This window comes from Oncorhynchus kisutch, linkage group LG18 (genome assembly GCF_002021735.2).
Source record: "Oncorhynchus kisutch isolate 150728-3 linkage group LG18, Okis_V2, whole genome shotgun sequence".
NCBI classification, from domain to species: Eukaryota; Metazoa; Chordata; class Actinopteri; order Salmoniformes; family Salmonidae; genus Oncorhynchus; species Oncorhynchus kisutch.
In genome coordinates this window covers 76,066,623-76,183,835 of record NC_034191.2, presented here as the reverse complement: position 1 = coordinate 76,183,835, position 117,213 = coordinate 76,066,623, and the positions used below count along the sequence as shown (strand labels likewise).

Sequence of the window (117,213 nt, the reverse complement as noted above, 5' to 3'; positions counted from 1 at the left end):
ATTGTTTTTGTTAGGTTGAACTAGACAGTAACACGTGAGTGAGGGGATTATTGAATTTTTTACTCAGTGAATGTTATTTTTGCACACATGTAGCATTGTGCACTTGATCTACATCTACTATAGTGGCCACTATAATAGAGCAAAATAGAATGCCTGTTTCATTCTATTTCTACTTTAAGATGTTTATTTCACAAGTGCAATATTTAGATGTGTGTGGTCACAAGCGTTCTATTATACAGGCTGTCATGGCTAACTGCAATATTAGTGTATTGTTTTTTCTCAAGACTTGAGTGTCATTTGCAGGAAAGTAGGCAACAATTGGATTGCTTTCTTTACATTTTTTTTAAGATGTGAGTTAGGTTCACATTAACCTCTTGTTATTTTACACATAGACTAATCATGTAGATCTTATTCTTTGTTTAATTAGTTAAAACCTGCATTTCCCCCTAGCTGGGTTTTTCTTGCAAGTTTCAGTGCAAAAAAGTGCATCCCTGTATCATCTGGCGAAGTGGAGTCTTTTGTTTAGCCTTGTACCTATCCAGCAAAACAATGAACTGGCATAATCCCAACTCATACTACTACCAGTACAAATATTGTCATAGGTGTAATATGAATCTGCAGGTAGCTAAAGCTAACAACTAGGTCCAGTGTTAGCTAGCTAACATTAGGCTATAACTAGCAATGCAAATGGACTTCTGATTCATACACGTAAATGTTAGCTAGCGAGCCAGCAAGCTAACGTTCACTAGCTAGTGAACAGTATGCTTTAACTTGCAATGAAAAGTACTTTCTGACCAAATTAGAAACTTATAATATCTGAAAATGTAGCTAGACTCTTACCTGTACACATGGATGAACGCTTCACAGCAGACTGAAACCATTTAACTCATTTTTTTTTTGTAGCCAGTTTTAATTGTAGCCAATTATTACATATTTTTGGGCCAGCGTTGTGTAAAGTAATCTAGTTCACACTGACCGTGGCGTGGGCAAAAAGTAGCCCGTCACTTTTGCCAACTGATCTAATGATAGCGCCTGATAATTTCAGGTTATCAATGTTGTTGAGAAAAGTAGCAAAACTTTTGTAGTTCTTGGTGTTCCAATCCAATTTTATATCTTTCAAAAACGGCACGGTAGAAAGGTCTATCAACACATAACGAGCAAGCTCACGTTATAGACAGATGCTACAGACCAATCCAAATTCATCTCCCGACAAATCCAGCCAACCGAATATCTCACCCAATCATGGCTAGTAGGGAAAATTCCAGTTTTTTGGTTCCTGGTGTCTAAACCAACTAGGCTCATAATTTAACTAGTTTATTTGTATTTACAGATGGAATACAAGGTTGTTATTAAGGCACATCAAAGTCCACATGTTCCAGAAGGCATTTCTCCCAAAAATGCATTTTGATGAAAAAAAAACAGAAAAATGAAATGCCTCCTATGAAGTAGTGACGTGTGACATATGCCTAGTTATCTGAAACAAGTCACATATTCAATAGGAGTACATGCATGCATTGAGTTATTGAGCTTGTTTTGCTGATTTCACAGAGCAACAGATGACAACAACATTTGCGTTAAAGTACCTTATTTGATTAAGACGTGCGCTGTCTCTAACCTTTTTGGGATAGGGGGCAGCATTTTCACTTTTGGACGAATAGCGTGCCCAGTGAACTGCCTCCTACTCTGTCCCAGATGCTAATATATGCATATTAGTATTATTATTGGATAGAAAACACTGAAGTTTCTAAAACTGTTTGAATGATGTCTGTGAGTATAACAGAACTCATATGGCAGGCGAAAACCTGAAATAAATCTGACCAGGAAGTGGGATATCAGAGGTTTGTAGTTTTTCAATGCTTGGCCTACTGAATACACAGTGTCCATGGAGTCACGTTGCACTTCCTATGGCTTCCACTAGATGTCAACCATCTTTAGAAACTGGTTTGAGGATTCTACTATAAAGGAGGGGCTCATGAGACCTGTTTGAGTCAGTGGTCTGGCAGAGTGTCTCAGGCTCGTGACGCGCGCCCCCGACAGAGTTAGCTCTTGTTCCAGTGCTTTTCTTCAGACATAGGAATTGTCCGATTGGAAGCTGATTGATGTTTTATGTTAAAAACATCCTAAATATTGATTCCATACATCGTTTGACTTGTTTCTACCACTTGTAACGGAACTTTTCAAGTTTTTGTCTGGACGAAGTGCCCGCTCCTCATGAAGATGGATTACTGGGCTGAACACGCTAACAACAAGTGGCTATTTGGACATAAATGATGGACTTTATGGAACAAATCAGTCATTTATTGTCGAACTGGGATTCCTGGTAGTGCCTTCTGATGAAGATCATCAAAGGTAAAGTGAATATTTATAGTGTTATTTCTAACTTCTGTTGACTCCAAAATGACAGATATTTCTCTGGCTGGATTGGGCTCTGAGCGCCGTTCTCAGATTATGCTTTTTCCGTAAAGTTTTTTTGAAATCTGACACAGCGGTTGCATTAAGGAGAAGTCTATCTTTAATTCTGTGAATAACAGTTGTATCTTTTATCAATGTTTATTATGAGTATTTCTGCAAAATCACCGGATGTTTTGGAATCAAAACATTACTGCACGTAACGCGCCAATGGAAACTGAGATTTTTGGCTATAAATATGCACATTATCGAACAAAACATACATGATGTCCTATGAGTGTCATCTGATGAAGATCATCAAAGGTTAGTGGTTAATTTTATATATATTTCTGCTTTTTGTGACTCCTATCTTTGGCCGGAAAAATGTCTGTTTTTTTGACTTGGCTATGACCTAATATAATCATATGTTGTGCTTTCGCTGTAAAGCATTTTCGAAATCGGACACAGTGGGTAGATTAACAAGAAGTTTATCTTTCATTTGCTGTATTGGACTTGTTAATGTGTTACATATTTATATTTTATAAAAAATATGTTTTTATTTTGCGCACTGCCTTTTCAGCGGAATGTTGTTGAGGGGTTCCGCTAGAGGAATGCCTGCGCTAGAAAGGTTAATTACTAATGCAGTCATTCACGAGGCAAGAGGGGGACTGCCTAGAGTCAGTTCGCTGAGGCAATAGATCATCTTTGGGAGAGGTGAGAGAGAGAGACCGAGTAAGTGAAGGAATAAAGTTTTGGTGGCAATAAGCTTTGAAATATAGCATAATTTGCATGTTATCATAAACAAAGTACCAGGGTAGTGAATTGATGATAGCTTCCGCTGTAAGCTAGCAAGACAAGTTAGCCTACAAAGCTGGAAGTTATCGGCATCTTCTTGCATTGTAAAGTGTTCTAGCCTGTATGGACATTGTTTTGTGAATAGTAATGAACAGTTTCAACATTCCTACATGTTGTGTCGCATTATTCAAATGTGGTACGGCGATTTTGCACTATAAGGGGGACCCTTTTTCTCCCCAATTTCGTAGTATCTAATTGATATTTACAGTCTTGTCTCATCACTGCAACTCTCATACGGACTCAGGAGCTTACAAGCATACAAGTATATTGAATATTTATAGTGTTATTTCTAACTTCTGTTGACTCCAAAATGACAGATATTTCTCTGGCTGGATTGGGCTCTGAGCGCCGTTCTCAGATTATGCTTTTTCCGTTCATTCAGTATTGTTGTAATTGTCATTATTACAAATAAATAAATAAAAATCGGCCAATTAATCGGTATCGGCTTCTTTGGGCCTCCAATAATCGGTATCGGCGTTGAAAAATCATAATCGGTCGACCTCTAATGTGTAGTAGGAAACACTGTACACCAGGTGACCGTGTAAGTGTGCATGTGTCCGGCCCGCCACACGAGTCACTAGAACGCGATGGGACAAGAACATCCCTGCCTGGCCAAACAAAAAGTGTGGTTGAGAGAATGCCATAAGTTTTCAAAGCTGGCATCAAGGCATAGGGTGGCTACTTTGAAGAATCTCAAATATAATAAATTTGGATTTGTTTACACTTTTTTGGTTACTTCATGATTACATATGTGTTATTTCATAGTTTTGATGTCTTCACTATTATTCTACAATGTAAAAAAATTGTAAAAAATAAAGAAAAACCCGGGAATTAGTATGTGTGTCCAAACTTTTGTTTGGTACTGTATGTCAATAGATAGATAAACCATTTTTATATAATGCGAGTGCTAGTGGGAAAGTCACTTTCTGTCCAGCATGTCACTGGGCCATGTGATTAGAAGTCAATTTGATTTAAATAACCAAATTAGATTATAGAACATACCAGAAATATTGAAATGGAATCAACACCAACCCTGATAGATGTCTATACCAGTGTCACGACTTCCACCGAAGTCGGCTCCTCTCCTTGTTCGGGCGGCGTTCGGCTAACGCTGTCACCGGCTTTCTAGCCATCGCCGCTCCATTTCTCATATTCCATTGGTTTTTGTCTTGTTCCATTACACACCTGGTTTTCAATCTATAATTACTGCATGTATTTATCCTCTGTTTTCCCTCCATGTCTTTGTGTGTATTGTTTGTTTGTGATGTGGATTATTGTCGGGCGCTTTACTTTTGCCATGTTCCGTGTTTTTGGCACGTTATTGTTTTTATGTGCTGTATTTTGTGGAATGGAATTAAAGTGCACATGTTCACTACACTCTGCTCTCCTGCACCTGACTTCACCTCCCGTACACACCTTCGACAACCAGATATGAAAAACCGTTGTCATACAGGTAACATGTTACAAGGAATACACAGAGGGGCTATTTTAAATTTAGTTTATTCTTTATTCTGCTCATGTTGCATGGAGAATATAGAAAACTAAAGCAGTACAGTCAGGACATTTTCAGAAAGGTCCATCTGAGTGCTTCACTCTTCATCATGTTCTTTCTGTGACAAAGAAGATAGATAAAGGTTGAGAAAATGTGCTTCTGAAAACGTTATTATTAAATACTGTTCTTAATTTATGTTTAAATCTTACAATCAAATCTTATAATAAATCATTTACAAAAACAGTTTTGCTTGCCATTGCACAGAAAGTGACCACTGAAACCATTATGCTTTAGAAATAATGTTTAAAAAATAGTTAAAAGTAAACAATAATCCAATTCATATTTGATTCTGTTTTATAATGAGTGTACATAACATAAGGAATACTTCATAATATTTAGTTGCAACCCCTTTGCCCTCAGAACAGCCTCAATTAATCTCATTCCACAGGGATGCTGGACCATGTTGACTCCAGTGCTTCCCACAGTTGTGACAAGTTGGCTCGATGTCCTTTGGGTGGTGGACAATTCTCAATACACACAGGAAACTGTTGAGCGTGAAAAACCCCAGCGTCATTGCAGTTCATGACAAACTCAAACTGGTGCGCCTGGCACCTACTACCATACCCCGTTCAAAGGTACTTAAATCTTTTGTCTTGCCCATTCACCCAATGAATGGCACACATACACAATCCATGTCTCAACTGTCTCAAGGCTTTAAAATTCTTCTTTAACTGGGCTCCTCCCCTTCCTCTACACTGATTGAAGTAGATTTAACAAGTGACATGAATAAGGGATCATAGCTTTCACCTGGATTCACCTGCTTAGTCTATGTCATGGAAAGTGCTGGTGTTCCTAATGTTTTGTACACTCAGTGAGTATAAAAATATGTCATGTGAATGATAGTATAGCTGTTTGACATCAAATACTTACAAAGCTATTGAGGTAGAAGCTGTTGACATGAGGGAATTTGAAAATTATAATCAATATAATTATTTTGATGGAAAGAACTGACCTGAGAGCTGGCATCACAACTGTTGGCCTCACTCTTCATCCTTTCCTTTCTGTGACAGAGAAGATGGATTGATCATGAGCATTTTTTTAAATATTACTGTGTGAAGGAAAACATTTGATACTGCCATATACTGTGTGCTTAAAATTATATGGTTGGAAACATCAACAGGTATGTACAGTATGTATATTATGGTAAATGGTTTGTGTTAGTTTTTAGAAAACTGTATTTTCAAAACCATCAGACCATCAAAAAATGTTTTAAACCATTTAGTTTTGCATTTATATTGAAAGTCCACAGGTTTCTTTTGCTTCAATAGAGTGATCAGAGTCATGCAGCTATAGTTTTCCTTTCCTGCACATTCAGCAGAAAAAAGCTTCATTTTCAAGCTCCCGGGTGGCACAGGGGTCTAAGGCTCTGCATCTCAGTGCTAGAGTTGTCACTACATACGCTGGTTCGATTCCAGGCTGTATCACAACCGGCCGTGTTTGGGAGTCCCATAGGGTGGCGCACAATTGGCCCAGTGTTGTTAGGGTTTGGCTTGTGTAGGCTGTCATTGTAAATAAGAATTTGTTAACTGATTTGCCTAGCTAAATAAAGGTTTAAAAAAATATTTTTTTTTGCAAAAATGATGCATGGTCATCATATTTCTCATGTTTATCATAGAAAGAATGTAGCCAACTGTATTTCCTAATGTTTTGTTAATCTTGTGTTTTACCAGAGTAAAGTACACAGAGAATTGGAGAAAAGTAGCTACACATCAGTCAGAGTGCAATCTGCTAAATTGGATGTTCTAAGTCCACAACAATGGTTTAACTATATCAGGAGACCACTTTTGAGGTCTGGGAAAAATCTAATACATTTTCATTTTTGGGTGTAGATACCATTTAATTCAACTGGGCACCAGCAAGAGACTTGTTTGGTTAGTGGTGTTTCTGTACCACACATGTAATTACGGAGTTTGCAAAAAAAAAGATTGCCACTGGATAGATGCAAATTATCATGATACCAGGTAGGTTTACTTTGTAGTTAACATTTAATTGAGAATGCTTTTGGGAAACCCTTTCCATCTACCAGATGACGGTTATCATTATTAGCATCATCACTAACAGCTACACAAAGTGGTAGACAAACACGCACACAAAGAAAGGGGCATTCCTTCAGAAAGTTTAAGGAAAATACTAATCCCTGATGGACTTTGTTAATGTATTATGATAATCTTGGGCAATACATTGATTTCCTACTAAGTTCAATAGATTGCTGCTCTTCAACTACAGGATGTACCGCAGAAAATTGTTAAACCTGTTTGTGGCACAAATTCTAGGAGTAATCTAAAACAATTTTAGGATGAGAAAATTAAATTAAAGGGGAAACAGGAATATAAATAACGATAATGCGAATAGCTATTTGATGAAATATGCCTTAAAGTTTCGTTTTATGCCATCTACAGTACATGGGATGTTTGCAAATGATCCTTTCGGACTCTTGCAAAAATAACTTTACTGACCTTGGAGCCGGAATCACGACTCTTGGCTCTCATCTTGTTAACCTGAGACTCAGCAATATCAGCCCTCTCCTCTGCCTCATCCAGTTCATGCTGAATCTTGCGGAACTTGCCCAAATTAGAATTGGCTTGTTCCTCCTGTGAATAATGTTAAATATGAATGTTAAAAATCCTGTGAATAATGTTAAGTTTCTTGCAAACAACAATTTGAGAATTACAGATGTATTAGTTGGATGATGGAACATTTTCTACTTACAGCCTCCTCTGAAGTTCTCTTGTACGATTTGACCTTCAGCTGCAGTTTGTCCACCAGGTCTTGAAGACGGGACAAATTCTTACGGTCTTCCTCAGTCTGTCCCCAAAAAGAAAGGAAAAAATTTGTCATTTGTGTGTCTTGCATTTGATTCTTAGCATGTTAATAATGCACTGTCAAATTAAAATATATGATGTACCTGGTAGGTGAGCTCCTTGATGCGTCTCTCATATTTACGGACACCTTTCACAGAATCACTGCTCCTCCTTTGCTCCATTTCCACTTCACTCTCTAGCTCCCTCACCTAGAAAGAAATTATGAATGTTAACACATTAATTCCATTTACGTTGTTAGTTACCACTGCTTTTAATATTAAAGCTAGAAATATGACTGTAAATATGAAAAAATGATTTAGAATTAATAGAAGATTATGTAGCTGGGCCTCAGACACTTACTCTGGACTCCAGCTTCTGGATCTGCTTCTTGCCACCTTTCATGGCAATTTGTTCAGCTTCATCCAGGCGGTGCTGCAGGTCCTTGATGGTCTGCTCCATGTTCTTTTTCATGCGCTCCAGATGAGAACTGGTGTCCTGCTCCTTCTTCAGCTCCTCTGCCATCATGGCAGCATCAGTAATGGCCTTTTTGGCCTTTTCCTCAGCATTTCTGCACTCCTGCACAGCCTCCTCCACTTCATTCTGAAGCTGGGATGTGTCACCCTCTAGCTTCTTCTTCTGGCTCAACAGGCTGGTGTTCTACACATATATATGACAAATTCCTTTTAATATAACCTCAGCAAATCTCAAATCACAGACATTTTAAGGAGAACACGAATTGTTATCTATTACCGTCTTACCTGTGAGTGCAGCAGCTGAACTCTCTCACTAACATCCAGCAGTTCCTGCTCAGCCAGTTTGCGGCCTCTCTCAGTCTGCTCCACCATGGCTCTCAGCTCATCCAGTTCAGCCTGCATCAGATTGTTGCGTCTCTCTACAATAGCAATGTTCTCCTTCAGATCATCATTGCCACGAAGAGCATCATCCAGCTGCATTTGAGAATCCTGTAGAGAGAATTTAGGATTTTACTATATTTTGTTTCACAGTGTGGTTTGGCTTTTTGTGAAGGCACAAGCAATGTTTTTAATTCACAATGGTGTGGAGGTGTTACCTTCAGATGGGAATGAAGACCCTTAAGTTGCTTCTGGGCCTCTGCTGCCTGCCTGTTGGCCTGGCTGAGCTGGATCTCCATCTCATTGAGATCTCCCTCCATCTTCTTCTTCAGCCTGAGAGCTTCATTCCTGCTGCGAGTCTCTGACTCCAGGGAGCTTTGCAGGGTATCCACCACTCTCTGCTGGTTCCTCTTATTCATCTCCATCTCCTCATCCTTCTCCACTAGCTTCCGTTCAATGTCAGCTTTGACCTGATTGAACTCCAGCTGTGCTCTCAGGATCTTGCCCTCCTCATGCTCTAGGGAGCCCTATGAGACCACAGCCACCCATAGTTTAGAAGATTTTACATTTAAATTCTGGTACTTTCACTATCAGTAAATGTTTTCTATTCTCACCTCAGCTTCCTCTAGAGCAGACTGTATCTCAGCCTTCTCCTGCTCCAGCTGTTTACGGATTTTCTCCAGCTCATGGATGCTCTTTCCTCCCTCACCAAGTTGCTCAGTCAGGTCAGAAATTTCCTCTGTGGAAAAATGTAATTGTTCATCAGAATATTTGTTATCTCTGATGTTGTTGTATTTTCCATCTTTAATTGTCTAGGTTATGCTATTTAGTGATAAGAAGAAGGAGAAGAAGACGAAGGATAATAAATTTCCCCAAGTGTTATTCCGCTACCAAATATGTTTTATTATGATAATTTATATAAACTCAATTTAATTATAAATATTCTCTTTTACAGAAAGTGAATAGATTTGATAGTGACAGAGTCACACATTGTATAAGATACAGGGATGCAAACTAGTCACCTTTAGGCTAAATTAGTTTTGAATCCAAAATAGGTAACATACTTGATTCGTATAGATCCGATGATCATTTTTTATAAATGTTTTTGTCTAATATGGACGTTTTGATCACTACTGACTAGAGGTCGACCGATTATGATTTTTCAACGCTTTTTTGGAGGACCAAAAAAGGCCGATACCGATTAATCGACCAATTTTATTTATTTATTTATTTGTAGTAATGACAAATACAAGAATACTGAATGAACACTTTTATTTTAACTTAATATAATATATAAATAAAATCTATTTAGCCTCAAATAAATAATGATACATGTTCAATTTGGTTTAAATAATGCAAAATCAAAAAAGCTAATGTTTAAGTTCCTTGCTCAGAACATGAGAACATACGAAAGCTGGTGGTTCCTTTTAACATGAGTCTTCAATATTCCCAGGTAAGAAGTTTTAGGTTGCAGTTATTATAGGAATTATAGGACTATTTATCTCTTTACCATTTGTATTTCATATACCTTTGACTTTTGGATGTTCTTAGAGGCACTTTAGTATTGCCAGTGTAACAGTATAGCTTCCGTCCCTCTCCTCGCCCCTACCTGGGCTCGAACCAGGAACACATCGAAAACAGCCACCCTCGAAGCATTGTTATCCATTGCTCCACAAATGCCGCGGCCCTTGCAGAGCAAGGGGAACAACTTACTTGCACGGAACACAATTTGACACAATTTCCCATTGTTAAAAGAAAGTCATGTTAGCAGGCAATATTGTCTAAATATGCAGGTTTAAAAACATATACTTGTGTATTGATTTTAAAGAAAGGCATTGATGTTTATGGTTAGGTACACATTGGTGCAACGACAGAGCTTTTTTCACGAATGCGCTTGTTAAATCATCACCCATTTGGAGAAGTAGGCTGTGAATCGATGAGAAATGAACAGGCACCGCATCTATTATATGCTACTCTGGATACCCTAGATAAACTAGTAATACCATCAACCATGTGTAGTTAACTAGTGATTATGTTAAGGTTGATTGTTTTTTATAAGATAAGTTTAATGCTAGCTAGCAACTTTCCTTGGCTTCTTGCTGCACTCGCGTAACAGGTAGTCAGCCTGCCACGCAGGCTCCTCATGGAGTGCAATGTAAGGCAGGTGGTTAGAGCGTTGGACTAGTAACCGGAAGGTTGCAATATCGAATCCCCGAGCTGACAAGGTAAAGGTCGTTCTGCCTCTAAACAAGCAGTTAACCCACAGTTCCTAGGCCGTCATTGAAAATAAGAATGTGTTCTTTAACTGACTTGCCTAGTTAAATATAGGTAAAAAAATTAATACATTTGGCCACAATCGGTGTCCAAACATAGATATAGATATAAACTAATGTTTTCCCTCTATGTGGTTAATTTTCAGAATGAGAGAATTTGGTGAAAATGAGGCGTTGCTTGTTAAACAAGTGGTTTCAGGAATCAAGTGTAGCTGGAGCTGGGCCTGGCTTAAGTTGGATGCCACTATAGTGGTGCAAGGAACACCATACACTTTCCCTTTTTCTCACATTTTGTTGTGTTGAACTTCGCATACTGTAACATTTTGTGAGTATTTTACTTTTTACTCAGTGAATGTTATATAATATTTCTTTTGTTTTGACTTTTTACCCCTTTTTCGTGATATCCAATTGGTAGTTAGAGTACTGTCCCAACGCTGCAACTCCCATACGGACTCGGGAGAGGCGAAGGTCGAGAGCCATGCGTCCTCAAGCAGTGCGAAACTGCACTGCTTCTTGACACCCTGCTCGCTTAACCCGAAAGCTAGCCGCTCCAGTGTGTCAGAGGAAACACCATACAACTGGCGACCAAAGTCAGCATGCATGTACCCAGCCCGCAACAAGGAGTCGCTAGAGCGCGATGGGACAAGGACATCCCGGCTAGCCAAACCCTCCCATAAACCCAGACGACGCAGGGCCAATTGTGCGCCACATCATGGGTCTACCTGTCGCGGCTGGCTACGACACAGCCTGGAATCAAACCAGGGTCTGTAGTGACACCTCTAGCATTGCGATGCTGTACCTTAGACCACTGCGACTATAATCGTAGTCACTGAAATAGAGCAGAAATAGAATGGATGTTTGTTTGTACTTTACAATGTTTTTTTCCCAAGTGCAATATTTAGTGTGTGTTTGTGGTCACATGCGTTCTATTATAAAGGCTGTCATGGCTAACTGCAGTATCAGTTGTTTATTCTGTGGACTTGAGTGTCATTTGCAGTAAAGCCTAGGCAACAAATAACATTTGATAGCTTTCCTTAACATTTTTAGCTATGAGTTAGGTTCACATTAACCACTTTTTAGTTTACACAGAGACTGATCATGTCGATAATAATCTTTGTGGTTTAATTAGTACACAGTTTAAACCTGCATTTCAAGAAGGGATCAAGCCTGAAAGTCACTAGATATGTTCATTTTAAAACAGCAAGTTTCTGTGCAAAAAAAAACGTGTCACCTTTTTGGGCCCTCACTGAAGATGACTTCCCAAACAAAGTAAAAAAAAAAATTACTCCTCGACTTTAGAAGGTCATGGCTCAGCTTCTGAATGTCATAGAGACAACCAAATACATTCCCATGTGCCTTTCTCTGGCAGTTTGCTGCTTGTTTTCTATCCTAAAGCATCGCGGATGTATGCATTGTTTTAGATCAGTGTAACAATTGTGAATTGTGCCCTTCAAATCAATGAAGGTCCCGTGTCCCCCCATGAAATGTGGGCTCCCCCTATGCCGTGCATCTAATAATGCATATCCTCTGACCTTGAAGGTTCTTGTTCTCCCTTTTCATGGACTCCAGATGATCCAGAGATTCCTCATAAGAGTTCTTGAGTTTGAAGAGTTCAGTGCTGAGAGATCTGGCCTCTTTCTGGGAGCTCTCCAACTCAGTCTGAGCCTCTTCAAACTTCTGCTTCCACTCAGCCAGGACCTGGAAAGATAAGTGGTTTCAGTACAGTATATGATTAGGATAAGATGTACTTTATTGTCCATTAACTTACAGAGGAAAGACGGTCACAACCCAAGCCCCGAGACACACAGTTGCAGGAAGCAATGGGTGAGCTGCAGTTCTGTGCCCCTGAAGCAATTATAGGGGGTTAAGTGCCTTGCTCAAGGGCACAACTGCAGGCGATGGTAGGATGATGTCAGAAAACCTCCGGTTACCGGCTCACTTCGCACCAGGTTTTCCAGTCTGAAGTTGCTGGCCTACTTCTCTAACCACTAGGCTACCTGCTGCCCCTATCATGTACTATAATGAAGGCTAATTAATTGTCTTACCTTGTCGAAGTTCCTTTGCTTTTTGTCCAGAGCGGCAGCAGCTGCATTGGATCTCTCCACATCCACCATGAGATCTTCAATCTCATTCTGGAGTCTGTGTTTAGTCTTCTCCAGGGAGGAGCATTTAGCATTAACAGCTTCCACAGCCTCCTCTGCATCCTGCAGACGCTGAGCCAGCTTCTTCCTGGATTAACATAGATGAGAAATATTTAAGACATCTGCCTTTTTTGTACGGTGCATTCGGAAAGTATTCAGACCACTTGACTTTTTCTACATTTTGTTACGTTACAGACTTATTAAAAAATGTATTCAATTATATATTTTTCTCATCAATCTACACAATACACAATAATCAATCCACACAATAACCCATAACGACAAAACATAAACAGGTTTTTAGCAAATTTCTTAAAAAAGAAAAAATAATAATACCTTATTTACATAAGTATTCAGACCCTTTGCTATGAGACTCGAAATTGAGCTCAGGTACATCCTGTTTCCATTGATCATCCTTGAGATGTTTCTACAACTTGACTGGAGTCCACTTGTGGTAAATTCAATTGTTTGGACGTAATTTGGAAAGACACACACCTGTCTATATAAGGTCCAACAGTTGACAGTGCATGTCAGAGCTGAAACCAAGCCATGAGGTCGAAGGAATTGTTTGTAGAGCCCTGAGAGAGGATTGTGTTGAGGGACAGATCTGGGGAAGGGTACCAAAAAATATCTGCAGCATTGAAGGATGCCAAGAACACTGTAGCCTCCATCATTCTTAAATGAAAGACGTTTGGAACCACCAAGACTCTTCCTAGAGCTGGCCGCCCGGCTAAACTGAGCAATCGGGGGAGAAGGGCCTTTTGTAGGGAGGTAACCAATAACCCTTTGGTCACTCTGACAGAGCTCCAGAGTTCCTCTGTGGAGATGGGAGAACCTTCCAGAAGGACAACAATCTCTGCAGCACTCCACCAACCAGGCCTTTATGGTAGAATTTCCAGACGGATGCCACTCCTCAGTAAAAGGCACATGACAGCACATGAGTATAAGATCCTCTGGTCTGATGAAACCAAGATTGAACTCTTTGGCCTGAATGCCAAGCGTCATGTCTGGAGAAAACCTGGCACCATCCCTACGGTAAAGCATCGTGGTGGGATGTTTTTCAGCGGCAGGGACTGGGAGACTAGTCAGGATTGAGGGATAGATGAATGGAGCAAAGTACAGAGAGATCCTTGATGAAAACCTGCTCAAGAGCGCTCTGACCTAAAACTGGTGCAAAGGTTCACCTTCCAACAGGACAATGACCCTAAGCACACAGCCTAGACAACACAGGAGTTGCTTCGGGACAAGTCTCTGAATGTCCTTGATTTGCCCAGCCAGAGCCCGGACTTGAACCTGATCGAACATTTCTGGAGAGACCTGAATATAACTGCAGCGATGCTCCCCACCCAAGCTTGAGAGGATCTATAGAGAAGAATGGGAGACACTTCCCAAATGCAGGTGTGTCAAGCTTGTAGCGTCATACCGAAGAATACTCAAGGCTGTAATCGCTGCCAAAGGTGTTTCAACGAAGTACTGAGTAAAGGGTCTGAATATTAATGTAAATCGGATGTTTCAGTAATTTTTTTGCTATTAATTTCTAAAAACCTGTGTTTTGCTTTGTCGTTATGGGGTATTGTGTGTAAATTGATTAGGGAAAAATACAATTAATCCATCTTAGAATAAGGATGTAAAATAAAAAAAATTGGAAAAAGTCAAGGGGTCTGAATAATTTCCGAATGCGCTCTATGTCAGGTAGTACAAGTATCATTCATGTACTTTTGTGTGTCACTAATTCAGCCAAGGTTGAATAGCCTTAAAAGTAAGAAAACGTCCTTACTTTGCATCTTCAAGCTCCTCGGTCTTCTGGATGGCATCAGTTTCATACTTGGTTCTCCACTGAGCCACTTCAGCATTAGCCTTGGACATGCCACGCTGCAGCTCAGACTTGGCCTCCTGCTCCTCCTCATACTGCTCCCTCAGCAGATCTGAGTCATGGCGAGCAGACTGCACTGCATGGGCAAGTGCGTTCTTTGCCTGGTAAGGACATTTTGTAAAGAATCAAATTATGCCGGAGGTTAAATGAAGTTGATTATTGACACTGCATTTTTAGTATAAATACCTTGACTTCCTCCTCCAGTTGTCTCTTGAGGTCTTCAATCTGTTGAACGTTGGACTGCTTACCTCTGGTCAGTTGGGAGACCAGAGAGTCCTTCTCCTCCAGCTGTCTGGCAAGTTCACCTGTTTTAATGCAATTCTAATTATTTCAAATTATATTACTTATTTGGTTATTTGTTGTTGCTGTTCATGTGAATGTCCATATTTTTTGTTAATATACCATTCTCAGTTTGAAGCTTTGCTTTCTGCATGGTGAAATCATTGATGGATCGCTGTCCTTCCTCAGCTTTCGTCCTGTATTCACTCATCTGGTCCTCGAGAGTGCGGCACATTTTCTCCAAGTTTGTCTAAAAACAGATTTGTTTTTTGAATGACAGAACACCTTCACTAGATTGCATCATTTAAAAGCATGTGCAGATAACACGTTTTGATTCCTTAGTGATACCACATACTTTAGACTTGACAATCTGCTCCATGTTGGAGGCCACATCATCCAGCTCCAGCCTGAGCTCACTCTTCTCCTTCTCCAGCTTCTGCTTCACTCTCTGAAGGTTGTCAATCTGCTCTCCCAGGTCAGCCACACTGTCAGCATTTTTCTTCCTCAGAGTGGCAGCTGTAGCCTCATGCTGCAGAGTAGCCTCTTCAAGGTCTCTGCGCACCTTCTGAAACTCAGCCTCCCTCTTCTTGTTCATCTCAATCTGGGCAGCAGTGGCTCCACCTGCTTCCTCCAGCCTCTCACTGATCTCTTCCAGCTCTCTGGCCAAGTCTGCCCTCTGTTTCTCCACCTTGGCACGGGCAGCTCTCTCAGCCTCAAGCTCTTCCTCCAACTCCTCAATGCGGGCCTGCAATGGAGGGAATTACGATTTACAGAACAAGTGTCAAGTGTACAATGTTGGAAAGAGTACTGATATATCCTTCTCAAGTAAACGTAAAAGGTAGATAATTTAAAAAGTACTCTGGGTACTTCATTAAGCTTGATAACCTTAGCAAAATGAGCTAATTATCTGAATGTTGTTACACATATTTTCCATGCATTAAATTGAAAAAGTACAGTAGGATCTAAGTTAGTTTATTTTATGAATTTCAACAAGGCAATATTTTAAAATAAATTAAACATTCAAAGCAATTAAAATTAGGGGTGCAAGGATTACTGAAATATTTTCCTAAAGTAGAATACTGTTACAAAACATTTTCCTCAACTAGAATAAAATTACTGACTTTGAAAAATACTCGGAAAAGCTACTAAATTACATTAACGAGAGTAGATGTATTTCGTTACTTTACAACTCTGCAAGTGTAACAGAAAGATTCCCTTTTCAATAATGCTATTGAAATACCTGCAGCTCCTTCAGTTTTTTCTGGAGTTGGGCACCCATGGCCTGCTCATCCTCAATCTTGCTGTTGAGTTGGCTCATCTCAAAGTCCTTCCTGATAAATAAAGCACACATTTTAGAGCTTTCTGTAAAGGAATTATTCATTAGATTTTGTGGGTTGTGATCTTACTTCTTCATTCTCTCCTCCAGTTGCTGCTTGTCGTTCTCCAGGTCCATTAGGCTCTCCTGGGTCAACTTCAAGTCTCCTTCCAGCTTTCTTTTGGCTCTCTCAAGGTCCATCCTGACCTTCTTCTCTTGCTCCAGAGACCCTTCAAGCTGATAAAGGATATATTAAACAATATTGTGCTGTAGGCTATTTTAGGATATTACTTAATTTGTTGTAATTTTTTATTTCCTATTTGGACTCACATCATCAACTTGCTGTTCCAGTTTGGCTTTGGCCTTGGTCAGCGTGTTGACCTTGTCCTCCTCACTCTGCAGGTCATCCAACGTTTGCTGATGAGCCTCCTGCAGAGCCTTCTTCTCCTTGGTCAGCTTGGCAATGATTTCATCCAGAGCTGCCATCTCTTCAGTCAGGTTTTTAACCTAAGGAAACAATGTCATTACGTTTTCATCCAAAACAATCAATTGGAGTTTTAACAATACAATAATGAAGAACAACTTTTACCTTGTTCTCTGTGGCATGCTTTTCCTTCTCCACTTTAGCCAGAGTGAGCTCCAGATCATCAATGTCCTTCTTGAGTTCTGAGCACTCATCTTCCAGCTTCCTCTTCTTAGCAGTCAGCTCTGAATTCATCTCCTCCTCATCCTCCAGTCTTTCTGTCAGCTCTTTGGCTTTGGCCTCAAGCTGGATTTTGCTCTTGATCAGACCCTCGCATCTCTCTTCAGCATCACCAATAGTGTCTTCTGACTGTCAATGTGTCAATATATTGTAAGTATATCAAATTCTCCAAAGCTCAGAAGTCTGTTTGGTGGCAAAATATTTGGAGACTACAAATGCTCCGCTGATTGTACACACCTATTTAGCAAATCATGTCTCCTCTTTCTCTGTTTTTACATTTCTCTAGTTAGCTAAGGCAATTTTGACAAAGGATTTGAGTGCAGCAATGTAACGGTAGTTCAGTTAAAGTTACTCACAGTTTGGACAGCGATCTGCAGGTCATTCTTCTCTTGGATAAGGGAGACCATCTTCTCTTCCAGCTCCTTTCTACGGGCTTCACTTTTAGCATAAGCCTCTTTAAGCTTCAGGAATTCTTCCTTCATGTTCGCCATCTCCTTCTCAGTCTCTGCTGACTTCAGCAGAGGTTTAATCTTGAAGTACATCTTCATCCAGGGCCAATTCTTGACACCCATGAAGGCACGAATGTTCCATTGGATCACAAGCAAGGCGTCCCTGTGAAATGGAACAGAAGTAGCTTTTTATACACCCCTTTCCACCTCCACCATATTGTCTGCAGAAGTTGTATCTACTCTTATTCCAACCTGCGTTCAACAATTTTCTGGAACTCAATTCTGGCAAGTAGACCACGTGATCGGGCCTGCATTCCAGTGATGATAAGAGCGAGACGGTCATCTCTCATCTCCTCAAGGGTACCCAGGAGACCAGCCTTGAAGAACACCTAATGAGACACAAAGGCCATAATGTGGTGGTTGGATCATCTTGTATTTGGTAGGATTGTATTTTTCTGCCAGTTGACCACAAATAACTTGAATGTGTTATCCCCCATGTTTATAGTCATGTTTAGATTGTTGATGTCTTGCCTCTGTGCGAAAAAGGCACAAATTGACCACAAAGTAGCCTTAGAATGAGAAATGGATTTTACAACTAGCATGTTGACCAAGATTTAAAACATTTGGCACGGTCTATCTCAAACAGTATGTGCACAATGCTTTTAATATCTTATATGTAGCCAGATCTGGATTTACTACATGGTGGCGCTACACCAAGTATATATTTTTTTGACAGATGATATGTAGTAAGCATGATCAGTGGTATATCAGCAAGTGGCATTGCGCCGGTCGACCTGATGGTGTTGTATTCTTAATGTCATTCTTGGACCCCATAATTGCTGCAGTTGTTTTTCATCTATTTTAGAGAACGTACCTTCGTGTGTCCTAATCTGTACTGGGTGTGGTCAATGTCCAGAGAGCCCAGCAGTTTTTCTGCTGCCTTCATGTTGTCCATGAACTGACCCTCAGGGATAGCATTTGGATTCAGGATGCGGTATCTGAATTTAAATCAGAAAGTAATTATCTTCAAAAATGGAACACTTGAATAGGTAAACAGTTGAATTTATTTTGGACAGGAAATGCATAATGGTTTGTACCTTTGTTTGAAGTCAGCATACAGGATCCTGTTGGGGAAGCCCTTTCTGCAAATCCTGATGCCTTCCAGCACACCGTTACAGCGCAGCTGGTGCATGACCAGAGGATTCTCCATGGCCCCAGGAGTCTTGGTCTCGTTGGGGATGAGGCAACGCACAAAGTGGGGGTGAGTAGACCTCAAGTTGGTCATGAGTTTACCCAAGTTCTCCTGTAAGTATGACAAATGTAGAATTTTCCATAAATTACTCCCAGTACCTCACGAGTCATAACGGCATTTAATGCTAACATGCCAATCCACAATGGGGCGGCAGCGTAGCCTAGTGGTTAGAGCGTTGGACTAGTAACCGGAAGGTTGCGAGTTCAAACCCCCGAGCTGACAAGGTACAATTCTGTCGTTCTGCCCCTGAACAGGCAGTTAACCCACTGTTCCCAGGCCGTCATTGAAAATAAGAATGTGTTCTTAACTGACTTGCCTGGTTAAATAAAGGTAAAATAAAAAAATAAAAAATAAAAACAACAAACTGACATGTCAAATTTAGCACAAATATAATACATTTGTTATCTTCTGCCATTTGAAAACATCAGAAGTATATTGATTTAAAGTCAGATTTACCCTGTGCAATGCAGACACAGTCTGGAAGGAAGAGCCTTTCTTCTTCTTTCCTCCAGCCGCTTTTTCTTCAGGTGCTGTATGATAATGAAAATCAATTAAATATACTATTGTCATGTACATTTGTATTTATTTCTGTGGTTTGTAGTCTTTGCCGATTAAAAACACATAGTACCTCCTTCTGCACCAGCATAGCCCACAAAGAGGTTGGCCAGGAACTTAAGACTTGACTTCTGGAACAGTCCGACCACAGTCTCATTCAGCGGGTCCTTGTTCTTCACCAGCCAGTTACCAATGTTGTAATCAACAGTGCCAGCATAGTGAACCAGGGAGAAATGTGCCTCTGGTCTACCCTTAATAATCCTAGGCTTCTGGAAGCATGCATTTTTGCCCAGATGGGTGTCATACAGCTTAGCTTTGAATGTAGAATCACTGGCCTTGGGGAACATGCACTCCTCTTCAAGGATGGACATGATACCCATGGGCTGAAAGGGGAAAATGAATGAAAATAAATGAATACTAAGGCAAAAGCATAAATATGAGAATAATTTGTTGTTGAAGCACATTTATGAAGATTGCCCTTGTAATGTTTGAAATCCTAAAGATTCAATCATATAAATTAAACTACTGCGAAACTGAAGACACCAACCCTTTCAATGAGGTCAATGCAGGCAGCCAAGTCCATGCCGAAGTCAATGAACTCCCAGACGATGCCCTCTTTTTTATATTCTTCCTGCTCCAGCACAAACATGTGGTGGTTGAAGAACTGTTGCAGCTTCTCATTAGTGAAGTTGATGCACAGCTGCTCAAAGGTGTTGAACTGAAATAGAAGTTTACAGTTAGTTTATTTTGTCAGCTGTAATGTTTTAGATGAATCGTTTCATGACGTGGCCTTTTATCAAATCACTCACATCAAAGATCTCAAAGCCAGCAATGTCCAGCACACCAATGAAGTGCTGGCGAGCGTTCTTCGTGTCCAGTGAAAGGTTGATTCTTATCACCATCCAGAGGAACATGTTCTCGTAAATTTTCTTTGCCAGTGCACCAATGGAGTAGTTAACCTACAAAATATTGAGAAAATTATTTACCAAAACATAGACTCCAGATAAACGCATTGGGACAGTTTCCCAGACACATATCAGGCCTTGGACTAAAAGGCATCATCAATGGAGAATCACAGGCATGAACATATTAGCAACTCTAGACAGAAGTGTTATGCTCAAAATTATTATCTCCTGGAAATGTACAACTTTTTTGAGACTCACCTGGTCGACACTCTGACCTTTGGTGACCCACTCATTTCCTACTTTGACCCTTGGGTGACACAGCCCCTTGACCAGGTCAGCAGAGTTCAGGCCCATCAGATATGCAGCTTTGTCAATATCTGGAAAGGCAATGTTTTATGGTTGGAGGAGGCACTCTGAGCGTCAGGTTTTTCAGATATGACTTTATGTTAAAGTGAGAGGTTTTTAAATCAGTGCTCACCCTCAGTGCCATCTGCCTCTGCTTGCTCCTCCCGCTGCTTATTCTTGAACTTCAGGTTGCCGTAGTGCATGATGGCCCCAGTCAGCTTATAAATGCCATTAATCTCTTCTTGGGAGAATCCAAGCACATTAAAGGCATCCTAGTTTCCAAATTAAAGCCATTGTTTTGTATTGGAGAGAGAATTGGATACAACTGGATTATTACCACATATAGTGAGTGTACAAAACATTAGGAGCACCTGCTCTTTCCATGAAATAGACTGACCAGGTGAGTTCAGTGAAAGATTTCATCCCTTATTAATGTCACCTTCAATCAGTGTAGATGAAGGGGAGGGGATGGGTTAAAGAAGGATTTTTAAGCCTTGAAACAATTGAGGCATGGATTGTGTATGTGTGCCATTCAGAGGTTGAATGGGCAATACAAAAGATTTAAGTGCGTTTAGAACGGGGTATGGTAGTAAGTGCCAGGCGCGCTGGTTTGAGTGTCAAGAACTTCAACTGCTGCTGGGTTTTTCACGCTCAGCAGTCTTCCGTGTTTGTCAAGAATACCCAAAGGACATCCAGCCAATTTGACACAATTTTCAGAAGCATTGGATTCAACATTGGCCAGCATCCCTGTGGAACGCTTTTGACACCTTGTTGAGTCCATCCTCCAATGAATTGTAGGCTGTTCTGAAGGCAAAAGGGGATGCAATTCAATATTTGGAAGGTGTTCCTAAGGGTTTGACGCTCAGTGTATACAGTATGTTTTACTCACATCAGTAGCCATTAGCTCATCTGCATCATTAATGGAAGTTACAGCAATCTCTCCTTGGGAGATGAAGGCGTAGTCATAGGGATTGCTGGTGATGAGTAGCATCTCTGAAAATATTTGAACAGCACAGTTTAATTGTGTTCAGGCTGTGGAATAGACCATAAGATACTATTAGGAAAATTGGCATTGTATAAAAATAACAAGACAACAGTAATATTAGAAATTGACAGGACGGCAAATTAGTCTTAATCAAGTTTAGAAAAACTGCACCTGGAGATTGTTTTTCGTGCATCAAAATGTCAATGTTGTGTGCTTAAATGGCATTTAAATAATTGCAACTTTCTCATGATCAAAGGAAATATTAAGGCATAAATCACAATACATTATGTTGTGAGTTTTACGGTTGGGAATGGGGGGTAGCACACTGCATGCGCTGGCTGCACCATAATCATTTAATTGGAATTCATCAGAAATGTTCAGTTTAATTCAGAATGGACCTCAAGCCTGCTCAGTACACAGTTTGATGATTTAATACTCACCCAGCAATTCTGGTTTCTTTTGGGACAGGATCTGGTAGAAGATGTGATAATCTCTCTCAGCCTTGAGCTGGAAAGTTACACGTGACTTCTCCAGTAGATCTGATCAGTATGGAAAAGTGCTTTTGGTATTAATGTGTTTCCTGTCAAAGAGACCTTCAATTCTGAGAAAATATACTATTGTACTCACAAGTCTCAATGTCAGCAGACGAAAGCTTCCCACTGACTCCAAAATGAATTCGGATGAATTTACCCTGAAAGTTATTGTCAAAAGCAGAAATGAATGAGCACACCAGATCTGGGTTCAAGTAGTAGTAGTTATTTTCTTTTTGAATACCTTCGTGCTTGATTGAGCTTGAATGGGTTTAAATCCCACCTATCTGGTAGGCTCAATTAAACACTGAAAGTATTTGAAATAAAACAAATAGTATTTAAACCGAGGTCTGTTGCACACAGTCCCAAAGGGAAGATTAGCTGACGTCATGACATCAACTAATGGGAGATCCTAATAAAATTATTATCCTTATAAAATTCAAATCGAGAAGATAACAGATGACTGCAAACAAAGAACAAACTTACGAATCGAGAGGAGTTGTCATTCCTGATGGTCTTGGCATTACCAAAAGCCTCCAAGGCAGGATTGGCCTGGATGATTTGATCCTCCAGTGTCCCCTAGAAATCAACATCCATACAATGTGAAAATGCTGCAATGAACACCAATACTACATTAATAAAATGGGATCTAATCAAATGGCTTTTTTTGCATTGCCCCTTTTACAACCCTGCTACTCTCTGTAGTTATCATCTATGTATAGTCACTAATAACTACCTACATGTACATACTACCACAACTAACCGGTGCCCCCGCTAATTGACTCGGTACCGGTAACCACTGTATATAGTCTCGCTATTGTTATTTTACAGCTGCTCTTTAATTACTTGTTACTTTTATTTCTTATTCTTATCTGTATTTTTTTTAAACTGCATTGTTTGTTATGGGGCTCGTAAGTAAGCATTTCACTGTAAAGTGTTGGATTCTGCGCATGTGACTAATAAAATTAGATTTTATTTGCTCAACCAGCCATGAACATTTTTTACTTTAGGATAGATATTGATGATCACAGGGCTCGACATTAACGCTTGGACAAGAAGAATATAGATTTAAGTTGTCCGACTGGACAAGTAAAAAGAATCACAGAATAACCACAATGTGTGTCATCAGTGGATCAGTGTCCTCTGGATGCAATGTGTTGCACACTGTTCTCCCAATCTCTGCAGAACAAATCAGAGTATAATTATTGTAGGCCTTCATTGACAGGCATGAGTGGTCTTTCAATCATGCAGTCGCGAGAAAGCCACATTGCTAGTTAGTGAGTTATTTCCGCAATTATACCAACATTTTGATCATTAATGAAAATTCTGGAAAGGTCATGTTGTTTGCATCACCTACATGTGCCAGTGGACCTTTGCCAGAGGAGAGAGAGACAACAGCAGACAGTGGCAACCCATCATTCTGCGTGTTTTAGCTAATGCATGTTTAGCTAATGTATTTATTTGCTCATTTTGAATGTCATTTTGGAATTAATTCACGTTACATATCAGTTTGCAAACAATGTTAAAAATAAAATTAATAATTTAGTTAATAAAGCCGGATACAAACATGTTCTCTTGAGTAAGACAGGTCCAAATTGATTCAACCTAGCTCAGTGCTTCCTGTGGTGGAGGGGCAACCAGCGAAAGCACAGCGTAGACGTTGGTCATTTTCTCTAGTTGCGCTGTAATTGGGAGAGCTAGATAGTTCAAGCCCCCTAGGTTGCTGCCATAGATTTACATTAGATGTGCCTGTCCAAGAAGGCTCAAGGTAAAGATAAAATGATGTCAAATCACGTTATATCTACAGTAGCTTTGATTGGACTGTTGTCAACATCATACTTTCAAAATCTTAGCTAGCTAGCTAGGCAAGCAGTCATCATCATGAATCACGTCGACAATCTTTTCAATCTCTGTCATATGAAGATAAATTATACACAAAACGTATTGGTGCTCATCGGTCATTGGACATAAACATTACACAAAAGTCATACATCGCAAATTCAACAATGGAAGGAATGAGTGGCTAATTGCGATGCAAAACAATCACTATTTTGCTTCCCCTGCCTGCAATTCGGTGGAGAGGGTGTGGTCCAAGTCTGGGTTTAAGGGTTGAAAACATCTGTCTGAAATGGTCTCTTTTCCAAGCTTAAAAGGATAAACATTCACAAGCAACACCATGGGCCAGAAAAGGTTGAATACATTGGACCATCTGTAAATCCATCATGGATTCTGCCTGGTTCAAAACAACTCGGAACTCAAAACTGGGAAATCTCAGACTTCAGTGTGTTCAAGACAACTGGGAACTATGGGGGGAAATTTTTTATTCTGACTGGGAAATTGTGTTTTGAACTGTCGTCAAACTCGGAATTCCAGTCAGGAACTTGGATCTCTTTCTAGAGCTCTGACTTCCAGACCTAAAGATCCCTGATATCATGATTCAACCCTGTTTTTTTTCAGAGTTCCCAGTTGTCTTGAAAGCACTATAAATCCAGAGAATGACAGTCTTTGATGACAATCTACAGAACAAAAATGTAATAATGTTCAATAATGGCTAAAAACTCAAAACGGCATTTGTCATTATTGAAGAAGAATGCTTTTTATCGAGTTACACAAATCTACAAGGAGTCAGTAGAAACCACATTTATGTAGCGTCAGCCATATCAGCTATGTTTTTTTTTTATGAGGCTAAATGTAAGAAACCTCCGCTCTCGGGACAGCTTTATGTAGGCCCTAACAGTTTGTGGGCACTGTTTGTCACCGTTTTAGTGCAATTAATGTATTGTGTTGTGTAGTGGCTTTGCTGGCATATATCCCAAAAAATGTTATAGAGTTTGCCCACCAAGATTTACATGCTAACTAGATAACAAGCCAAACTACACAATATGTTTTGAATTGGCAATCTCGCTAGTTAACTACAGTGCCTTGCGAAAGTATTTGGCCCCCTTGAACTTTGTGACCTTTTGCCACATTTCAGGCTTCAAACATAAAGATATAAAACTGTATTTTTTTGTGAGGAATCAACAACAAGTGGGACACAATCATGAACTCGAACGACATTTATTGGATATTTCAAACTTTTTAACAAATCAAAAACTGAAAAATTGGGCGTGCAAAATTATTCAGCCCCCTTAAGTTAATACTTTGTAGCGCCACCTTTTGCTGCGATTACAGCTGTAAGTCGCTTGGGGTATGTCTCTATCAGTTTTGCACATCGAGAGACTGACATTTTTTCCCATTCCTCCTTGCAAAACAGCTCGAGCTCAGTGAGGTTGGATGGAGAGCATTTGTGAACAGCAGTTTTCAGTTCTTTCCACAGATTCTCGATTGGATTCAGGTCTGGACTTTGACTTGGCCATTCTAACACCTGGATATGTTTATTTTTGAACCATTCCATTGTAGATTTTGCTTTATGTTTTGGATCATTGTCTTGTTGGAAGACCAATCTCCGTCCCAGTCTCAGGTCTTTTGCAGACTCCATCAGGTTTTCTTCCAGAATGGTCCTGTATTTGGCTCCATCCATCTTCCCATCAATTTTAACCATCTTCCCTGTCCCTGCTGAAGAAAAGCAGGCCCAAACCATGATGCTGCCACCACCATGTTTGACAGTGGGGATAGGGTGTTCAGGGTGATGAGCTGTGTTGCTTTTACGCCAAACATAACATTTTGCATTGTTGCCAAAAAGTTCAATTTTGGTTTCATCTGACCAGAGCACCTTCTTCCACATGTTTGGTGTGTCTCCCAGGTGGCTTGTGGCAAACTTTAAACAACACTTTTTATGGATATCTTTAAGAAATGGCTTTCTTCTTGCCACTCTTCCATAAAGGCCAGATTTGTGCAATATACGACTGATTGTTGTCCTATGGACAGAGTCTCCCACCTCAGCTGTAGATCTCTGCAGTTCATCCAGAGTGATCATGGGCCTCTTGGCTGCGTCTTCTCCTTGTATGAGCTGAAAGTTTAGAGGGACGGCCAGGTCTTGGTAGATTTGCAGTGGTCTGATACTCCTTCCATTTCAATATTATCGCTTGCACAGTGCTCCTTGGGATGTTTAAAGCTTGGGAAATCTTTTTGTATCCAAATCCGGCTTTAAACTTCTTCACAGCAGTATCTCGGACCTGCCTGGTGTGTTCCTTGTTCTTCATGATGCTCTCTGCGCTTTTAACGGACCTCTGAGACTATCACAGTGCAGGTGCATTTATACGGAGACTTGATTACACACAGGTGGATTGTATTTATCATCATTAGTCATTTAGGTCAACATTGGATCATTCAGAGATCCTCACTGAACTTCTGGAGAGAGTTTGCTGCACTGAAAGTAAAGGGGCTGAATAATTTTGCACGCCCAATTTTCCAGTTTTTGATTTGTTAAAAAAGTTTGAAATATCCAATAAATGTCGTTCCACTTCATGATTGTGTCCCACTTGTTGTTGATTCTTCACAAAAAAAGACAGTTTTATATCTTTATGTTTGAAGCCTGAAATGTGGCAAAAGGTCGCAAAGTTCAAGGGGGGCGAATACTTTCGCAAGGCACTGTATTTAGCAGGTATTAATGACATTGTCATGTCCGATGTCCTAAAATAACTTTCCACCGGCACTCCTGTGTCACCGCAACTGGCTCGGCAGGTCATAACCTGTACCCGCGCACATTGACTCGGTACTGGTACACCCTGTATATAGCCTCGTTATAGTTATTTTATTGCTACTCTTTTCAAGGACAAGTGACTTGAGCTTTCGGACATTCTATTTTCTGTTTACCTTTTTTTCTTCTGCAGCGCTTTTCTTTCCACTGACAGCAGCAATGCTGGCAAAATACTGGATGACCCTCTTGGTGTTCACAGTCTTTCCAGCACCGGATTCTCCGCTGTGATTGAAAATACAAACGTCTCAGAATTTATCTTAATTTTAAATAGCCTCAAATCAATATAACCTTTGGTTGATGTACTTACGTGATAAGAACAGACTGGTTTTCCCTGTCTGTTGAAAGAGAAGTATCAGTAAATGTGTCATTATACAAAAAGTATTTGATATGCCAATGTAGATGAAAAGGAAAAGTGATATTTTACCTGACAACATGTACTGGTAAGCATTGTCAGAGATGGAGAAGATGTGAGGAGGAGCTTCTGTCCTCTTCTTGCCTCTGTATGCATTGACAACAGACTGATCGTACACTGGCAGCCACTTGTAGGGGTTGACAGTGACACAGAACAGCCCTGAGTAGGTCTGTGGAAGACGAGGGAGATGCAGATTTAGTTTCATTCATTTGAATGAATGTTTGATTTAATGGAGATATTAGCAGTCAGGCTTGACTTACGTAGATCATCCAGGCTGCGTAACGCTCTTTGAGGTTAAACAGCACAGCAGGCTCGTGCAGGAAGGTGAACATCGCCATGTCCTCAATTTTATCAAACTTTGGCGGGTTCTGGGGGTGAACGTCATCCTCCTTCACAGTAACAGTCTGAAAGATGGGCAAATTAAATGATTTTGTTTCATTTTCAAGGTGTAGAGGTATTCACTTTTGAGACATCCTATCTTGATTTTTCACAAATTATCAATCGACATGTAATGCCTGATTTGCATGAGTCAGGCAAATCAGGATTCTGCTCTTAGTTTTATATATATAGTGTACAACAATGTGGACACCCCTTCAAATTAGTGGATTCAGCTATTTCAGCCATACCTGTTGCTGACAGGTATATAAAATCAAGCACATAGCCATGCAATCTCCAGTAGAGCTCTGTGACTTTAAACTTGGCACTGTCGTAGGGTATGCCACCTTTCCAACAAGTCACATTTTTGCCCTGCTAAAGCAGCCCTGGTCAACTGTAAGTGCTGTTATTGGGAAGTGGAAACGTTTAGGAGCAACAACAGCTCATCGCGGAGTGGTAGGCCAAACAAGCTTACAGAACGGGACCGGCGAATGCTGATGAGGGTAGCTCGTAAAAATGGTCTGTCCTCGGTTGTAACACTCACTACCGAGTTCCAATCTGCCTCTGGAAGCAGCGTCAGCACAAGAACTGTTCGTCGGGAACTTCATGAAATAGGTTTCCATGGCTGAGCAGCAGCACACAAGCCTAAGATCACTATGCATCGCCAAGCGTCAGCTGTAATGGTGTAAAGCTTGCCGCCATTGGACTCTGGAGCAGTGGAAACACATTCTCTGGAGTGATAAATCAGGATTCACCACCTGGCAGTCCAACTGACGAATCTGGATACCAGGAGAATGCATTGTGCCAACTGTAAAATTTGGTGGAGGAGGAATAATGTCCCGGGGCTGTTTTTCATTGTTCGGGGTAGGCCCCTTAGTTCTAGTGACTGGAAAACTTAACGGTACAGCAAACAATGTCATTCTAGACAATTCGGCGCTTCCAACTTTGTGGCAACAGTTTGGGGAAGGCCCTTTTCTGTTTCAGCATGACAATACCCCCGTGCACAAAGCGAGGTCCATACAGAAATTGTTTGTCAAGATTGGTGTGGAAGAACTTGGCTGGCCTGCACAGAGCCCTGGTCTCAACCCTGTTGAACACCTTTGGGATGAATTGGAAAGCTGACTGCAAGCCAGGCCTAATCGCCCAATATCAGTGCCTGATTTCACTAATGAGTGCCCGACCTCACTAATGCTCTTGTGGCTGAATGGAAGCATGTCTCCGCAGCAATGTTTCAACATCTAGTGGAATGCCTTCCCAGTGGACTGGAGGCTGTTATAGCAGCAAAGGGGGGACCAACTCCATATTAATGCCAATGATTTTGGAATGAGATGTTCGACAAACAGATGTCCACATACACTACATGACCAAAATATTTTTAATAGTAAAATATTTACCTTTCCAAACTCAGTATCAACGGTGACTTTAGCCCCATCTCTGCTGGTGATTGTGGCCTTGACGTACTCAACCTCAGGGTCTGGCACATAGCACTCTCTCTTTATGTCAAAGGGTCTAGTCTGGCATTCCATACGCTCCTTGTCTGACTTACGCAGATAGGAAGCTGCGGCACCAAACTCTGCCATCAAACTGTCCCCCATTCTTAAACCTGTGCAGACAGAAACAGAGCATTGAATGCAGTATGGATATTATTTACACACAGTACCAGGTTGAAATTAATGCCAACCCCAAACTCTGCCTTCAACATGTCACACATTCTTACATTTGTGAAACAGAGCTTTGAATGCGTACAGTGGGGTTCAAAATTATTGACACCCTTGACTGTAGAAAATAAATTGTATTATTTTATACTAATACAATTGCATAGAGGAAGAGATTTTTGTTTAACAAGTCATGCTTTTTTCCTCAAAAAGGTAGGGATCAAAATGATTGACACCTAAAGATTCTTAGAAATGAAGTAGTCAAAAGTTTAGTAATTGGTCCCATATTCCTAGCATGCAATGATTAAATCAAGCTTGCGACTCTACAAACTTGCTGGATGCATTTGCAGTTCGTTTTGGTTTTGTTTCAGATCATTTTTTGCCCAATAGAAATTAATGGTAAATAATGTATTGTGTCATTTTGGAGTCACTTTTATTGTAAATAAGACTAGAATATGTTTCTAAACACTTCAACATGAATGTGGATGTTTTACAGCCCTTTGATTTTGCCTTAATACTTCACTAAATTCATTTTAAAAAGTCGGTCACAAACATTCTCCCCAAAGAACTAAATGAATTGGAATATTGGATATTAGTATCACTTTATGTCTGTTTTGTATATGAACAGTATACTGTACCAGCATGGCAGACCAATAGAACTTTAAAATATATGGAGTGGCTGTGGATCCGATTTTTTGACCGCTGTGCTAAAACATCCGGAGCTTCCCGAAGCCTCTGCGCATGTGCGGATCACGTGCTGCGCGTGTGCATATTCTCACCTTTAGGTACAGCGAACAGGGTACTCTGGCGAATGGTCACGGTGCTTGTTATGTGATCTTGCAGACACTGATTCAGCTTTGATCTAACTTTATTATTAAACAAGCGCCATTCGCTTGAGTAGCCTGTTCTCTGCACATAAAGTAGAGAAAATACACTTTCGCAGAACGGGATCTGCACATAAGCTTGAGTAGCCTGTTCTCTGCACATAAAGTAGAGAAAATACACTTTCGCAGAACGGGATCTGCACATAAGCTTGAGTAGCCTGTTCTCTGCACATAAAGTAGAGAAAATACACTTTCGCAGAACGGGATCTGCACATAAGCTTGAGTAGCCTGTTCTCTGCACATAAAGTAGAGAAAATACACTTTCGCAGAACGGGATCTGCACATAAGCTTGAGTAGCCTGTTCTCTGCACATAAAGTAGAGAAAATACACTTTCGCAGAACGGGATCTGCACATAAGCTTGAGTAGCCTGTTCTCTGCACATAAAGTAGAGAAAATACACTTTCGCAGAACGGGATCTGCACATAAGCTTGAGTAGCCTGTTCTCTGCACATAAAGTAGAGAAAATACACTTTCGCAGAACGGGATCTGCACATAAGCTTGAGTAGCCTGTTCTCTGCACATAAAGTAGAGAAAATACACTTTCGCAGAACGGGATCTGCACATAAGCTTGAGTAGCCTGTTCTCTGCACATAAAGTAGAGAAAATACACTTTCGCAGAACGGGATCTGCACATAAGCTTGAGTAGCCTGTTCTCTGCACATAAAGTAGAGAAAATACACTTTCGCAGAACGGGATCTGCACATAAGCTTGAGTAGCCTGTTCTCTGCACATAAAGTAGAGAAAATACACTTTCGCAGAACGGGATCTGCACATAAGCTTGAGTAGCCTGTTCTCTGCACATAAAGTAGAGAAAATACACTTTCGCAGAACGGGATCTGCACATAAGCTTGAGTAGCCTGTTCTCTGCACATAAAGTAGAGAAAATACACTTTCGCAGAACGGGATCTGCACATAAGCTTGAGTAGCCTGTTCTCTGCACATAAAGTAGAGAAAATACACTTTCGCAGAACGGGATCTGCACATAAGCTTGAGTAGCCTGTTCTCTGCACATAAAGTAGAGAAAATACACTTTCGCAGAACGGGATCTGCACATAAGCTTGAGTAGCCTGTTCTCTGCACATAAAGTAGAGAAAATACACTTTCGCAGAACGGGATCTGCACATAAGCTTGAGTAGCCTGTTCTCTGCACATAAAGTAGAGAAAATACACTTTCGCAGAACGGGATCTGCACATAAGCTTGAGTAGCCTGTTCTCTGCACATAAAGTAGAGAAAATACACTTTCGCAGAACGGGATCTGCACATAAGCTTGAGTAGCCTGTTCTCTGCACATAAAGTAGAGAAAATACACTTTCGCAGAACGGGATCTGCACATAAGCTTGAGTAGCCTGTTCTCTGCACATAAAGTAGAGAAAATACACTTTCGCAGAACGGGATCTGCACATAAGCTTGAGTAGCCTGTTCTCTGCACATAAAGTAGAGAAAATACACTTTCGCAGAACGGGATCTGCACATAAGCTTGAGTAGCCTGTTCTCTGCACATAAAGTAGAGAAAATACACTTTCGCAGAACGGGATCTGCACATAAGCTTGAGTAGCCTGTTCTCTGCACATAAAGTAGAGAAAATACACTTTCGCAGAACGGGATCTGCACATAAGCTTGAGTAGCCTGTTCTCTGCACATAAAGTAGAGAAAATACACTTTCGCAGAACGGGATCTGCACATAAGCTTGAGTAGCCTGTTCTCTGCACATAAAGTAGAGAAAATACACTTTCGCAGAACGGGATCTGCACATAAGCTTGAGTAGCCTGTTCTCTGCACATAAAGTAGAGAAAATACACTTTCGCAGAACGGGATCTGCACATAAGCTTGAGTAGCCTGTTCTCTGCACATAAAGTAGAGAAAATACACTTTCGCAGAACGGGATCTGCACATAAGCTTGAGTAGCCTGTTCTCTGCACATAAAGTAGAGAAAATACACTTTCGCAGAACGGGATCTGCACATAAGCTTGAGTAGCCTGTTCTCTGCACATAAAGTAGAGAAAATACACTTTCGCAGAACGGGATCTGCACATAAGCTTGAGTAGCCTGTTCTCTGCACATAAAGTAGAGAAAATACACTTTCGCAGAACGGGATCTGCACATAAGCTTGAGTAGCCTGTTCTCTGCACATAAAGTAGAGAAAATACACTTTCGCAGAACGGGATCTGCACATAAGCTTGAGTAGCCTGTTCTCTGCACATAAAGTAGAGAAAATACACTTTCGCAGAACGGGATCTGCACATAAGCTTGAGTAGCCTGTTCTCTGCACATAAAGTAGAGAAAATACACTTTCGCAGAACGGGATCTGCACATAAGCTTGAGTAGCCTGTTCTCTGCACATAAAGTAGAGAAAATACACTTTCGCAGAACGGGATCTGCACATAAGCTTGAGTAGCCTGTTCTCTGCACATAAAGTAGAGAAAATACACTTTCGCAGAACGGGATCTGCACATAAGCTTGAGTAGCCTGTTCTCTGCACATAAAGTAGAGAAAATACACTTTCGCAGAACGGGATCTGCACATAAGCTTGAGTAGCCTGTTCTCTGCACATAAAGTAGAGAAAATACACTTTCGCAGAACGGGATCTGCACATAAGCTTGAGTAGCCTGTTCTCTGCACATAAAGTAGAGAAAATACACTTTCGCAGAACGGGATCTGCACATAAGCTTGAGTAGCCTGTTCTCTGCACATAAAGTAGAGAAAATACACTTTCGCAGAACGGGATCTGCACATAAGCTTGAGTAGCCTGTTCTCTGCACATAAAGTAGAGAAAATACACTTTCGCAGAACGGGATCTGCACATAAGCTTGAGTAGCCTGTTCTCTGCACATAAAGTAGAGAAAATACACTTTCGCAGAACGGGATCTGCACATAAGCTTGAGTAGCCTGTTCTCTGCACATAAAGTAGAGAAAATACACTTTCGCAGAACGGGATCTGCACATAAGCTTCGGAAAGCTCTGCATCTTTGAGTGAGGCCGAAAAAGTTGGATTTGCAGCCACGGCCCAAAATAATAGCCTAAAAAAGACATTAGGGTCGAGGCAGAACACCGGTGGGCTACCAGATTTAGAACCCTAGATTGATAAGACTGTCTGAACAATATGAAGATCAGCAAACCAATAACACATTGTAAATAAACCAAAACGTGTGAGATTCACAGCAGACCAAAAGTAGCTAGGTCCACTGTAGCTCAAACCTACAGCTTCATGTACAGCTCAAATCTACAACTACATGTAATTACTATACAGGAAAGACGTATTGTGCATCATATACAAGTTGACTAGATTGATGAGTAGACAACAAAATAAAATATTTGTATAGTAATGTATAGTTTTCATGGAACACATTGAAAGTCTTCATGCAAACCACTAAGAGGCGGGTTGTAAAACCTATATACCTATATACTAATAGAAGACTATTAGTCTTACCTGTCCTTGGTCACACCTTGAATACGTTTGGTGGAAAGGATCTCGACTGAGAATGAAATAGACAAATACAAAGACAATATCAATCAACTGAACACATATGTGTGGTAATGACAATAGTTTGGTCCTGTGATGATTATCTTTGCCCTCCTCAGCAGACTGCCTCTATATGCTTACCTTCAAGATGTCCAGTGCCTTGTGTCTCCCCCTAGTCTGTCTCCCCTGGTCTCCATCACTCTATATAAAGAGTGTTGCTCAGCCCTATATGGAGATGGGCCATCTATTGTAATAAATGAGTCTGATTATTTTAGAAGATCTGTATTTGGAAGTAGAGGGTGTGTTTCTCAGACCAATGAGGTGGGAGGAGGGGAGCAAAATCCCAAGGTGCATGTACAGCATCACCCTTTGCTGTAACTCCTTTTTTGGATTGTCACTTTACGAGATGGCTACATGACGACGTTAGGACATTTCAGAGACTATTTTAGCACCCTCCTTTATAGAGCCGTTTCAGGCACCATGTATATCCAACACTTATCAATCTGGTATGTTTGAGCATTGGAAATCCCTTGCATTTAGTGTTTTGGTGCAATATGTCAGCAATGCCAGTAAGGGGGAGTAGTCATTTTTTGAGTTTTGCATTTTATGTTCTAGTAAATGTTTGGCAACAAACTTGGATGTCTCTTATGAACACTTTTGTTGTTTGCGTGTTGTGATCGCTTAAGGTCATTGAGATGACATGATAGTCTTCTTGCATGGTGTGAAATCATTGCAAGACAACTGCAGCTGTCCTCATTTGTTCACAAAGGCAAGGTCACTGTCCTATGCATTGTCGCCGAGATTCCCATCTACTGTAAGCATAACCCTAGGCCCCATCTTGTTGACGTGGCATTGTCTACTTTTTATCCTTGAGGACAAATATAAACCTGTGAAATTCTTATTGGATTCCTTCTCCTGTGGCCCTCACCATGTGACATTGTAATAGCTGCAACCTTTTCATGTAAATATTTCCAGGCCACAAATGGAAGAACACAAGCCACCTTCCTCAAGCAACTCATGTTGGGGGACTCAACATCAAATAAAATTGTATTTATCACATGCTTCGTGAACAACAGGTGTGTACTAACAGCGAAATACTTACTTACATGAGTTGTTAACAAAACGTACACCCAGGGCGTCAAACTTACACCCAGGGCGTCATACCTAAGTTTGAAAGAAAGATATTTTTTTATTTTACAAATAATTATTTAGTGCTCCTTCAAGAAAAAATGTGTCCAACAGGCCAGATACTCGTAAAGCTTTCACTTTCAAAGACAATATCACATTTAAATGTTGGAAAATAGCCTTTTATAGTTTTACCCCCTTATTTATTAGCATCTTTCGTGTAAATTATGGATCAACACAGTATTAATACAATTCTATTCTCACAAAAACATTTCATTCTATTCTATTCCACTCTCTCCCTTTAAATTTCCATTAGACTAAGTGGATATCTGATAAGGTGCTGAGACATGGGGCATGGGGTCTTAGATTTGTAAGTGCCACACTGTTAAAGATCAAGATAGCTGTCAGGGTATCATGTACAATATGGGGAAAGTCAAGCTGTTAAGGTGATGATGTAGGGGTGACATAGCTGGAAAGTGTGTTACCTCCTTCAAGACCTGTGCATTATAGTATACTGGAGGCCTTTAGACTCTTTCAACTTCACACCTTGTGCCTCACTTCAGCCTTGAGGTTCTGCAATAGCTTCCAAAGCTGAACATACCATCTCCTGCCCTTCAATGACTTGCTAAGGGTCCCATTCCCAGCTGTCGTGTGTTTGTGTGGAGGGGAGAAGGGGTGGCTGTGCCCTCCACTGCCGTCTCAGTGTGTGTGGTGTGGGGCCTGGTGGCTGGGTAAGTGTGTGTGTGTGTGTGTGTGTGTGTGTGTGTGTGTGTGTGTGTGTGTGTGTGTGTGTGTGTGTGTGTGTGTGTGTGTGTGTGTGTGTGTGTGTGTGTGTGTGTGTGTGTGTGTGTGTGTGTGTGTGTGTGTGTGTGTGTGTGTGTGTGTGTGTGTGTGTGTGTGGTCTCGCTATATGGTGTCAATTCCTGAATGGGTTTTAAGGGGGTTATTTGAGTCTTGCTTGATGTACTTGAACACATGAACTCACCTTAGCCTATTCTCCTGTCATCCTTTTTCTCCATAGAATGACAGACTGCCAGTCCATCTCCATGGCTCCCCCAGGCTGAGACCATCTCTTTCCTCACCAAGGCACGTGGGCTCCCTGACAGGGAGTGAGTGAATGAGGTAGGCTAGTAATGCAGGAGCAGCCTCCAAAAACATTCCTCTAGCAAGATAATCAGCACTGACCAAGGTAAGTCATAATGACATTATCTGTAACTAGTACATAACTGTCAGTATGTGGTCTTCAATGTGTAGGTGCCGTGATTTCATCTTTTAAGAAATAAGTGTGGCTATTATTATCAAATTGGAAATTAGTGAGTGACATGGTCTGTATCCCAAAGACGGAACGAAAAGCCTTTATTTTACAGGACCTTACTCCCATTTCGTTTTTGATATAGATCATTTGTTGTGAGTTTAATAACTTACCAGTAGTGGCATTAGAAGCCAGTAAAGAGGTGGATAATAGTTCAGTTTATTTTCTACCTTCCCCAAGTGGACAAAATTGGAAGTACAGGGAGAACTGCAGCCCAGGAGGTCACTTCACAGTCCCTGTACTTTCACCCTTACTGTAGGAAGGGTAACAGATGAAATATGACCTTCTTTTTGTTCAAGTATTAGTTATTATTTTTTAAAGCTTTTTTATTGAAGGTAAGTATAACACTTTTCAAAACTATACTGAACAAGAATATAAACGCAACATGCAACAATGTCAACGGTTTTGTTGAGTTAAAGTTCATATAAGGAAATCAGTCAATTTAAATCAATTCATTAGACCCTAATCTATGGATTTCACATGACTGGGCAGGGGTACAGCCCACCCAGTGGGTAGCCAGGCCCAGCCAACCAGAATGAGTTTTCTCCAAACAAAAGGGCTTTATTAAAGACGGAAATACTCCTCCGTTTTATCAGCTGTTCGGGTAGCTGGTTTCAGATGATCCCGCAGGTGAAGAAGCCGGATGTGGAGGTCCTGGGCTGGTGTGGTTACATGTGGTCTGCGGTTGTGAGGCCAGTTGGACATACTACCAAATTCTCTAAAACGATGTTGGAGGTGGCTTATGGTAGAGAAATTAACAACAAATGATCTGTCAACAGCTCTGGTGGACATTCCTGCAATCAGCATACCAATGGTACGCTCCCTCAAAACTTGAGACATCTGTAGCATTGTGTTGTGTGACACAAGTACACATTTTAGGGTTGCCTTTTATTGTACCCAGCACAAGGTGCAACTGTGTATTGATCATGCTGTTTAATCAGTTTCTTGATATGCCACACCTGTTAGGTGGATGGAATTTCTTGACAACGGAGAAACGCTCTCTAATATGAATGTAAACAAGTTTGTGCACAACATTTCTGAGAAATACGCTTTTTGTGCGTATGGAACATTATTTCAGCTCTTGAAACATGGGACCAACGCTTTACATGTTGTGTTTGTATTTTTGTTCAGTATATTTATATTATATTTAATGTAAAATAAATTGTATATGAATTATCAAAACATTTACTACCATTGAAATTCCTTAAAATATGGTTAAACATACACGCAGAACCAAGGCTACTATAAAATAATCAATTACTTAACAGCTTTTCAAAATACAGGGTATTCATCAACACTGCTCTGTGATGTAGTGATATTATCCTGTGATTACATTATTGGTGGATTATTTAACAAACTAATTGGTCAATTAAACTTTTGCAGTTCACAGTCAATAAACCCAAGTTATTGAATACCAAAACTGTTTTCAGTGAGAAGTTAGGGCTGGTCAAAAGCCAAAAAAGCCAGGAAATTAAAATAAACATCACAGCTCAACCTCACCCATGCAATACCAAGGTTTTCCAGCACACAGCTGTGATACTTGCTACATTAAAGTGTAGAATAATACTACTAAACTATTAGAGTAGGGGTATTCAAATCCATCCTTCCCTGGAGGTCTGCTTGTTTTATGTTGTACCTGATAATTAATTGCACCCACCTGATGTCCCAAGTTAAAGGGAAGAATATATATATATATTTTTTCTTTAAAGTTGAGGATCTGGCTATGAAGTCCAGATTTGAATTAGAATGTACTAGAGCATACTACATAAAGAAGGAATATTAAATTAATAGACATGCATAATAAGTTTAAAGGTCCAATGCAGACATTTTTATATCGCAATATCAAGTCATTTCTAGGTAACAGTTAATGTAACTCTTTTCTTCCGTTGAAGGAGAGGACCAAAGCTCAGCGTGGTTAGTGTTCACAAAATGGAATATTACGTTGCTGAGTGCTTTTCTCTGATTGAGATGGACAGATTCTGAGGTACATTGATATCTGAGATAAATAAAGCAATTTAAGATCATTACTAATAATAATTACTGCAATGTTCGTCCTTGAACGAAAGCATCACTAAAGGTGAATGGAGGGAATGTATTCATTATTTCAAGTTTACTATAACCAATGCATGCTTGTCAAGGCCATAGAGAGTAAACATTTCTGAGAAGCATTCACTTGGAGAACCAGCTGGTGCGTGTGATTGAACCGTAGTTGAGGATGGGAATGCGGATGCTTTGCCTGAGGGCAGGAGGCTACAACAGCAAGCAAATAGTTAAGTTTTAGGTCAGGGGTCAATAGCTGCATTGCCACCTTTTAGCACCATCTAAAAGGAGGGACTGCTCCAAAGTAAGTCGTTGAAGCCTTAGAAAGGGAAAGGAGGATACCTAGTCAGTTGTACAACTAAATGCCTTCAACTGAAATGTGTCTTCCGCATTTAACCCAACCCCTCTAAATCAGAGAGGTGTGGGGAACATCCACGTTAACTGCCTTGTTCAGGGGCAGAACGACAGATTTTTACCTTGTCAGCTCGGGGATTCGATCCAGCAACCTTTCGGTGACTGGCCCAACGCTCTAACCACTAAAAGACCTCTTCACTGAGTAAATGTGGTTGTTTAAAAACAAAAACAACTTGGTCTTGTAATGTACGTCTTGTAATGTACGAAAAAGAGATGGGACCAATGGGACCCCTGCTTAAATAAAGGTTCAATGAGGTCCCTTGCCTTGTTTGAACCTACTGTAAGAATGTCTTAATATATCTTAAGTCATTAATTGTGCTGTCTAAAGTGTTCACGCAACCATAGTATGCGGCTTGGGAATTGGGAACAGCCCCCAGCTGTTCAGACCAGACTCGTCTTCCAATCAATCTGCCTTACCACACACACTAGTCACACTCTGTTGCAGCGCTCCGTAACTTCATGCTTGTGTGGCCTTATTCATCTGTGCTTCCCTTATTGAAGGAGCAAGATGGCCTGCTGCCTCACTCTCACCTTTCCTTTAATGAATATGTCTGATCTGATTCCATTCCTGTAGGTGCAGCTCCACTGAGGACCGGAATTCTTATTGAAATCCTTATCATGAGGTGGGTCAACTTTACAAATCCTGTATTAGCCTGTTAATATGGATAGTAATACATAATGTGTGTTATTCCCTTTTTTGCTCAAAAAGAAGGCGCTAAACATGGTATCCGACATTAACATTTTTATTGAATTCTGGTTGGGGTTCATTCGGATTGCTTTGGATGGACTGACATAATTATTAAAGTACCTTTTTCCATTACTTCCATGCTTCTCTCTACTAGTGTTACAGTGTATACTGGTAGCACGGTAATATCACGGTACCAAAACGTCATGATACTTCAAACATTGCAGAATACCTTAGTACCGTTTCATATTTTTCAGCCCTACCGATCTAAAGAACATGCCTGGCGCCTTTTTATAAAATATTTACAAAGTCAGTTTTGTTTATAAATTCTGTTGAATTTAAGCAATAGCCACTAGTCCCCCGCACATTGACTCTGTACCGGTAACCACTGTATATAGCCTCGCTATTGTTATTTTACAGATGCTCTTTAATTATTTGCTACTTTTATTTCTTATTTTTTGACTTATCTGTTTTTTACTTAGCACATGTTTTTCTCAAAACTGCATTATTGGTTAAGGGCATTTCTTTATTTATTGGTTAAGTAAGTATTTCATTGTTAGGGCCACACCTGTTGTATTCGGCGCATGTGACAAATAACATTTTATTTGATGGTCTCTTGTATGCGCAGGTCGCATTCCCTACCAGCCCTCACTCACCTGCTTCTCTCCACACTTCGTGCGCATTTATTCCTCCGTCAGTTAAATTTTTTTACATTTAGCAGCGGGGATGCAGACCCTGCTGAGTCTTCTGCTGTTAGATTTGTACATGTGTTACATTGGAGCAGCGTGCAAAGCAAGCAATGTTGATACATTGTATAATTTCATCGCCTGTTTTAACCAAGAGCACAGGCCAATCTGAGTAGACTTTGCAAGTTCACTGTCGTGCAGCCTCTGAGTGTCAGAGAAGGACAATGGAGCACTGCTTCACAACAGCCACGCTTCCAGCTTTACAGCAAAGAAGATGGCTTGTTTCTAGTCTAAACGGTAAAAAAAATATGGCCCATACAACAAAAATATGCCCCATAATACCGGAGATTAATTGTTTTGTTTTTTATCTATCGGCATTTGCACGCATTTATGAACATTTCACAAACCATGTTGCGGGCCGTTTTAAACTAATCCCGGGTAGATAATTATGTGCTTAATAACAAACAACGTTGTTCAGTCATGTTACCTAGCTTACAACCTGGTAACTTGTTGGTTGACACAGGAAGAAAGGAAAAGTGTCTGCTAGTCATGAGATGTGCTTCAAAGGTAGGATTCATATACAGTGCATTTGGAAAGACCCCTTTACTTTTTCCCCCCAAAAATACATTACAGTCTTATTCTCAAATAGATTAAATACATTATTTTACTCATTAATCTACACACAATATCCCATAATGACAATGCAAAAAAAGGATTTTAGACAACAGAAATGCCTTATTTACATAATTATTCAGACCCTTTGCTATGAAACTCGAAATTGAGCTCAGGTGCATCCTGTTTCCATTGATCATCCTTGAGATGTTTCTACAACTTGAAAGGCACACACCTGTCTATATAAGGTCCCACAGTTGACAGTGCATGTCAGAGCAAAAACCAAGCCATGAGGTCGAAGTAATTGTTCGTAGAGCTCTGACACAGATCTGGGGTACGGTACAAAAAAATGTCTGCAGCATTGAATGTCCCCAATAACACAGTGACCTCCATCATTCTTACATGGAAGAAGTTTGGAACCACCAAAATTCTTCCTAGAGCTGGCCGCCCAGCCAAACTGAGCAATCGGGGGAGAAGGGTTTTGGTCAGGGAGGTGACCAAGAAACTGATTGTCACTCTGACAGAGCTCCAGAGATCCTCTGTGGAGATGGAGAACCTTCCGGAAGGACAACCATCTCTGCAGCACTCCACCAACCAGGTCTTTATAGTAGAATGGCCAGGCGGAAGCCACTCTTCAGTAAAAGGTACATGACAGCCTGCTTGGAGTTTGTCAAAAGGCACCTAAAGGACTCTCAGACCATGAGAAACAAGATTCTCTGGTCTGATGAAACCAAAATTGAACTCTTTGGCCTGAATGCCAAGTGTCACGTCTGGAGGAAACGTGTCACCATCCCAAAGGTGAAGCATGGTGGTGGCAGAATCATGCTTTGGGGATGTTTTTCAGCGGCAGGGACTGGGAGACTAGTCAGGATTGAGGGAAAGATGAATGGAGCAAAGTACACAGAGATCATTGATGAAAACCTGCTCCGGAGCGGGGCGAAGGTTCACCTTCCAACAGGACAATGATCCTAAGCACACAGCCAAGACAACGCAGAAGTGGCTTCGGGATGTCCTTGAGTGGCCCAGCCAGAGCCCGGACTTGAACCCATCTCTGGAGAGACCTGAAAATAGTTTTGCAGCGACGCTCTCCATCCAACCTGACAGAGCTTAAGAGGATCTGCAGAGAAGAATTGGAGAAACTCCCCAAATACAGGTGTGCCAAGCTTGTAGCCCAAGAAGACTTGAGGCTGTAATTGCTGCCAAAAGTGCTTCAACAAAGTACTAACTAAAGGATCTGAATACTTATGTAAATGTAATATTTTAATACGATTGCAAAAACTTATAGAAATCTGGTTTTGCTCTGTCTTTATGGGGTATTGTGTGTAGATTGAGGGGGAAAAAATATTGAATCCATTTTAGAATAAGGCTGTAACGTAACAAAATGTGGAAAAGATCAAGGGGTCTGAATACTTTACGAATGCACTACAGGCCTAATGTAAGCCTAAACTAAATAAGAATTATAAATATATACATTTGTTTCTTGTGATCCTTAAATTCTGTTTGTTGCTTAATGTTTTAAAAGTTTGGAGTTGAGTAATGTCATTGTTGTGTGTAAGCTTTCATGCAATTTTCCCTTACTGACAATGACATGCAGATCATGATGCATATATATTCATTCCTCCAGCCAAATGTTTTTTTATTCGGTTTTTTTTACCTTTATTTAAATAGGCAAGTCAGATGAGGACAAATTCTTATTTACGATGACGGCCTACCCCGGCCAAACCCAGACGATGCTGGGCCAATTGTGCGCCGCCCTATGGGACTCCTAATCACGGCCGGATGAGATTCAGCCTGGATCACAGGTAGGCCTTTGAAAATATGAGCAAATCAGCCATTCTATGCAGCATTCTATTACACAGTGAACAGTGGGAAGTTAAATTCAATGTGTTGTATTGAGTAGAAGTGTGAATTTGAGTGACAGATTTTTTGAGAACGGGAACAAGTGTCAGGGGACGTAGCCAACAGGATGCTAAGCCACTGATCTTTGATGATTTTATGTTGTTTAAATTCACTTGCCACATAATTGTCGCTTTGCTGATTTCTTTCAAGAGAAAATCAACAAACGCCTAAAACTCTAGCGCCTGTTTGTCAGTAGATAAAGATACTCCATGGATGTAATGTTGGGTCACATGCAAATATGATCTAATATTAATCAAATTCTCATGAGACCTAGGCAAACTAAATACATTGTTCATCGGTGTGGGTAGTAGTTTTACTTTCTGTCTAATTAGGTATTTTCTGAACAATGTACCTGTCCATTTAGGGCCGTTCCCAACCTGTTTCGATTACTGTACGACAAACTGAATTTTGCTCTGCCAGAATACCACTGAAGTACCCGCTCCTGCATTTGACCAGTAGGCCTATGGTCTCATGAGTCTTCCCAAGTACCCACTGTGGATAGGCTAAGTACCCCCAGGGGTTCTTCGTACCCCTGGTTGGAAGCCACTGATTTAGGGGACACAATTTGGCCCAGGAGCACCACCAGAGATGTTTGTCTATTTTCCTGATTCTCTGTGGGGTCCCCTAAATCTCAGTATATTCTGTGAAAACCAGAATGTGTTTACTTAATGTTTTTAAATAACAGTTGATTTCATGCTAATAAAATGTCTAGAATTCCTGTTTGTAATAGAAACAAGCAAAACACAGAAGGCCTATTTTAAATTGACTTTATTCTTTATTCTGCTCATGTTACATGGAGAATATAGAAAACTAAAGCACTACAGTCAGGAGATTTTCAGTAAGGTCCATCCAAGAGCTTCACTCTTCATCATGACATTTCTGTGACAGAAGATGGATAAAGGTTCAAATTGAATTAACTATTGTGAACACTAAAAACATTCTTAGAATATTCTGTGGGTCATCAACTATAAATTAAACAATGGGGCACCTTGTTTGAGTTTACAGAGTACACTACAAACATCATGCATTACACAAACTGTTTACTAGTAAATTAAAGATTTTACAAAAATAATTAATGAAGCAACGATGTCTGGTGTTTATCTAAGTAAATGTCTAGTATTTATAAGTAAATAAAAATGCGATGCTTGCCATCACAGTAAGTCACCACTTAAACCAATAAATATTATGCTTTAGAAAAAACATTTTTTAACCCATGACAGGAAATATTATTCAAATGTATAGAATATAATAGAATAACACTTTATAGGTAGTTGTATGGTTATTGGACATCAAATAATTACAAAGATATTGATTTTGGGGCCATCGTCATACATGACAAATGAAAACCAATATAATTATTTTGATGGAAAGAACTGACCTGGGAGCCGACATCACAACTCTTGACCTCACTCTTCCTCCTTTCCTTTCTGTGATGGAGAAGATGGATTGATTATGAGAAAATGTTTTATACTGCCATTTATACTGTGACCTCTGGTTGAAATTTTACAGTTGGGAACTTCAACAGGTATAGTTACTTAGTAACAATTTAACAAATAATTATTTTCTTCAGGAATCAATGGGTGAATATAGAGAATTGAAATGACCATTAAACAGAGTCCCAGATCCCAGACTTCCCAGAGTCCCAGATCCCAGCTATTTAAGTTTGAGGATTTTGCCATACATTACAAATGTTATCTGCTTAATTATAACCATTACAACTATGTACATTGAAACAGCAACTTCACTGACCTTGGAGCCGGAATCACGACTCTTGGCTCTCATCTTGTTAACCTGAGACTCAGCAATATCAGCCCTCTCCTCTGCCTCATCCAGTTCATGCTGAATCTTGCGGAACTTGCCCAAACTGGAATTGGCTTGTTCCTCCTGTGAATAATGTTAAATATGAATGTTAAAAATCCTGTGAATAATGTTAAGTTTCTTGCAAACAACAATTTGAGAATTACAGATGTATTAGTTGGATGATGGAACATTTTCTACTTACAGCCTCCTCTGAAGTTCTCTTGTAGGATTTGACCTTCAGCTGCAGTTTGTCCACCAGGTCCTGAAGACGGGACAAATTCTTACGGTCTTCCTCAGTCTGTCCCCAAAAAGAAAGGAAAAAATTGGTCATTTGTGTGTCTTGCATTTGATTCTTAGCATGTTAATAATGCACTGTCAAATTAAAATATATGATGTACTTGGTAGGTGAGCTCCTTGATGCGTCTCTCATATTTACGGACACCTTTCACAGAATCACTGCTCCTCCTTTGCTCCATTTCCACTTCACTCTCTAGCTCCCTCACCTAGAAAGAAATTATGAATGTTAACACATTAATTCCATGTACGTTGTTAGTTACCACTGCTTTTAATATTAAAGCTAGAAATATGACTATAAATATGAAAAAATGATTTAGAATTAATAGAAGATTATGTAGCTGGGCCTCAGACACTTACTCTGGACTCCAGCTTCTGGATCTGCTTCTTGCCACCTTTCATGGCAATTTGTTCAGCTTCATCCAGGCGGTGCTGCAGGTCCTTGATGGTCTGCTCCATGTTCTTTTTCATGCGCTCCAGATGAGAACTGGTGTCCTGCTCCTTCTTCAGCTCCTCTGCCATCATGGCAGCATCAGTAATGGCCTTTTTGGCCTTTTCCTCAGCATTTCTACACTCCTGCACGGCCTCCTCCACTTCATTCTGAAGCTGGGATGTGTCGCCCTCTAGCTTCTTCTTCTGGCTCAACAGGCTGGTGTTCTACACATATATATGACAAATTCATTTTAATATAACCTCAGCGAATCTCAAATTGCAGACATTTTAAGGAGAACACGAATTGTTATCTATTACCGTCTTACCTGTGAGTGCAGCAGCTGAACTCTCTCACTAACATCCAGCAGTTCCTGCTCAGCCAGTTTGCGGCCTCTCTCAGTCTGCTCCACCATGGCTCTCAGCTCATCTAGTTCAGCCTGCATCAGGTTGTTGCGTCTCTCTACAATAGCAATGTTCTCCTTCAGATCATCATTGCCACGAAGAGCATCATCCAGCTGCATTTGAGAATCCTGTAGAGAGAATTTAGGATTTTACTATATTTTGTTTCACAGTGTGGTTTGGCTTTTTGTGAAGGCACAAGCAATGTTTTTAATTCACAATGGTGTGGAGGTGTTACCTTCAGATGGGAATGAAGACCCTTAAGTTGCTTCTGGGCCTCTGCTGCCTGCCTGTTGGCCTGGCTGAGCTGGATCTCCATCTCATTGAGATCTCCCTCCATCTTCTTCTTCAGCCTGAGAGCTTCATTCCTGCTGCGAGTCTCTGACTCCAGGGAGCTTTGCAGGGTATCCACCACTCTCTGCTGGTTCCTCTTATTCATCTCCATCTCCTCATCCTTCTCCACTAGCTTCCGTTCAATGTCAGCTTTGACCTGATTGAACTCCAGCTGTGCTCTCATGATCTTGCCCTCCTCATGCTCTAGGGAGCCCTATGAGAACACAGCCACCCATAGTTTAGAAGATTTTACAATTCAATTCTGGAACTTTCACTATCTGTAAATGTTTTCTTACCTCAGCTTCCTCTAAAGCAGACTGTATCTCAGCCTTCTCCTGCTCCAGCTGTTTACGGATCTTCTCCAGCTCATGGATGCTCTTTCCTCCCTCACCAAGTTGCTCAGTCAGGTCAGAAATTTCCTCTGTGGAAAAATATAATTTTACATCAGAATCTTTTTGTGACAACTAGTAGGGTTGGGCTGTATCCAGATGTTCATACCGGGGTATACGGTATTACCGTTGGTTCATATTTATTTGGCACATCTTAGATAGTTAAATTTACAGTATTGAAAATCATACCATCTGTATTTCAAAATACCCCGGTATACGATACATATGAAAAAACACCCAAGCCTAATAACTACAATATTTTTGTGATCTCTATAACCTATCAATCTTTAATTAACTAAGTTATATAGGCAATAATGCACATTCTCTGACCTTGAAGGTTCTTGTTCTCTCTCTTCATTGTCTCTAGATGATCCAGAGATTCCTCATAAGAGTTCTTGAGTTTGAAGAGTTCAGTGCTGAGAGATCTGGCCTCTTTCTGGGAGCTCTCTAGCTCAGTCTGAGATTCTTCAAACTTCTGCTTCCACTCAGCCAGGACCTGGACACGTAAGTGGTTTCAATACAGTATATGATTAGGATAAGATGTACCGTACTTTATTGTCCATTAACTTACAGAAGAACGATGCTCACAACCTAAGCCCCCGAGAAAACACGGGCAGAATGCAATGGGTCAGCCGCAGTGCAACTCCCCTGGAGCAATTATAGGGGTGAAGTGCCTTGCTCAAGGGTATGTAGGATGATGACAGCAACCTTCTGGTTGTCGGCAAATTCAACGCCAGATTTTCTCATCTGAGCTGGGATTCAAGGCCTGCTTCTCTAACCACTAGTCTACATGCTGTCCCTATTATGTACTATAATCAATCAAATGTATTTATAAAGCCCTTCTTACATCAGCTGATGTCACAAAGTGCTGTACAGACACCCAGCCTAAAACCCCAAACAGCAAGCAATGCAGGTGTAGAAGCAGGGTGGCTAGGAAAAACTCCCTAGAAAGGCCAGAACATAGGAAGAAACCTAGAGAGGAACCAGGCTATGAGGGGTGGCCAGTCCTCTTCTGGCTGTGCCGGGTGGAGATTATAACAGAACATTGCCAAGATGTTCAAATGTTCATAGATGACCAGCAGGGTTAAATAATAATCACAGTGGTAATGAAGACTAATAGGAAGGCTAATTGGACTTGTCTACAATTAATTTTCTACCTTGTCGAAGTTCCTTTGCTTTTTGTCCAGAGCGGCAGCAGATGCATTGGATCTCTCCACATCCACCATGAGATCTTCAATCTCATTCTGGAGTCTGTGTTTAGTCTTCTCCAGGGAGGAGCATTTAGCATTAACAGCTTCCACAGCCTCCTCTGCATCCTGCAGACGCTGAGCCAGCTTCTTCCTGGATTAACATAGATGAGAAACATTTAAGACATCTGCCTTTTTTCTGTCTGATATTTAATGGTCCTATATCATGTAATCTATGTATCATTCCTCATGTACTTGTGTGTGTCACTAATTCATGTTGAATAGCCTTAAATGTAAGACAGAAACCTTGCTTTTTTTGTAAGCTTCAATATTGCAAATAGATTGTGGCTTCTATCAATGTAATTGTCTGCATACTTTCCAATCGCCCATAAATATATATTTTTTAAGATATATTATTAAATGTATATATTTTTTAAATATGTGTTAGTTTATTATTTTCCCCCAACCCTACCATCCCTCCCCTAATTGGAGTAAACTAATGGACGACAACAACAACACTTAGGCTCCTACTTCCATCTTATACATACTATATACATTTTACAGACACAGTATATTTTACATTAGTTATCTTTTGTTTGTTTTCAGTCCCATCTTTCAGCTACCCTCAACCCCACCCATCTATCTCTGAACACCATACAGTTGTGAAGTTTCACAAAGGTTCTGAACCTTTCTTTCTATTCTCTTAGTTTCTACAGATTGTAAATTAAAAATAACAATTTTTGCTAAGTGTGTTATTATTTTATTGATCGGTTGACTATGACTTTTCAGATGACCCAGTAGTGCTATTTGCAGAGTTAACCAGGTAAATGTTGCAATCCTTCAGCCATTCCTGAATCTGTATCCCCCATATATATAACATTCTATTGGTTACAATACTTTTGTATAATAATTTAAATTAAGCGTCCTTACTTTGCATCTTCAAGCTCCTCGGTCTTCTGGATGGCATCAGTTTCATACTTGGTTCTCCACTGAGCCACTTCAGCATTAGCCTTGGACATGCCACGCTGCAGCTCAGACTTGGCCTCCTGCTCCTCCTCATACTGCTCCCTCAGCAGATCTGAGTCATGGCGAGCAGACTGCACTGCATGGGCAAGTGCGTTCTTTGCCTGGTAAGGACATTTTGTAAAGAATCAAATTATGCCGGAGGTTAAATGAAGTTGATTATTGACACTGCATTTTTAGTATAAATACCTTGACTTCCTCCTCCAGTTGTCTCTTGAGGTCTTCAATCTGCTGAACGTTGGACTGCTTACCTCTGGTCAGTTGGGAGACCAGAGAGTCCTTCTCCTCCAGCTGTCTGGCAAGTTCACCTGTTTTAATGCAATTCTAATTATTTCAAATTATATTACTTATTTGGTTATTTGTTGTTGCTGTTTATGTGAATGTTCATATTTTGTGTTAATATACCATTCTCAGTTTGAAGCTTTGCTTTCTGCATGGTGAAATCATTGATGGATCGCTGTCCTTCCTCAGCTTTCGTCCTGTATTCACTCATCTGGTCCTCGAGAGTGCGGCACATTTTCTCCAAGTTTGTCTAAAAACAGATTTGTTTTTTGAATGACAGAACACCGTCACTAGATTGCATCATTTAAAAGCATGTGCAGATAACACGTTTTGATTGCTTAGTGATACCACATACTTTAGACTTGACAATCTGCTCCATGTTGGAGACCACATCGTCCAACTCCAGCCTGAGCTCACTCTTCTCCTTCTCCAGCTTCTGCTTCACTCTCTGAAGGTTGTCAATCTGCTCTCCCAGGTCAGCCACACTGTCAGCATTTTTCTTCCTCAGAGTGGCAGCTGTAGCCTCATGCTGCAGAGTAGCCTCTTCAAGGTCTCTGCGCACCTTCTGAAACTCAGACTCCCTTTTCTTGTTCATCTCAATCTGGGCAGCAGTGGCTCCACCTGCTTCCTCCAGCCTCTCACTGATCTCTTCCAGCTCTCTGGACAAGTCTGCCCTCTGTTTCTCCACCTTGGCACGGGCAGCTCTCTCAGCCTCAAGCTCTTCCTCCAGCTCTTCAATGCGGGCCTGAAATGGTTGGAATTGAAATGTTTTGGTAAGAACAGAACATAAACAAGTGTAACACAATGATGACCTTTTCAACAATACTATTAAAATACCTGCAGCTCCTTCAGTTTCTTCTGAAGTTGGGCACTCATGGCCTGCTCATCCTCAATCTTGCTGTTGAGTTGGCTCGTCTCAAAATCCTTCCTGATAAGTAAAGCACACATTTTAGAGCTTTCTGTAAAGGAATTATTCATTAGATTTTGTGGGTTGTGATCTTACTTCTTCATTCTCTCCTCCAGTTGCTGCTTGTCGTTCTCCAGGTCCATTAGGCTCTCCTGGGTCAACTTCAAGTCTCCTTCCAGCTTTCTTTTGGCTCTCTCAAGGTCCATCCTGACCTTCTTCTCTTGCTCCAGAGACCCTTCAAGCTGATAAAGGATATATTAAACAATATTGTGCTGTAGGCTATTTTAGGATATTACTTAATTTGTTGTAATTTTTTATTTCCTATTTGGACTCACATCATCAACTTGCTGTTCCAGTTTGGCTTTGGCCTTGGTCAGCGTGTTGACCTTGTCCTCCTCACTCTGCAGGTCATCCAACGTTTGCTGATGAGCCTCCTGCAGAGCCTTCTTCTCCTTGGTCAGCTTGGCAATGATTTCATCCAGAGCTGCCATCTCTTCAGTCAGGTTTTTAACCTAAGGAAACAATGTCATTACGTTTTCATCCAAAACAATCAATTGGAGTTTTAACAATACAATAATGAAGAACAACTTTTACCTTGTTCTCTGTGGCATGCTTTTCCTTCTCCACTTTAGCCAGAGTGAGCTCCAGATCATCAATGTCCTTCTTGAGTTCTGAGCACTCATCTTCCAGCTTCCTCTTCTTAGCAGTCAGCTCTGAATTCATCTCCTCCTCATCCTCCAGTCTTTCTGTCAGCTCTTTGGATTTGGCCTCAAGCTGGATTTTGCTCTTGATCAGACCCTCGCATCTCTCTTCAGCATCACCAATAGTGTCTTCTGACTGTCAATGTGTCAATATATTGTAAGTTAATCAAATTCTCCAAAGCTCAGAAGTCTGTTTGGTGGCAAAATATTTGGAGACTACAAATGCTCCGCTGATTGTACATACCTATTTAGCAAATCATGTCTCCTCTTTCTCTGTTTTTACATTTCTCTAGTTAGCTAAGGCAATTTTGACAAAGGATTTGAGTGCAGCAATGTAACGGTAGTTCAGTTAAAGTTACTCACAGTTTGGACAGCGATCTGCAGGTCATTCTTCTCTTGGATAAGGGAGACCATCTTCTCTTCCAGCTCCTTTCTACGGGCTTCACTTTTAGCATAAGCCTCTTTAAGCTTCAGGAATTCTTCCTTCATGTTCGCCATCTCCTTCTCAGTCTCTGCTGACTTCAGCAGAGGTTTAATCTTAAAGAACATCTTCATCCAGGGCCAATTCTTGACACCCATGAAGGCACGAATGTTCCATTGGATCACAAGCAAGGCGTCCCTGTGAAATGGAACAGAAGTAGCTTTTTATACACCCTTTTCCACCTCCACCATATTGTCTGCAGAAGTTATATCTACTCTTATTCCAACCTGCGGTCAACAATTTTCTGGAACTCAATTCTGGCAAGTAGACCACGTGATCGGGCCTGCATTCCAGTGATGATAAGAGCGAGACGGTCATCTCTCATCTCCTCAAGGGTACCCAGGAGACCAGCCTTGAAGAACACCTAATGATAAACCAAGGCCTTACTTTGGTGCATGGATTGTCTTGTATTTGTACGATTGTATTTTTCTGCCAGTTGACCATAAATAACTTGAATGTGGTATCTCCCAGATTTACAAAACGTAGTAGTCATGTTTAGACGGCTAATTTCTTGCCTCTGTGAAAATGGCACAAATTGACGACAAGTTGGCCTTGTAATGTGCAATTGATTTTACAACTTCTGTCCCAGCATGACCGAGAGTGAACAAAAATGTGCACGTTTTTTAAAAACATGTACAGAAAGTCTATCTCAAACAGTATGGCCACAATGCTTTTGATATCTTATATATAGCCAGATATGGATCTACTACATGGTAAATATTTGCATTTCTTGACTTGATCCATTTACCCTAGAGACAGATGATATGTAGAAAGCATGCTCAGTGGTATATCATCAGTTATTTCAACAGGCATTTATCAGGTAAACCTAGTGGTAATATACTGCTTGGACCCCGTAATTGCTGCTGGTCCAACAGGTCTAATTGCTTTTCATCTATTTAGGGAACGTACCTTAGTGTGTCCTAATCTGTACTGGGTGTGGTCAATGTCCAGAGAGCCTAGCAGTTTTTCTGCTGCCTTCATGTTGTCAATGAACTGACCCTCAGGGATAGCATTTGGATTCAGGATGCGGTATCTGAATTTAAATCAGAAAGTAATTATCTTCAAAAATGGAACACCTAAATAGGTAAACAGTTGAATTTATTTTGGACAGGAAATGCATAATGGTTTGTACCTTTGTTTGAAGTCAGCATACAGGATCCTGTTGGGGAAGCCCTTTCTGCAAATCCTGATGCCTTCCAGCACACCGTTACAGCGCAGCTGGTGCATGACCAGAGGATTCTCCATGGCCCCAGGAGTCTTGGTCTCGTTGGGGATGAGGCAACGCACAAAGTGGGGGTGAGTAGACCTCAAGTTGGTCATGAGTTTACCCAAGTTCTCCTGTAAGTATGACAAATGTAGAATTTTTCCATAAATGACTCCCAGTACCTCACGAGTCATAACGGCATTTAATGCTAACATGCCAATCCACAACAAACTGACATGTCAAATTTAGCACAAATATAATACATTTGTTATTTTCTGCCATTTGAAAACATCAGAAGTATATTGATTTAAAGTCAGATTTACCCTGTGCAATGCAGACACAGTCTGGAAGGAAGAGCCTTTCTTCTTCTTTCCTCCAGCCGCTTTTTCTTCAGGTGCTGTATGATAATGACATCAATTAAATATACTATTGTCATGTACATTTGTATTTATTTCTATGGTTTGTAGTCTTTGCCGATTAAAAACACATAGTACCTCCTTCTGCACCAGCATAGCTCACAAAGAGGTTGGCCAGGAACTTAAGACTTGACTTCTGGAACAGGCCGACCACAGTCTCATTCAGCGGGTCCTTGTTCTTCACCAGCCAGTTACCAATGTTGTAGTCAACAATGCCAGCATAGTGAACCAGGGAGAAATGTGCCTCTGGTCTACCCTTAATAATCCTAGGCTTCTGGAAGCATGCATTTTTGCCCAGATGGTTCTCATACAGCTTAGCTTTGAATGTAGAATCACTGGCCTTGGGGAACATGCACTCCTCTTCAAGGATGGACATGATACCCATGGGCTGAAAGGGGAAAATGAATTCAAATAAATTAATACTAAGGCAAAAGCATAAATATGAGAATAATTTGTTGTTGAAGCACATTTATGAAGATTGCCCTTGTAATGTTTGAAATCCTAAAGATTCAATCATATAAATTAAACTACTGCGAAACTGAAGACACCAACCCTTTCAATGAGGTCAATGCAGGCAGCCAAGTCCATGCCGAAGTCAATGAACTCCCAGACGATGCCCTCTTTCTTATATTCTTCCTGCTCCAGCACAAACATGTGGTGGTTGAAGAACTGTTGCAGCTTCTCATTAGTGAAGTTGATGCACAGCTGCTCAAAGGTGTTGAACTGAAATTGAAGTTTACAATTACTTTATTTTGTCAGCTGTAATGTTTTAGATTAATCGTTTTTTGACGTGTCCTATATAAAATGTACATCAAACACTCACATCAAAGATCTCAAAGCCAGCAATGTCCAGCACACCAATGTAGTGCTGGCGAGCGTTCTTTGTGTCCAGTGTAAGGTTGATTCTTATCACCATCCAGAGGAACATGTTCTCGTAAATTTTCTTTGCCAGTGCACCAATGGAGTAGTAAACCTTCAAAATATTGAGAAAATAATTTACCAAAACATAGACTCCACATAAACGCCTAGGGACAGTTTCCCAGACACAGATCAGGCCTTGGACTAAAAGGCATCGTCAATGAGGAATCACAGGCATGAACATATTAGCAACTCTAGACAGAAGTGTTATGCTCAAAATTATTATCTCCTGGAAATGTACAACTTTTTTGAGACTCACCTGGTCGACACTCTGACCTTTGGTGACCCACTCATTTCCTACTTTGACCCTTGGGTGACACAGCCCCTTGACCAGGTCAGCAGAGTTCAGGCCCATCAGATATGCAGCTTTGTCAATATCTGGAAAGGCAATGTTTTATGGTTGGAGGAGGCATTCTGAGCGTCAGGTTTTTCAGATATGACTTTATGTTAAAGTGAGAGGTTTTTAATCAGTGCTCACCCTCAGTGCCATCTGCCTCTGCTTGCTCCTCCCGCTGTTTATTCTTGAACTTCAGGTTGCCGTAGTGCATGATGGCCCCAGTCAGCTTATAAATGCCATTAATCTCTTCTTGGGAGAATCCAAGCACATTAAAGGCATCCTAGTTTCCAAATAAAAGCCATTGTTTTGTATTGGAAAGAGAGTTGGATATAAGTGGAAGAAATCTAAATCAAATCACATTTTATTTGTTCACATGCCCTGAATACAACAGGTGTAGACCTTGCTGTGAAATGCTTACTTCCAAGCACATACAGTGTTCATGAACATATTTTACTCACATCAGTAGCCATTAGCTCATCTGCATCATTAATGGAAGTTACAGCAATCTCTCCTTGGGAGATGAAGGCGTAGTCATAGGGATTGCTGGTGATGAGTAGCATCTCTGAAAATAATCGAACAGCACAGTTTGATTTGTGTTCAGGCTGTGGTATAGGCCATAACATAATATAGTGTAAGGGCCCCCCCCTACCGACCAGGGTGCACCCAACAGTTTGGGAACCGCTGGTCTAAGATCCCTTCCAAAGTGTTATCCAATGTCATTTTAGAAAAACGCTCAGTGTCGTTGTCCTCACAAGGATTTTGTTAAACAAAATCTCTTTCTCTGAGCAATTGAATTAGTATAAAATGTATATAATAAAATAAAATGTAGCTAAGTATTTGTATTACAGTATTTGTTTTGCTCATCTTTATCATGGGATCCAATAAATCTGTACCCCACTGTAATCAGTAGTTCTCAGTTGAATTCAGAATTAGACCTTAAGCCTGCTCAGTAGTGTTTGATGATTTAATACTCACCCAGCAGTTCTGGTTTCTTTTGGGACAGGATCTGGTAGAAGATGTGATAATCTCTCTCAGCCTTGAGCTGGAAAGTTACACGTGACTTCTCCAGAAGATCTGATCAGTATTGAAAAGTGCTTTTGGTATTAATGTGTTTCCTGTCAAAGAGACCTTCAATTCTGAGCAAATATACTATTGTACTCACAAGTCTCAATGTCAGCAGACGAAAGCTTCCCAGTGACTCCAAAATGAATTCGGATGAATTTACCCTGAAAGTTATTGTCAAAAGCAGAAATGAATGAGCACACCAGATCTGGGTTCAAGTAGTAGTAGTTGTTTTCTTTTTGAATAGGTGTGCTTGATTGAGCTTGCGTGGTGTAGTGGAACTGATGGAATAGTCTCAAAAGTTTAAATCACACCTTTCACACTCTAGGCAGGCTCGATCAAACACTAAGTATTTGAAAGAAACAACAAATAGTATTTAAACCCAGGTCTGTTGCACACATACAGTCCCAAAGGGAAGATTAGCTGATGGACCCGAGGAAGATTGGCTGACGTCATGACATCAACTAATGGGGATCCTAATAAAATTATTATCCTTATAAAATTCAAATCGAGAAGATAACGGATAAGATTTTAATGGTCTTTTGACTGCAAACAAAGAACAAACTTACGAATCGAGAGGAGTTGTCATTCCTGATGGTCTTGGCATTACCAAAAGCCTCCAGGGCAGGATTGGCCTGGATGATTTGATCCTCCAGTGTCCCCTAGAAACCAACATCCATACAATGTGAAACTGCTGCAATGAACACCAATACTACATTAATAAAAATGGATTTAGTCAACATATGCACATCCAGCCATGAAGAATGTTTCATTTGGGATTGATAATGATGAATATTTGCATTCTGTTTACCTTTTTTTCTTCTGCAGCGCTTTTCTTTCCGCCGACAGCAGCAATGCTGGCAAAATACTGGATGACCCTCTTGGTGTTCACAGTCTTTCCAGCACCGGATTCTCCACTGGGATTGAAAATACAAATGTTGATGTTTCAGAATTTATCTTAATCTTAAATAGCCTCAAATCAATATAACCTTTGGTTGATGTACTTACGTGATAAGAACAGACTGGTTTTCCCTGTCTGTTGAAAGAGAAGTATCAGTAAATGTGTCATTATACAAAAAGTATTTGATATGCCAATGTAGATGAAAAGGAAAAGTGATATTTTACCTGACAACATGTACTGGTAGGCATTGTCAGAGATGGAGAAGATGTGAGGAGGAGCTTCTGTCCTCTTCTTGCCTCTGTATGCATTGACAACAGACTGATCGTACACTGGCAGCCACTTGTAGGGGTTGACAGTGACACAGAACAGCCCTGAGTAGGTCTGTGGAAGACGAGGGAGATGCAGATTTAGTTTCATTCATTTGAATGAATGTTTGATTTAATGGAGATATTAGCAGTCAGGCTTGACTTACGTAGATCATCCAGGCTGCGTAACGCTCTTTGAGGTTAAACAGCACAGCAGGCTCGTGCAGGAAGGTGAACATCGCCATGTCCTCAATTTTATCAAACTTTGGCGGGTTCTGGGGGTGAACGTCATCCTCCTTCACAGTAACAGTCTGAAAGATGGGCAAATTAAATGATTTTGTTTCATTTTCAAGGTGAAGAGGTATTCACTTTTGAGACAAATCCTATCTTGAGATTGCACACAATGTTGAATTTTCACAAATCAACCATTTACATGTAATGCCTGATTTGCATAAAGGTTAAAGATCTCAAGTCAGGATTCTGCTCCTTGTTATCTCTTGTGAGAAGAATGTTTATAGTCCACAGTAAAGCGCATAACTCAATTCAGTTTATAACTAACTGTTCATCAGTCATAGAGTTATCCTAGCAGAAAATGTATTATCGTGTGATTTTCTCCAGGTCATATATTTTCAGAAATGCTTTTAACCAAAATATTTACCTTTCCAAACTCAGTATCAACGGTGACTTTAGCCCCATCTCTGCTGGTGATTGTGGCCTTGACGTACTCAACCTCAGGGTCTGGCACATAGCACTCTCTCTTTATGTCAAAGGGTCTAGTCTGGCATTCCATACGCTCCTTGTCTGACTTACGCAGATAGGAAGCTGCGCCCCCAAACTCTGCCATCAACGCGTCCCCCATTCTTAAATCTGTGCAGGCAGGAAAAGAGCATTGGACACATACATATGTATATATTACACACAGTACCAGGTTTGAGTTGAAATAATATAATGTATTTGTTGTAGATATGTATGTATTTGTGTATATATTATTAGGTTACATTTACTAAACTATAGATTTACATGTGGCTGTCTTCTCACTGTTGCCAAGGTGTGTTGTATGCTAGGATTCTCATAACAAACTGTTCTCAAACTCAAAGCTGCAATATGTCACTTTGTGGGCGACTCAACCAAATTAACATAGAAAAATGTGTTATAGATATGTCATGATCATTGAAAGCAAGGCTAGGAAGCGGTATATCTGTTCTATATGCACTATTTCTATGCTTCCCGTTCTTAAGTTTTGTTTTTGTGTATTTTACTTTCAGTTTTCTACAGCTTCAAAAAGCTGAATATATCAATATTTTGGGTTATGTAAAAGTTATTTCACCTCGTTTTAGATGGGACAATGATTCTCTACACTATACTTGTAAATTAGCCTTAATACTTAAATTATTATTATTTTAAAGTCCTAAATCAATTGAAATATTAGTATCACTGTATGTATATACTGTTTATGTGAGTAGTATTCTGTAGCATGGCAGACCAATAGAACTTTTAAATAATAGCTTTAAAAAATGGTGTCGTGTCAGAACACCAGTAGGCTACCTGATTTAGAACCCTAGATTGATACGACTGTCTGAACCATATGAAGGTCAGCAAACCAATAGCACATTGAAAATAAACCAAAACATGTGAGGTTCACAGCCGACCAAAAGTAGCTAGGTCCACTGTCGCTCAAATCTACAGCTTGTGTTAGTGATGACACTGACTACATGTCATTACTATACGGAAAGACGTATTATGCATCATATACAAGTTGACTAGATTGATGAGTACAGACCAAAATAAAAAATGGCATTAGAATAAGAATTTGGAAAACTGTCAATAGTTTTCATGAAACACATTAAACCACTAGGAGGCATGTAGTAGAACCCCTACTTTAGAGAATTATGATTCTTACCTGTTGTTGGTTACACCCTGGATACGTTGGAAAGGATCTCTACTGAGAATGAAATAGACAAATATAAAGACCAATATCAATCAACTTGCCAGTTTAAATGTGGTAATGACAATTGTTTGGTCCTGTGATGATTATCTTTGCCCTCCTCAGCAGACTGCCTCTATATGCTTACCTTCAGGATGTCCAGTGCCTTGTGTCTCCCCTGGTCTGTCTCCCCTGGTCTCCATCACTCTATATAAAGAGTGTTGCTCAGCCCTATATGGAGATGGGCCATGTCAGGACATGAATTAGACTGATTATTTCAAAAGATCTGTATTTGGGGCTAGAGGTGTATACCTCTTTTGACCTATCAGGCTCGTTCTAACAACAGGCTATTCCAGGGTGGACAGAGGAGGGGAGAAATTGGCTGCATTGAAAGCCCACTTCATCATAGGGCAGTCTCAGGCACTGTAGTCATCTAAAAATGACAAGCATGTATATTTGACCAATGGGAATTAATCAAATTATATATTTTAACGTGCACTGACACAAAGTAAGTTAGTTCCAAAAACAGTTTGAAACGTTGAAACCATAAGTAATGTATGTCCATTTTTTGTTTTTGAAATACCCCGTTATACTTTGCTCATTGTGAACACTTGGGGGTGACATAAGAAAGTGTTGTTGCAGTGCGTAAACTCACAATAGGGTTCTTATGACAAGTGCAGCTGTCTTTTGTTCACCAAGACAAGGTCACTCTTCTATGCATTGTAACAGCTACTGAATTATTAAACTAGACCTCATCTTGTTGACGTGACATAGTTTCTTTCCCTTTGTCCTTGATGACAAAAATAACCCTGTGAAATTGTTCTTTGGGTGTACAGTTTATGAAGAGCCCATAATTCAATTAATTTAAGTCACAAATGGAGCAAAGTATGAAAATGTATGAACTCACTACTGTAAGTCGTTCTGGATGAGAGCGTCTGATCAAATCTAAACTGCCTAAATAAAGGAAAGGCCAACATAAAGTGTCCTAATAGGAGCGTTGGGCCACAACAACCTGCCAGAACATAGATTCTACAAGTCTCTGGAACACTATTGGAGGGATACGACACCATTTCTTCCAGGACAAATTACATCATTTGGTGTTTAGTTGACGGTAGTGATAAACTCTGTCTCAGGCGCTGCTCCAGAATCTCACATAAGTGTTCAGTTGGGCTGAGATCTGGTGACTGAGACACACACAACCTTTAAACCCCCTATGCTCCTTTGAGACCCCTCTTTCAAAGTCACTGACATGTTTTCTTCTAGCCATGGTAGTCAAAAAAAATGGGCAACTGGGCATTTTTATACATGACCCTAAGCATGATAAGGTTTTAATTGCTGAACTAACTTAGGAAACACACCTATGTGGAAGCACCTGCTTTCAATATACTTTGTATCCTTCATTTATTCAAGATGTACATGTCACTTTCAAGAAACTCATGCTAGTTTTAACAAGGGGGACTCAAAATGTAAAAATGTTTTAAATAACTTGTGTAAGGTGTTGGCTAATCAGGTTAGAAACGTCTCTGTAGAGTAGTATGTAAGGTGCTGACTAATCAAGTTAGAAACGTCTGTGTAGAGTAGTATGTAAGGTGCTGACCCAAGGGACATAATAAGGTCTTAGATTTGTAGTAACATGCTGTTAAAGGTCAAGATGGCTGTCAGTGCATTAGTGTGAAGCTGTCTACAAGTTGTCTATGAGGTGATAATACTATATAAGTGGTTGTCATCACCAGAGAGTTTCCCTCCTTAGACCTCTTCAGGAGCACCTTTGACTCCTACAATTTCACACCTTGGGCATTCAGCCTTGAGGTTCTTTACTTTACTTCCACATGCTACTCCTCAATGACACTGTTAGGTGTCCAATTCCCAGCTGTCGGGAAATTAATTCCTGTCACTGCAGGAGGGAACACATGCTGATCATGACAAAACAGTCTGTTTTTACCCTAAAACCATATCAGTAGATGGTTAAAAACAAATGATATTCTCTCTCTCTCTCTCTCTCAGATGGTTTTCAAAAGAAGCAACGTATTGTAAGCCAAGACTATCACTATTCTTTACCATGAGGATAATGTAACACCCTGCAACCCATCAGCTAATACATTTATTTATTTTCTTATTTTTTACCCCCTTTTTCTCCCCAATTTCATGGTATCCAGTTGTTAGTAGTTACTATCTTGTCTCATCGCTACAACTCCCATACGGGCTCGGGAGAGACGAAGGTCGAAAGCCATGCGTCCTCCGAAACACAACCCAACCAAGCCGCACTGCTTCTTAACACAGCGCACATCCAACCCGGAAGCCAGCCGCACCAATGTGTCGGAGGAAACACCGTGCCCCTAGCGACCTGGTCAGCGTACACTGCGCCCGGCCCGCCATAGGAGTCGCTAGTGCGCGATGAGACAAGGATATCCCTACTGGACAAACCCTCCCTAACCCGGACGACGCTAGGTCAATTGTGCGTCGCCCGGCTGCGACAAAGCCTGGGCTCGAACCCAGAGTCTCTGGTGGCACACAGCTAATACATTTCAAGCCTATAAAATTGACCATGACCCACAACCCTCAAATGTTTGAATTAAGCAGTTAGCCCCAAGGAGGTGTGGTATATTGGCCATATACCGCAAACCCCCGAGGTGTCTTATTGCTATTATTAACTGGTTACCAACATAATTAGAACAGTAAACAAGTAATTTTGTGTCATACACGTGGTATATTTAAGCAAAAAGGCCCAGGGGTGTGTAGTATATGGATAATATACCACAGCTAAGGGCTGTTCTTACGCAGTGCCGTGGTATATTGGCCATATACTACAAGATCCTTATGGCTATTATAAACTGGTTACCAACGTAATCAGCACTAAAATCAGTTTTGTCAAACATGTAGTATACATTCTGATATACCACGGCTGTCAGCCAGTCAGCATTCAGGGCTCGAACCACCCAGTTTATAATGTCTAATATACCATGGCCTTCAGCATCTAGGACCCAAACTACCTGGTTTATAATATAAAATATATGCAATTTAACAGACGCTTTTATCTACAGCGACTCAACGTGCTTATGCTCCCGGGAATCTAATCACCCATTCTGGTGTTGCAAGTGCCATGCTCTACCAACTGAGCAACAAAGGACCACACTCTCTCATCAAGCTCCTTACTTAGTCTCAATACTTGAGCAGTCTATTCTAGGCTCAACCTTTCTTTATACGTCCTCATTCTCAGCTGTCCAGTCTTCTCGTGTTATCAACACTGTGTTCTCTCTGTCAGATAGAAGGAATGATGGCTGGACACCTTACCACTGTTCTGCTGTGTAACCTGATTCTCCTTTGCATTTCAAGGACTGCACTATCTTTAGGATGTCCATGCATCTGTTGTGACACAAAGGTCGCTGAAAACTCACGCAACTCACATCTCAGTGTTTGTCTTTGTCCTTGGCATTGCTGTTAACGCTCTGATGCTATTGGGCTTGTGCTATTCCCATACTGTAGATGTTTTAACAGAACAAACTGTCATCGAAATGTGTTGCACTATAAATGTAACTGATTGTTGGTTTTAGAATGATTTTGAAAGCTGAGTTTAAAGTGAAGGTTGCAAGAAAGGTTGTTGTTTGTCACTTGCATTTCTGTGTAAACCCAATACAATGGTGAACCTCCTTGTACAGTAAAGTAGCTATCTACATTTGTTCATTGACTGGCAAATTGTTTACTCTGTCACCTCGCAGATATTGAATATTAGACAGTTTTGCCGAATTTTGTCACACTTAGTTTTTTATTTGTGGGGTAACTGAAAACTCCCTTTGGAACTGCTGGCTGTTTTAAAGTGTTGTACTACAGTATGGCTTACTAACAATTAACAGGATAACAGACGTGTCCTGTTTGGACTCAGGCAGTTACGGTGTAGTATTAACCTTATCTGTATCAGATGTAGAAGGTGTTTCTTACAACCTTCATTTTAAACTCAGCTTTCAAAATCATTCTAAAACCAACAATCAGTTACATTTATAGTGCAACACATTTCGATGACAGTTTGTTCTGTTAAAGCATCTACAGTATGGGATGGGACTCTCCTCCATGTGACTCACAGATGCAGGTCCAGCCTCTTGCATTGGGAGACCTCCTGTCAGGGACTCCAAACATGACCACACACAAGAGATGGTAAGAAGTTAACAATCTTTGGTACATTCAATTGTACACTGTTACAGTGTCTATGGTTTTATTTACTTTTAATTAGATTTGTTATGTCTTTAATTTCTGTCTTTTGATACCATGAACATACAGATGCACTGGTTAACAAGTTAACATTTCTGCTCACGTCACGCTGCGGCAGCAAGTACAATTGCTAGTTTTATTTCTATCTATCGTTGCAAGCTAGTTTTGAAGAAAATACACTCATTTATTTTTGATAGAATTTACCGTAGAACGTTAGATATTTATTGAATTCCTATCGGGACGGAGGGTAACTTTTAAACCAGCTGATTTGTGTGATAAACTTTTTTAAATTTTCTCAATTTGATCTTACTGTCACGCCCTGACCATAGAGAGCCATTGTTTCTCTATGGTGTAGTAGGTCAGGGTGTGAATAGGGGGTGATCTAGTATATGTCTATGTTGTGTTCTAGTTTCTTTTTCTATGTTAGTGTTCTGTATGATTCCCAATTAGAGGCAGCTGGTAATCGTTGTCTCTAATTGGGGTTCATATTTAAGTAGTTATTTTTCCCACCTGTGTTTGTGGGATCTTGTTTTATGTGTATTTGCCTGTGAGCACTTCATTGTCTTCACGTTTCGTTCATTCTTTATTGTTTTGTGCGTTTCCGTTAATAAACATGTGGTAACCATATCACGCTGCACCTTGGTCCGATAATTCTTACGACGAACGTGACACTTGCATTTCACTTTTCATCTCTTTCAGCTAATTCATTTTGCTTTCCAAGTTCCTTCTACATCTGTACATCAGCTCATTTCAAGTTCCTTCTACATCTGTACATCAGCTCATTTCAAGTTCCTTCTACATCTGTACATCAGCTCATTTCAAGTTCCTTCTACATCTGTACATCAGCTCATTTCAAGTTCCTTCTACATCTGTACATTTCTAAATATTCTATCTGATTGTTGTCTCCATGTCTTCTAAACTTTAGTTTGGACCCTTATAAATGTACTTTGTGTAACCGAATACAGTTCAGGTACCGTTAACAGTTTTTAATGGGTTGGCCTCTAAGTAGCCTATGTAAAACAAGTGCTCTTGTTTAGATAATTTTTTTTAAATAAAAAAAATGTATTACTTTTTATTTTCTTTATCCAAGCATTTCTCCATATAATTGGTATGTTTTTCCTCTGTTCAAGCTGTTGCACTACTTTGCTCCTTTCTATTTGCTGTATGACTTTCCTCTATCAATAATGCTTCTGTTTGATATACTGTATGCATTCATCATCATTTAAAAATATATATTATTTTGTATTTAACTAGGCAAGTCAGTTAAGAACAGATTATTATTTACAATGATGGCCTACACTGGCCAAACCCGGACAACACTGGACCAATTGTGTACCGCACTATGGGACTCCCAATCACAGCCGGTTGTGGTACAGCTTGGATTTGGAACCAGGGTTTCTGTAGTGACGCCTCTAGCACTGAGATGCAGTGTCTTCGACCACGGGATTAGTTGACCTGAAAGGTCTTTAAGTGAAGTTAGCACTGTACTCTGGAACCTGTCGTGTTGTAGGGCCTTCAAAGACCCGAACTGACTATAGCCATGGCTGTAATAAAAATACATGTATTGTACAAGACCTAATTGTAATGTACCAAATGAATTTACAATGTGAAAATATTTCATGAGGATACACTTGTAGGTCACCTTCAATTTACTCTCAGGATAGTATTGTCTTTCCACAGGAAACACAGAACCATCTGGGCACGATAACATAATGGGTGATGTAACGGCAGATGTGAAGTTTATCCTCATAACAATTTTCTTTGTTTTAGCTAAACTCTCGTGATGGAAGCAAAAATCAATACAGTTCCATGTCTTAATATAATTTTTTAAACCATATTATATTGATATTTGACTCCCAAGTATCGATTAAAAAAATATGTTTTTAAAAGTCTACGTAGAATTAGCTAGCGCTAGTCGGCTGTAACTGCGCCAAAACTCCTGTATTTTTCATCCTAAAGCTTGGCTTCAATCTTCTTTTTAAATAGTGAGCCAATATGTTTTCAGCACCTTTATTTCCATGACTGATCCCCCAGAAATTTGACATGCTCTGTCTTGTCTCTCTGCAGCAGACATACTGTATAGTGAGCAATATGTTTGGAACATTAAATCGCAATAAAATCACAGTATCGCATAAAATCATGAGAATTGCAATACATATATCGGCACCTAAGTATTGTGATGATATCATATCATGAGGTCTCTGGCAATTCCCAGCGGTAGTAAGCTTGTGTTTGCACAAAATCACAGTGAAAATAAAATACTTAAAAAATCTAATGAATGTTAGACAAAGTTATACTTTTCATATACATGTAACACTGAAATATTAAGGTCAAAACACCCCACTCGTGTAGCCCTATTGCAAAAGTTCAGTCAGCCATAATGGTATACGTTCAGTCAGCCATGATGGTATACGTTCAGCCAGCCATGATGGTATACGTTCAGCCAGCCATGATGGTATACGATCAGTCAGCCATGATGGTATACGTTCAGTCAGCCATGATGGTATATGATCAGTCAGCCATGATGGCATACATTCAGTCAGCCATGATGGTATACGTTCAGCCAGCCATGATGGTATACGTTCAGCCAGCCATGATGGCATACATTCAGTCAGCCATGATGGTATACGTTCAGCCAGCCATGATGGTATACGTTCAGCCAGCCATGATGGTATACGTTCAGCCAGCCATGATGGTATACGTTCAGTTAGCCATGATGGTATACGTTCAGCCAGCCGTGAATATCTTCATAGAAGTATGTTGTCATCTGTATTCAAGGCTGTCAACAAGACACTGTTCGAATACAGTGGTCTAAAATCTATGTACATCTAGGATAAGGCAGATATGGAGACTAAATTGTAATTACACAGAAAAGGCTACAAGAGTGTTCAAGACGATGTATAGATACATATTTGGTCACCTTTAAGTTGTTGATGACAAGAATACAGATTTTCCCTTCCTCATATTCTTAGTGTGGTCTTTGTTTTGTATATAACAGTGTTTCCCTTAGGACATATCCTGTCTTGTATAGTTTTAGGACACAAAAGATGCCAGATTTAATATGAAAATAAATATTATTGATATTATGGCTATTGGATGTCATATGCCTTAGGAGGATTCAACGTTAAGGCTTCAGCCATACATTACATGGGGTAATCTGCAAATTATAATTAAAGATGCACTATGCAGAAATCGCTCCGTCATTTCCTGGTTGCTAAAATTCGAATTGTTCTCCTATTCAGGAAAAACAAGCACTGTACCAAAACCATTGTACCATCTAAACAGCTGAAATATATTTTCCATAATGAACGTTTTGATATTTTCAGCTGTTTGAAGCTGGTGTACAAAACCGAAAGTAAAAGACATAAAAAATACATTTAAGAACGGGAAGCATCTAAATAGCGCACCTAGAACCAATCTACTGCTTCTTAGATTTGCTTTCAATGAGAATGACAGATCTATAATCCACTTTTCTATGTGATTTTTCTGGGGGGTTACCCAAAAGGTTACATACATATTGCAGCTTTAATAGAAAATTGAAACAGTACCTACTGACCTTGGAACCGGTATCACGACTCTTGGCTCTCATCTTGTTGACCTGAGTCTCAGCAATATCAGCCCTCTCCTCTGCCTCATCCAGGTCGTACTGAATCTTGCAGAACTTTCCCAAATTGGAATTGGCTTGAAAAATATGAATGATTTAATCTTTAGCAAACACAACATTTCGTAGGTTACAGATACATCAGTTAATCAGGGGTCCCACTTCCCACTAGGGACCCATATTTTTTAAGTTGCACTATGCTCCGCCATTTCCTTGTTGCTAAAATTCTAATAGTTTACCTAATTTCAGTTTATGTGACAAAATAGTGTATAAAATCATTGTACCATCTAAACCGCTGTGAAGTATATTTTCCATAACCAAAAATATTGCTGTTTCAGCTGTTTGAAGTAGAAAACTGAATGCAAAAGACCAAAAAACAAAACTTAAGAACGGGAAGCATAGAAATAGCTTACATAGAACAGATCTACTGCTTCTTAGACTTTCAAGCAGAATGATAGATCTATAAAAATGTGAATTTGGTCAGGTCGGGGAAAAAGTTACCTATTTCCACTTTAAGACCAACTGAAGATATCCCCATGTGCAGCAGGGTAGCGTGTTTTTTTTTGGGGGGGTGGGGGGGTTTACCCCTCAAATCAAGTAAGGCCCTGCGACCCCCCCCCCCCCCAATCAGGAAACTTTGGTGCCCCCCTGTGGGGGCCACATTTACATTTTAGTAATTTAGCAGCCCTGGGTTAGGAACCACTGAGTTATATGATGAAAGGTTTTCTAATCAATGTTTGATTTAATTGAGATTTCAGCAGGCAGGTCATTACTTACGTAGATCATCCAGGCTGTGTACAGTAGATCTCTCTGAGGTTAAACAGCTCAGCGGGCTCGTGCAGGAAGGTGAACATCGCCATTATCGAACTATGGCGGGTTCTGGGAGTGGCAGTCAATCTCCTTCACAGTAACATTCTAAAAGAAGAGTAAATTATGTTTCCACAGTTTATGTTGTCTCCAGCTTTAGCCACCTATTACTTTAAATTATATTATCAATTCAATCAACAAATGTTTTGTTTCATTTTTAAAAGTGCATAACATATTATATACGGTGCCTTCAGAAAGTATTCATACTCTGATTTATTCCACATTTTGTTGTTTTACAGCCTGAATTCAAAATTGATTACATTTTTTTCTCTCACTCATCTACACAGAATTCCCCATAATGACAAAGTGAAAATGTGTATATCTAATTTACATAAGTATTCACACCTGAGTCAATACACGTTAGAATCACCTCTGACAGTTATTACAGCTGTGAGTCTTTCTGGCTAAATCTAAGATCTTTGCACACCTGGATTGTATAATATTTGCATTATTCTTTTTACATTTCTTTAAGCTCTGTCAAGTTGGTTGTTGATCATTGCTAGACAGTCATTTTTAAGTCTTGTCGTAGATTTATAAGCCGATTTAAGTCAAAACTGTAACTAGGCAACTCAGGAACATTCAATGTCGTCTTGGTAAGCAACTCCAGTATGTATTTGACCTTTTGTTTTAGTTGTGTTGGGTTTGCCCCAAATATAACGTTTTGTATTCAGGACATAAAGTTCATTTCTATGCCACATTTCTTTGCAGTTTTACTTTAGTGCCTTTATTGCAAACAAGATGCTTGTTTTCGGAATATTCTTATTCTACAGGCTTTTTCTAAGTCCCTTTTTGTGGCAGCTGACCACACGACTGAACAGTAGTCCAGGTTCAACAAAACTAGGGCCTGTAGGACCTGCCTTGTTGATAGTGCTGTTAAGAAGGTAAAGCAGTGCTTTATTATGGACAGACTTCTCCCCATCTTAGCTACTGTTGTATCAATATGTTTTGACCATGACGGTTTACAATCCAGGGTTACTCCAGGCAGTTCACCTCAACTTGCTCAATTTCCACATAATTTATTACAAGATTTAGTTGAGGTTTAGGATTTAGTGAATCATTTGTCTCACATACAATGCTTTTAGTTTTAGAAATATTTAGGACTAATTTATTCCTTGCTACCCACTCTGAAACTAACTGCAGCTCTTTGTTAAGTGTTTCAGTCATTCCAGTCGCTGTAGTAGCTGACGTGTATTGTGTTTAGTCCTCGCATACATAGACACACTGGCTTTACTCAAAGCCAGTGAAAAAATAATAATTTGAGGTGCGACAAAAGTTTTTTACGATCATTCTTTATGTAATTTATCTTTGTTTCATAGTGTAATTAATTCTTCTTTTTGTTCAGTTTAGTCACATGATTTCTCAATTTGCAATACATTTGCCAATCGGTTGTGCAGCCAGACTTGTTTGCCATTCCTTTATCCTCATCCCTCTCAACCATACAATTTTTCAATTCCTCATCAATCCACAGGGATTTAACAGTTTTTACAGTTATTTTCTTAATAGGTGCGTGCTTATTAGTAACTGCAATAAGCAATTTCATAAATGTGTCAGGTGCAGCGTCTGTTTGCGCCTCATTACAGAGGCGCAAACCAACAAATATTCTTTACATCAACATGATAGGTGAGGATTGTCTGTTAATTGAATGATTAGAATGTTCCGCCCTGAAACATATAATTGTATGGAATTGATTATAATGTATAAAATCATAATCAATAAATGTGTAGTCCTAGTCAAAATTAGGGTAAAACAATATGTCTTTATGGTATTTTAAACACAGACTGTCTGAGCTTGGTGCCGACCTGACTCGAGATTTGGGAGAAAACGGGGAGTACGTCTCAAGGACAACGTCACTATCTCTGTCGGCTGGGAAGTGTGACAGACAGTGTGTGCGTAGCAGGACATGTGTGTGCGTCTGTTTGTGTATGTATGTGCGTCTGTTTGTGTGTATGTGTGGGCGTGAGAAGTCAGTATAAAATGAATTGATTTGTATTCTTGACTTCAGAACGTTCCCGTAAATTAACATTTAACTTTGGTAGACTGGGCCTCTGTCTGTTTTCGTTTCTATCAGTATCTTACAAATCCTGATATAACAGACTGAGGGAAACATAATTGAATTGGTTAATGAACAGGAGAATAGAATTCTCATAACACAACAACATAGGAATCACTACAAAACATATTGTATGACCTCTTATGCACTATATTAGGCCCAGCCTTTGGAACTTAGTTTTTTGTAGATATGGCTACTATATTGTGATCACTACATCCGATGGATCCGGATACTGCTTTCAAGCTAATTTCTGCAGCATTAGTAAAGATGTGATCACGGCAGGTAGCCGTGTGGTTAGAGCATTGGGCCAGTAATCAAAAGGTTGCTGGATCAAATTCCCGAGATCACAAGGTAAAGATCTGTAATTCTGCCCCTGAACAAGGCAGTTAACCCACTGTTCCCCGGTAGACTGTCATTGTAAATAATAATGTGTTCTTAACCGACTTGCCTAGTTAAATAAAGGATAAGTAAAATCAATATGTTGATGATTTCATTCCTGTACTGCTTTTAACTACCCTGGTAGGTTGACTGATAACCTGAACCAGGTTGCAGGCACTGGTTACAGTTTGAAGCTTTTTCTTGAGTCGGCAGCTTGATTAAAGCTAGTTAATATTTAAATCTCTAATATTTAAATCTCCCAGAAAATATCACATACATTATTAAGCATTTCACACATTATCCAGATACTGACTGTTAGCACTTGGTGGTCTATTGCAGCTTCCCACAAGAATGGGCTTTAGGTGAGGCAGATTAACCTGTAGCCATATTACTTCAACAGTATTTGATATCTTTACAGATCTAAGCTTTACAGGAATGTGGTTCTCAATATAAACAGCAACACCACCACTGGCATTTCAGTATTTTCTGTATATGTTATAACCTTGTATTGCTACCAGTGTATTATCTAAGTGAGTTTCAGAGATAGTCATAATATGAATGTCATCTGTTACTAGAAAATTATTGATTTCATGAACCTTGTTTCTGAATAACCTCAACGGGATCGGTGTCCCCCCTGCGGGACGGTTGAGCTAACGTAGGCTTTGATAAGCATGAGGTTGTAAGTAACAAAAAAAAATCCCGGGACATAGACATATCTGATATGAGCAGAAAGCTTCAATTCTTGTTCATCTAACTGCACTGTCCAATTTACAGTAAAATAATGCAATGCTATTGTTTGAGGAGAGTGCACAATTATGAACTTGAAAATGTATTACTAAACCAATTAGGCACATTTGGGCAGTCTTGATATAACATTTTGAACAGATATGCAATGGTTCATTGGATCAGTCTATAACTTTGCACATACTCTGCTGCCATCTAGTGGCCAAAATCTACATTGCGCCTGGCCTGGCCTGGAATAATACATTATGGCCTTTCTTTTGCATTTCAAAGTTGATGGTTCTTTGTATTATCTTTTACCAGATCTAATGTGTTATATTTTCCTACATTAATTTCACATTCCCACAAACTTCAAAGTGTTTCCATTCAAATGGTATCAAGAATATGCATATCCTCAGTTCCTGAGCTACAGGCAGTTAGATTTGGGTATGTCATCTTAGTTGAGAATTGAAAAAAGGGTCAGATCCTTAAGAGGTGTTAACGTGGGCTATTTTGAAAACTTTTCTACTGGGATGCTTACTTGTTTTCATTGCTTTACTGGGAAGCTTAGCAGAGGTAGATATGTTCATGTTATTTATGTTAGTGCAGGGTGAGCTGCACACAGTGGACTTCCTACTAGGGCACATCGCCTCAGTGCTAACAGTATAAATCTGGTTCATAGGCACATCATTACTGCATACAATATCTGTAGGATCAGCAGAGTTACTTACATTGTGTCTACCAACTTCCCTGGTATAATGTACATTTGCTGAAGCATCCATGACAACTCAGCGTCACAATGGTAAGGATTAACTGAGCTGGGCTTGGGTCATTGATAAGTAATTGTCTCAACGCAGCCTTATAATGCTGTGAAAGGATCCAGGATCCCACATGATTTGGGTGGATCCCAACCTCCATATAGAATGTGTTTTGCTTCCAAAAGGTATCAAAAATTGTCCCAAAAAAAGTTACACCCATTGTGCTGCAATAATCACATAGCCAGTTGTGAAGAGAAAGAATCCTGCTAAAGCATTCAATGCCACGATTCAGAGGGCACAGTGCCAGATATGATGGGTATTTTATTAGTATAGCAGAGAGTCAATCAGCTCTTTAAAATCCAGTTTCAACTCTTCAGAGCTGCCCTTCATTATATCATTAAAACCCACATTGACTACGATACAATCGATTTCCATGTAATGACATAGTACATTCGTGAGCAGCTTAGTAATGTAATTTACTCGAGCTCTAGGATAGGACATTGTTTTTGCACCAGGAATGGTCACATTTCTTACCATGGAGCTGCCCAAAATCACGGCTGGCGAGCAGTACGAGGAAATCCGCCCACTCCCACGCTTCACAGGATTCGGAGAACCCTTTATGGACGGGCGAGAGGCAGGATAACTTGAGCCTGTTGCTCTCTGCGCCTGGTGCAGGCCTCCGACAGATGTAGAAGCCCCGCTCGATCCAGGGCAGGAAGGTTGCTGACTTCGAAATCGTAGGAGTAGGCATTGCGACCGCAGACACGGGTACCCCCAGTGACGAAGGTGCAGGAAAATCAGGCTCCAGGACGGGGAAATTATTTGTTGTTTGTATCTCGTTTGGAGTGTAGACTGCTTTGTGGGAAGCCGCTGTCTTCGGCTTCCACCGCTCGTGACATGCGACCATCGTTGATTGTCGTGCTCCTCTTGCTGTGCTCCTTAGACTCTGATGGGGAAGCTCCGCATAACGGAGGCATAACGACAAGGCGGAGATGCATCCAACAACCGCAAATGCTGTCCCGCCCCCGGCGTAGAAATGGTAAACATTCCACTCTGCGTTTTCCCCAGTTTCTTACGTAGGTTTGCGACCTGCCTGATCAAGGAAGGCACCTCAAGCCTATAATCCTCGGCAAGTAAACAATTGCCACATTGGAACTCTGAGTGATCCGGTTTATCCCGTGACAAAGTGTAGTAGTGTCCAGCCTTTTATTTCAGTGAATAGATTGAATTGGGGCCATTGTCAAGAGTGTGTGCCCACACGACAACCTTAGGGTGGAAGTTTACGATTCTTACCTGTTGTTGGTCACCCCTTGTTTGGTGGAACAGATCTCTACTGAGGATAAAATAGACAAATACTTCAGACCAACATCAGTCAACTGACAAGCTACATATTTTCTGATTTTGAGCCTGCTGATGATGTGTCAATGATAGTTGTTGGGTACTTTAATGTTTATCTTCCTCTGCAGACTTCTTCTACCTTCAGGATGTTCAGTGCATTGTCTATCTCCAGACCTTCATCCCTCTTTATAAAGAGTGTTGTTCAGCCCTGTATGGAGAGGGCCATAAAAAGTAGTCCTCCTCCCATCTTGTTTACATGTCATTGTTCCTTCCTTTTATCCTTGAGGACAAAGATAAACCTGTGAAATTGCTCTTGGATTCCTTCAACTGACCATGAGGCACTTCAATGTGCGTGACGGTCTGGGCCTCACCATCTGACATTGTAATAGCTGGGGCCTGTTTGCAAAGGACTCACATAAATACATATTGGCCATACATGAAAGAACACTTGTCACCTTCCTCAAGCAACTCATGTTAGACTCCATTTACCTTATGAGATGTTAACCAAACGTCCACCCCAGGGCATTATGCCCTGGAAAATATAGAGAATATTGTATATTTTACACATAATTACATCAAATTTGGTCAAATTTACTATCAGTGGCTCCTTTTTTTTTAAATGCTTGGATTACACCTCTGCTTCCACCATGACAGATATACCATCAGGGCTGGGCAATATGGCAAATAAATTATATCTCTAGATTTTTTCATTCAATAACGATAATTATCACGATATTAATCAAATCATGTCTAAAAGGTGCATGTCTGCTTCAAACTCAAGAATGCCTGAACAAACCGTGGTTAGAGTGTTGGGCCAGTAGCCAAAAGCTGACAAGGTAAAAAATCTTGTCTTTCTACTCCTGAACAAGGCAGTTAACCCACTGTTCACCGATAGGCCTTCATTGTAAATAAGTTGTTCTTCACTGACTTGCCTAGTTAAATAAAGGTTATATATTTTTATTTTATTATGTGAGCTACACACAATTATACTTGAAGGAAAATTGTTCCATGTTTGCGGCCTGGGAGCACGTACCTGGGGTCAATTAAATTGATAAGCCTCTTGAAACCTTCCCTTTCGACTGCTAATTGGTAGCATGTCCTTAGCAATGCAATGCATACTAGCATTTGTGATGTCTTTGTCTTTTGCCACTGTTTTCGCCTACATCACACATTTTTAATGGTTAATAGTGGCTACTCCATCACTCGAGGTGCTAAGGGGTTTTTAGTGGGTGTATACCTCTCCACGTGCATATTGTCACTTCTCTGCACGTTTCTGCTGCGTCACAGAGGTGAAATGGACTGCTGTACCTAATTATTCTATATCGACATTATCGAAAATGAATCTAACCGTTTTTATTTCGTTATTGAGTGAAGTAATTACCTCGACAATTATTTATATTGATTTATTGCCCAGCCCTAGATTACCATTCACCCTCAAAAGACAATATCCCATTAAAACCTTGTTAAATAGCCTTTTATATCGTTTTTCTCTTTATTAGCATCCTCTGATTAATGTATGCATTCACTCAATCTTGGTTACAACACTGATATTAACAAGTTATAGATGATCATTCTATCTCTGGAGATAGGTGGGGACGTGCTAAATAACTTACAAGCGTAGATAAATCTGGACATTCATAAATTGGGTCAAGGTCAACATTATCCGGCCATATGACAATGGATAACATATTTTATAAAGTAATATAACTGTATGTAACTGCTTCCCAGGTAATGTAATAATAGATTATGGTGAGTAGCTATTTGACCTTTTTGATAAGGAAATACTTTGGGGGGGGGGGGGGGGGGGTCTCGATTGACAACTACCCAGGTAAGTGCAACAGACATTGTGACTGAGCTAAGACATTAGTGAAGGTGTGAAGCTGTCTACAAATGGATAATGTAGTGGTTAACACAGCTGGAAAGGGCCTTATACACTTTTAGAAAAAAAGGTATTAACTAACTAAAAATGATTATTCGGCTGTCCCCATATGAGAACCCTTTGGGGTAACCCTTTTTGGTTCTAGATAGAGCCTTTTTGGTTCCAGGTAGAAGCTTTTTGGGTTTCATGTGAAACTGTTTTCACAGAGGGTTCTATGTGGAACCAAAAAGGGTTCTCCTATGAGGACTGCCAAAGAACCCTTTTGGAACCCTTTTTTCTACGAGTGTACCTCCTTCAAAATGTGTGTGCAGGCGGTAAGTGCTCTGTTTCGTCTTAAGTAAACCATAAAAGCCATTTTGACAACTTCACACCTTGCACCTAGCACATACCAGTCTGTGTCCCTCAATGATTTGTTAAGGGTCCCATTCCCAGCTGTTGTGTGTGGAGGGCAATTGAGTCTTGCTTAATACACTTGAACAAATGTTCACTTACACTTATGGAAGGGGGTAAAGGGATTGTCCACCCAAATTAGGTTTCCTTAACTGGTAAGTGGTGATTGGACAAGGTAAAACCATGCTTTGGTTTTGTTTAACTAGCCATTGTCTCAAAATGCTTTTCTGGACCAAAATGCAAGTAAATATTAGGAAACCAATATGTACATTTCTAATTTGGGTGAACTATCCCTTTTTGGGGTTATTTGAGCCTTGCTTGATGTACTTGAACACATGGACTCACCTTAAACTATTCTCCTGTCATCCATTGTCTTCATAGAATGACAACTGGCAGAGATCTCTTTCCTAACCAAGGCACGTGGGATCCCTGACAGAGGGTGAGTGAAAAAGGAGAGGATGTGTAGTTGGCTAGCGTAGTGATGCAGGGGTAGCCTCCAATCCACACCAGGGTGCTGTGTGGGCTCTTAAAATGAGTTCCAACAAAATAATGTATTGGCTAAGCATTTTTATCTCACTGAGACTTTCACCAGATTGAAAAACAAACAGAATTTATTGAGGTACTATTCAGCATGCACTATTGCTTTCCAGAACCATAGATTATTCCTCAGTTATCATATGAAGATACTTTTGGCCATGTAGTGTATGTGGACACCTGCTCGTCGAACATCTCATTCCAAAATCATGGCCATTAATATGGAGTTGGTTCCCCCTTTGCTGCTATAACAGCCTCAACTCTTCTGGGAAGGCTTTCCACTAGATGTTGTAACATTGCTGTGGGGACATGCTTCCATTCAGCCACGAGCATTAGTGAGGCCATGCACTGATGTTGGCCGATTAGGCCTGGCTTGCGTCGGCGTTCCAATTCATCCCAAAGGTGTTTGATTGGGTTGGCGTCAGGGCTCTGGGCAGGCCAGTCAAGTTATTCCACACCGATCTTGACAAAGCATTTCTGTATGGACCTCGCTTTCTGCACAGGGCCATTGTCATGCTGAAACAGGAAAGGGCCTTCCCAAAACTGTTGTCACAAATTTGGAAGCACAGAATCGTCTAAAATGTATGATGTAGAGTTAAGATTTCCCTTCACTGGAGCTAAGGGGCTTTGCCCGAACCATGAAAACATCCCCAGACCATTATTCCTCCTCCACCAAATGTTTCAGTTGGCACTATGCATTTGGGCAAGTAGCGTTCTCCTGGCATCCGTCAAACCCAGATTCGTCCATCGGACGGCCAGATGGTGAAGCATGATTCATCACTCCACAAAACGTGTTTCCACTTCTCCAGAGTCTAATGGCGGCTAGCTTTACACCACTACAGCCGACGCTTGCCATTGGGCACGGTGATCTTAGGCTTGTGTGCGGCTGCTCGGCCATGGAAACCTATTTCATTAAGTTCCCGACTAACAGTTATTGTGCTGACGTTGCTTCCAGAAACAGTTTGGAACTCGGTAGTGAGTGTTGCAACCGAGAACGGACGATATTTTACACGCTACACGCTTCAGCACTCGGCGGTCCCGTTCTGTGAGCTTGTGTGGCCTACCACGTCGCGGCTGAGCCGTTGTTGCTTCTAGGCGTTTCCACTTCACAATAACCACACTTACAGTTGACTGTGGTAGTTCTAGCAGGGCAGAAATTTGACGAACTGACTTGCTGGAAAGGTGGCATCCAATTACGGTGCCATGATGAAAACACTGAGCTCTTCATTAAGGCCATTCTGCCAATGTTTATCTGTGGAGATTGCATGGCTGTGTGCTCAATTTTGTCACTGACTAAAATACAGTAGAATAGAATACAGTTTTTACATATGAGATGAGTAAAGTAGTATGCAAACAGTATTTTAACATTATTAAAGTGACTCGTGTTCCATTATTATAGTGAACAGGGATTCCAAGTCTATGTATATAGGGCAGCAGCCTCTGGGGTGCAGGGTTGCGTAACTGGGTGGTAACTGGCTAGTGATGGCTATTTAACAGTCTTATGGCCTTGAGACAGAAGCTGGTTTTCAGTCTCTTGGTCCCAGCTTTGATGCACCTGTACTGACCTCGCCTTCTGGATGGGAGCAGGGTGAACAGGCCGTGGCTCTGGTGGTTGATGTCCTTGATGATCTTTTTGGCCATCCTGTGACATCAGGTGCTGTAGGTGTCCAGGAGGGCAGGTAGTTTGCCCCGGGTGATAAGTTGGGCAGACCGCACCACCCTCTGGAGAGCCCTGGGGTTGTGGGCAGTGCAGTTGCTGTACCAGGCGGAGATACAGCCTGACAGGATGCTCTCAATTATGCATCTGTAAAAGTTTGAGAGTTTTAGGGGCCAAGCCAAATTTCTTCAGCCTCCTGAGGTTGAAGAGGTGGTATTGTGCCTTCTTGAGGAACTTTAAGCTTTGCACCTTCTCCACTGCGCTCCTGTCGATCAGCTCCTTTGTTTTGTTGAGTGTCAGGTTATTTTCCTGGCACCACTCTCCCATGGCCCTGACCTCATCCCTGTAGGCTGTCTTGTAATTGTTGGTAATCAGGCCTACTACTGTTGTGTCATCTGCAAACTTAATGATTGAGTTGGAGGTGTGCCTTGTCACGCAGTCATGGATGAACAGGGAGTACAGGAAGGGGCTGAGCACACACCCTTGTGGGGCCCCTGTGTTGAGGATTAGCGAAGTGGAGGTGTTGTTGCCTACCTTCAACACCTGGGGTGGCCCGTCAGGAAGTCTAGGACCCAGTTGCGCAGAGCGGGGTTCAGACCCAGGGCCAAGAGCTTAATGATGAGCTTGGAGGGTACAGTACTATGATGTTGAATGCTGAGCTATAGTCAATGAACAGCATTCTTAAATAGGTATTCCTCATCCAGATATTCTTAGGTAGAGGAATTACTTTTGCTTCCATCCAGGCCTGGGGACACACACTTTCTAGTAGGCTTAAATTGAAAATATTGCAAATAGGAGTGGCAATATAGTTCGCTATTATCCTCAGTAATTTTCCATCCAAGTTGGCTTGTCATTGATAGACAACAATCATTTGTTCACCTCTTCCACACTCACTTTACGGAATTCAAAATTACAATGTCTTTCATAATTTGGTCAGATATACTTGGATGTGTAGTGTCAGCGTTTGTTGCTGGCATGTCATGCCTAAGTTTGCGAATCTTGCCATTGAAATAAATCATTAATTAAGTTGGTAATATCGGTCGGTTTTGTGATGAATGAGCCATCTGATGGTGGTATATAGCAGCTTCCTACAAGAATGGACATTAGGTGAGGCAGATTAACCTGTAGCCATATTACTTCAACAGTATTTAACATGAGATTCTCTCTAAGCTTTACAGGAATGTGGTTCTGAATATAAACAGCAGCACCTCCACCTTTGGCATTTCTGTATTTTCTGTAAATGTTATTACCTTGTATTGCTACCACTGTATCTTCAAATGTATTGTCTAGGTGAGTTTCAGAGATTGTCAGAATATGAATGGCATATGTTACTAGCAAATTATTGATTTCATGAACCTTGTTTCTTAAGCTACATATGTTAACGTGGGCTATTTTGGGCACTTTTCTTCTGGGATGCTTACTTGTTTTCATTGCTTTACTGGGAAGCTTAGCAGAGGTAGATATGTTCGTGTTATTTATGTTAGTGCAGGGTAAGCTACACACAGTGGACTTCCTACTAGGGCACACCGCCTCAGTGCTAACAGTATAATTCTGGTTCATAGGCACATGATTACTGCATACAATATCTGTAGGATCAGCAGAGGCATTCAGGGCAGTTAGAGGGACATAAATTAGGCTACTTACATTTTTGTTTACCAATGCCTCTAGTATAATGTATATTTGCTAAAGCTTTATGACCACTCAGTGTCACAATGTTAGGGTTTAACTGAGCTGGGCTTGGGTCATTGATAAGTAATTGTCTCCACGCAGCTTTATAATGCTGTAAAAGGATCCAGGAACCTAAATGATTTGGGTGGATCCCATCCTCCTTATAAAACGTGTTTTATTTCTAAAAGGTAGACGTTTTCAACAAAAGTTACACCCATTGAGCTGCAATAATCATGTAGGCAGTTGTGAAGAGAGAGAATCCTGCTAAAGCGTTCAATGCCACGATTCAGAGAAGGCTCAGGGGAGCATCGCTGGGGAGTTTCTCCCGTTATTTACTGCAAATTCTCTCAAGCTCTGTCAGGTTGGATGGGAGTGTCGCTGCACAGCTATTTTCAGGTCTCTCCAGAAATGTTTGTTTAAGTCGGGCTCTGGCTGGGGCACTCGAGGACATTCAGAGACTTGTCCTGAAGCTACTCCTGCGTTGTCTTGGCTGTGTGCTTTGGGTCATTGTCCTGTTGGAAGATGAACCTTCTAGTCCTGTCTGAGGTCCTGAGCACTCTGAAAAACATCCCCACAGCAGGATGCTGCCACCACTATGCTTCATCGTAGGGATGGTGCCAGGTTTTTTCCAGACGTGACGCTTGGCATTCGGGACAAAGAGTTCAATCTTGGTTTCATCATACCAGAGAATCTTGTTTCTCATGGCCTGAGAGTCCTTTAGGTGTCTTTTGGCAAACTCCAAGCGAGCTTTCATGTGCCTTTTACTGAGGAGTGGCTTCCGTCTGGCCACTCTACCATAAAGGCCTGATTGGTGGAGTTCTACAGAGATGGTTGTCTTTCTGGAAGATTCTCCCATCTTCACAGAGAAACTCTGGAGCTCGGTCAGAGTGACCATCGGGTTCTTGGTCACCTCCCTGACCAAGGCCTTTCTCCCCCGATTGCTCACTTCTTCCATTTAAGAATAATGGAAGCCACTTTGTTCTTGGGGACCTTAAATACTGCAAAAAAAATGTGGTACTCTTCCCCAGGTCTGTGCTTCGACACCATCCTGTACTGGAGCTCTATCTCCATTTTGAGTCTCATATCAAAGGGTCTGAATACTTATGTAAATATTATTTCTGTTTTTATGTTTAATAGATTTGCAAACATTTCTAAAAACCTATTTTCGCATTGTCATTATGGTGTACTGTGTGTAGATTGATGATAATTATTTTTTAAATTAATTTTAGAATAAGGCTGTAATGTAACAAAATGTGGGAAAGGGGAAGGGGTCTGAATACTTTCCAAATGCACTTCTAATTGAGCTGTTCTTGTATATTAATGTTCTGTATTATGTCATGTTTTGTGTGGGACCCCAGAAAGAGTAGCTGCTGCTTTTGCAGCAGCTAATTGGGATCCTAATAAAATACCAAATATGTCTGGAGAAAACCAGGCACCACTCATCACCCATCTAACACCACACGTACCGTGAAGCATGGTGGTGGCAGCATCATGCAATGGGGATTCTTTACAGCAGCAGGGACTGAGAGATTGGTATGGATAAATGGAACAATGAATGGAGCCAAATACAGGAACATCTTTAATGAGAACCTGCTTCAGAGGTCAAACGACAGACTGGGGGGCGAAGATTTACGTTCCAACAGGACAATGACTCCAAGCATACAGTCAAAGCAACGCCGGAATGGCTTCAGAACATGAAAGTCCTTGAGTGGCCCGGCCAAAGCCCAGACTTGAATTCCATTGACAATCTGTGGAAAGACTTGAAGATTGCTGTTTACCGCCGCTCCCCATCTAACTTAACAGAGATTGAGAAAATCTTCGATCCAGATGTGCAAAGCTTATACAGACATAACAAAGAGGTGTCAAAGCTGTAAATGCTGCCAAAGGTGCTTCTTCAAAGTATTGACTCGAGGGTGATAGTTCTATTTTTCATTTTCAATACATTTGCAAACATTTCTAAAAACATGTTGTCACTTAGTCATTATGAGGTATTCTGTGTAGATGGCTGAGAAGAAACAAAATATTGAATCCATTTTGAGTTCAGGCTGTAACACAACAAAATGTGAAATAAGGGTATGAATACTTTCTGAAGGCACTGTGTACATCGAAAAGTAATATACTTCCTAAAAATACTATTTAAAATTGAATTAAAATATCTCATTGTTTTGCCTTTAGTTAGAATAAGGTGTAACCTATATTGTGTTTTAATCCTACAGAATAAAGATACTTGAAGCATAATATAATAGCTTACTGCATGTGATATGACAATGGTGTCTACTGCTTAATGTACGTTAGATCCAAGTCATGTTTATAATTTCACCCAGGTTGAACTAATACACTATTACCAGATTGCCCAAACATGGTTAGTTGGATTCCTAGGTATTCATAGGGAATGAGTGGGATTCATGGTCTGTGTCTCAAAGACTGAGAGAAAAAAGCCTTGATTTTACAGGCTTTCACTTCAATATTTATGTTTTATCTCTTGTGTGTTTTTATTTCAATATACAACATAGTGTATGTTATCAGTTGAAGACATTCAGTTGTACAACTGGCTGGGTATCCCCCTTTCCCTATCTTAATGCTTACACAATGCATTAGTTCTCGCAACTTACCAGTAGGGGGATGAGAAGCCAGTAAAGAGGTGGGTAATGGTACAGCTTTATTTTCTACCTTCCCCAAGTGGACAACAGTGGAAGTACCTAAGGAGGTCACACACAGTTTTCACCCTTACTGTAGGCAGGGGGAAACAAGACAGGGAAAGGGGGATACCTAGTACCTCTGAATCAGAGGGGGGGGGCTGCCATAATCGACATCCACGTCTTCGGGACCCGGGGAATGTTTAATGTTTAATGTTTAATGCCTTGCTCAGGGGCGGAACGACAGATTTTGACCTTGTCAGCTCGGAAGTGTTTCCTTTTTTAAAAATTGAATTTTGAATTACAGGTAAACATAATATTTTACTCCTCAGTGGGAAATGGAGGTTCCTGTTTTTACCATCTGCAATCATTTTGGGTTGATCAGTACAGTAATGTAATTAATTCCAAATATGAATAAAGCAGAGAACTGTTTCAGTAGTCTACATGTCTCATTAATATGTGTGCATTGATGTGACCCGCAAAATGAAAAAATGCATGGTGTCTTTATACAGTAAGATATGTAGCCATGACCTCTTGCTTAGGTTAGTTGTCCATCATTTATAATTATAAACCTCCCATTGACATTGACACGCCTAAAACAGTTGGCCTTTATGTTGTAACAGACGTCATGTGTTTGAAAGGGTAGCAGGGCTCTTCCGAGACACTTGTTCCATGCTTTGACACTCCCTCCAGTGTTATGGCAAGGTACAGCAATATGGCAAAACAAAAATTATTTTTATTTTACTAGGCAAGTGACGGCCTACACCGGCCAACGTTGGGCCAATTGTGCGCTGCCCTATGGGACTCCCAATCACGGCCGGTTGTGATACAGCCTGGAATTTAACCAGGGTGCCTGTAGTGACGTCTCAAGCACTGAGATGCAGTGCCTTAGACCGCTGCGCCACACGGGAGAATTGACTTTGATATTTCTGCAGTGACGCATGGGAGTGAAGTAGCCCAGGTTTGGGCTAATTATACAGTGGTAATAATTACATTGAAGTAGATCCCTTGCAAGTAAAACTTGTGTTTTTGCATGTAGCAAAGCAAGCACAACTTCAAAGGATCAATGCAAATAGGAGACGTGTCCACACACACGACTGTCAAAATATGCTTTTGAAATTGACAGAATTCCCCAGCCCCAACTGGTGGTGGAGCTGCAGGTTTTAATGAATGATCCTTTAGGATCGTTTAAAGAGCAAGTTAAGATCCAGCTTCGTCCTAGTACTGAATCAAAGCATTTTCAATTTAACTGCTTTTGATTATTGACAGAATTCCCCAGCCCCAACTGGTGGTGGAGCTGCAGGTTTTAATGAATGATCCTTTAGGATCGTTTAAAGAGCAAGTTAAGATCCAGCTTCGTCCTAGTACTGAATCAAAGCATTTTCAATTTAACTGCTTTTGATTAATTGGCAGAAAAATAACAGCTTCTACATTTACATGTATGTTATAAAATCTAAGAGAAAAAAAATGTAATCTTGATGTCAGAATCCTAAAATATTCAAAACAGTTGAATATAGATAAGGGCACCTTACCTCCAGCGGCTAACGAGAGCAGCCTAGCTTGTTCTGAGTTGCCTACTTGCTGTGGAGAAGTATTTTTATTTGCTGTAGAGGAGCCTGCTAATTATAGGACCTGATGCACGTCACGTCTACAAGTGAAGACAATAATCAAACACTCCCATGAAAGTCCACCAGTCCTCATAATATGATAAATACACACAGAACCTGCTACAATGTTATTTGTCTAACAGCATGTTAAGACTTTTCAAAATGCCGGTTATTCATTAGAAATCTGTGCTAGATAATAATATCCTGATGTATCAATGCAGCTTTGTAACGTTTTATTTTATGAATTGTATTTGTGTATTTATTAAGAGAAAGCTTTCCCTGTGTTCAGAGAAGCCAAACCCAACAGAAATCAGCTTTATCCTTGTCTGACCAAGTAGAGAGATGTTATTGTGAGTGGACACACTACAGATATTACAGTATACCCTCTTAACATTTTGAGGATGTATCTGTCACAAAGATTGTGTAAGTAAATAAATAACATGTCCAAAATGGTTTATTGTTGCGAGTAGTTTAGGCCTATATTGTTTGCGCTTGTCCAATTCATTGAAGGTTATTAAGAAGGTATGATTAGCGAACTCATTAGGGAAGGCATTTTGTCATTAATGTGGCTAGATTTTGTTAGCTGAAGAATGCAGAAATCCAACATGTCCTGAACAATCCTTTCCTTCTTAATCACGATGTGTTGACAGATACTGTGCTCAGAGCTGTGGCCTCTTTATAAAGACCGGTGACACTTTTAGTGCTGATATCTCAGGAATCCCACTGCCTCAGTTATTGCAGTTGAGTGACTTTGATTTTATTCATTATTGCTTAACAGTTTACAGAAAAAACGATGAAATGCAGAATTTACATTAATAAAAAATTGCATAGAAAATAGTGTGTAAGTGGGATGTTAAAGAATAATGAGACGTAGGCCTAGCTGTTGCTGTCTCACAAGTTGATGGATTGTGAAGTGTAACCTTAGCTGGAACGTTCCACAGTCTTTATAGAGGGTGCCAATCATTTTGTACCTGACTATGTGTAGGAGGTGTCTTTAATAATGGGGATGTAGCTGTTGCTGTCTCTCAACTTGATGGTTTGTGAGGCATAACCTTTAACTCGTATTTACACCACATTGTTTCCCTTCCTTTGTCCTTCAGTACAAATATAACCCAGTGAAATTCCTGCCGAGTGCCTTTCTCTGATTGAGTTGGACAGTGTGTGAAGTACATTGATATCTGATCTAGATTAGGTGCTATAAGTGTTTTATCAGAGATTAATCCTACCACATGCCTGATTGTCCAGGTCATGGAAATGAAACTCTTTTTGAGACGCATTCACTACAAGTGAAGGGATTTTGGGGAATGACAAGTAGATGAGAATGTCGATGCTGATCTTCAATTAATTTGGGGGTAATAGGTCGTTTTCAATAACATGCCACAGTGAGGTGTAGAGCGTTTGATTTGCCTGCTCAAAATGTTTAGAATGACAGGAAATGAGCTTTTAAAATGGGAAAATATTATCTCAGCTTCATGTCAAAATGTGTAGCATAGCAGGGGGGGCTTGCTCGAACCTTTCGGGGGGCTCGTGAAACGCCACGGTCTCTGATGACTAAATTACGGTAGATAACGTTAGCTAGCATTTACATTTACGAAAAACATAACATTAAATACATAGCTACCGGTAGGTAACGTTCAAAGACACAGCTCACAGTGAGTGAATATATATTTTTTGTGCATAATTTCAATTCCTTACTGTCATCTCTGCAGACCCCGATAACTATACAACGTCTTGAGTGGCACCTTTCGAAACTCCTATTTCTCATTGGTTCCTTTCGAAACCCCAATTTCTCATTGGTTCCTTTCGAAACCCCCATAAGGCTACATTGTTTGAAGGATCACATCAAATTGGCTAGCTATCTAAAAGATCACGTCAGTATGGCTAGTTAACAAGCCAACTTTCAGGGGATAAACGTTCCATCTATAGTGGTGATGACAGTAGTCAGACAATTTTACCAGGACGAGGATTTGCCGATGTCACGCTATTTCACGCATATATTTTCACGCATATAAGCAGAATGAAAGCTCTTACAATATTCGATGATTACATTTCTCAAAAACAGGTTATAGGCTACATGTGCACCAACAAGTCAGAACAGTAGGAGAAATTAAGAGGTGAAAGTATACCAAATTATTAGGATGAGGCACATGGGCTACTAACAGCTTACTACACAGCATACACTTAGTATTACTTTCTTAACTTAATACATATCTCCCTGGAATATTACAACATACAATACATTTTGGGACTCACCTTGCTGTGCTTTGCTCACTTGAACAGGAAGGTGTCGCGGCAGTCCTTCTTGGGCAAATTTTGTCATCAAACTTTGTCGTCAAAGTCTGGCATTCTCTGGATTTATGGTGCTTTTAAGACAACTGGTAACCCGAGAATAAAAGAAAAAAGGTTGATTCATGATGACGTCAGTGATCTTCAGGTCGTAGCTCTAGAAAGAGGCCCGAGTTCCGAATGTACAATTCCGAGTAGGATTCAAGTTCAAAACGTATCAGCACACTATTCTCATGCTTAATTTCAAGGTCAAAATACACATAGACGGAAAAGTACATAAAAGGGGAATTACGTTTTGTGAAGTAAATAAGATATTGCCATTCCTGTCCGACAAATAATAACATTGAAATGACGTTGCTGTCTCAAGTTTGATTAGTCATATGTACAGGATACACATGGTATAGGTATACACTGTCCAACTAAATGCTTACTTGCAGGTTCCTTCTCGACAATGCAACAACAATAAGAAATCATACAAAATAAGAATTTGAACATAAAGTAATTGGCTCAGTAGAACAGAATAAATATTTTAGCATAAGTATAATACAGGAAGGCACATTTTATATTTACACATGTATCAGGGAAGGGCTGATTGGGGGGCAAGTGTTTAAGTTGTGCAGTATTAGCAATAGTAAATAATAGTCTGGTAGCAGCAGTTGTGATGTGTGTTGGTGTCAGACCTCCAGCTTCAATACCGTCTGCCCAACAGTAAGGGAGTATGAACAGCTCATGGCTGGGGTGTGTGGGACTCCCTGGATGGGAGCACGGTCCCAGTGATGTACTGGGCCGTCTTCACCACCCGCTGGAGAGCCTTTCGGTCGTGGACAGAACAATTCCTGTACCATGCCGTGATGCAAATGGTCAGTACGCTGTTGATGGTGCAGCTATAGTATTTGGAGTAGACCCCGAATGGCATGCTACATTTCTTCAGCCACCTGAGGAAGTAGAGGCGTTGTTGCGCCCTCTTGACAAGAGGGGAGGTGTTGTTGGTCCATGTTAAGTCACCGGTGATGTGGACGCCGATGAACTTAAAACTGCTGACTCTCTGCTGCAATCCCGTTTATGTGGAACGGGGTGTTCCCTCTACTTCCTCAAGACAACAATCAACTCCTTTGTTTTGCTGACTTTGAGGGAGAAGTTGTTGTCCTGGCAACACAATGCCAGTTCACTTACCTCCTCCTTAAAGGTGGACTCGTTGTTGTTGATTATCAGGCCTACAACCGTTGTGTTGTCAGCAAACTTGATGGAGTTGGTGTGGTGCAAAGCCACACAGTGGTGGGTGAACAGGGAGTACAGCAGAGGGCTGAGGACACCCTTGGGGGGACCCCTGTGTCAAGAGTCATTGTGGAGGAGGTGTTGTTGCCAATCCGCACAGCCTGTGGTCTGCCCGTCAGGAAGTCCAGGATCCAGTTGCAGAGGGTAGTGTTCAGACACAAAGCTTTTGAGCTTGGAGGGTACAACAGTGTTGAATGCTGAACTATATTTACTCTTTTGAGAGTTTTCCTTACATCAACCTTGGGAGAGTGAAAACACCTAGTCGTCCGGAGCAGCAAGAGTCTTCCTGGATGGCTCGGTATTGTCTGCCTCGAAGCAAGCATAGAATGTGTTCAGCTCGTCTGGGAGGGAGGCTTCGGTGGGAACCACACAGCTGGATTTGCCTTTGTAGTCCATGATAGCCTGTAGTCCATGATAGCCTGTAGTCCATGATAGCCTGTAGTCCATGATAGCCCGTAGTCCTTGCCACATGCGTTGCGAGTCTGAGTTGTCAAACATCGATTCAAGTTTGAGTTTGTATAATTTTTGTTGCATCCCTAATGGATTTGCGGCGCTCGTATCATCTTTATCAGAAACACTTTGAAACATCTCTACATTGTTGGGGGGAAAGGTATGTGTAACAAAAAATAAATGATACAATCTTAAAACCAATATCCAAGATCAATAGGATGATCTGTTAGCTTCCTGACGACAAGACATCCATCAACACAGACAAGACAGACAACAACCCATTGTTTACTTAACATTTAATTTTTTGATTCAATCAGGTTATTAAAGTTATTAACATAATTACATTGCTGTTATTGCTTAATAGATCATCTTACGGAGCCAGCAATGTCTAACAACATATTACTGTTGTCAAGTTACTCATAGTTATTATCATCATCAATAATATCCATATTACTATTAGATTTGTTTAGTGCATTTGAAAGAAACTACCAAAGACCTGCAGCGGGAGGTGTCTCTCTTCCCCTTCCTAACTTCAAACCCCATTCAGTCCCCCCTCCCCCCCTCCACACACACACCTCTGCCCAGAGAAGGTTCTGGAGTAGATCCAGTAAAAAAAAACATCAAACAGCTAGGTCCTGAATGTTTCAAATAAGACATACAGGACCAAATCCTTGCAACAAGGTGCCTGTTATACACATCACCATCACTCTATTATAGTGAGTTCCTGTATTCTAAACGGAGAAATACATCACCCAGGTCTGGAAACAGCCCTTAGGCCTTACCCCCTAGCCTAGGGCCAAGATGCTTGTGGAGATCTGAATGGATCAGAAAGGTATAAGCAATATCGTAATAGCTTCACCATGCCGCATGATAAGCTGGATGGATTGTTGTGCCAATCCTTTCAGATCAGTGCCTAAGGGGTTGGGGCTTGGCCTGGTTTCTGGACGCGGCTATAATTCAATGCTGAAAACTGTTCACGGCATTTCCCCACAATAATATTTAGCGTAGAACTGATACAATATAGAAATGTGTGTCCATTTTCTACCATACATTTCTATCTATCAAAAGGTTTTCAGCTCTGAATGCACAGGCACGCTCCCTATGTCTTCAGTGAAGCCGAGTAAGACAGGTCTGACAGCCTAGACGATCAAGATGAATGACCCATAAACAGTACTGGCTCCAAGTCACATCTGGAAATTGAATTCATATCGTTTTATCACATCCAACCAAGTCGGAGGAACTACAGTACATTTAAATGTCACTTTCTCCATCTTTTGTTATCCAACGGATTGTAAGGACTCTTGGGTTTGAGGAAGGAGCCTATTAGTATTTATTTAATGCAAGTTCAAAGTTTCACCAAACTACCCTCAAGTATAACGTTACTCATAAAGAATCTTCAATCAATATAATTTCCCCCAATGTCTTTAAGAGCAGTAGACAAAATTGCCCTCATCTTGTCTTAGTACGATGCTTTTCGACAATACAAAGTACACTTCCAAAAATTTCCAGAAACAAAACTCCTACTGTTTTTCTTTTATAAATAGATAACCTAGCATTCATAAAGTTAAAGAAACTACGTTGTAGGTATTTACAGGACCGTTTCCATAACATACCTGCCTCTACCTCCGTGAGCTGTGTGTGATGCCATACTCTGCCAGATAATACACCTATCAAAAGGGCCTTTCTGATGGTGGCAGACGGGAGCATGGGCAGAACGCATCTGCTCCCTTTCCTGACACACAGGTCTTATGGGAAAGGTGAGGGGAGGTCCCTTCAACCACCCTCCTTCATTGGCACAGCACAACCATCTTCAGCAGACAGCTGACCCTCTTCTCCCTCGTCATCTTCCTCTCCGCGACCTGCTGACACTCTGGGCTGGCGCTATGACATGCTAGGTCTCTGGGTTGGGGGTGGCCAGCAGGGGCACGTTGTCCCTCCTCCTCCGGCCCAGCGAGGGGCGTCGGTACTGCTCCCCGTCGGCCAGCGTCTGGGGCAGCGGTTTCCTCTTGCTCTCGGGCAGCAGCAGGATGGAGAGCACGGCCAGCAGGGCCAGGGAGGAGTACACCACGTGGTGAAGGAAGTAGCCGTAGTGGTTGCGCAGGTCCATGAGCGGCGAGGTGAGCCGACCCACACAGCCCAGGGCCAACACCGTGCCCACGCCAATGCCCCTGGACGAGAGGGAAAAGTTCAATGGTTAGTTATCTCCAAGCCAAAAATGACACCCATTAATATGAATATTAGGCCTAAATAATACATCTAATACATGGAACAAGCCTAGATGGGGAAGACTCGTGTGACAGTCTATGAGTTGCTGGTCCTTACCTGATGATGGTGGGCATGATCTCTGCTGTGAAGAGGACACAGAGAGAGGCAGCCGCCTGGGAGGAGAAGAGACCCATCACTGAGAACACAGTGATGGCCGCCTCACTTAGATCTGAGAGAAGGATAGGAGGGAGAGTTAACTTAGGACTGAACTCCACAGACTGACTGGCTGGCGATTACATCTGAAACTGAGACACAACTTTGACATTACTGCCACGGCAGTGTCCTTCATGAACTGGTATACCACCATTCAGCCACAAGGTGGTGCCATGCAAAAATAACCTGTGCTTCTTGTATTCAATGTCAATTGAAAATGAGTCGTAACTACTTCATGACATGTGGTCTCCTATGAACTGAATTACATTTACCCTCTATGTATTCCAGGTGAGGACTATCTATGTGTACCTAACTATGTGTATTCAAGGTGAGTAGGTTGAATTTGGCCCCTAAATCTGTGTATTCCAGGTGAGGGGTAGGTAGAATTTGGCCCCTAACTATGTGTATTCCAGGTGAGGAGTAGGTAGAATTTGGCCCCTAACTATGTGTATTCCAGGTGAGGGGTAGGTTGAATTTGGCCCCTAAATCTGTGTACTCCAGGTGAGGAGTAGGTAGAATTTGGCCCCTAACTATGTGTATTCCAGGTGAGGGGTAGGTAGAATTTGGCCCCTAAATCTGTGTATTCCAGGTGGGGGGTAGGTAGAATTTGGCCCCTAACTATGTGTATTCCAGGTGAGGGGTAGGTAGAATTTGGCCCCTAAATCTGTGTATTCCAGGTGAGGAGTAGGTAGAATTTGGCTCCTAACTATGTGTATTCCAGGTGAGGGGTAGGTAGAATTTGGCCCCTAAATCTGTGTATTCCAGGTGAGGGGTAGGTAGAATTTGGCCCCTAACTATGTGTATTCCAGGTGAGGGGTAGGTAGAATTTGGCCCCTAAATCTGTGTATTCCAGGTGAGGAGTAGGTAGAATTTGGCCCCTAACTATGTGTATTCCAGGTGAGGGGTAGGTAGAATTTGGCCCCTAACTATGTGTATTCCAGGTGAGGGGTAGGTAGAATTTGGCCCCTAACTATGTGTATTCCAGGTGAGGGGTAGGTAGAATTTGGCCCCTAACTATGTGTATTCCAGGTGAGGCGTAGGTAGAATTTGGCCCCTAAATCTGTGTATTCCAGGTGAGGAGTAGGTAGAATTTGGCCCCTAACTATGTGTATTCCAGGTGAGGGGTAGGTAGAATTTGGCCCCTAACTATGTGTATTCCAGGTGAGGGGTAGGTAGAATTTGGCCCCTAACTATGTGTATTCCAGGTGAGGGGTAGGTAGAATTTGGCCCCTAACTATGTGTATTCCAGGTGAGGGGTAGGTAGAATTTGGCCCTTAAGCACTGACATAGGATTATATGTTTTAGTGGATGAAAACATATCTGATCCTATATCAGTGGTTAAGGGACTATTTCTACAAAGCATTATGCCAATCCGTATTTGAAACAATAACAAAGTGACCACCCCATCTCAGTTTTGGTAAAAAGCTGAGGGATAAGCCTGGATAAATGGAAACACTCAAATGCATAGACAGATCTATGAATACAAGGACTGACCATCAATGACATCAACATTATAGTTTTAACCATGTTTTAAGGTTATACAGTGATTGTTTACAAACATTGAAGTAAAACAAGCTTATATTTTGGTTTCTGATGGGGTATAACAGTTGAACTAAGCTCATGAGGCATTTTAGTTATATTCTTCAAGATTCAATGGGTATAAATCATTAATTTACAAGTCCAAAAATGGGTGTATTAACTAAGGATTCTACCTTGAACGCCAACTTACACTCCATCAGTCCGAGGAGAATCAGAGATGCCAGCCCTGTCATCGTCATGGCGAGGAGCAGGATACCACGTCGACCACACCTGTTCACGGTTGCCCATAACAACAGCCAGGCCCCTCCTCCCGCACAGACAGAGAGTAGATAGGTCCAATAGAAGCTGGGGGCAGTGCCTCTGACATCACCGCGGAACGAGCTGTAACAGTGACTAATGCCATGGGAAATGAACCTGACAGACAACAGGAGAAGATGGAGACGGAGAATCATGGTCTGATTGGCAACTACTGTATGAATCCTATGGGTGCCAACCTGTAAAATGTTGATAGAAGCAAGGCCAAACCTTTACATTATACTATATGTAGCATACATACTACTATGATTGATTACCAAAATGTCGTTACATCTTATTAGTAAACGGTGTAGTTATTGCATAGTTACACAAAGAAGTTAAACTTTCATGTACTGTATTTGTATTTATTAGGGATCCCCATTAGTTCCTGCCAAGGCAGCAGCTACTCTTCCTGGGGTTTATTAAGGATCCCCATTAGTTCCTGCCAAGGCAGCAGCTACTCTTCCTGGGGTTTATTAAGGATCCCCATTAGTTCCTGCCAAGGCAGCAGCTACTCTTCCTGGGGTTTATTAAGGATCCCCATTAGTTCCTGCCAAGGCAGCAGCTACTCTTCCTGGGGTTTATTAAGGATCCCCATTAGTTCCTGTCAAGGCAGCAGCTACTCTTCCTGGGGTTTATTAAGGATCCCCATTAGTTCCTGCCAAGGCAGCAGCTACTCTTCCTGGGGTTTATTAAGGATCCCCATTAGTTCCTGCCAAGGCAGCAGCTACTCTTCCTGGGGTTTATTAAGGATCCCCATTAGTTCCTGTCAAGGCAGCAGCTACTCTTCCTGGGGTTTATTAAGGATCCCCATTAGTTCCTGCCAAGGCAGCAGCTACTCTTCCTGGGGTTTATTAAGGATCCCCATTAGTTCCTGCCAAGGCAGCAGCTACTCTTCCTGGGGTTTATTAAGGATCCCCATTAGTTCCTGCCAAGGCAGCAGCTACTCTTCCTGGGGTTTATTAAGGATCCCCATTAGTTCCTGCCAAGGCAGCAGCTACTCTTCCTGGGGTTTATTAAGGATCCCCATTAGTTCCTGCCAAGGTAGCAGCTACTCTTCCTGGGGTTTATTAAGGATCCCCATTAGTTCCTGCCAAGGCAGCAGCTACTCTTCCTGGGGTTTATTAAGGATCCCCATTAGTTCCTGCCAAGGCAGCAGCTACTCTTCCTGGGGTTTATTAAGGATCCCCATTAGTTCCTGCCAAGACAGCAGCTACTCTTCCTGGGGTTTATTAAGGATCCCCATTAGTTCCTGCCAAGGCAGCAGCTACTCTTCCTGGGGTTTATTAAGGATCCCCATTAGTTCCTGCCAAGGCAGCAGCTACTCTTCCTGGGGTTTATTAAGGATCCCCATTAGTTCCTGCCAAGGCAGCAGCTACTCTTCCTGGGGTTTATTAAGGATCCCCATTAGTTCCTGCCAAGGCAGCAGCTACTCTTCCTGGGGTTTATTAAGGATCCCCATTAGTTCCTGCCAAGGCAGCAGCTACTCTTCCTGGGGTTTATTAAGGATCCCCATTAGTTCCTGCCAAGGCAGCAGCTACTCTTCCTGGGGTTTATTAAGGATCCCCATTAGTTCCTGCCAAGGCAGCAGCTACTCTTCCTGGGGTTTATTATGGATCCCCATTAGTTCCTGCCAAGGCAGCAGCTACTCTTCCTGGGGTTTATTAAGGATCCCCATTAGTTCCTGCCAAGGCAGCAGCTACTCTTCCTGGGGTTTATTAAGGATCCCCATTAGTTCCTGTCAAGGCAGCAGCTACTCTTCCTGGGGTTTATTAAGGATCCCCATTAGTTCCTGCCAAGGCAGCAGCTACTCTTCCTGGGGTTTATTATGGATCCCCATTAGTTCCTGCCAAGGCAGCAGCTACTCTTCCTGGGGTTTATTAAGGATCCCCATTAGTTCCTGCCAAGGCAGCAGCTACTCTTCCTGGGGTTTATTAAGGATCCCCATTAGTTCCTGCCAAGGCAGCAGCTACTCTTCCTGGGGTTTATTAAGGATCCCCATTAGTTCCTGCCAAGGTAGCAGCTACTCTTCCTGGGGTTTATTAAGGATCCCCATTAGTTCCTGTCAAGGCAGCAGCTACTCTTCCTGGGGTTTATTATGGATCCCCATTAGTTCCTGCCAAGGCAGCAGCTACTCTTCCTGGGGTTTATTAAGGATCCCCATTAGTTCCTGTCAAGGCAGCAGCTACTCTTCCTGGGGTTTATTAAGGATCCCCATTAGTTCCTGCCAAGGCAGCAGCTACTCTTCCTGGGGTTTATTAAGGATCCCCATTAGTTCCTGCCAAGGCAGCAGCTACTCTTCCTGGGGTTTATTAAGGATCCCCATTAGTTCCTGCCAAGGCAGCAGCTACTCTTCCTGGGGTTTATTAAGGATCCCCATTAGTTCCTGCCAAGGCAGCAGCTACTCTTCCTGGGGTCCAAACACATTAAAACACTTACATTACATATAAAAACTAAAGATAAAACAGTATCATCATATAACACTATTACACCACTACATATCTACTACTGGTAGACCTACTACTATTACACCACTACATATCTACTACTGGTAGACCTACTACTATTACACCACTACATATCTACTACTGGTAGACCTACTACTATTACACCACTACATATCTACTACTGGTAGACCTACTACTATTACACCACTACATATCTACTACTGGTAGACCTACTACTATTACACCACTACATATCTACTACTGGTAGACCTACTACTATTACACCACTACATATCTACTACTGGTAGACCTACTACTATTACACCACTACATATCTACTACTGGTAGACCTACTACTATTACACCACTACATATCTACTACTGGTAGACCTACTACTATTACACCACTACATATCTACTACTGGTAGACCTACTACTATTACACCACTACATATCTACTACTGGTAGACCTACTACTATTACACCACTACATATCTACTACTGGTAGACCTACTACTATTACACCACTACATATCTACTACTGGTAGACCTACTACTATTACACCACTACATATCTACTACTGGTAGACCTACTACTATTACACCACTACATATCTACTACTGGTAGACCTACTACTATTACACCACTACATATCTACTACTGGTAGACCTACTACTATTACACCACTACATATCTACTACTGGTAGACCTACTACTATTACACCACTACATATCTACTACTGGTAGACCTACTACTATTACACCACTACATATCTACTACTGGTAGACCTACTACTATTACTATGTGTGCAGCTAATTAAAGACTGACATGTGAGGGCAAACTTCAAACAACACAGTTAGGTGACTTACGAGGTGAAGCCGAGCACACATATGTTTTTCCAGATGTTCCTGCTGTGTACGAGCTCTGGGAAGGACAGATGTGGGCGAGTAGAGGGAGATAGCTCGGAGTCCAGCTCTGAAATAATGACAACACCACAAGTCACAATGGAGGCATCAGCAGAGAATTGTTTTTCTGATAAAAGTCATAAATCTCATGAAAAGACCCACACAAAAAAGACAAAATGGTTCCCACACACCTGTGAAGCTCTCGTCATCCCTCCCTCTATCTCTTCTTTCACTGAAGGAATTCAGATCAGCTGATCTCTCGGAGAGGAGGAGCCAACGAGGAGACTCAGGAAATACTCCTGGAATACTGAAACAAAAACATGTTCATGTCATTTTCTCCTTCTAGGTTGACGATAACAACGGTTAAGACAAGAGGGTTGTAATTCAGTCATAAGGCATGAGAATCCAGGGATTACCGTGTGATAACTCCTGATTAAGGGCTGTTCTTAGGAAGAATTTTAAATCATGGGACCAGCGATGCTAGTTAGCTTCCACATGGAATTATTAGGTTCTTCAACCTAGGATCCATCCCAAGCTATTCTCTCCCCTGGAACAGCAAAGTTCATATTTCATTTGCTCTGTGTTCAATTTACTATTTGCAATAAAAGGTCATGAGGAGTGTGGGAGGGACACTGCACCTTGAAGTCAAATGCTAATGTATTCTGACTTGAGTTAATGGCTGAAATCAATACAATGCCGGGATGCTCTCAGCAAGTCAGTTTGCATTTACTTCTTTAATGAAATGACTACCATATTCCCCTTCCCCCTTGTCCATAAGCTACTATCCCGCAACATACACACACACACACACACTCACACACAGACACACACACACACACACACACACTCACCCATAGGTGAGGAACAGAGAGAGTGGTGCAGCCCCAGTTCCAAGTAAGCCTCTCCAGGACTGGTAACCCAGAGCAAAACCCAGCAACAGCAGCTCCCCAGCAACTGTAGTTAGTCCTGCCACCATGGTGACTAACAGACGTAGTGAGGGGTCACAGAGTTCAAGACCTGTCAATTAAACACACAAGACAAAACAATGAATGATAACAAAAGATCAGCAGTGGTCATCATGGCAGTAGACTTTTGATGCTTTTGTTAGAGCCTTTTGTACTATGGCTCTGTGTTTTGACCAATCATGTGACGTGCCTGGATTTTAACTTTTTTTTATCAAACTCCCTTTTTTCTCCATATGTCAGATGGTTCAGCATCATCCTCAGGAAATTGTTTTCATTTTTGGAGTTATTCTCATTTCTGGATAAGGCTTGAAATACAGAATAAAATTATGATATGTCACATGACTGCGCAATACACATGGCCCTAACTATGACACCAGTATCTGAGACGACTCACGTGTGATGTAAAGGCCCTAACTATGACACCAGTATCTGAGACGACTCACGTGTGATGTAAAGGCCCTAACTATGACACCAGTATCTGAGACGACTCACGTGTGATGTAAAGGCCCTAACTATGACACCAGTATCTGAGACTACTCACGTGTGATGTAAAGGCCCTAACTATGACACCAGTATCTGAGACTACTCACGTGTGATGTAAAGCGTGAGGTAGACACCGGCGCTAGCAGCAGCCAGGCAAAAACGCATGGCAATAAAGAATGGGGGAGCGGTAGAGACGCACACAAGCACGCCAAATACCACTGAGAGGGTCAGAGAGGTGAGTAGTGTCTTCAACCTGCCCAGTCTGAGGAAAACATAGAGAAGATACAAAGCTCTGTTTTAGTAGTTCTTAAACACTGGCCGGTTTCATGGAAAGTAAATCCATATATAGGCCTCTTAAAAACAGGTTTAAAAACCAAGTTAACAGTCCTGGTTTATTGAGTCCAAGAATTAAAAAAAAGTAAATAACCAGGGTCATTTCCATGTAAATACATAGTTATTTAGGGACATTTAGTCTAGAAATACATGTAAACAATGTTCATTCAACCACATTTCTTGATTCAAGTGCAGCCCAGACCTGAGTCTGGACTTAAGTGCAGCCCAGGCCTGAGTCTGGATTTAAGTGCAGTCCAGGCCTGAGTCTGGATTCAAGTGCAGCCCAGGCCTGAGTCTGGATTCAAGTGCAGCCCAGGCCTGAGTCTGGATTCAAGTGCAGCCCAGGCCTGAGTCTGGATTCAAGTGCAGTCCAGAACTGAGTCTGGATTCAAGTGCAGTCCAGGCCTGAGTCTGGATTCAAGTGCAGCCCAGGCCTGAGTCTGGATTCAAGTGCAGTCCAGAACTGAGTCTGGATTCAAGTGCAGCCCAGGCCTGAGTCTGGATTCAAGTGCAGCCCAGGCCTGAGTCTGGATTCAAGTGCAGCCCAGGACTGAGTCTGGATTTAAGTGCAGCCCAGGCCTGAGTCTGGATTCAAGTGCAGCCCAGAACTGAGTCTGGATTCAAGTGCATCCCAGGCCTGAGTCTGGATTCAAGTGCAGCCCAGAACTGAGTCTGGATTCAAGTGCAGTCCAGGCCTGAGTCTGGATTCAAGTGCAGTCCAGAACTGAGTCTGGATTCAAGTGCAGTCCAGGCCTGAGTCTGGATTCAAGTGCAGCCCAGGCCTGAGTCTGGATTCAAGTGTAGTCCAGAACTGAGTCTGGATTCAAGTGCAGCCCAGAACTGAGTCTGGATTCAAGTGCATCCCAGGCCTGAGTCAGAATTCAAGTGCAGCCCAGGACTGAGTCTGGATTCAAGTGCAGCCCAGAACTGAGTCTGGATTCAAGTGCATCCCAGGCCTGAGTCTGGATTCAAGTGCAGCCCAGGCCTGAGTCAGAATTCAAGTGCAGCCCAGAACTGAGTCTGGATTCAAGTGCAGCCCAGAACTGAGTCTGGATTCAAGTGCATCCCAGGCCTGAGTCTGGATTCAAGTGCAGCCCAGGCCTGAGTCTGGATTCAAGTGCAGCCCAGGCCTGAGTCAGAATTCAAGTGCATCCCAGGCCTGAGTCAGAATTCAAGTGCAGCCGAGGACTGAGTCTGGATTCAAGTGCAGCCCAGAACTGAGTCTGGATTCAGGTGCATCCCAGGCCTGAGTCTGGATTCAAGTGCAGCCCAGGCCTGAGTCAGAATTCAAGTGCAGCCCAGGACTGAGTCTGGATTCATGTGCAGCCCAGAACTGAGTCTGGATTCAAGTGCATCCCAGGCCTGAGTCTGGATTCAAGTGCAGCCCAGGACTGAGTCTGGATTCATGTGCAGCCCAGAACTGAGTCTGGATTCAAGTGCATCCCAGGCCTGAGTCTGGATTCAAGTGCAGCCCAGGCCTGAGTCTGGATTCAAGTGCAGCCCAGGCCTGAGTCAGAATTCAAGTGCATCCCAGGCCTGAGTCAGAATTCAAGTGCAGCCGAGGACTGAGTCTGGATTCAAGTGCAGCCCAGAACTGAGTCTGGATTCAGGTGCATCCCAGGCCTGAGTCTGGATTCAAGTGCAGCCCAGGCCTGAGTCAGAATTCAAGTGCAGCCCAGGACTGAGTCTGGATTCATGTGCAGCCCAGAACTGAGTCTGGATTCAAGTGCATCCCAGGCCTGAGTCTGGATTCAAGTGCAGCCCAGGACTGAGTCTGGATTCATGTGCAGCCCAGAACTGAGTCTGGATTCAAGTGCAGCCCAGGACTGAGTCTGGATTCAAGTGCAGCCCAGAACTGAGTCTGGATTCAGGTGCATCCCAGGCCTGAGTCTGGATTCAAGTGCAGCCCAGGCCTGAGTCAGAATTCAAGTGCAGCCCAGGACTGAGTCTGGATTCATGTGCAGCCCAGAACTGAGTCTGGATTCAAGTGCATCCCAGGCCTGAGTCTGGATTCAAGTGCAGCCCAGGACTGAGTCTGGATTCATGTGCAGCCCAGAACTGAGTCTGGATTCAAGTGCAGCCCAGGACTGAGTCTGGATTCAAGTGCAGCCCAGAACTGAGTCTGGATTCAAGTGCATCCCAGGCCTGAGTCTGGATTCAAGTGCAGCCCAGGCCTGAGTCAGAATTCAAGTGCAGCCCAGGACTGAGTCTGGATTCGTGTGCAGCCCAGAACTGAGTCTGGATTCAAGTGCATCCCAGGCCTGAGTCTGGATTCAAGTGCAGCCCAGGCCTGAGTCAGAATTCAAGTGCAGCCCAGAACTGAGTCTGGATTCAAGTGCAGCCCAGAACTGAGTCTGGATTCAAGTGCAGCTCAGGCCTGAATCTGAAACTGTCGTTGAAAGCTTAATTTGATGATCTTAATGAACTGAATCTGGTTGGCTAATTACATTTGCTTCATCTCACTTTAAATCCACAAGAGCTCTCCTCCTCCCCGGTCTAACCCTTTGTATTTATCAGCTCGTCTCACCTGTCAGCTGCAAAGCCCAGTCCCAGGCATCCTGTCAGAACGCCCAGGATGAAGGACACCTCTTCGACTGGGACCAGCCAGTACTGACCACACACCAAATCCCACTGGGAGAGGAGAGGAAAACAACGAGGTGGGAAACCAACAGAAGGATACAGAAAGGGAAGAAACAGTTAAACATTTTATGTTATTGCACAATCACTCCATCAATAGGCCATTTTTCCAGATCATACAATTTTTTTTAAATTTCAACCAAACTACAGTATATTTAAATGTGATTTCAATAATTTCCTTTCAGTGTTTGAAATGACTTGAGTGTGACTTTGTTATTACATCTCAAGAGCTCTGCATTTTCTACTGTTGAAAGCTAAGTGATTATAATTATCTCTACAGAGATAGCATTGTTTTTGGGCACAGTCAGGGAAGCTGCTGCTAACAATACCTTATGTTACTGGAACCTATGCAGGGATGCATAAAAGCCTGTCAAATACTATCACTCATCCTCACTGGTCAGCATAGATGCACTGTATAGTAACCTCACACATGAAAGCATAGCAGATGAGGTGCTTTGGTTTGGGATAAAAGAAAAAATGCAAAACCTGCACACAAGCAAGTTCACAAACTGCCCAAACCGGTTATAAACCTGACTCGAAAGCATTATAATGCCCTTGGCCAAAACCTTTGCCTTGCATTTTTCCCCTCTTATAGTAAAGGAGCATATAGGCTGCCATGGTGTTACGAGGCAGCTGCTTAAAAGGTGCTTCATTCAGTATTCCACTGAAGCCTTATTGAATAAAGGCATGTACTGATCAGAGCTTTTCTGGCCTCCGTGAGAAGTTACTGAAGAAGCACCGTGGTGTTGTACAGGTGGATCATGACAAGGTAAAAATACACTCTGAAACCAACCACTAAATCAGGCCTTGTGTCTATGAAAAGACTAACTGAATTATATTCCTGCCATCTATAGGTGCATGGAAACACCGCTGCAGTAGTATGTCTCTTCAGTTAGAGTGACTCCTTGAGACCAGTGTATGTTCAGTTAACCACAGAGGGCAACAGGCCCACAGAACAGCTTACAGAAGAAGCATTGGGTATGCCACCCGCGCCACCACACATTGGAATTCAAAACAAATAGAGAGTCGGTCCACAGCGAGCCAATTGAGAGCTTAAGACATCCATGGAAAAATTGGGTGTGGTGGACATTTGTCAAGAGTTCTGCCAAAGACATTAGGCCTGGTGCGTCATAAGGCATTGTAGAACAAGTACACACAACAGTAAATGAAGAAAGGCAGGATGAGTTTGGTTGTACATTTCCCATTTACTTCCCTCTACGGGACCATTTATAACATAGGCCTACTTCATCAAAGCTGTGTTAATGGTGAAAGCGTTTTTTTACTGTTGACGTGATTTTGACAGTTACTTACAGGCAGCTCATTGGCAAGTAAGTTCGTTTTTTTCCCTTCATATTACAGTACACCTACTGTAATCTAATTACGGTATCAAAGCAAGTACCGTGTAATGACATACAGTACACTACTGTAAAATGTATTATATTATATCGTAAAAAAAAAAAAAGTAAATACAACTGTAATCGGAATGAATGGATCAATGGTTGAAATTCATTGAGGGGAGGGGGTTTGTATTTCACAGTATTTTAATGTAATTACAAGGGATACACATTACAGCATATCTATAAATATGTGGGGTATTATATCACTTGCACTTCTAGAGGCCTTAACTTATTCGGGATCGGTGTCTCATCCACGGGACGGTTGAGATAATGTAGGCTAATGCGATTAGCATGAGGTTGTTAGTAACAAGAATATTTTCCAGGACATAGACATATCTAATATTGGCAGAAAGCTTAAATTCTTGTTAATCTAACTGCACTGTATAATTTACAGTAGTTATTACAGTGAAAGAATACCATGCTATTTTTTGAGAATGCACAGTTTTGAACTTGATAAGTTATTAATAAACAAATTAGGCACATTTGGGTAGTCTTGATACAAAATGTTGAACTGAAATGCAATGGTTCATTGGATCAGTCAAACTTTGCACATACAATTTACAGTATGCTGCAGTTAAATATTTCAAAGTATTTTACTAATGCTAATACCAAAAATTACTGTATAAATTACAGTTTTCTGTTACAGTGCATGTAAGGGTATCAGAACTTCACTGAAGAATGCATTGTATCATTGTTAAACAATCATTCCCTGCTCCCCTAGGAGCCACTTGGATTCTGAGACCGGGAATTACAAACTAATCAAGAAAACAATGAAGCCGACAAAGTTCCTTGAGGTACCTCAGTAACTATGTTAATCCTCAATCCTTCTGTGACATTGTAGTCCCAGCCAGCTTCACAGTTTTCCACCCCGGACTGGCTACCGTTGATATACTGCTTGCACTGAGACAGCCCCCCGCTGTCCCCCACTCTGTCCCCCTTCTCCCAGGGCAGGGAGGCGTTAAGGATCTGGGCGGCAGGCAAGGGTCCCGGGAGGCGGCAGTGGTGGGGTGAGGTGAGGGTAAGCAGGGCGTCCGAGGAGAGAAGGAAGGCCAGGAAGAGATTGGGCAGGATGGAAAGACCGATGAGCATCCTCTGCTTCTTCCTCCCCAGGGCCAGGACCATCACCTCCCCTGTGGGAGGCAGGGAGGGGGGATGTGGGAGGGAGGAGGAGGGAGTGGGAGATGAGGGAGTGGGAGAGGAGGGGAGGGAGGAAGGGGGAGGCGGACAGGGGGAAGGGGAGGGGAGGGGGGACTCAGGTGATGTCATGACTGAGGACCAGAGAGGCTGTGGTCACTTCTTAGATGGACTGGGAAATATGGGGAATATCTGTGGTGGGAAAACATACACAAATATTGACAAGCTTAGATTCACCATTACTACTTTCTCCAAAATATATTATTAGCTACAGTATACAGTTCACCTGCAGAATAAGAATAAATAGCTCTGTGAATGGATCTGCTTTCTTATTTATCTACAGACTTGAACAGTCAGTTTTACAACTTTCACCTGCATACTTAATTAATCACAAAGTCTGGCAAATGATATCTCCAATCAATCCCAAAAAAGAGCGTAGAGGGAGCAATGCCAACCGCATGACATAATGTTTAGCCAAATATTGGATTGGTGGAAATACCCATTCTATTACTGGATAAAAAAGAGAAAACGTTTTTATCTGTAGCATGACTATAACACGTGTAAGAAATACGTTGTACAGTTATATTTTATAGCCCAAGATCATGGAAGGTTTTTGGACACGTCTATACTATCAGCCATAAGGGCATGGTCCATTATACTGGCAAGGCCATGAACTAGGCTACTGCTAAAGGAATGAAGTTACATAATAGGTTTTTCAAACAGGGGAAAGTACTGCATCGAAGGAAAAGAGCCAACGCATATTTTAAGAGGTTTTGAGCAACACACACAAAGCACCAGAAAATAAACATTCCTAACATTATTGTGTAACATTGTAACATGAATAAAACTGGCATGGTGGTGACATAATCCGTCACTGAAACAAACGCACGCACGCATCTGCCCGGGGCAGACAGCAAAACACATTATTTTGTAAATATACAATATTGTCACAGGCTGTGTGGCATGGGGACAGTTGCAGCGAAATGAATGACGTACCCCTTTCCAGTATTATTATAGTCGTCGGATATTAAAATAAATCCACTGGGTTACCGACTGCCCATTGTCACTTCCGAACGTCCGTTTTGGTAAATCCAAAACATTGAAGGGGATAAAGGGAACAGTTCCGAATTGAGTTGAAATTTCACCGCATTATCTCAACTCTTCCTATGCGTCTTCTCTCTGTCGGCTTTGGCTATTATTCCATCCTGTGATATATAGGCTTCTGTCCCGGGGTGGTGTTATATGAAGCACTGGAAACTAAAGTCCTGTCAGAGAAGATAACGCAGGGCTTCAACATTGACACCCACTGAAACCTACTTTAGGAAGCAATCCGTTTTGCTGTATTGGCAGACAGGTTGATGCTCGACTTCTACCGTCCCTGATTTCTAACATTGTTGCTCGACCGAAGTATATGTCCGCCGACATGAAACAAAGAAATTCAATATTAAATTATTATTTCTGACATCATCTTAAAGGGGACGGGTCACATAACTGCTGGCTGGCTGGCTGAACCGATCATTTCTGTATCTGGGACAAAGAGGTCTGCATTGGTAGAAGCGATCTCCAGACTCGTGAGAAATCGGGTGTAGTCGTTGAGGGGATGTCCCCAGTTTTCACTGCAAATTGAGTCATCTGCCGCATGGTGGGGCCATCCATCACAGATTATTCTCAAGGTTGAAAGAGCTCGCATTATGCGCTGTATTATAAATGGACTGTCCAGATTATTTTGTCATTTGCATGGAGAGCATATTGTAGATATTCCCATCGTGCCTCTACCCTTGGGCACACTGTGCCGTCCTACTTCTCACACCAGTGTAGCGAATTCAGGGGAGTAGCCTGACCAGGACTCGAACACAGGTCCCTGCAATTGTCCATCCAAAAACGTACAGTAGATATCATAAAGTGATCATTAGGTTGTGTAATTACCCATTCCTTCTTTAAGTGCGTCCCCTGCTATATTCGAACAAGTCACTTAGGATCATACCGTTGGTACACGCTTTTGATGGCTGCACTTGGGTCAGAGCCGGTCCCTGCCATTCTGCTACCATAGGTGAAACCAAAAAATGCCTCTCCCTGCAAAACTAGAATAGTCCCAGTTAGCAAAATGAAGTTGAAAAGACGTTAAAAAAACGTATTTTCTGTACTTTGATATCAGGTACATTTTCGGTTCTAAATGAAAGTTGAAAATACGTATTTTACAGACGTTGAAAATATAAATTTTCCGGGTGTTGAAATCAGGCTCATTTTTGGTTCTGAATTAAATGTAAAAACAAGTTATTTATATATGTCTATGTTTGTCCAGACAGGACAAAATCTGAACCAGACATATATGATTCATTCAGATTTGGCCCGCAGCAAAATGGGGATATCAAGGCCAGTCCTGAACTGCAACAAAAAAAAGATGTCCAGAAGGCGTCGGAGTCTGTCCGTGCTTACTGAGTTGTAGGCAACACTGTTGCCTGAAATTTAATTTTATGATTCCCCATCTATCAAATAAAATTTTATTTGTCACATACACATGGTTAGCAGATGTTAATGCGAGTGTAGCGAAATGCTTGTGTGCTTCTAGTTCCGACCATTGCAGTAATTTCTAACAAGTAATTTAACAATTTCACAATTACCTTATACACACACAAGTGTAAAGTAATGAAAAATAATATGTACATAAAAATATATGGATGAGCGATGGCCGAATGGCATAGGTAAGATGCAGTAGATGGTATAGAGTACAGTATATACATATGTGATTAGTAATGTAGGGTATGCAAACATTATAAAGTGGCATTGTTTAAAGTGACTAGTGATACATTTATTACATCCAATTTGTAATTATTAAAGTGGCTAGAGATTTGAGTCCGTATGTTGGCAGCAGCCACTCAATGTTAGTGATGGCTGTTTAACAGTCTGATGGCCTTGAGATAGAAGCTGTTTTTCAGTCTCTCTGTCTCGGTCTCGGATGCATCTGTATTGACCTCGCCTTCTGGATGATAGCAGGGTGAACAGGCAGTGGCTCAGGTGGTTGTTGTCCTTGATTATCTTTTTGGCCTTCCTGTGACATCGGGTGGTGTAGGTGTCCTGGAGGGCAGGTACTGTAGTTTGCCCCCGGTGATGCGTTGTGCAGACCTCACTATCCTTTGTAGAGCCTTACGGTTGTGGGCTTTGCAGTTGCCGTACCAGGCGGTGATAAAGCCCGTCAGGATGCTCTCGATTGTGCATCTGTAAAAGTTTGAGAGTGTTTTTGGTGAATTTCTTCAGCCTCCTGAGGTTGAAGAGGCGCTGCTGCACCATCTTCACCACGCTGTCTGTGTGGGTGAACCATTTCAGTTTGTCTGTGATATGTACGCAGAGGAACTTAAAACTTTCCACCTTCTCCACAACTGTCCCGTCGATGTGGATAGTGGGCTCAACCCACTCAAGTGACGCACCCCTCCTAGGGACGGCATGGAAGAGCACCAGTAAGCCAGTGACTCAGCCCCCGTAGGGTCAGAGGCAGAGAATCCCAGTGGGGAACCAAACAGCAAACAGGAAACCGCTCATCCAGAGGAGACGCTCCAAGTGACCGGGGACTTTAATGCAGGGAAACTTAAATCAGTTTTACCTTATTTCTATCAGCATGTTAAATGTGCAACCAGAGGAAAAACTATTCTAGACCACCTTTACCCCACACACAGAGGCGCGTACAAAGCTTTCCCTCGCCCTCCATTTGGCAAATCTGACCACAATTCTATCCTCCTGATTCCTGTGTACAAGCACAAATTAAAGCAGGAAGCACTAGTGACTCGGTCTATAAAAAAAAGTGGTCAGATGAAGCAGATGCTAAACTACAGGACTGCTTTGCTAGCACAGACTGGAATATGTTCCATGATTCTTCCAAAGGGATTGAGGAGTCACTGGCTTTATCAATAAGTGCATCGAGGACATTGTCCCCACGGTGACTGTACGTACATACCCCAACCAGAAGCCATGGATTACAGGCAACATTCACACTAAAAGGGAAGAGTTGCCGCTTTCAAGGAGCGGGACTCTAACCCGAAAGCTAAGAAATCCCACTATGCCCTCCGACCATCAAACAGGCAAAGCGTCAATACAGGACTAAGATCGAATTGTACTACACCAGCTCTGACGCTCGTCGGGTGTGGCAGGGCTTGCAAACTATTACAGACTACAAAGGGAAGCACAGCCGAGAGCTGCCCATTGACACGAGCCTACCAGACGAGCTAAATAAATTCAATGTTCGCTTCAAGGCAAGTAACACTGAAACATGCATGAGAGCATCAGCTGTTCAGGACGACTGTGTGATCACGCTCTTTGCAGCCGATGTGAATAAGACTTTCAAACAGGTCAACATTCACAAGGCCGCAGGGCAAGACGTGTACTCCGAGCATGCGCTGACCAACTGGCAAGAGTCTTCACTGACATTTTCAACCTCTCCCTGTCTGAGTCTGTAATACCCAACATGTTTCAAGCAGACCACCATAGTCCCTGTGCACAAGAACACTAAGGTAACCTGTCTAAATGACTACCGACTCGTAGCACTCACGTCTGTAGCCATGAAATGCTTTGGAAGGCTGGTCATGGCTCACATCAACACCGTTTTCCCAGAAACCCTAGACCCACTCCAATTTGCATGCCGCACCAACAGATCCACAGATGATGCAATCTCTATTGCACTCCACACTGCCCTTTCACACTGCCCTTTCACACCTAGACAAAAGGAACACCTACGTGAGAATGCTGTTCATTGACTACAGCTCAGCGTTCAACACCATAGTGCCTTTAAAGCTCATCACTAAGCTAAGGACCCTGGGACTAAACACCTCCCTCTGCAACTGGATCCTGGACTTCCTGACGGGCAGACCCCAGGTGGTAAGGGTAGGTAACAAAACATCCACCACACTGATCCTCAACACGGGGGGCCCTCAGGGGTGCGTGCTCAGCCCCCTCCTGTACTCCCTGTTCACTCATGACTGCACGGCCAGGCACATATCCAACACGATCATTAGCTTTGCTGATGACACAACACTGATCACTGACAATGATGAGAAAGCCTATAGGGAGGAGGTCAGAGACTTGACCATGTGGTGCAAGGACAACAACCGCTCCCTCAACGTGATCAAGACAAAGGAGATGCTTGTGAAATACAGGAAAAAGAGAGCCGAGCACGCCCCCATTCTCATCGATGGGGCTGTAGTGGAGAAGGTTGAGAGCTTCAAGTTCCTTGGTGTCCACATCACCAACAAACTAACATGGTCCAAGCACACCAAGACAGTCGTGAAGAGGGCACAACAAAACCTGTTCCCCCTCAGGAGACTGAAAAGATTTGGCATGGTTCCTCAGATCCTCAAAAGGTTTTACAGCTGCACCATTGAGAGCATCCTGACAGGTTGCATCACTGCCTGGTATGGCAACTGCTCGGCCTCCGACGCACAAGGCACTACAGAGGGTAGTGCGTACGGCCCAGTACATCACTGGGGCCAAGCTTCCTGCCATCCAGGACCTCTATACCAGGCAGTGTCAGAGGAAGGCCCTAAAAATAGTCTAAGACTCCAGTCATCCAAGTCATAGACTGTTCTCTCTGCTACCGCACAGCAAGCGGTACCGAAGCACCAAGTCTAGGTCCAAGAAGCTCCTAAATAGCTTCTACCCCCAAGTCATAAGACTCCTGAACAGCTAATAAATTGGCTACCTAGACTATTTGTATTGCCCCCCCTCCCCCTGGAATGCTGCTGCTACTCTCTGTTATTATCCCAAAAAAAATTTCACCTTTATTTAACCAGGTAGGCTAGTTGAGAACACCTTTATTTAACCAGGTAGGCTAGTTGAGAACAAGTTCTCATTTGCAACTGCGACCTGGCCAAGATAAAGCATAGCAGTGTGAGCATACAACAAAGAGTTACACATGGAGTAAACAATTAACAAGTCAATAACACAGTAGAAAACAAAGGGGGGGTCTATATACAATGTGTGCAAAAGGCATGAGGAGGTAGGCAAATAATTACAATTTTGCAGATTAACACTGGAGTGATAAATGATCAGATGGTCATGTACAGGTAGAGATATTGGTGTGCAGAAGAGCAGAAAAGTAAATAAATAAAAACAGTATGGGGATGAGGTAGGTGAAAAGGGTGGGCTATTTACCAATAGACTATGTACAGCTGCAGCGATCGGTTAGCTGCTCAGATAGCTGATGTTTGAAGTTGGTGAGGGAGATAAAATTCTCCAACTTCAGCGATTTTTGCAATTCGTTCCAGTCACAGGCAGCAGAGTACTGGAATGAAAGGCGGCCAAATGAGGTGTTGGCTTTAGGGATGATCAGTGAGATACACCTGCTGGAGCGCGTGCTACGGATGGGTGTTGCCATCGTGACCAGTGAGCTGAGATAAGGCGGAGCTTTACCTAGCATAGACTTGTAGATGACCTGGAGCCAGTGGGTCTGGCGACGAATATGTAGCGAGGGCCAGCCGACTAGAGCATACAAGTCGCAGTGGTGGGTGGTATAAGGTGCTTTAGTGACAAAACGGATGGCACTGTGATAGACTGCATCCAGTTTGCTGAGTAGAGTGTTGGAAGCCATTTTGTAGATGACATCGCCGAAGTCGAGGATCGGTAGGATAGTCAGTTTTACTAGGGTAAGCTTGGCGGCTTGAGTGAAGGAGGCTTTGTTGCGGAATAGAAAGCCGACTCTTGATTTGATTTTCGATTGGAGATATTTGATATGAGTCTGGAAGGAGAGTTTGCAGTCTAGCCAGACACCTAGGTACTTATAGACGTCCACATATTCTAGGTCGGAACCATCCAGGGTGGTGATGCTAGTCGGGCATGCAGGTGCAGGCAGCGACCGGTTGAAAAGCATGCATTTGGTTTTACTAGCGTTTAAGAGCAGTTGGAGGCCACGGAAGGAGTGTTGTATGGCATTGAAGCTTGTTTGGAGGTTAGATAGCACAGTGTCCAAAGACGGGCCGAAAGTATATAGAATGGTGTCGTCTGCGTAGAGGTGGATCAGGGAATCGCCCGCAGCAAGAGCAACATCATTGATATACACAGAGAAAAGAGTCGCCCCGAGAATTGAACCCTGTGGCACCCCCATAGAGACTGCCAGAGGACCGGACAGCATGCCCTCCGATTTGACACACTGAACTCTGTCTGCAAAGTAATTGGTGAACCAGGCAAGGCAGTCATCCGAAAAACCGAGGCTACTGAGTCTGCCGATTAGAATATGGTGATTGACAGAGTCGAAAGCCTTGGCAAGGTCGATGAAGACGGCTGCACAGTACTGTCTTTTATCGATGGCGGTTATGATATCGTTTAGTACCTTGAGTGTGGCTGAGGTGCACCCATGACTGGCTCGGAAACCAGATTGCACAGCGGAGAAGGTACGGTGGGATTCGAGATGGTCAGTGACCTGTTTGTTGACTTGGCTTTCGAAGACCTTAGATAGGCAGGGCAGGATGGATATAGGTCTGTAACAGTTTGGGTCCAGGGTGTCTCCCCCTTTGATACATAGTCACTTTAATATATCATGTACATCTACTCATGTACATCTACATGTACATATTACCTCAATGACATGAGAAACAAGAATCTCTGGTCTGATTAAACCAAGATTTAACTCTTTGGCCTGAAGGCCAAGCGTCATGTCTGGAGGAAACCTGGCACCATCCCTACGGTGAAGCATGGTGGTGGTAGTATCATGCTGTGGGGATGTTTTTCAATGGCAGGGACTGGGAGACTAGTCAGGATAGAAGGGAAGATGAACAGAGCAAAGTACAGAGAGATCATTGATGAAAACCTGCTGAGTAAAGGATCTGAATACTTTTTTTATTTTTTAACTTCACCTTTATTTAACCAGGTAGGCCAGTAGAGAACAAGTTCTTATTTACAACTGCGACCTGGCCAAGATAAAGCAAAGCAGTTCGACACATACAACAACACAGAGTTACACATGGAATAAACAAACATACAGTCATTAATACAAATGTGTAAATGTAAATGTGATGTTTATTATTTAATACATTTGCAAAATTTCTACAAACCTGTTTTTGCTTTGTCATTATGGGGTATTGTGTGTAGATTGATGAGGGGGGAAAAACGAATTAATCACACTTTAGGATTAGATATGTCAACACTTGGAATACTTCCAGATGGAAGCATATACAGTTGAAGTCGTAAGTTTACATACACTTAGGTTGGAGTCATTAAAACTCATTTTTCAAACACTCCACAAATGTCTTGTAAATAAACTATAGTTTTGGCAAGTCGGTTAGGACATCTACTTTGTGCATAACAAGTCATTTTTCCAACAATTGTTTACAGACAGATGATTTCACTTATAATTCACTGAATCACAATTCCAGTGGGTCAGAGGTTTGCATACACTAAGTTGACTCTGCCTTTAAACAGCTTGGAAAATTCCAGAAAATTATGTCATGGCTTTTGATAGGCTAATTTACCTCATTTGAGTATATTCGAGGTGTACCTGTGGATGTATTTCAAGGCCTACCTTCAAACTCAGTGCCTCTTTCCTTGACATCATGGGAAAAATCAAAAGAAATCAGCCAAGACCTCCGAAAAAAAATTGTGGACCTCCACAAGTCTGGTTCATCCTTGGGAGAAATTTCTAAACGCCTGAAGGTACCACGTTCATCTGAACAAACAATAGTACGCACGTATAAACACCATGGGACCACGCAGCCTTCATACCGCTCAGGAAGGGGATGCGTTCTGGCTCTTAGAGATGACTGTACTTTGGTGCGAAAAGTGCAAATCAATCCCAGAACAACAGCAAAGGACTTTGTGAAGATGCTGGAGGAAACAGGTACAAAAGTATCTATATCCCCAGTAAAACGAGTCCTATATCGACATAACCTGAAAGGCCGTTCAGCAAGGAAGAAGCCACTGCTCCAAAACCACAATAAAAAAGATAGATTACGGTTTGCAACTGCACATGGGGACATATATTGTACTTTTTAGAGAAATATTCTCTGGTCTGATGAAACAAAAATATAACTGTTTGGCCATAATGACCATCGTATGTTTGGAGGAAAAAGGGGGATGCTTACAAGCCAAAGAACACCATCCCAACCGAGAAGCACAAGGGTGGCAGCATCATGGTGTGGGGGTGCTTTGCTGCAGGAGGGACTGGTGCACTACACAAAATAGATGGCATCATGAGGTAGAAAAATTATGTGGATATATTGTTTACGGACATATTCAATCAATCCCTATACCAGTCTGCTGTTCCCACATGCTTCAAGAGGGCCACCATTGTTCCTGTTCCCAAGAAAGCTAAGGTAACTGAGCTAAACGACTACCGCCCCGTAGCACTCACATCCGTCAATCATGAAGTGCTTTGGGAGACTAGTCAAGGACCATATCACCTCCACCCTACCTGACACCCTAGACCCACTCCAATTTGCTTACCGCCCAAATAGGTCCACAGACGATGCAATCTCAACCACACTGCCCTAACCCATCTGGACAAGAGGAATACCTATGTGAGAATGCTGTTCATCGACTACAGCTCGGCATTCAACACCATAGTACCCTCCAAGCTCGTCATCAAGCTCGAGACCCTGGGTCTCGACCCCGCCCTGTGCAACTGGGTACTGGACTTCCTGACGGGCCGCCCCCAGGTGGTGAGGGTAGGCAACAACATCTCCTCCCCGCTGATCCTCAACACTGGGGCCCCACATGGGTGCGTTCTGAGCCCTCTCCTGTACTCCCTGTTCACCCACGACTGCGTGGCCACGCACGCCTCCAACTCAATCATCAAGTTTGCGGACGACACAACAGTGGTAGGCTTGATTACCAACAACGACGAGACGGCCTACAGGGAGGAGGTGAGGGCCCTCGGAGTGTGGTGTCAGGAAAATAACCTCACACTCAACGTCAACAAAACTAAGGAGATGATTGTGGACTTCAGGAAACAGCAGAGGGAACACCCCCCTATCCACATCGATGGAACAGTAGTGGAGATGGTAGCAAGTTTTAAGTTCCTCGGCATACACATCACAGACAAACTGAATTGGTCCACTCACACAGACAGCATCGTGAAGAAGGCGCAGCAGCGCCTCTTCAACCTCGGGAGGCTGAAGAAATTCGGCTTGTCACCAAAAGCACTCACAAACTTCTACAGATGCACAATCGAGAGCATCCTGGCGGGCTGTATCACCGCCAGGTATGGCAACTGCACCGCCCTCAACCGTAAGGCTCTCCAGAGGGTAGTGAGGTCTGCACAACGCATCACCGGGGGCAAACTACCTGCCCTCCAGGACACCTACACCACCCGATGCTACAGGAAGGCCATAAAGATTATCAAGGACATCAACCACCCGAGCCACTGCCTGTTCACCCCGCTGTCATCCAGAAGGCGAGGTCAGTACAGGTGCATCAAAGCTGGGACCGAGAGACTGAAAAACAGCTTCTATCTCAAGGCCATCAGACTGTTAAACAGCCACCACTAACATTGAGTGGCTGCTGCCAACACACTGTCAATGACACTGACTCAACTCCAGCCACTTTAATCATGGGAATTGATGGGAAATGATGTAAATATATCACTAGCCACTTTAAACAATGCTACCTTATATAATGTTACTTAGCCTACATTATTCATCTCATATGCATACGTATATACTGTACTCTATATCATCGACTGCATCCTTATGTAATACATGTATCACTAGCCACTTTAACTATGCCACTTTGTTTACATACTCATCTCATATGTTATACTGTACTCGATATCATCTACTGTATCTTGCCTATGCTGCTCTGTACCATCACTCATTCATATATCCTTATGTACATATTCTTTATCCCCTTACACTGTGTATAAGACAGTAGTTTTTTTGGAATTGTTAGTTAGATTACTTGTTCGTTATTACTGCATTGTCGGAACTAGAAGCACAAGCATTTCGCTACACTCGCATTAACATCTGCTAACCATGTGTATGTGACAAATACATTTGATTTGATTTGAAGCAACATCTCAAGACATTAGTCAGAAAGTTAAAGCTTGGTCGCAAATGGGTCTTCCAAATGGACAATGACCCCAAGCATACTTCCAAAGTTGTGGCAAAATGGCTTAAAGACAACAAAGTCAAGGTATTGGAGGGGTCAGCACAAAGACCTGACCTCAATCCCTTCGAAAATTTGTGGGCAGAACTGAAAAAGCGTGTGTGAGCAAGGAGGCAAGGAGGAATGGGCAAAAATTCACCCAACGTATTGTTGGGAAGCTTGTGGAACGTTTGACCCAAGTTAAACAATTGAAAGGCAATGCTACCAAATACTAATTGAATGTAAACATCTGACGCACTGGGAATATGATTAAAGAAATAAAAGCTGAAAGAAATAATTGTCTCTATTATTATTCTGACATTTAACATTCTTAAAATAAAGTGGTGATCCTAACTGACCAAAGACAGGGAATTTTTACTAAGATTAAATGTCAGGAATTGTGAAAATCTGAGTTTAAATGTATTTGGCTAAGGTGTATGTAAACTTCCAACTTCAACTGTATGTGACTGTTTCAGTGTTTAGGAATGTACAATTTCGAACAACAAAATAATATGTTTTCATTCAGAACTTCACTAAACAATAAATAGTTGCTTTAATTCTCAACCACTAAACTCCTGCTATAAATCTGCTGGATAGCAGCTTCTGCTAAATTATTCAAATGTAAAATGTACACTCCCCAACACACTCAACAGCCCTCTTCCCTGGCTACATTCACACCCCTGGGCCGTAGGTGACTCTGTGACAAGATGTGTTTGATTGCTGGTCCAATGTGTCCAATTGCTGGGTGATTTTCCCTACGAGTATCTGCAGCCGGTGGTTCTCCTCTTGCAGCTGCAGAGCCCTTTGGTGGGTGAGCTGTATGTGCCGACTGGCCTTGTCTCGGCTCTTCCTCATAGCAATGTTGTTCCTCTCCCGCCGCAGTCAATACGTACTTGGTGTACTTGACTTCGCGGGGGGGCCGGGAGGAAGGGAGAAAAGTTCTGTAGGAGAGGGAGTTGGGATGTAAGGGTTTGGAGGGAGGAAATAACATTCACTTTAAGAAGGAGAAAATGGGATGCAAGAAAATAGAAAGATTTTCAACATTGAACTAACTGCAACATGTGCATTCTGATGAAACCAGAAACACAGCAGAGTATCCACATACCTGTTGCAGTATGAGACTGTGTTGGCCGGTAGTCTCTGTGGAAGATGCGTCGGACAGGTATGACAATCCCATCATCTTCTCTGCTATTCTGTTACTGCCAGTCCTGACCAATCCCTGAGCCCCCAGTGACTGGCTGTATGGAATCCCCTCCATCTGTGGCATATGATTGGTTAAGGGTGCCGGGGTCGATGGGTCTGGGTTTGAGGCCCGGGTTGTAGTAGCGGGGTTGGTAATGTGACTGAAGGTTGTGAATAGGACAGAAGCAGGACGACTGAATCACAGAAGACTGAGACAACTATTTGGAATTCAGACTCATTTTAGAATCACCTCCAGACGCATTAATCACCTCTATTGTGAATTAATAACGTTAGAACTGTAGGTCTATTGAAATGTTTTAAAATGTTATAAAACAAGCCGAATAAACCCGAAGATTCAGTCAACATTTCTTTCCATCTCTGATGCAACTGTCTTTTTGCACACGTAGCCAACAGTGGTACATTGTTGTTGGTTATGTAAGTGTGTTTCAATATATACAGCAGAACACCTCTTTCACACCACACATGAGCTGGTATATATTTTCTTTTAGTCTTGTTTTCAATTTACTTCTCCCTTTTTCGCATCACATCCTGACATTATTACATGTTTTCTGACATTTTATCCTGTCTATCAGGTGTCCTGTTCTGTGTAGCCTATATCCTGTCGATTAGGTGTCCTGTGTAGTCTATATCCTGTCTATCAGGTGTCCTGTTCTGTGTAGCCTATATCCTGTCTATCAGGTGTCCTGTTCTGTGTAGCCTATATCCTGTCTATCAGGTGTCCTGTTCTGTGTAGCCTATATCCTGTCTATCAGGTGTCCTGTTCTGTGTAGCCTATATCCTGTCTATCAGGTGTCCTGTCCTGTGTAGTCTATATCCTGTCTATCAGGTGTCCTGTCCTGTGTAGTCTATATCCTGTCTATCAGGTGTCCTGTTCTGTGTAGTCTATATCCTGTCTATCAGGTGTCCTGTTCTGTGTAGTCTATATCCTGTCTATCAGGTGTCCTGTTCTGTGTAGCCTATATCCTGTCTATCAGGTGTCCTGTTCTGTGTAGTCTATATCCTGTCTATCAGGTGTCCTGTTCTGTGTAGCCTATATCCTGTCTATCAGGTGTCCTGTTCTGTGTAGTCTATATCCTGTCTATCAGGTGTCCTGTCCTGTGTAGTCTATATCCTGTCTATCAGGTGTCCTGTTCTGTGTAGTCTATATCCTGTCTATCAGGTGTCCTGTCCTGTGTAGTCTATATCCTGTCTATCAGGTGTCCTGTTCTGTGTAGTCTATATCCTGTCTATCAGGTGTCCTGTTCTGTGTAGCCTATATCCTGTCTATCAGGTGTCCTGTTCTGTGTAGTCTATATCCTGTCTATCAGGTGTCCTGTGTAGCCTATATCCTGTCTATCAGGTGTCCTGTTCTGTGTAGTCTATATCCTGTCTATCATTCCAAAGGAGTTACATATTGTATATATATATTTCACATTAGTTTGCTGGTAAAAGTTGAATATATTCTGTGGAACTTGAGGCCATTGTTACTCTGTCACTAAAGGTAGGATACCTGTGTCCCACTGTTTGCATTGTATAGGCTAGCATATTACTTTAACATTACAGTAATGTTGTTTTGTTATAGTTGTGGTCTGCTTTTTTTGTGTTTTGGCCTGTATGTATAGCCTACACCCAGAATAGGCCTGTGTTACTGTGTCCTGTTTGTACAATATTTCTAATTAGTCTTCCACTGGGAGGCAGGGATGTAGGCATGGGTGAACACAGACCCTGGCAAGGCCCACCCAATCAGATTGAGAAAGAAAAAAAAAACAAGGATATATTACAAGAATACTCGTGTGGAGGCTGATGGGAGGAGCTATAGGAGGAAGGGCTCATTAATGGCTGGAATGGAATAAAAGGAACGGTCTCAAACACATCAAACATATGGACACAGAGGGTTCCATTCCAATGAGCCTATCCTCCTATAGCTCCTCCCACCAGCCTCCTCTGGTGGATAGTAAATGTGTATTTTTGATGTGATATGAAAGTACAGTTCTTTATATTTCTAGAACCATACTGCACTTGAGAATCGATTCATGTTTAGATGGGAGTATTTGGCTGTTTTGGCTGCCAGAGCCAGTTCACTTCTAAACAGAACATGTAAGGTCCTTATAAAGGATTCATGTTAGGCTCCTTTAGTCCACTCTTGGGCTAATAGCTAGCTAGCTATTTTGTCTTCTGTAGCCCTATTGCTAATAATATATAGCTACGGTAGCGTTGTTGAACAGTTATACTGTATATATATCTCTACTTACTGAGATCTATTACCTGTCACACAGATGTATAAGGTCTGTACACATTCATTCCTAGGTGGCTTCGGGTATAGTGCAATGTTTGAGATTTACACGAGGGTCCAAGATAGAACATCCAAGGTAATTACTGTCATTGAAAGTTCACATTGGCGTGGACTCACGATGATTCATGACACTGTTAAGTTGATCAAAAAGTTAATTTTCCACTATCTTGTAGGGTTTGTCTTTCCTGGACGTGCGATAGCAGCTGCTGCTCTTTTACCTACGATGTTACTCACCTGATCAATCTCAAATGAGAGTAGGGAAGTGTTAAAGACAACGGCGCCCTTCACAGACTGGCCACCGTTAGAACGGTAAGATGCCCTCATTTCTGTGCATCTTGGGACCGTACAAAAGTTCAGTAAAGAACAGTAAGATCCCCTCCTTTCCACTTCTAATCTCCTGGCATCTCAATCAGTGTATAATGAATAAAATGGTTAATTTTGTTTCATTGCTCCTTATCACTTCTGAATGTCTTCACCTTAAAATGTTATATTTAATTCCAAAGCTAAATGAAATCAGAAGACCGAGAGTGAAAATGGGAAAGGCTAAAGGCGCTAAGAAAAGTTCCATCTAGTGGCAAGAAACATGTTCCCCCAAGATTGCTTCAATGCACTATGGTAATTTCCTCTTCCAGTTAAATCGTATGTACTCACCCCCTTAAAAACCATACCCACATCTTCCTAAAGCTGCCATGTTTCTGTGGTATGATTTTACAAAACCATTCGCTGTGATGTATAATACTTCTCTTTACCTGACCCACAGAGGGAGACATGAACGATGCAGACAAATACAAAGCAGAGACGCCCTCCTTAGCTGTGTGATCAAAAAGCTCTGGCAGCCGTACAGCGACGCTCCCACAGCCACCACAGGGACTTCAAGACAGAGTCGAGAGCAGGTCAGTGCTGTCGTCAGACTCATTCAATAAGATTGTTATTGATACGTTTCTCATTTAACTGTACAGTACTACAGTAGTTTGTCCTCTCATTTGGTCCCTTCATGTAATTATTTTCCTTTAGGAAAAACATTGAAGAGTCAATGATGCGTCTGCAAGTGCCCCAAACGAGAGAAACACTTCAAATGAGGTGTGCATGCTAGGAATGTCTGGTCAGCTCAGTGACATCACAGCCCTGAAGGGTGGAGGGGGACCGGTGAGTTGGACACATTTCAGTGACATCACAGCCCTGAAGGGTGGAGGGGGACCGGTGAACGCCAAGTTGCACCCCGCTGTTTTCCCTCCCTCAGAACAGCCTCAACTCGTCAGGCAATGGACTCTACAAGGTGTCTAAAGAGTTCCACAGGGATACTGGACCGTGTTGGACTCCAATGCTTCACACAGTTGTGTCAAGTTGGCTGGATGTCCATTGGGTGGTGGAGCATTCTTGATATACACGGGAAACTGTTGAGCCTGGAAGAGCCATCGGTGTTGCAGTTCTTGACACTCAAACCGGAGGAGCGCCTGGCACCTACCATGACCCGTTCATAGGCAATTAAATATTTTGTCTTGCCCATTTCACCCTCAATGTCACACAATCCATGTCTCCAGGCTTAACAATCCATCTTTAACCCTGTCTCCCCCCCTTCATCTACACTGATTGAAGTAGATTGAACAAGTGACATAAGGGATCATAGCTTTCACCGGGTCATGGAATGAGCAGGTATTAATGTTTGTACAAGTTCGCCATTTATCAGCCTCTTTTATCCAAAGTGTCTTAGTCATATGCGCGTACATTTTTACGTATGTTTGGTCCTGGGAATAATTGGCATGCTTAGGATTTATTCTCCACAGGGACGCTGGCCCATGTTCAAATAAAATTTTATGTCACAAGCTGCGAATACAACAGGTGGACCTTAGTGAAATGTTTACTTGGAAGCCCTTAACCAACAATACGAAAAGAAAAGAAGCTACAAAATAACAGTGCCATATACAGGGGTACCGAGTCAATGTTAGGGGGTAGAAGTCAGTTGAGGTAGTATGTACATGTAGGTAGGGGTGAAATGACTATGCAAGTTGGATAATATTACCCAATGTTTTCTGCCCCTCCCTTCAGTACACAGATATCACTGGGCCCAAGAAGAAACTAATGAAAAACATAAAAGTGTTGTGTGGACATAGCCAGGACGTCAGTGATTTCTTTCCTCTTGGTGTTTTTAATGAAACCTTGTGAATTCGGTTTCAATTACTTGAGTACAGTGATTATGCATCTATCTTTACCTGCGACTTTCAGAAGATCAATAATTGAATCCTAAAAAAAAGAAAGCAGGATGAAGATTGGGCTAAAAATGG

The 117,213-nt window shown here is 41.6% G+C and overlaps 3 protein-coding genes and 2 long non-coding RNA genes across 6 annotated transcripts; 2 read left to right on the top strand and 3 right to left on the bottom strand.

Annotated features, from left to right (window-relative positions):
* Window positions 1-5,775: 5,775 nt before the first annotated feature.
* On the bottom strand, window positions 5,776-29,073 carry LOC109909772 (myosin-7). The gene is made up of 37 exons (XM_031796839.1): window positions 28,873-29,073; window positions 27,364-27,507; window positions 27,116-27,272; window positions 26,999-27,026; window positions 26,808-26,913; window positions 22,539-22,631; window positions 22,150-22,213; window positions 21,963-22,061; window positions 21,427-21,530; window positions 20,671-20,809; window positions 20,451-20,569; window positions 20,097-20,246; window positions 19,835-20,005; window positions 19,361-19,670; window positions 19,189-19,262; window positions 18,578-18,783; window positions 18,355-18,478; window positions 17,733-17,869; window positions 17,388-17,643; window positions 16,918-17,160; window positions 16,659-16,835; window positions 16,420-16,565; window positions 16,254-16,344; window positions 15,369-15,758; window positions 15,137-15,263; window positions 14,921-15,039; window positions 14,639-14,835; window positions 12,766-12,949; window positions 12,253-12,418; window positions 9,062-9,186; window positions 8,666-8,974; window positions 8,355-8,558; window positions 7,957-8,253; window positions 7,701-7,805; window positions 7,505-7,600; window positions 7,252-7,386; window positions 5,776-5,796 (listed from the first exon to the last, which is right to left on the bottom strand). The coding sequence occupies exons 1-37, from the start codon at window positions 29,071-29,073 to the stop codon at window positions 5,776-5,778; spliced, it is 5,814 nt and encodes a 1,937-aa protein (XP_031652699.1).
* Window positions 29,074-38,791: 9,718 nt separating this feature from the next.
* On the top strand, window positions 38,792-44,461 carry LOC116354829 (uncharacterized). Its single transcript, XR_004204062.1, has 2 exons — window positions 38,792-38,993; window positions 42,022-44,461. It is a non-coding gene; the product is annotated as an uncharacterized LOC116354829 (long non-coding RNA).
* Window positions 43,031-57,746, bottom strand: LOC109909622 (myosin-7). Of its 2 annotated transcripts, none has more exons than XM_031796837.1 (40): window positions 57,696-57,746; window positions 57,524-57,565; window positions 56,282-56,490; window positions 55,791-55,934; window positions 55,543-55,699; window positions 55,426-55,453; window positions 55,229-55,334; window positions 54,987-55,079; window positions 54,518-54,581; window positions 54,331-54,429; window positions 53,814-53,917; window positions 53,497-53,635; window positions 53,278-53,396; window positions 52,924-53,073; window positions 52,653-52,823; window positions 52,179-52,488; window positions 52,008-52,081; window positions 51,613-51,818; window positions 51,390-51,513; window positions 50,708-50,844; window positions 50,363-50,618; window positions 49,893-50,135; window positions 49,634-49,810; window positions 49,395-49,540; window positions 49,229-49,319; window positions 48,747-49,136; window positions 48,515-48,641; window positions 48,299-48,417; window positions 48,017-48,213; window positions 47,057-47,240; window positions 46,230-46,395; window positions 45,807-45,931; window positions 45,416-45,724; window positions 45,105-45,308; window positions 44,707-45,003; window positions 44,451-44,555; window positions 44,255-44,350; window positions 44,002-44,136; window positions 43,631-43,679; window positions 43,031-43,131 (listed from the first exon to the last, which is right to left on the bottom strand). In XM_031796837.1, the coding sequence occupies exons 3-39, from the start codon at window positions 56,480-56,482 to the stop codon at window positions 43,659-43,661; spliced, it is 5,814 nt and encodes a 1,937-aa protein (XP_031652697.1). In that variant the 5' UTR covers window positions 56,483-56,490; window positions 57,524-57,565; window positions 57,696-57,746; the 3' UTR covers window positions 43,031-43,131; window positions 43,631-43,658. The 2 variants fall into 2 exon arrangements, with proteins under 2 accessions (XP_031652697.1, XP_031652698.1); XM_031796838.1 differs by having other exon boundaries at window positions 57,524-57,562; window positions 57,696-57,732.
* Window positions 57,747-59,959: 2,213 nt separating this feature from the next.
* LOC116354828 (uncharacterized) lies at window positions 59,960-63,324 on the top strand. The gene is made up of 2 exons (XR_004204061.1): window positions 59,960-61,696; window positions 62,450-63,324. It is a non-coding gene; the product is annotated as an uncharacterized LOC116354828 (long non-coding RNA).
* Window positions 63,325-86,123: 22,799 nt separating this feature from the next.
* Window positions 86,124-102,100, bottom strand: LOC109909623 (solute carrier family 22 member 17). Its single transcript, XM_031796836.1, has 10 exons — window positions 101,395-102,100; window positions 100,063-100,590; window positions 97,758-97,861; window positions 95,005-95,159; window positions 94,301-94,466; window positions 93,641-93,756; window positions 93,414-93,519; window positions 89,992-90,215; window positions 88,167-88,278; window positions 86,124-88,012 (listed from the first exon to the last, which is right to left on the bottom strand). Exons 2-10 carry the CDS (start codon window positions 100,528-100,530, stop codon window positions 87,736-87,738), a joined length of 1,728 nt encoding a protein of 575 aa, XP_031652696.1. The 5' UTR covers window positions 100,531-100,590; window positions 101,395-102,100; the 3' UTR covers window positions 86,124-87,735.
* Between the last annotated feature and the right edge of the window lie 15,113 nt (window positions 102,101-117,213).

What these genes read in the sequence shown, in the direction of transcription:
- LOC109909772 (XM_031796839.1), bottom strand. Translation starts at nt 29,073, where the DNA reads ATGGGGGACAGTTTGATGGCAGAGTTTGGTGCCGCAGCTTCCTATCTG. An exon ending in AGCATGCCACAGAGAACAAG is followed by an intron (nt 16,836 to 16,917) that starts GTAAAAGTTGTT and finishes TTGTTTCCTTAG; the next exon opens with GTTAAAAACCTGACTGAAGA. An exon ending in CTGCTCTAGAGGAAGCTGAG is followed by an intron (nt 8,975 to 9,061) that starts GTGAGAATAGAA and finishes GTGGTCTCATAG; the next exon opens with GGCTCCCTAGAGCATGAGGA.
- LOC109909622 (XM_031796837.1), bottom strand. Translation starts at nt 56,482, where the DNA reads ATGGGGGACGCGTTGATGGCAGAGTTTGGGGGCGCAGCTTCCTATCTG. An exon ending in TTGATACTGAGTTTGGAAAG is followed by an intron (nt 55,935 to 56,281) that starts GTAAATATTTTG and finishes CCCATCTTTCAG; the next exon opens with ACTGTTACTGTGAAGGAGGA. An exon ending in AGCAAAGGAACTTCGACAAG is followed by an intron (nt 46,396 to 47,056) that starts GTAGAAAATTAA and finishes TTACGTGTCCAG; the next exon opens with GTCCTGGCTGAGTGGAAGCA.
- LOC109909623 (XM_031796836.1), bottom strand. Translation starts at nt 100,530, where the DNA reads ATGACATCACCTGAGTCCCCCCTCCCCTCCCCTTCCCCCTGTCCGCCT. An exon ending in CTGGGCTTTGCAGCTGACAG is followed by an intron (nt 95,160 to 97,757) that starts GTGAGACGAGCT and finishes TGTTTTCCTCAG; the next exon opens with ACTGGGCAGGTTGAAGACAC. An exon ending in TCTCTGTTCCTCACCTATGG is followed by an intron (nt 93,757 to 94,300) that starts GTGAGTGTGTGT and finishes TTTTTGTTTCAG; the next exon opens with TATTCCAGGAGTATTTCCTG.